This window comes from Mytilus californianus, unplaced genomic scaffold, assembly GCF_021869535.1.
Source record: "Mytilus californianus isolate M0D057914Y unplaced genomic scaffold, xbMytCali1.0.p SCAF_9, whole genome shotgun sequence".
In the NCBI taxonomy this organism is placed as follows: domain Eukaryota; kingdom Metazoa; phylum Mollusca; class Bivalvia; order Mytilida; family Mytilidae; genus Mytilus; species Mytilus californianus.
In genome coordinates this window covers 30,166,693-30,310,871 of record NW_026262745.1, presented here as the reverse complement: position 1 = coordinate 30,310,871, position 144,179 = coordinate 30,166,693, and the positions used below count along the sequence as shown (strand labels likewise).

General features: G+C 32.5%; 3 protein-coding genes and 1 long non-coding RNA gene across 7 annotated transcripts in view; 1 reads left to right on the top strand and 3 right to left on the bottom strand.

The window, feature by feature from the left end:
* LOC127714248 (delta(14)-sterol reductase TM7SF2-like) overlaps positions 1 to 39,276 on the bottom strand; it is a 46,843-nt gene extending 7,567 nt beyond the window's left edge. Inside the window, exons 1-6 of one of the 2 annotated variants that reach the window (XM_052220300.1) lie at positions 39,213 to 39,276; positions 37,377 to 37,514; positions 36,309 to 36,672; positions 35,194 to 35,580; positions 34,598 to 34,678; positions 13,936 to 14,058 (exon numbers count right to left, since the gene is read on the bottom strand). In XM_052220300.1, coding sequence (XP_052076260.1) covers positions 13,936 to 14,058; positions 34,598 to 34,678; positions 35,194 to 35,580; positions 36,309 to 36,672; positions 37,377 to 37,514; positions 39,213 to 39,230 — 1,111 coding nt within the window. In that variant the 5' untranslated portion in view covers positions 39,231 to 39,276. The other variant, XM_052220301.1, reaches the window with a different exon arrangement.
* Positions 39,277 to 66,158: 26,882 nt separating this feature from the next.
* LOC127714223 (protocadherin-11 X-linked-like) lies at positions 66,159 to 77,441 on the bottom strand. The gene is made up of 6 exons (XM_052220246.1): positions 74,563 to 77,441; positions 70,435 to 70,575; positions 69,943 to 70,084; positions 67,321 to 67,668; positions 66,938 to 67,061; positions 66,159 to 66,437 (listed from the first exon to the last, which is right to left on the bottom strand). Exons 1-4 carry the CDS (start codon positions 77,200 to 77,202, stop codon positions 67,349 to 67,351), a joined length of 3,243 nt encoding a protein of 1,080 aa, XP_052076206.1. The 5' UTR covers positions 77,203 to 77,441; the 3' UTR covers positions 66,159 to 66,437; positions 66,938 to 67,061; positions 67,321 to 67,348.
* Positions 77,442 to 80,450: 3,009 nt separating this feature from the next.
* On the top strand, positions 80,451 to 94,529 carry LOC127715860 (uncharacterized). Its single transcript, XM_052221986.1, has 16 exons — positions 80,451 to 81,257; positions 82,139 to 82,601; positions 83,611 to 83,697; positions 84,360 to 84,394; positions 85,147 to 85,237; positions 85,608 to 85,688; positions 86,080 to 86,167; positions 86,925 to 86,959; positions 87,195 to 87,282; positions 87,670 to 88,013; positions 88,303 to 88,479; positions 89,285 to 89,386; positions 90,044 to 91,214; positions 92,532 to 92,753; positions 93,396 to 93,654; positions 94,526 to 94,529. The coding sequence occupies exons 1-16, from the start codon at positions 81,010 to 81,012 to the stop codon at positions 94,527 to 94,529; spliced, it is 3,495 nt and encodes a 1,164-aa protein (XP_052077946.1). The 5' UTR covers positions 80,451 to 81,009.
* A 10,795-nt stretch (positions 94,530 to 105,324) lies between these two features.
* On the bottom strand, positions 105,325 to 122,394 carry LOC127714653 (uncharacterized). Of its 3 annotated transcripts, none has more exons than XR_007987848.1 (13): positions 122,210 to 122,394; positions 115,885 to 116,037; positions 115,023 to 115,223; positions 114,202 to 114,240; positions 111,557 to 111,714; positions 111,172 to 111,352; positions 109,999 to 110,178; positions 109,395 to 109,558; positions 108,264 to 108,533; positions 107,935 to 107,986; positions 107,182 to 107,301; positions 106,868 to 106,946; positions 105,325 to 106,150 (listed from the first exon to the last, which is right to left on the bottom strand). It is a non-coding gene; the product is annotated as an uncharacterized LOC127714653 (long non-coding RNA). The 3 variants fall into 3 exon arrangements; XR_007987847.1 differs by having other exon boundaries at positions 109,999 to 110,135; positions 121,758 to 122,392; XR_007987846.1 differs by having other exon boundaries at positions 109,999 to 110,135; positions 122,210 to 122,392.
* Between the last annotated feature and the right edge of the window lie 21,785 nt (positions 122,395 to 144,179).

The window sequence follows — 144,179 nt, the reverse complement described above, 5'->3', positions numbered from 1 at the left end:
AAAACTTAACTATGATCTGGAGTACGATTACGAGTATTCCGGTAAGAATATAACATCACTGAAAACTATCTACAGTCTGGAGTACGACTACGGGTATTCCGGTAAAATATAACATCACTGAAAACTAACTATGGTCTGGAGTACCACTACGGGTTTTTCCGGTAAAAATATAACATCACTGAAAACTTAACTATGGTCTTGAGTATTACTACAGGTATTCCGGACAAATATAACATCACTGAAAATTTATCTACAGTCTGGAGTACGACTATGGGTATTCCTGTAAAATATAACATCACTGAAAATTTAACTATGGTCTGGAGTACGACTTTGCTCAGTTCATCAGGAATAAACAAAACCTTTTCTTCACCAGAAGTTTCGATGATCTAAATTGTACACCGGCTAATATTATTTGTAGAGCGTATATAAAATTAAATTCTCCCTCGCCATGCTATTTCTTTACTAAATTTCTTAGTATAAATAAGACAAAACTCTAATATAAATTTGGTTGATCGCAGTAACTTGTTCTTTTCTCTTGCTAACAATGTTCAATAACATAATAATCTAATACATGTATTATTTAATTACAATATTAAAATTGACATTTTCATACAACAAATTGTCCAACATATCAATACATCTAAAATAACATCCATATTCATAAATATTGCAATACACGTCAAACTTTACGTTGTAGTTACTGTGAACACATTCGATGAACTGACAGCTCAACAATTTCCTTATATACTATAACGGAACCCCATCCTTTAAACCATCAAAGGATTTCACCTGCATATATTACCCACATTTCTAAATCTAAAATAACAAGAACCCGTTTTACAACTTCAAGCAGTTTTAAGTATTAGATACAGAACAAAGGTAACAAAAACAGACCGGTAACAAGCGTTGCCGTATATTTTTTCTGCACGAGTAGTCAGGTCAAGTCCAAGGCGATAGTTACAATCCCGTTTATGTTGTTACTTTGGTTTTGTATCGACTTGTACGACGTTTTTAACTAGAAAGTAATACATTTTGCATTTTAGACGATTGCATAATTAAAATGATTGAACACAAAATATTTGCATACCGGTTTATGAACCACGATGTTTGGAGATATTCAGTCTTTAATAAACTAGGGATTTTGCGTATACACTAGCGCTTCTTAATTCTATCATCTATGTGCGAATAAAATTATTGCTTATTCCTATCATAATAGTCTTATAGTCTAGAAATAAGTTTATGTCCTCTTTCGAAGTCATAAAAATCATGTTAAATGCATTGATGAGTCCTATGAGGTGGTAACACATACTGCTCCAGAAGGGTCACATTTCCTGCTCTACTACTGACACCTGACATATAAATCATGTTAAATGCATTGATGATTCATATCAGGTGGTAACACATCCTGCTCTAGAAGGATCACCTTTTCCTGCTCTACTACTGACAACTGACAGCAGGAGCGGAACTTCAAGTGGGTGCTGGTTAGCCTGTCGAAAATCCGCCTTATGTTTCACTCTTAAAGGAACATCCCGAGACTAGGAGAATACGTGAACTCACGGGAAAATAGTCAGGGATCATTCACAGAGAAACGTGACAAGTTCTGACAGGAGCTAGAGAGGTCCTCCGGACAGACTTAGAATTCCAGTAATTGGAAGTGACCACGCCTCATAACGAGCTCCAGCAACTGCTTACAGCACAGGACAAAATTGTACAAGCATGTACTAATTATTGCAGGCTCACAGATGAGAACTTAAACTAAAGGACATAGACACATGTAATCTTTCATCAGATATTCGTCTGTCCAAAGTGGACCTGGTCATGGAAACCCTACACTAGCATCGCCTCGTCCTGATAAAAGCTAAATCAACTAAAACGAAGACATCAAAGGGTACGAAAACCTCACACAGTGGAAGCTCTAACATTTCAGACATGTTAAGCCTAGCACGGAGAAAGCAAGCCAAAGCAGAGTCTGCTAGATCTAGGATAGCATTTGCCGAAAACAAGCTGCGCTCCTTCAGCAAGAGGCAGTATTAAAGGAACAGGCCATGTACAGACAAACAGAAATCAAGGCCGAAATGGAACAAGAAGCCATCCGTGTGAACCAAGAAGCCACAGGTAGAAGAGCCGAGGCGGAAGAAGAAGCCACACGTAGAAGAACCAAAGCAGAAGAAGAAGCCACACGTAAAATTGCCGAGGCTGCACACCTGAAAGCTCGAATTGAACAAGTGGCAGAGCATATCAAAGCTAAAAAAGAACAGGAGGCCGTTCGCAGGAAAACTCAAATGGAACAGGGGATCTTCCTAACGAGACTAAAAAAACCCGCTCCAACGTGTGCAAGATTTCGTCAATAAACATCAAGACCTGACTCATTTACAGGAAGTGACAGGCTTATAAGAGAGAAAAAAAAAAAAACTCCTGTTGTAGAACTAAGTCATAAAGCACCAGAGTTTGTGCCTTTCATGGCATTAAACTTGTCATCACAAACACCTGCTGCCTTGCCTACATATGCTAAGTCGCAAGCAGTGACTTTATTTCTAGATCTGGGAATGGTAACTAGCATATGAAAGCAGGGCGTTGCAGAGGTGATCACTGTTGCACACAAAAAACAGGGCGTTTCAGAGGTGATCCTTGTTGCACACCAAAAACAAGGCGTTCCAGATGAGATCCCTGCTGCACAATAATATATCAACCCGATATCGGAGATAACCAGATTTTTCCTTCATAAGGACTGCTGTTCTCCCGGTTAATATACTTTAAGTTAACGACCGGGCAAAATCCTTGCACACATGGATAGCTAGTTTAAAGAACGTCATAGACGAATTACAAGTTTCAGATTCTGAACAGATAGACCTACTGATTAAGTGACTTGGACCAGAGTCCGCCAAACATGCTATTAGCAAAAGGGCATCAAACGCCAACAACCAAAACAAGAGGCATACAAAGATTATGGCAAAGACTTGATTAGCGGTATGTTGCTCCTGAAATGTTGGAGGCATCAATCATGAGTAAACTTGAGAACTTCCTAAAATTGACCAATAAGGACAACTCACTTCTTTACGAATTGTCTGATGTTATCTCAGAAATAGAATATCACAAAGAAAATCCCAAGCTGAGATGTTTGCCTGCTTATTTTGAATTTTCGTCTGGAATAAACCCAACTGTGACAAAATTGCCATATAAGAAGAGTGGATAACAAGGGCTTCAAGATACAAGTCTAAATAAGAAGTTGCTTTTCCGCCTTTCACGGAATTCTCTGCATTTATCAGAGAGATGAGTAAGATCAAGAACGATCCCGATTTCAACTTCGAATTGTATACAAAAGATGCTGCGCCAAGGTTCACAACTCAGCTGTACTCTGAAATCAATGTCCATCAGACGGCAATTGACCAGCATCTTGAAAACATCGGTCAACAACAAGATCTTTGTATCCTACATAAGACAAAGCATCTGCTTGAGTGAATGCCGAGCGTTCGAGCCAAATCAATTGAGGAACATAAGGAACTGTTTAAACAAAACAATGTTTGTTACAAGTGCTGTGAATCAACCACACACAGAAGTCGGGATTGAAACGCAAGCATCAGTTGTAACGAGTGTGGAAGTCATCGACACACTACCACACTACATTTAACAAGGGTGCAACCACACACATTTCTCAATCTAGTTCGACCGGAACTATTTACGGCGGGGAGCAGACAGAGTCAGCCGAAACAAAGTTAACCTCTGTGAGTTCGACCTGCACAGAGATCTACCAGAATCCTAAGAGTGAGAAATTTTGTGCCAAGATATTACCTATGGATGTGTATTACAAGGATAAATCTGACTTGAACCTCCGTGAAACGAAACCATTGATCGTCCCTTGACGACATCTTATAGCAAAATTATTAGTCCGACACTACCATGACAAGATCAAACATCAAGGTCTCCACTTCACAGATGATGTAGATCCGCAGGATTCTGGATCGTTGGAGCGAAACGCCTGATCTCGTCTATTATTCACAGATGTGTGACATGTCGCAAACTAAGAGGTAAAACCGAGTGTCAAATCATGTCTGATTTGCCAGAGAACCGCCACCTCCGTTTACTAACGTTGGAATAGACACATTTGGACAATGGACAATTGTTTCACGTACAACCCGTGGTGGATACACTAACTCAGAACGTTGGGCAATTCTGTTCACATCCTTATTGACAAGAGCTGTTCACATCGAACTCATCGAGGAAATGAGCTCTTCAGCCTTTATAAACGCCGTCGGACGATTCACAGCTATTAGAGGCCAAGTTAAGATCTTCCGATCCGACCGTGGAACAAACTTTATTGGTGCAATCAATGACTTGAAAATCGACTCAATCAACGTTGAGGACGGACCCTTCAAGAACTTTTTGTACAGTTCTGGTACAACATGGGTCTTTAATCCGCCGCATTCGTCCCACAATGGTGGATTCTGGGATAGAATGGTTGGTATCGCCAGGAGAATACTTGATTATATGCTTTTAAATGCCGACGGAAGGAGCTTAACGCATGACGTGCTCACGTTAATGGCAGAAGTTTCAGCAATAGTGAACTTCAGACCTCTGGTATCGGTTTCGACAGGTCCAGAGAATCCGTTGAACTTAACTCGAACTATGTTATTGACACCAAAGATCGATTACATCTTCACTTCAGATCAGCTTTGGGAATTCGACAAACGGGATCTATGTCTAGCCGAATGGAGACGTGTACAGGCTCTGGTCAGTGTTTTCTGGTCCCGTTAGGGGAAAGAGTACCTGCCGTTACTACAACAACGACGAAAATGGACCGAAGATCGCCGTGGTTTTATCGAAGGAGACGTCATTCTTCTAAAGGACAAAAACCTTTGCCGTACGCAGCCAGTGGCCCATATGAATCATAGTAAACTCATTTAAAATTTCCGACGAACATGTCCGGAAAACAGAAGTACGAAGAAGTACGAATAATCGTAAATGGAAAAGCCACCATCTACACACGACCAATCGTGGACATGATTCTTCTCCTCGAGAACGACTTACTAGACACAAAGTGCAGCTACTGTGATAAGACATTTTCATCTAAATGGCTCCCATGTGGACCACAGTATCATGCCTTCTTTTACTATATTTAGATGAAAATGTCTTGTCACAGTAGCTGCTCTTTGTGTCTAGTATGATGTCATGTACCAGCTTTACATGGAAGTTCAGCTTTGGACGTTGAAAATATGATTTATCACACTGCAGACAATGGTGGCGTGTTTTATCCGTCTGAAACATAGATTAAAGTCTTACATGCACGTGGGAAAAACATAGTCAATCATAAAGCTAAACCACTTATATTTACGATGTAGCCATTTCCATTGTCAATTTATATTTATTATAAACTTCACTAAAACTATGCAAGTTACTGGCCTTTCTTTGAAGTGATTGTTGCAATTTTTTTTATTGAAATTAAAGCGCATTTTTTCAGCATTCATCAATGATAAACCCCAGTTTGGGTAAAGTTATCATCATATATAATCAATACGTTTAGATTGGGATATTCATTAGCTTTCGATAAGATAGGTTTGCACTTCCCCTCAAGCATTCATGATGTCCTCAATCAGAACCGATCCCCTCACGCATGAAATAATGAAAATTGGCAAATTTTAGATTTAATACGACGTCTATCAACTTCTGACAACGCGTAAGCCGCCCAAAACGACATTCAGTCCCGTGGACAGAAAAAAAACGAAATTTGAACTTGCAGGTCTGTTAATAGAAACACCTCAAAATTTTAATGTCACTTTTTTCGGCTATTTCTCGTGGGACGATTGATTTTACGGGAGTTTAACCCCATGCACAACAGTAAACGATACACGTGTCTCTTCATGAAAGCATCCACCGCAGCATAGCATTCCCCGATTTGAAATATTTTATCAGTTGAGTTAGAAAATTACGATTTTAGAAATGTACATGCCTTGCGAAGCGGTGACAATGACTCCACTCAAGCATAACCGGAAATCCTCTCCCGGTTTTCATTGCAGAACCGATTGTTCTGCTTGTGTAGATTACCAGCCGTGTACTGCACTTCTAAAGAAATTGAGGCATAAGGGGTGTGGGGATGACAAGATAAGATCAGATATTTTTATTAACCAATCATGGTGGCCAAAATTTGAGCTGTAATATCAAATAAATTCTTACAAAAAAGTACAGTAAATTATTAGAATGATTAGATTGATTAAAGTACATTTAAACAAAAAAAATGTATACATATTTAAACAAATCAACATAAAAACAATGTCATTGACAACTATTATACATTAATTTAGTCTTTTGGAAGCCACTGCACCAACGGAAATTTATAAACACCCTACATAGATGGAATCAGGACAACTCGTACCAAAGACAAATCGGACAATCTCTGACCATTTCAAATGCAACTCGGACCCGTTTAAAACACTGTTCAGACCAATGGCGCTTCTAGACTTTTACGTTTCATAAGATTTTTTTTTTTCGTCTAGATTTGACTGAAGTTGATTGATACATATACATGTATAATTTTGAAATTAAATCGAACATTTAAAAGTATAAACATTCAAGAATTTCATTAAAATATTAATAAAACCCTTAGGTTATCTTTTAAAGAAGACGGATGTCTGTGAACCTAATTTTAGAATTTATTCAAGTTAAAACATTTTTAAGCGATGAATTTTTTTCATGATTCTTTAGAAATAAAATTTTCATATGAGCTGCGTCGTATAGAAATCGACCTTATGCAAGTGCACGTATATATATACATGTATAGACTTTGATTGATTTTGGAATAATCAAATACGAAATAAAAGATGAATTTTGGTCTGTTTTGTAGGGTTCTTATATCAAATCAATTTTCAAACAGTTAAAGATTTTGCATAGAGATGTTTTCAACTAAAAAAAGCTTCAATAGATGTATTAATATTCATTTGCATAAGGTCGATTTCTATCTGACGCAGCTCATATGTTATCAAATAAAATTATATTACATCATTCCTGACTTCAATCCTCTTTTCTTGTGTATTTGAATAGTCACAGATATCAATTGGATCTGAATCTTAATCAATGACATGAAACATCATATATAACGAGGTATTTTTTTTTTTTTACAGAATAAATTATAAGCTGATATAAAAAAAATCGCCAACTCGTTATTTACTACATATATACTAGTATTAAACATTTGTGTTGATCAGCATATAAGGTGAGAATTAAAAGAAAACAATGTCTAAATATTATTCATTTTACTTTGTCAATAAGACAGATGAAATGAACAAAAAACATTAAATATGACTATTTTGCAATTACAGAAAACTATTTCAATCAGAGCTCTTATCAAGCCTTTTCCATCCTCCTTTGCAGACTGTACTTTTACAGCAAAGTTAAATTTAATTTGGGCCTCTTAGAAATTATACAAAATGAAATGAACATATGGCTTTTTAACGGGAGCTTGGGATGAAGTTTTAGACGTTTTTATAGCGAAATGTCATTTGTTCTAAGTAAGTCCCGATGTAGTGTCCCTTTGAAGTAGAAGTTCGATTGAATCAGTATCAAAACTCAGAGGCGGATTTGGGTGGGGGTTTTTGCTGAGGGATGGGGTGCTCCTTATGGGAGGGTGTAGATAGAAAATAATGGGCAAAAAATAAAGAATAGAGAATAATGGGGGTGCTTAAATATAAAGAAAATTGTGTAAATATAAAGAATAAGGTAAAAAAAAATCAGATTACAGAAATAAATGATTAACAAAATAATACTGAAATTGTGCGTTTTCTGCACATAAAATTTATTATTGGTAATAGACTGGTACTGTAAATCATTTGGTATGAAATGTCGAAATGATCTTAATCGGTCCATTGATCTTAGCCATGACAATTCTATACCTTCGTAGGCATCGATATTTTCCCTCCGAAAACACGATCTTGCACAATTTAAAAAATCTCGAAGTATCATTTCGTCCGCTGTGCAGACAAAATTATTCCCACAATCCTTCTCCTGCATTGTGTCAGCAATGATATAAATAAAACAGCTTGTAACAAAGTTCAGACCACAGGATAACCATTGATAACAAAAAGTGCTGGATAAAAGGGAATTGCAGAGTATCTGATCGTATCTGTACATGTAGAAGTCGTATAAAGCATATAATTTGACATTATATACCCAATATAGGATGTTATCTATGGCATGTTATTGGTTGCAAAAATTTTATATTTTTCATTTAAATGCAATATTTTTTATTAAATTGATATATTTCTTCATTTAAATGCAATATTTTTTTATTTGAATGGTATATTTTTTCATTTAAATGGTATATTTTTTCATTTAAATGCAATATTTTTTATTCAATTGGTATAATTTGTCATTCAAATGCAATATTTTTTATTCAATTGGTATAGTAGTTTTTTATTTATATGCGTCAGAATATCGCCCCTCAAACTAAATCTGGCGTTCGTGCGAGTCCTTCACTGGCTGTTAAAATCTTCTGGTCCTAACTATTATTTCTATTGCAAAATTTCGATGGTCAAAACATTCGGACCACAACTTTTCAAAAACTTTCATTGTATATGGATCTATATGCAAGTTTATCCCCGGCTTAGTATATTCTAGGAGTTTGATTGGTTAACGCACGTCGTTACAAAACCCATAGCCCCTAGGTGTTGCTAACCCATATCCCCGGACGTTGCTACCCATTACATCGGGGAATTTCACGCGCATTTTCCTTAGTTCCAGGGTTGTTCCTTATGAAATATCGAATTCTGTAGATTTTCCATGATGTCTGTATAATTAAATACTTAATCCACTAACGATTTTATCTTATTATATCGATTATTTGCACTCATTTTAGTAAATGCATCACTATGCAGCCACATTGTCAATGAATGGTACTACTGACCTAGCTATGGAAATGACCCACGTTGACGTCACACCGTTAAATCATTAGAGATTTGTATCTAATTATATTATATACTGTGTCACAAAATAAAGTTACTTGTATACCCCCCCTTTCACAATTTTTACAATTGAAAAGTAAATCAATTAAAAGTCATGAAGAAAAAATATGAACTACTGTGGGGCTTGAAAAAAAAATTCTATTTAAGGGATTCGGAGATGAGAACAGTAAAATAGGCTCAGCAACGAATCATAAATGTAAAATGATATGCGGTATAAGACATGAGAGCACATATTATAGATAGTCCAAAATATGAAGTTCACGCCTTCATATACAGTGTACGTCCTATGTCATAGGACTATTGTTGTAATAAGAGTTAGTAACTGGTTCCAATTTATCCCGAATTGTCTTTATTAAAGAATTAGTTCCGGAGTATCACAGCTCAGGTCTCTTCTTGTGAGTCTCTGTGAGCTGGTTCTGCTGTCGTAATTAGGTGATTTTTTTTCTACATGTAGCAAATAAGAGGGGACTTAGTCCAAATAATTATAACGTCCTGGAAGGCTTTTTATTCTTTTTTATGTTTGCCTTCCTGCAATGTCTCTGAGCATCAAAAAAAGTAAAAAATGATTAGCATCAGAGAACGTCATGATTACATGTATCTGGACTTAGAGGGGGGAAGGGGGCTAGCTATGTATTTTTTTATTATTTCAATGTGTAGACTGTAGGGGAGTTTCTTCAGAAAGGGTTTTCATTGGAGGCGTTTTTGCCATGCACGCAGGTATCTGTTTCTATCCATGAACAGGTTGTGTGTCAAATTAATTATTATTCCTTGTCACTCGCATTTTTTGCTCGACCTGGCCATTATTGGCATTAACAGCCAGTGCACGAACTCGCACGAACGCCAGATTTAGTTAGAGGGGTGATATTCCGACGCGTTTTTTTAATTCTTGGTCACTCATATTTAGGAAGAAAGGGAGAAATCCAAACAATTACCGACCAATCACAAACGTTGTTGCAAATTTGACCTTCAAGTCAAAGAATTTCCCATAATGCAATCATTGCGTATAAATAAAAAAAACTACTATACCAATTGAATACAAAATATTGCATTTGAATGACAAATTATACCATTTGAATAAAAAATATTGCATTTAAATGAAAAAATATACCATTTAAATGAAAAATTATACCATTTGAATAAAAAATATTGCATTTAAATGAAGAAATATACCATTTAAATAAACAAAATATTGCATTTAAATGAAGAAATATACCAATTAGATAAAAAATATTGCATTTAAATGAAAAATATCAAATTTTTGCAACCAATAACATGCCATAGTTATCACTAAGTCTTGTATTGAAGTCTAATTCAGGTCTCTAGTTATTAAAGTTAATTTGTCCCTTGTTTCTTGTTTGCCATTGTTCCTTTTAACTGTCCCCTGGTTTCTGGTTTCCCTTTTTCTTGATTTAATATTTAACATCAATTGCTTATGACGGACTCTTTTTCAATGTTATAAAATGATATGAAAGAAAGACTGCTGACCCTTCCGGTGCACCTGAGATCACCTCGGTTTTGGTTAGGTTTTATATTTAAGGCACAATTCGAGGAGTACACACAAGCAACCATCACTTCAGTAGGTAGCACCAGTGTAGCATTGTAAGCACGTGCTTACAAATTATTTCATAAAACATTTTTTTTCAATACAAATTTTACTGAAATTGTTCAGCTTCTTGGTGCTTGGGGGATGCCCCCTTCCAATGCCCCTGCTTACAATTTATTTTCAAGTGGGAACTTATAGAGCTACACATATGTTTATGCATAGACTTTTTACACGTCCAACTCCTAACGTTGTCTTGCCGATGGGTCTGTCCTTTAAAAAACATTGACCCGCATCAGAAACTAATTTTGATTTTGATTTAAGAAATGCCGAATATCTTAAAGACTAGACGGGACACTTAACTCACAAACCCTATTTACCATACAAAAAAAACAACAAAAAAAACTGATGATCATTTCAAATTTCGATTTTGAAAGCTGAGCTGAAAATAATCTGTGATCTAAATTTTTTTCCGGGTTTTGAAAGAAAGATTATAGATGCCACCACTGCATCAAGTGTGTTACGATATTTCTCCACTCGAGACAGTAAAATTTTAATATTTAAAGCGCGAGGCTTTCCGAACTTTTTAAATAATTTTAATTTAACTGCTGAGAGTGGAGAAATATCGTAATACACGAGTAATAGTGGTGGAATCTGTTTCCCTAATGATTTTTAGACAATATTTAAACAAAGTTTATCCGTCCTTTTCAAAGATTTGCCGAAAGTAGTGATTTTTATATGTGACGTCATCAGGCATGGTTGCATTTTTTCATGACGTCACAATAGGAAATTCAGAAGAAAGGTTGGGATTTATTTTGGGGTTTATTGTCGTAACAACTTTTGTAAAAAACGACTATTTTTCTGTTTGCAGGCAATAACTTGAGTATGCGTGTATGGCTCTCTATCAAATTTTAGCACAAGGTCCCATACCAAATTAGGAAGGTTGGGATTTATCATAGTACAAAATGTAGCTGTTTAGGAATTAGGGGCAAAAAGGGTCTAACAAAAACAATTATTTTTCTGGTTCACAGACAATAACTTGAGTATAAGTGTATGGATCTCTATCAAATTGTAGCACAAGGTTCCCTACCACAATAGGAAGGTTGGGATTTATTTTGGGCTTATTGTCGTAGCTGTTTAGTAATTAGGAGCCAAAAACAAGCCTTTTTCATGTTTAAGGACAAAAATTTGTGTTTAAGAGTATGGATCACTATGAAATTTTACCACAAGGTTCCATACTTCAAAAGGAAAGTTGGGATGATTTTGGGGGTCATGGTCCAAACCGTTTAATATATAATGACCGAAAAGGGGCCAACAAACTAGGATTTTCTGGTTTCTGGACAATAATTTGAATATAAGTCTATGGATTGCTATTTAATTGTGCCACAAGGTGTTATATCATGCAATAAAGTTTGGGATTGATTTTAGGGGTTATGACCCTAACGGTTTAGTTAAAAGGTACCAAAAATAATTCTTTTGTAATACTTTGTATAATTTTTTTTTAGTAATTTCAATTGGGTTTAATTCAAAGTCTTGTATTCTTGGTGTTCTTCGATATGCTGAATCTGATTGGATATTTAGAATTTGGATGTTGGGTCTGTTTTTGAATTGATCCATATTAAGGTCCAAAGTATCCAAAATTAAACTAAGTTTGATTTTAACAAAAATTGAATTATTGGGATTCTTTGATATGATGAATCTAAGCATATAATTAGATTTTTGATTTCGGGCACAGTTTTCAAGTTGGTTCAAATTGGGGTCCAAATTAAACTTTGTTTGATTGTAACAAAAATTGAATATATTGGATTCTTTGATATGCTGAATTAAAAAAATTTTAAATTATGGATTCTGTGTCCTGTTATCAAATTGGTACACATTGAGGTCCAGTGGATCCAAAATTAAACTTTGTTGGATTTCTTCAAAAATTTAATTCTTCGGGTTCTTTGATATGCTGATTCCATCCATGTATTTAGAACTTGAATATTTGACCATAATTGGTAAATGTCCAATTTGAAATTATTTAAGTACTTAGACCACATTTATTCTGTGTCATAAACTACGGTATATGAAGTATTTAATCAGAATCCAAATCACAGCTGTATATTGCACAATAAATCGAATTTTTAGTTGAGTCATAGTTAAATATAGATATAGCATCATATTCTAATTACTGTCTATTATTAGATATTTTGAAAAGAGGTAAGTTTTATAGATTTTTTTTAAAATACTGTTTTAATGATGAATGATATTTTTTAAATTGTTTTTTTTTTTTACTTTTTTGGTAAATTTTTTGAAGAAGGTTTGTTGTTATTCTGTATAAATTAATTTTCAGAATGTTAAATTATCATCGGAAGCGAACACCTTTAAAAACTAAAGAATAAAATCTTCTAAATAATGGAAAATAGGAAGGTATGTATATTGTTAAATGTCATCTCTAATCCAATTCTTGTTTAACCATTATTTTTCACTTGCAATTGATATGCAAGCTTAAGGATGTACACCTCTGAGGAGCAAAACATTTCTAGAATTAAACTTTTTTTCTTAACCTGATTTTTGGGGATTATATGACTGTAAAAAAATAATTGGTGAAGAAAAAATCATATGGTGGTGCACTTCTTTTTTTGCTACGGCCCTTTGAAAGTACCAAATTTTGATGATTTTCCCATTTTCATCAATTTTTACCTATTTTTGGGCTATTAACGTGAAAAAAATCAAAGTTCCACAAGTAAACTTTTTTTCATACTTTCAATAAAGATGAAGTGGACCAATCTGAATAAATTTAACATAAAAAAACTATAGGTAGGTGTTAATATAAGAAAGTTTTGTCATATTTTGATGCTTTTTTGTGTCAAATTAACCATGCTGTCAATTTTGTAAATTTGTGATTTTTCTCTGTTTTTAGAACAAAATGCATATTATTTCAACTTCTTTGTTATAAATGATTAAAAAAATACATAACTTAGAAATTTGAAAAGAAAAAAGTGATATGGGATGTACATGTTTCTGGTAAAATCATTTCTTGTACCCCTCACCCATTTTCTCAAAATTTTGGCTAAAAAGACTTGACTTGATTGGTAAGAAAATTTGAAAAATTGATTACTCAAAAACTACTCATTGTAAATACACAATTTTTTCACAGTGTTATGTTTGATTATAATATTTTTTAAATTCATTGATATTTTCCACTTGTATCACATGTATTGGAAATAATTCCAGAACGAGATTTCAACGAGACTGTAACGTCAGAAGAATACATCCTTAAAAATGCTTTTTGTCCATTTTGGTCATGATTTTACGTTTTGAAATGTTGGAAGCAAAGACAAAAACAACTGTATACGTTGATATTAATTTTGCTTTGTTACAGGGAAGGACTAGTGATCAGAGATATATGTTCAGTGCAACAAAGAAACTCTTATTAAAGTTAATTTATATAAACTATATATTTACCCGTAGGCAGTGCATATGTCAATGAAATGATTAAATCGCTTAGATAGTTTGGATGTCGACATATACCCCACCATCCAGAAACAAGTAGGTTCTTTCCAGTTGACGTAGGAATTACTTCATAATCTGAAAAGAAAACATAAGAACAGCATAGAAATATATTATTTACAATATACAAAATGATCTTGCTATTTTCAAAAAGTTTTAAGTAAAGTAATTATTTTCTCGAGAGTAAACATTCGGAAACTCCATCAGCCCAACGTCATTCACGGACACAGGTACAGTATTCGACAATCTATAAAACTAGAAGCTTTTTGAGAAATCTATTGAAAACCATTGTTGGATCAATCGATTGTTTTCGGATTTTTACGGTAGGTTGCACTCTATATATATATATATCAGTTATTCTACTCAATATATCATTATTCCTATGGCTATATATAGAATATCTGTCAACTATTCGTGTGGGTATAATAGGGATCCATTCTTCTTGTTCTTTTTTTCTTTTAATTTATAGTTCGTATAATATTTAATGAATTTGTTAGCTTTACATGCATGCTCATAATGTTATTATTGTATATATACTTGTATTGTAATATGGAGAAGACTTCATAAGTATGATTTACTTGTGTCTCATCCATTTTGCTGATATTTAGCAAATAAAATATGTTTAAACTATAGAAGTAAAGGATTATGATCGTTATGATCGTTATGATCGAATAATAGTCATCAAGTCAATCAACTTATTCTCTTTCTGTTAATGTACAATATCGTAGCAATCGTTTTCAATTTCTAACAATCGAATAACAGTTGAGTTGATCTTTCGATCGACTGTTTATTGCTTTCAAAGCACACGATCTTATCAATCCTATGCAATCGTTGATATTGAATGACAGTTGATCAATTCAATCTACTGGTTATTTTTCTTTCGAGGCTTACGTATTCAATCGTAACATTCAAATAGTAGTTCCGTAATTCAATCAAAAGGTTATCTTGATTTCTAGGCTCACGATCGCATCTATCGTTTTGAATCGGTTTAATCACTTATGATTGATAAATTCAATCAACTCTTTCTCTATCAAGCGAGACTCATGATATAGGAACGACCACATTCAACTGTTACGATCGAATAAGAGTTGATAAGTTCAATCAATTGACTCTCTTGCTTCCGAACCTCGAGAATATAACGATCGTTTTCAATCGTAGCATCAAATAAGAGTTGATCAATTCAACCAACTGGTTGAACCAGTCTGGTTCTTTTGCTTTCAAGAATCACAATCGTATCGATCCTATTCAATCATGACGATTTAAAAACAATTGACTTATTCAATCCACTTTTTTTTCTATCGGGCTCATTATCGTACTGATCGTATTCAATTGGTTCGACCAAACAGAATTAGTTAAAAAAAATCAATTGGTTCTTTTGCTTTCAAGTCTCACGATCATATCGAACGTTTTCAATCACAGTTGATCAATCCAACTAACTGTTGTCTTATGTTCAAGGCTCGCATATTAACTCGCAACGATCAAACAGAAGGTCATTAAATCAATCATTGTCTTATCTTGCTTTCAAGGTCCACGATCGTATCTATAGCATCCAATCGTTTCCATCTATAAACAATTGATAGAATGCAAGCCATTCAGATCGTAACAATCTTTCAAGGTTCATGATCGTGATCGTAAAGATTGTATTCCATTGTTACGATCGAAATGGAGTTGATAAATTCATTCAACTGACATGTTTACTTCTAAAACTCAAAATTGTCACGATCGTTTTCAATCGTAGCATCGATTGACAATTGACTAATTCAATCGACTGGTTCTCTTGCTTTCAAGGCTCATGATCATATTGAACGTTTTTTATCGTTACAATAGACAAAACATCCATCAAATCAATCAACTCTTTCTCTGGTTTTAGAGGCTCATGCTGGTAACCAACATTCCATTTCTTACGATTGAATAGGAATTTTAATCAATACAATCAAATCATTCTCTTTCTTTTCATATCGATCGTATTATACCTCAGCAATTGATTACTTCCAGTACTCACGTTTGTATCAATCTTTTTAGATACATGTAGTTAGTATTAAAAAAAAAGAGTTGAATCAACTGATTTTCTTTCTTTTAGATGCCAGCGATCATATCCATCGTATTCAATCGTTACAACCAACTGTTTCTCTTGCTTTCAAGGCATACGATCGTATTCAAACGTTTCGGTCATCAAACTCCTTATTCAGTTAAGACATACTAGTAGTAGGGTAATAAATGTTTTTCTCGTATCGTTTAACACAGGTTAAATGATTGCAGAAAATAACAAGGAAGTGTTTAATTTTCATAAGTTATACATTATCAGTACGTGTTACAATGTGGTTCTTTAAAGACTAACGATCTGATGGATCGTATGTAGTCGTTAGACTAAAACCCAACTGGTTATTATGCTTTCAAGGCACATAACCCCGTATCATTAAGATCGACTAAGAGTTGATTAAATCAATCAACTATTTCTTTTGATTTCAAGGCTCATCATCGCAAACAAAGTTTTCAATCGTAACGATCGGTTAAAAAGCAAATTGCTTGTTTTTGAATCCTAAACATTTATTTCACTTGTATTATATCGTTATGTGATGATTTATCGGAATAAATACTGTTTATACTAACGATCGGTTATGAGTTAATCAATTCAATCACTGTTTTTATACGACCGCAAAAAAAATTGCGGTCGTATATTGGTATGACGTTGGCGTCGTCGTCGTCGTCGTCGTCGTCGTCCGGTGTCGTCGTCGTCCGAAGACACATTGGTTTTCGCACAATAACTTTAGTTTAACTGAATGGATCTCTATGAAATTTTACCATAAGGTTCAATACCACAAAAGGAAGGTTGGGATTGATTTTGGGGGTTATGGTACCAACAGTTAAGGAATTAGGGGCCAAAAATAAGCATTTTTGTAACTTCCAGACAATAACTTGTGTGTTAGTGTATGGATCTCTCTGACATTGTACCACAAGGTTCCATATCACAAAGGGAATGCTGGGATTGATTTTGGGGGTAATTGCCTCAAAATTTTTGGAATTAGGGCCAAAAAAGGGGAAAAAACTAGCATTTTTCTAGTTTCATGACAATAACTTGTGTGTTAGTGTATGGATCTTTCTGAAATTGTACTACAAGGTTTCATATCACAAAGGGAAAGCTGGAATTGAGTTTGGGGGTAATTGCAACGTTTAGGTATAAGGGGCCAAAAAAGGGTAAAAAATAAGCATTTTTTTTTTTTTTTTTTTTTTTAAATTCTATATTATTTTATTTGAAATGTTCATTCGTTAGAGATACATAAAGTACCGATACCTTCTCCCTGTCTCGTTAACGTTAGTATATAGCATTTCATAAGGTTAGTACTTGTTAGTACACAACATGCAGTTTTGCTAATAAATAAGGTGTAACAGAATAAAAAGAAATTACTATGATATATTATAAATCTTAGTTAAGAAGATAAATTAATTTTTTCTGCAACCAAATCGTAGAAGTTTTTATATTTGCCTTGTTTATTTGTCAATATTTCGTAATGTTGGAGAATTTCACTTTTAAAAATTACAAACACATTAATTTGTTTTGTTTTCTGCTCGGATATGTAATACACTTTATATATAGTAAAAAGTATGATTGTTAGAAAATCGTTGATATTGTAATAATTTGTATTGTTTATCTTATATCCATACAAAAGTGATGCAAGTGATATTATATGATGTCCTATTTTAAGTTTGTCTAGTATTAGTTTTATTTGATCCCAAAATGATTTTAGATATTTGCATGTCAGAAAGTAATGATCATAATCTTCAATGACATTACATATATTACATAGAGGAGTTTTAGTTATTTTCCAAGAGAAAAGTAATTGTTTGGTTGGTAAAATGTAATGTAGAAATTTCCATCTTAACATTCTCAATTTGTTATCTTGGATATAGTTAAAGATGAAGTACAGCATTTGTTCTCTTTTCCTTGTATTGTTATCTAAATTTAGAATTCTGTCCCATTTTTGAAATCCTATTGCTTTCTCATAATATCTATTTAAAAGCGAGATGTAGATATCTTTCGAGGAAAATATTTTTATTGGTACCATTTTTCCTTCTCTATCTTTGAATTTAAATTCGGAGTCGGTAGCAACTTTTGTTTTGATTGACTCTTCTTTTATGAGCTCTTGTAACCACTGTTTTGGTATTGCTTTCATCAATTTAGTATATTCCGAAAACCAATTATCATGGCAAGATAGTTTATCTAAAATCTTATTTTGATTAATTTTTCCTTTATCATCAATAATTATTTTATTATGTCATTTACAAATAAAATTTTGCTGTTTATCCAATTTTTGAAAATAAGACATTTACCATTTAATTTGATATGCTTATTGCCCCATATTAGTTGCTGTCTGATATGCTTATATGTTAGTCGATTTGATTCTTTTTCAGATTTTGAGTTTATCCATGATATAATTATTTTTAAGTAAAATTCTGGAACAATTTATTTTAGTTTATTGATTAGATTAATATTGTTAAAGTCCATTTTAAATATAAGGAATTCTTGTCCAAACTTGTCTAAGTAAAATTTTGGTAAGACTTTCCAATTGGGTGATGAGTCTTCATTATCAATGAGTCTTTTTATCCAATTAATATTTATGGATTCTATATATTTATCTATGTCTACCATTTTAAGCCCGCCGGCAAGATAATTTTTACTTATTATAGCTCTTTTAACTTTTTCTGGTTTATTATTCCATATAAAACTATATATTATTTTTTTTAAATTTTGCGAGATATTCTTTATCAATTTCTGTTACTGATACAACATAGGTTATATTTGGTAGGATTAGTGATTTAACAAGAGTTATTTTACCTAACATAGTTAATTTTCTTTTATTCCAATCTTTAATTATTTTTTCCGATTTTTCGTATTGTCTTTGCAAGTTTAATTTTTTACACTCATTTTTATTAAGTCCAAAATATATTCCTAATACTTTTATCGGTTCTTGTGTCCACATAATGTTTTCAACTTTATCTTTACAGGATTTTAAATTTCCGAGCCATATCCCCTCTGTTTTATTTCGATTAAGCTTTAGGCCTGAAAGTGATCCGAAAATTTCGATAGTGTTCAAAGTTAATGAAACTTCTTGTTTTGAATTTAAAAATAAAGTGGTGTCATCTGCAAGCTGGCTTAACTTTAGAGTATGGGTTTTATTATCTAGTTTGATTTGAAAACCTTTAAATTTTTTATCTTGTCTTAATCTACAGGCTAAAATTTCTAGTAAAGCATTTTTCTAGTTTCCAGACAATAACTTGTGTTCAAGTTTATGGATCTCTCTGAAATTGTACTGCAAGGTACCATACTACAAAGGGAAGGCTGGGATTGATTTTGGGGGTAATTGCCTCAAAATATTAGGAATTAAGAGCCAAAAAGTGGCAAAAAACAAGTATTTTTCTAGTTTCAGGACAATAACTTGTCTGTAAGTGTATGGATCTTTATGAAATTGTACCACAAGGATCAATAACACAAAGGGAAAGCTGAGTTTGAGTTTGGGGGTAATTGCCTTAAACGTTTAGGAATTTGGGGCCAAAAGGGGCCAAAAAACAAGCATTTTTACAGTTTCCAGACAATAACTTCAAGTGTATGGATCTCTCTGAAATTGTACAGCAAGGTACCATACCACAAAGGGAAGGCTGGGATTGAGTTTGGGGGTGATGAATCATAAGGGGGTTCAAAAAATTGGGGGGTTTCCCTATTTTTCCTTTTTTTTTCTTTAAAATTTTCCATTTTAAGTTGGTTATTTTTTATTTATATATAAAAGCAAATAATAATGATATGGTTTGATTTCATCAAAAATTGAAATATTGGGGTTCTTTGGTATGCTGAATCTAACCGTGTATTTAGATTCTTAATTTTTGGTCCCGTTTTCAAATTGGTCTACATTAAGGTCCAAAGGGTCCAAAATTAAACTTAATTTGATTTTGGAACAAAAATTGAATTCTTGGGGTTCTTTGATATGCTGAATCTAACCGTGTATGTATTTAGATTTTGGATATTGGACCATAATAGGTAAATTAAAAAAAATTAAGTTCTTAGACCACATTCATTCTGTGTCAGAAACCTATGCTGTGTAAAATATTTAATCACAATCCAAATTCAGAGCTGTATCAAGCTTGAATGTTGTGTCCATACTTGCCCCAACTGTTCAGGGTTCGACCTCTGCGGTCGTATCAAGCTGCGCATTTTATTCTTGCTTACAAGGATCACAATTTGAATCTATTGTATTCAATCATCATGGTCGAATTAACGTTTCTCAATTGATATAACTGGTTTTCCTATTCACAAGTTCTCAAATTTATTAATTAATTTAATTAAGAAATAAGAGATGGCATCATTTTTTTTACGAGAGTTTGTCCCGATTTACATTATTTGAGTAACATAATAAGGAGGTTTTAATGTTCGTAAGTAATGCTTTATTCCCACTATCACGACGCGCGGATTGGTTGAAATCGTTGTCTTTATCGTGAACTTATCGCGGTGATCCTATCAGATCTTGGGTTCAGTCGTGGCAATCGTGTTAATCGTAGAAAATCTTTGAACGGATCAACACGATCAAAAGTTAATCGGAATCATCGTGTCAGATCGTATCGCATCGTAACAAAATGTGACAGATCATATCTAATCGTGTTTCCTTATTTTACGATCCGTTTACGAGTGGTTCTACGTTCCCGTTACGTGGGTTTCACAAAGGCATCGTAAAGGACTACTAAGTTGATCGCAAGTGTACTGTGTATCATCGTAAGTGTATCGTAAAACGGAACTCTAGCTGTAAACAGGAGGTGTGAATCGTAGTTTATTTACATCGGAATATGGCACACTCTTCTTTCACAGATCGACGAGTCGAGCATGCCGATGAGCGCGGACGTGAAAATGTTTTGCCAAATTGGTTTCATGGATAGATATTGTTATCCTTACATCTTATATTTTATGTTTTGAATTATATTTTTTTGTTGAGGAAAGTTTCTGCAGATATTTTCAGGTTTGTTTGATACATTAGTAGTTTCCATGTGAGAAACTATCAGACCAATCTATTTGATGTCTGAGGGTTTTAGCTGTTGTTCCTCTGATGGATCGGTAGTTTCTTTCCGAGATGCTTTATTGTATAGGATTTTCGGCTATCCTCTACCAGGAATACAGCTGGGCATTTAGCGGTATCGGTTTGGAATCCAAGTATGTCCTTTCAGGTTTCTCGTTCGTTGCCTTGGCATTTGTGCGGCATCCGGGGTGACCTTATCCTTTATTTTGTATATAATTGTTTTTATATTTTGAATTTTTATATTTGTGAGGACGAGCGAATCAGGTGAGTGGGTGTGTTCGTATGTTTTCATTTGTAGACGAAACACAAGCCTTGTATCTTTGATGGGTTACTTCCTTTGATATTCAACAATACTTATTTCTTTGTATCGGAAATTTGAAATAATAGGAGAGTGACGAGACTTGTTTATATCTGATCAAAGGATTAAACGAATTTTTTAACAATTATTTGATAATGTCTAAAGTTATTATAGTACTGCAATTTTAGAGGAGATATGATTGATTGATTGATTGCTGTTTTCTGAACGTACAGTGGCAAATATTTCATTCAGATTTATGACCAAGAGTAGAATTTTCAAACAAGAAATAAGAAGTTGCATGCGTTGTCGTTAAAAAGAATAAAAAGAAAGTCCAATAAAAATAAACAAAACCAGTGTATATAATGTGCGAATCCTGAAATACCATTTTCACTGTATCCGTTATGAATTTCTAATGTAGAATGATAAATAACCAGACGACAAATTCATGATTTTTGAAAAGAATAAGAAATATACGAAAGCCTATTAGGGTCACAAAAATCGAGAAAACTATCGCGTAATTACGCGATAATTATCGCGTAATTACGAGATTATCATTGTTTTATCTCGTAATTACGAGATAATTATCGCGTAATTACGAGAAAACTATCGCGTAATTACGAGATAAGAAGCTGTTTTATCTCGTAATTACGAGATAATTATCTCGTTATTACGATTTGTAATTACGAGATAACTATCGTGTAATTACGAGATAATTATCTCGTTATTACGATTTGTAATTACGAGATAACTATCGTGTAATTACGAGATAATTATTGCGTAATTACGGGATAATTATCGCGTAATTACGAGAAAACTATCTCGTAATTACGAGATAAAAATTCATTTGGCCAAGTAGATTAAGAGGAGAAAGATTTTTGTAAAAGATTAAAAAAATTTCTTAATTGCAGAAATGACTTTAAAGGGCAATAACTCCTTAAGGGGTCAATTGACAATTTTGGTCATTTGACTTATTTGTAGATCTTACTTGGCTAAACATTTTTGCTGCTACAGTTTATATCTTTCTATTACAATATTCAAGATAATAACCAAAAACTGAAAAATAATCATTAAAATTACCAATTCAGGGGCAGCATCCCAACAACGGGAAGTCTGATTCGTCTGAAAATTTTTACCCTGTCATATTTGCTCTAAATGCTTAAGTTTCAGAAATATAAACCATAAACTACATTTTACCCCCCCCCTCCCCCCCTTTTTCCCATGTTCTATTTTTAGCCATGGTGGCTATCTTGGTTGGTGGGCGGGGTCTTTGGATACATTTTTTAAAACTAGAAACCCTAAGGATGATTAAGGCCAAGTTTGGTTCAATTTGGCCAAGTGGTTTCAGAGGAGAAGATTTTTGTAAAAGTTAACGGACGACGACGGACGACGGACGCCATGTGATGGGAAAAGATCACTTGACCCTTTGGGTCAGTTGAGCTAATAAAAACGGGCGTTTCATCAGGTGCCCCTGAAGGGTAATCATGATCTGTATATCTATATATATATATATATATTTATGTAATTTTATCTCGTAATTACGAGATAAAAATGATTATCTCGTAATTACGCGATAGTTTTCTAGTAATTACGAGATGTTTATCTCGTAATTACGAGAATTTTTTTTTTTTTGTGACTCTAATAGGCTTTCGTAGAAATAAGATATAATTTGTACTGTTTTTATAAATTCATGATATAGGTACGAGATGCGAACGGGTTTTCATCGCGCCTACAGCCATCCAGGTGTAAAATTGATACACAAATAGATAAATATTAAGAATAGTTCACGAACAGAGCGTGCAAGATTTGACAGCAGCAGTTAAGTTTCATTTTCAGAAAAATGTACCTTTTAACATAATTATTAATGTTGTATAACTTAAAACAGGTTTTGTTATTCAGCTTGTTGATTTTGAATTAAATTCCACTATGCTGTTTTCGTTATGCGATTCATGTTTACTGTCGAATAATGATACTAGACTTTCATTTTCACTGTAGGGGCGATTCATTTCTATTGTACATGCGATGCAATTTCACGGAAGGAAATTAATTAATTTTCATCATATAACGTCTTTATTCAGCCGACTCTCTAACAAAATTTATGAAGTCAGAAGGATTGATTATATGTGACCCGCCACGACATTTCCGGGCTTATGGAGGTAGAACATCATTGTGAGAAAAACGTCGTTAACTATATGTGACTAGCCACTTCCAGGCTTATGAGGGTACATTGTCTAAACTTTGCTTTTTGTATATTTATCTAGAACATTCTGAAGCAAAAACAACTCTGTCATGTTATTATAACCTATTTTTTGTAATAGCAATGAAACGAGTCATTTCGAATACCGACATGATAATGAGACTGTTCGGTGACGAATTTTTCATTATCGAAGACACTAGTTTATAAAATACAAAATTATTGTATTCTATTGGCGCTTAGTAATCTTCAACAGCGTATTTTAATAAAAATTTCAAACGAATTAAATTTACAACATTACAAACAGTTCTTAGCTCTATTTTAGAAAATGTAATTTAAACTTGTTAAAATGAAGTTAGTATAAAATTTGTCAAAGAAAGCTTTTAGAATTCCTTTTTTTTTTAATTGTCTTTTTTTTTTAGATTTATGATGCATGTCTCTATACATAGTATGCGACGCGTAGCAGTTTATAATTAGTTGTTCTCATATACGCATTTGATACAGTGCATTTATTATGGATATATTTTAGACTCCATTTATGAAAATCTAAAGATCAGAGAATTTTGATTTTTTGTATCAATTTGAAATGTAGATTCAAATATTTCTATGTCGTTGATACAGACAAAAAGATCTTATCATGTCAAAATCATGATACAACAGGAAATTTTCATATGCACGGTCTGAACACAAGAATTTACAGAATAAGCATATTTCTTACTGAATAGAGAAAAATGACCAAAAGAATTACAGAATGCAGAAATGTAAAACCCACCCACCCCCTTCCCCCACCCTAATCCAGACCCTCATATATCATTGTGACGGATAGTTTTGTTTGTTCTATTTAACTGTTTTTATTTTTGAAAAGAATATTTGTACAAGGCGTTGTTAATAAATGTAACGGACAATATATACCATGCCCTCTCAGCCGACGTCGTAATTTCATTTTTAATGAAAGAAAGTATTTAAAAGCGTCTCTCCCTGTGCAATATGATTTATTAAACTCATTAGGCAGAGCGATTTTTATGACTACTTGCATAATTGTCTAATCGTATTAAATTCTGTATCAAATTTATATTAATAATAAAAGTTTCAGATCTTTAATATTGAAAACGGGTTAAAATTATTTACTTGCATTAATATTGATATAAAAACATTCAGTTCGTTTTTTTGTGTTTTTTTTTTTTGTAGATGTAAGAAAAAAAGCAACTCTGTTACACTAAATCAATTGACTAATTAAAATTGTCACATGGTGTCTTCTTATGTCGTCTGAATTATAATGTAAGTTATTGATCTGTAATTTATATATTCGCCATCCGTAATTATTATCTAAAATGTTTATTTGGCATGCCATACTCGATAGAAGTGCGGACGTGAAAGAAATCACTCTTCACAAAAACGTGAACGGAGATTATATTCCACGGAGATTACATTTCGATGATTTCGTCATTTATAAAACATAATACGTGAATCTAAAGATAGAAGTTGTATTAAAATTGAATGTTGACACCGATATCGATCTGTTGGATGTAGAATTTATTTTCAAAATAGGTGTTTGTTTAGGGTATACCATTCCACGGAGATTACATGCTTAACAAATCTCTGCAGTTTTCAATTTTGTTTAGTTTTCAAGACTGATATGATTTGGAATAAATGACGATTTAACAACATTATTTATGGTAACCTTATAATCAAATTTAACTCATATCACACTCTATTGTGCTAAATATTTAGTCTTGCTTGGTCTTCTATCCGTTAACGGGAATTACAGGTTTACGAAGAAAACATTAGGATGGCCGGTACGATCACTATCGTTGTGCAATATGTACTAAACTTTATAAAAAATAAAAATATAGATAATAAAGAAATATAAAAATCTCAGATATAAGTATAATAGTCCGGCCGATCGGTGAAAAAATTGCTCAAATAATGAGGAAAGCACCAAATTTTGCGTGATGGTACATTTTTGTGTACTGAGCAATATAAGCTATGGACCCACTCTCAACATTTAATATGGCGGCTTATTTCAAGATGGCCGCCATACATTCTAAAATATTTTCCAGTATTGCTCAAACCACAGTTGATTTGATGCTGGAAGCACAAAATTCAATATATTTGAATGATTTGGTGTACTTAGCAAGATTTTGTTTTGATCTATCTTTGAAATTCAAAATGGCGGTTATTTTCAAAATGGCCGCCTTGAAAAATAAGCAACTATTCATTATTAAGAATTGACCTGAATTTAATCATTTTATTAAAGTATAGTGTCATTTAGTCTCTGTTCCAGTTCTGTCCTTTTGATTTTGCCTGGCTTGTCATTTCATATACAAAGTAGTAGCTTTCGTAAAAAGCTGCAGTAGTAGCTTTCGTTAAAAGCTGCAATATTTTTTTGTCTTGGGTCACACATAAAAGCTGTGATTCGAGATTTATCTGCCGTAAGATATTATTCAGTGTCTATCTTATTTCTTGGGTTGCAATATTTTGCAATTTGAGATATTATACTGTGATTTGAGAACTGTATAAACACATATCAGTGAAATGGCAGGAATTGAGGACAACAAGGACAAGAACATTGAAATGGCAGAAACTGAATCACTTAGGGATATGGAGAAACCCACAACTGAAGACACTTTAACAGAGGACAAATCAGAAATGACTATTCAACAATTGTACCAAGAATGTTTAGCAGATAGGAAATACAATGCCCAAAGAACAGCTGAATTTGACCGCAATATAAAACAGATCGAAGCGTGAATTGATAAAATATGTGTTGGTCTCATAACGATGCAAGCTGAACAGAAATAGGCAATGAATATTAATAATGAACAGATGGGAGCAATATCTCAGCAACTTCAGCAGTCTGAAGACAGGATAGACCACAAGGCTAGTGGTAAGCGCTTGTCGAAATTGACGGTCAGACCAATGAGAAATTCAATGTTGTAGTGAGACCGATAGACAAGCTGACAACAACTGAGGAAGGAGACACAGTTCAATTTAAAAGTGCATTTGAACAGCAGGGTACTTTCCAACAAATGGCATCTGTTGTAAGTGAATTAGTGGACAAGCGAAATAAAGAAGTTAAAATTCCTACAATGGACACATCATCTAAGCCAAAATTTGACCTTTACCAGTACAACGCAGGTACACCAAAAATACATAACAAACTCCCTGCCTTGGGTCTTTCCCCAATTTGTTCGCATGAACCATCAACCGCACCAACTCTGTTGAAGGCAAATTTGGGGTCTTCACCTAAAGTCGGAAGTCCTATGTCAGGGCCCATGGCCCTGCATGAGACAGTTCAAATTATTCAACAACAACCTCCATTTAAGAACATACTAGAAACCTCTAGCTCTGATCAAGGATACCAGCAAATGGCTTATGTGTCTTCTTACGCACACTTACTACCTACAATGAGTCAATCATATTTGGTTTAGAGCAGCACACCATTACAGAAACAATTGGCTGCAAGTGGATCCTATCAAGTTTCTCCAATGCTGACTGCAGTGCCTTCTAACAGTACCATCCCTGTCGAGTCAATGGCAAATCCTCCTCCTCCCACATTTATGACTCCAATTATGACAACCTCGTCAGCTCCTGGAGCTCTAACAGGCTTGCCACAACAGCAAGCTGACTCCACTGACCGATCCAGGAAAGGGCAGAGGAAACCAAAAGAGCGTGGCAACAGCTCTTCTTCAGACTCCTCTCTGGAGGGAGAATATACCCGATGGCAAGAAAATTCCGGTGTAAGGGACCGGAGCCGAAGCCCACAGCTCCCAAAAATGCAAATATTCAATGCAAGAGGATCCATTACTTGGGAGGCGTTCATTTACCAATTTGAACGGACTGCCGGTAGACGACAATGGGAAAACAGGAAAAAGGTGTGTAGGCTCCTAGATTGCCTGGCCGATGTTGCCTTGGAGTACGCTCGCAAGGTAAACACAGATGATGATTCCAAGGCCTTAAGGAAAGCATTGAAGCAGCGCTTCAGCAAGAAAGACGATGAGACCAGATTGGAAGCGAAGCATTCCTCCGAGGATATAAAGACAAAGATTCTGCAAGGCATGTAATAGAGAGGAACCCAGAAGCGATCAACAAGGCGTTAAAACAATTGATAAACCTCAATAGCCAACCAGATGGCGATATATGGATAAAAAATTGCAAATTATGCCCATCGGCAAGTCTTCTTTGCTGATGGCGCAGTATCACCGACCGATAAAGGGAATATGAGCAGTCCTTTGGAAAATGAGGTGCGTAATCTCACTCAAATTGTCACAAAACTAGCTGATGTTATGCTTTCAACTAATCAGCGTAACCGTGGATTGGCCGATCAATATAACCTTGGGCCTTTCTGATCAATATTATCGTGGAAGATCACCAGATCAATGGAAGATTACCTGATCAATATACACGTGGAAGATCCCCTGAGCAATATAATCGCGATAGATCGCCAGATAGAAATAAATCCAAGTTTAACGCCTATCGACCAACAACACCCCTACCAAGCCAGAGATCATATAGTCCCTAAGGACAACGGTCACCATCTCCACGGAGAAACTCCAGAAATCTCGGTTATTTCAGGCAACGGTCACCTTCACCAGGATACAGAGCAAATCAAAGCGCAATCCCATCAACGCAGTCTTTAAACAGCAACGGGTCGGGCCAGTAGGCCAGTGCTCGACTCCCAAGTCTATTGGCCATGAAACATCACCTCATGACAAAACCGAACAGAGGCCCACGTCCTCGTCTGATATTGTTATCAGACGAACCATTGGAAAAAGTCTAGCAGTACGAGGTACTCTATATGATCAGAATGTGAGCATGATTGTGGACACTGCTGCAATGATAACATTAGTGAATGAGAAATTAATTCCAGCAGATAATGAAGATTCGGAGAGGATAACGCTACGTGGTTTAGGTGAACAGCTGGTAACTGGGAAGATTATAAAGAACCCCTCTCTCGACATTGATAGAGTAAACATACAATGGGATGTGTGCAAAGCGCCGTTAACAGACGATGTTATACTTGGGCTAGATATTTTGGACACACTGGGCGCAGTGATAAATCTGAGTACTCCCACACTTACCATCAACAACAAAGTGATAAATGCGTCATTTGTTAACAGTGGAGGTGAGATTTCAATTCAGCAAGTTTGCATAAAACGAACCATCACAGTTCCGCCAAACTCTGAAATGACTGTTACCATTAAAACTAATAAAAGTGCTGACCAGGAATTCATTTTAGAACCATGCCCGCTGGAAATAGTTGTCCCTTAACCATTTTAAATTATGGCAATCGTCACATCCGCCTGAAGAAAGGTACACCTATTGGTTACATAGAATAATTTGACGACATAGTGGGTACGGCAGATGAAAACCGGATAAGTGACGTAAGACGTGGCATTGAAGAGACACAAGACAAGGTGCCCTCGGCACTGCCTCAAAGTTCAGATAAGTTACCTAATATGCCACCACATTTAACCGACCTATAACAACGTTCAATCGACTCACTTCAACCTATTTCATTCATTCCATTAAAACTCAAAGCGATCAAAGAACAATTACAATAACATGTTACATATTGATTAACATTTTGATTTTCACTATTTGTTTTTGTATATGCAGCCATATTTGCAAATGTATGCGTTCTAGAAATAACCAAACTATTTTATTTATATTTTAAAATTAATTCATAACAAATTCAAGAACATGAAGACCATTTTTAAAGAATCATTACTTTAATTTCCGAAATTATATAGAATACCTTGCGGACAATCTTGATATTTATAACGTTTTTCCGCCATCTTGAAAATGGCAGCCATATTGGATTTTTCTGAGTGGGTCCATAGCTGAAATCAAAGGGTATACAACCAAGAACTACTGTGCAAAGTCTCATGCTTTCCTCATCAAGTGAGCAATTCTGCTCTATATCTGCACCAATCAGCCGGACTATAACAAGCTACGGGTATATAACTCGAAGTCGTTAGTTTTGCTTTGTTACGGTGGGACAAATGATCACAAACCAGCGTCATAAAATGGGCGCTTTACCGGAGAACCAGTGAGTAGCTCAAAACTAACAAAACCTGCGTTTCAGGAGTAAGTGCATGGGACCTATTTGTATCATGTTTTATATCTGGTTCTATTGCCAATGTTATTTCATTGATACTGCGTCTATCCAGTCTGTATCTGGATATAAGGGAGCTACCATTTGATTTTTATGGGGGGGGGGGGGGGGCTAGGATGAAATTTGAAAAAAATAGGCAGGACAGGAGTTTTGAGTTAAAAAAAAAAAAGGCAGGATGACACACTTGCAAAAAAAAAGTCAGGATGAGACACTTGCAAAAAAATAAGTCAGGATAAACTTTAAAAAAAGGCAGGACAGAGATTACAACTAAAAAAAAATGCAGGACAAAATTTTTCATCCTAGCCCCCCATAAAAATCAAATGGAAGCTCCCTAATATCCATTTCATTTTCAAAATGATCAAACGAAGAAAGTTTAGTTCATATTTGCGGAAAAACTACGATCGAGATACGACTGGGTATAGCTGTAGTAAGTTACGCCATGATTTACGTATTATTTACGCTCATCTTAACTTACGACGGCTTTGTGAAACGGCTGTTAAACCTACGATTTATTTACGATGTACGTTCGATGACACGTAGACTTACGAAGGCTTTGTGAAACGGTACCCAGATCGTCCAGAATCGGGGAACTCGATCGTGATGACCGTAGCCGATCGAGTCCCAATCGTTGACTAAATCGTAACAATCCTATCGGAACGCCTGTGATCGCATCTGAACGGACGATTAGAACGTGACAAATCCTGATACATGAAATTGACATTTCGTGAGCAGATCATATCCGAACGCAACAAATCGTATCAGAACGTATCGACTCGCATCACCTCTTATCCAAAACGGAAATCAATCCAATGATCAGCTACGATCACGGGTTACAGAATAGAGAAAAATGGAACCAACACAATAAAGAATAGAAAAAGGGGAAAAAAGGAAAACGGAAATTTATATAGACTTTCATCCTCCCATATCAGACCCTCCAAAATGGTATGGATGGTATTTAGTTGGTACGATCAAATAAGGTTTGTTCAATTAAACCAAAATTTTTCTTTTAGTAAAATGATAAAGAAAACTATTTTAATTCAATCGGAAGCCCTGAATTATTTCATTTTTGATATGAAAGTTAATTGCTGTCGATGCAAAAACTTTCAAAGCAAACCCCAACCGTTTCACGATTGAAAAATGAAAACAGTTTTGAAAATGAAAAATTAAGTCGTTTTTATTATCCTAGTCAATAGCAACCCATAAAATCTTTTAAAAAGCACGTGTCCGAGAATCCAATTTTAAATTAAAAGCTTGACGATCCATTTCAAAAATGAAATATAATTTTTAGAAATTAATAAGTCACTCAGCCAGTATCTGCATCGACTAAATCGTTTTTGTTGTTTGTATAGGTAATTATTTTAAAAGGTACATGGTTGTCATTGATTCGAAATCAATCAAACGTATGATAAAGATATACTTTTCTGATGTTTCATCGTAAATATTTATTTTATCTGTTAGTAAAATGTAAATTCGCCAACTGTGACATTATAATTGGCATTTATGTACTAACATTTAACTAAGTGACTATAGTTGAAAGGATTGCAGAAAACATAACATCCCCTGATAAATATCATAATCAGACCTTGCTGCCAGTGTAGGATTGCAGAAAACATAACGTCCCCTGACAAATATCATTATCAGACCTTGCTGCCATTGTAGGATTGCAGAAAACATAACATCCCCTGACAAATATCATTATCAGTCCTTGCTGTCAGTGTAGGATTGCAGAAAACATAACATCCCCTGACAAATATCATTATCAGTCCTTGCTGCCAGTGTAGGATTGCAGAAAACATAACATCCACTGACAAATATCATTATCAGACCTTGCTGCCAGTGTAGGTTTGCAGAAACTATAACATCCCCTGACAAATATCATTACCAGACCTTGCTGCCAGTGTAGGATTGCAGAAAACATAACATCCCCTGACAAATATCATTACCAGACCTTGCCGCCAGTGTAGGATTGCAGAAAACATAACATCCCCTGACAAATATCATTATCAGACCTTGCTGCCAGTGTAGGATTGCAGAAAACATAACATCCCCTGACAAATATCATTATCAGTCCTTGCTGCCAGTGTAGGATTGCAGAAAACATAACATCCCCTGACAAATATCATTATCAGACCTTGCTGCCAGTGTAGGATTGCAGAAAACATAACATCCCCTGACAAATATCATTATCAGACCTTGCTGCCAGTGTAGGATTGCAGAAAACATAACATCCCCTGACAAATATCATTATCAGTCCTTGTTGCCAGTGTAGGATTACCAATATCATTATTAGACCTTGCTGCTTTGTGTAGGATTGCAGAAAACATAACATCCCCTGACAAATATCATTATCAGACCTTGCTGCCAGTGTAGGATTGCAGAAACATAACATCCCCTGACAAATATCATTATCAGTCCTTGCTGCCAGTGTAGGATTGCAGAAAACATAACGTCCCCTGACAAATATCATTATCAGACCTTGCTGCCATTGTAGGATTGCAGAAAACATAACATCCCCTGACAAATATCATTGTCAGTCCTTGCTGCCAGTGTAGGATTGCAGAAAACATAACATCCCCTGACAAATATCATTATCAGACCTTGCTGCCAGTGTAGGATTGCAGAAAACATAACATCCCCTGACAAATATCATTATCAGTCCTTGCTGCCAGTATCACTATCAGACCTTGCTGCCAGTGTAGGATTGCAGAAAACATAACATCCCCTGACAAATATCATTATCAGACCTTGCTGCCAGTGTAGGATTGCAGAAAACATAACATCCCCTGATAAATATCATTATCAGTCCTTGCTGCCAGTGTAGGATTGCAGAAAACATAACATCCCCTGACAAATATCATTATCAGACCTTGCTGCCAGTGTAGGATTGCAGAAAACATAACATCCCCTGACAAATATCATTATCAGTCCTTGCTGCAAGTGTAGGATTGCAGAAAACATAACATCCCCTGACAAATATCATTATCAGACCTTGCTGCCAGTGTAGGATTGCAGAAAACATAACATCCCCTGACAAATATCATTATCAGACCTTGCTGCCAGTGTAGGATTGCAGAAAACATAACATCCCCTGACAAATATCATTATCAGACCTTGCTGCCAGTGTAGGATTGCAGAAAACATAACATCCCCTGACAAATATCATTACCAGACCTTGCTGCCAATGTAGAATTGCAGAAAACATAACATCCCCTGACAAATATCATTATCAGTCCTTGCTGCCAGTGTAGGATTGCAGAAAACATAACATCCCTTGACAAATATCATTACCAGACCTTGCTGCCAGTGTAGTAATTATATATAACAGCAAAGTTGAATTACGTAATTTCATGTAACTGTGATAAAATCGCGGGAACGTAAAACGATTGCTGGTAAGGGGACGACCATTTGATTTTTTTAGGGGAGGGGGCTGACATATTCTTTAAAATACATATTCTGGACACCATTAAGTTGGAAATAAATAACCTTGCCTTTCCACACATGAAACACATATTCATAATATTCGAAATTCTTTAGCTCGCTTCGCTCGTCAAATTTAGCAAGGGTTAGAATACTTCACTTCATTTTGTTTGCATTTTTGTTTGAAGTATGATCAAGTATGCATATCGTACCAAAAAGCTGATTTGTATCATAAAATTTAAATTACTTAAAGAGACATGTAAATAAGAAGATATGGTATGAGTGCCAATGAGACAACTCTCCATCCAAGTCACAATGTATAAAAAGTTAACAATTATAGGTCAAAGTAAGGCCTTCAACGCGGAGCCGTGGCTCACACCGAACAATTAGCTATAAAGGGCTCCAAAATGACTAGTGTAAAACAATTCAAACAGGAAAACCAACGGTCTAATCTATATAAAAAATGAGAAACGCGAAACTCCTATGAACCACACCAACCAACAAACGACAACCACTGAACAACAGGCTCCTGACTGCATTATTATTCATCTTAAACATTTTGCCATTAATGGTACACTTTAACCGTTTTTGCCATAAATATACTCTTCTGACAGAGTCAAAAGATTTTCGATAGTCAACAAATATACAATACAATTTTCTACCTCTATGTAAGAATAAATCAATCAAACATATCTAATTAAAAATATGATCTGTCGTACAATAACCTTTTCTGAACCCTGCTTGTTCTTCACACAATAAACCAGAATTTTCTAAATATGTATGAAGCCTATTATTCAAAATGCAAGTAAATAATTTACCATAACAACTTAAAAATAGTAATACCACGATGATTATCTACATTATGTGGATTACCTTTATTCTTAATATTGGACATAGCTAGAATTCGGGCAGTAGGTCACTTGCCGTTCTAGAGTTATGCCCCTTTATAACTTGGAAAATCGCAAATGTTCTCGCTTCGGCACTCTAACTTAAGTTTGTCTGATCCACATTTTATGAAACTCATACACAATGATAAGAACCACAACACGCAGACAGAGATCAAATTTGGCCAGTGAGACATTTACCGAATCATGCCATTGGGTTTTAATATGTACGATAAATACTAGCTTCGAGCGTTAACGAGCGGTTATAAATCTGCAAAAACTGCACTGTCAGTGTTTAGATTACAAAAAAAATATGGGTGAAAAATTACGCCATGAAAGGGAAGCTCTGGCAGATGTTTTGTTACTTTTTGGATGAACAGAAGATAAATCTTCTGGCACTGTCCTGTTTGAAAATAAATAATCTGGCCGCTTTCAAGTTGGAAATGAATAGTATGACCTCATTAAATCATCTCATCAGAATTAGATAGTCGTCCCCTAAGTAACATTTTCCAAGAGTACACATAAACTAAAACTGTTTTAATTTACGCGACCTACCAAGTTAAAAAAACTTGACAGCACAGCAAGAAGGATAAACAATACTGATAATGGAGGTGCACATTCTCAGAAAGGATAATAATTGACTATATGTACCTGCGAATTGTGGATCGTTTGGATTCTTTCGAAAGTTGTTCTTTTCTGAATTGCTTCCTCTGTATATCCAATATCCTATTACTAAATTATACAAATATAAAAATAAAAGCCTACAATGACTGAATAACTTAACTATTTGACCGGATTTATTTTCTAAACGTATTGATAATACAACTGTTTTAAAATAAAGCATATTTACAAGATGAAACTCACAACTAATGTGTTTATTCTATTTCTTATCATTTAATTTCGATTTATTTCTATCTTTGAAATGGATTCATTGTCCTGTTTGAAACCAACTCTGTGGAGAAAAAAGATGTGTTCCGTTTGAATAATAGATAGATTTTTATAGCTGACTATGCGGCATGGGCTTTGCTCATTGTTGAAGGCCGTACGATGACATATAGTTGTTAATTTCTGTGTCATTTGGTCTTTTGTGGAGAGTTGTCTCATTGGCAATCATATCACATCTTCTTTTTTATATCAATTAAGAAAGACAATGAATTAATTTGAATTGTATGGGATATTAATCCACTTTTGCAAGGTTATCATACTCCTACATATCTATGTAAAGGATCGAATACAGATTATCTTACAATTTAAGATCATCACGGCAAGTAGACAATACCATGGTAATGCATATTTGGTCATCATTAGGTAACGTGTTTGTACAGCAAAACAGAACGGGATCATCAAAAACTGTACTAATAAATTGTATCCAAGGTGTTCATGAACAATATCCCTAGAAACTAGGATGCCATCTTCAAACCAAAAATAATCTGTAACATATATAAGTTGAAAGCCTGCCACTATCAGTAAAGTAACGGATGGTCTATTTCCATTATCGAAGGCCTTGGCTATGTTGACAAAGTTCATTAAAATCCACCCTATAATGCCACTTCTAAAACAAACATATTTCAAATCGAACAACCCCCATCTTGGGTTTAATTCTACTCCGTTGAACCAATCGTTGAAACAGTTTCCTGGAAAAAAATAGATTATCAACATTAGCATTTGTTGGTTTCAAGGTATGATTTCTTCATTTTTTATATAAAAAAAAACTTGAGCGAGAATAAAGAATAAAAGAAAATAAAAGAAGAATGTGTCTGAGGACACGAATGCCCCCGATAAAGCTTCGCAATTTTCGAAGTTAAAAAGGGGCACAACTATAAAACGGTTTAATGTCTCACTGGCCCAATTCGATCTCTGTCTGCGTGTTGTGGTTCTTATCATTGTGTATGAGTTTCATAAAATGTGGATCAGACAAACTTAAGTTAGAGTGCCGAAACGAAAACATTTTCAATTTGCCAAGTCATTAAGAGGCATAACTCTAGAACGGTAAGTGACTCACAGCCCAAATTTGATCTCTGTCTACGAGTTTTGGTTCTTAGCATTCTTAATGAGTTTCATTAAAATTTGGATGAGGAAAACTTAAGTTAGAGTGCGGAAACTAAAATGGGACGGACGGAAGGACAGAAGGACGAAAAGACGGACGGACGGACGGACGGTCAAGGGTAACACTTAATGTCCCCATTGCCTACGACCGGGGCATAACAAGATAGTTGTCTCGTTGGCACTCATACCACATCTTCTTATATCTATGAATATCTCGGTAGCATAGAAAAATAATGTTTGATATAATGTTAACTTGCAGACCTAATGTCTGCCTTAATTTGAACTATCATACATTAAATATGAGTAAAACACATACCAGTTTTAGCAGATATGCCAGCTCTGATGTACAATAAAATGCTGAAAACAAGAATCAAAAGAACACCAGATGTGGTCATCTGTAGCAGTTTATCAGACACTGATGTCACTTGAATTCCAGACAATAAAGCTATGAAAAAGCCTATGATGTTTATTGTCAATACAAAGAATGCGTTCAGTCGATATTTGAGTCTTATTCTCGAGTCTTTAATTTGGAGTCCATCAACTAACTCGCCACCAACCGGAAGTATGTACAGTATACACTGCAGGACAAACCACACGGTGAGAATAAAAAAGGTTTTAATGTCAAAGTAACTGTTGATATCACTTGGAAATCTCGGAACTGCAAGTATGCTCCAGTTGCCCTGTTATAATAAATATGATTCATCATAAGTGTACAAAAAGGGTTCCTATATTATTTTGCGCTATTTTAATATGTTAATCTGGATACTACACGTTGTATAATAAGATAATTATTGGGGCGCAATACAATGAGTGTTTGTATTCGACTTTTCACGAAAAAGTGATTTTTTTATTTATTTATTTTGATATATTGTCTATACTAATTTGAAATTGGCATTTAAACAGTTTCAAAGAGAGAACTGCAACGTATCTGTTTAAAATCCTCGAAGCTACAGATATAAAACACGGTTACACCAATTTGAAGTAAATAGACTCCATGTGCCAGTGTAATGGAATGCTGCCATCAATGGATCACAATAATAATCGAATTGATCACTATGTTGGCATAAGGCTCAGAATCAACCTCTTATATAAAAAAAAAATAAAAGATTGCTATCTTAACTTTTTGCCTAATAGTGATAATCTGCTTTTTGTGATCCATTGATTTGTTGGTCTGTTTAAAATAAAACACATTCGGAGAGCATCATTTATTCAATATATTCAAATGCGTATATGCAGTGTATGGGAATGCAATCAATGCAAGACCAAGTCCGCTTTATTTGTGTGAATGCTGTTGCTTCGTTGAAAGACAGTCTTATTATCAATATCAATTTCTTACCCTTTCTATGTGTTTTTTACAGGTCTAGCGACAAATTTTATTACTTACTGTGATGCACTTTTCAACAATGACAAATATCCAGGCTGTAAAAAACAATGTGAAGAAAATTGCAGATTTAGAGATCGCTGTGCTTTCCTTTGTGGAAACTTGCTTTTCTTGGTCCGTGGGCTGGTAAATCATGGTTCTCTGCAAATATGCATTTAATCATAGAGAGACAATAGTAGGAATATTTTACCATTTAAGCGAACGCACATCCTATTTAATCTGTTTCCTTCCAACTGTAGAAATAATGTCATTTGAACTCCTGTGATACATCACCATAGCGTTTTGCATCTATTCAACAAGCATCATAAAGCTGGGTAACATATACAGCTTATCTGAGCACATATGCTTGTGTTAAAACAGAATGGAGTACACATATCCCAATTGATACGATATTCCAGAGCTTGCGTTTCCTTAAATGATTTCCTTGATAGAGGTTTGTTGCTTACAAGGAAGCTATTGAACCAAGGCTTCCTAGTGGTAAAATTTCGATCATCCCTCAGAAGTTTTTACTGACGTCATCAATGATTTGGTTGACAGTTGTTGAATATCTGTGTCACAGATGACCATGGATATGTTCAACTTGTTGTAGCGACAAATCTACTGTTACTTGATCGTAATATCTCCGACAAGTCTACTGTTACTTGATCGTAATATCTCCGACAAGTCTACTGTTACTTGATCGTAATATCTCCGACAAGTCTACTCTTACTTGATCGTAATATCTCCGACAAGTCTACTGTTACTTGATCGTAATATCTCCGACAAGTCTACTCTTACTTGATCGTAATATCTCCGACAAGTCTACTCTTACTTGATCGTAATATCTCCGACAAGTCTACTATTACTTGATCGTAATATCTCCGACAAGTCTACTCTTACTTGATCGTAATATCTCTGACAAGTCTACTCTTACTTGATCGTAATATCTCCGACAAGTCTACTCTTACTTGATCGTAATATCTCCGACAAGTTTTACTTGCCATTAGCAACACGACAGGTGCTTCTTGCGGAGCAGGAATTGTTTGCCCTTCTGGGCAACTTAGTTCACCATGGCTTTTTGTGTGGGATTTGTGTTGTTCAATCCTTAATTTCCTGTGTAGTGTTTTGTGGATTTTTTTTTGTCTTTTCGTCGTTTTTGGTCACTTAGATGTATGTCTTTCTTTAACTAGTGGTTTTTGATTGCCCCCTTGATATATTATGGCTCTATTAGATGTTGTTTAATCGCAACCTCGCCAAAGCAAACGGCAGCAATAATTAACATTACCAAGTAGTACTTAAATGTAGTCATCGAGTTATTTCTTTCGTGTGAAATCAGTTAGTCTCGATAAGTAGCGAAAAAAAGAAATGCGTTAGAGGGGAAACACGAAGTCGATGACACCAAATAACCTTTCTATTATTAAAACTGCAATGTTTATAACAATAACATATATTTTTTTAAACAAAACCTGTGGACAAGTTTTCGAGGAATCTCAATTTGAAAAGTTAAAAAAAGGCATATGCAAAGCGCCTTTAACGTGAATTTTATGCATCTATTGAACTGTTTCACATATTTTTAATTGATGTTATCTCTAGAATTACATATTCAATATTCAGATGCATTTCAAATACATTCATAAAATCAAACAATCGAACGTTGATCAAGGGTTTACCTTTGAAGCATTGTTATGGGACACAGTTGATGTTTTCAAATTTCTACTTCATTTTCCTCTGTCTATAAGTATACGACTGTAAACATACCAAGACATTATTTCAACAAAATTTGTTTTTCCATACAGTTATTTTAACCGTGCATTTTCTTTGCCTGAATATTACTGTTATGTTATAGATAAACGTATTTACCTTCCGTGTGGTGTCCATTTTCTTCAAACGTAGATAAGATATTTTTATTTAACAGGTCAATTTAGATATGTAAGACTACATGATTAAATCCTGCCAGGTTGAGTACATGTATAATATTCCGAAGTCAAAAGTTTTTCATAATTCTGAATTAGTACAATATGAAGGAAATAGACCGCGCCAATTTCTCCTATTTTTGTTTCACTCGAACTAAAGGGGGTCGGGGGTTTTTAACGACATTGACTACCCATGAGGGTCTCGCACGGTCGGTTATCAAAACCAAATGCAATTCCAATATGTAATTATCAACAGTTTTGCATATTTTCATAGAGTGATATTGTTTTTTTCCTACATATTGTTGGTTTAGACAAGTATATTGCAAAGTTAACAGGTTTTTTTTATAAATTTTGCATCGAAGGACATCACTCAAATTGAATTAACTTGTATCTGAAAGCCAATACATAGACATAATTCAACAAAATCTAAGTTTTTGTAAATAATGTCCTGCAGTTTTCTCTAATTTGGTCACATGTTCGGAAATAGACCAAACTGTTGTTAAACCTACATCTGTGATACTGTAAATCTTTGTAAAGATTGACGGAAGTTTTAAAAATGGTCCTTTCGTGATATTGATTAAAGGGAAATTGACCGAGCCTCTATAAATTTCCCCTTAATCTTTCACTCTGCATGTAGTTCGAGTGCATGTTATATGGTGTGGTTACTTGTCTACTGTTGAAGGCCGGTTGGAGATGTATTTTGATGCAAAGTCTCAATCAGAGAATAGTCATACAGATGAATAAGAAGATGTGGTATGAATAAATTTTCTCTATTCTTTATATTCTAGCACCCCATTATTCTCTATTCTTTATTTTTTGCCCTAATTTTCTCTATTTTATTTCTATATTAAACGGAAAACAATCAACAACAATAAAACAAATGAAAAAAAAAAGTTTAACTTAATTTTGAACAATTTGTTAATAGTCGTTTATATCAAAAATATGTATTTTGCCAGAACATTATTGTATGTGAGGATTTGAAATCAATATTTGTAGTATAATTTCATGTCAACATCTGTGTGGTATTTTGTCGTGTATTATCCCTCAGAAATAAAATATACTGATATCACTTGTTTTCTACAACATTTATATGATTTGTCAATATTTTTTCGTGAAGATATATTATATGAATACGAGTCGACCATGTTAGATCCAAGGGAATGTTTTGCGGGGTTGAAAATCGTCAAAATTAAAACTATTAATCAAGAAAGAATGAAAAATAATATTGGGATCTCTAGTATTCTTCTTTCAAATCTTGCTTCTAATTGAATAAGCGGAACTGATGTCCAAAGTGTGACACTGCTCTTCCAAACAAATTAGAATATATATAGGAATTAGGCAATTGTTAGCTTGATACAGTGTATTCAATTTCTGTATGTATGGACAATGCAATGTCGTACATATGTTCCACAATATATCTGATGTCAAATCAAATCAAAACGTTTCGAACTTTAGGTGTGTATATACAATTGTTGCACACCATAAACGTCTTCTTCAAATTTAAAAATCGTATTTGACAATTTTAGTAAGATTTTTTTAGGTTTGAAAATTGGGTTTTACATATTTTTATGTCAACGTATATCCTTTACATGTATGTTAACAGTGTCTATAGTTGAATGATCTGATACCTAACACGATTCTATGATAAGAATGGAATATAACACTTGTTCTACAGCATGTAAACAACAGATCCAGCATGAGCTGTAAAATATTCTGTCCGAGCGCCTTACCTTGGGTTTTCTTATAGGTGTTATTTTCAAGGTTGTTTTGTTTTTATGATTATTATTGATATTATAAGTATTATTTCTTCCTTTTTTTACCCAGAATTCTGTTTTTCGCTCTTTTTTCATATGTCGTTTTTTTTGTAAAAAAAAATGTGTCAAGCAAAATTACTGATAGAACTAGTCAATAAATAAAACTAAGTTAACTGAACCATATATAATTCCTCTTTATACTAGAAAAAATGGGACTGTTTCAGAACTGGAAATTAGTATAACAACTAATGTTACAGTTTGACACCATCACCAACGGTACGACGATAGTATATACTTTCTTAGGGTTAGGGTTTTTAGCGCTTGTATTGGATATACAATACAGTTTCGTGTGAAACATTCTATCAATTTATCACTCTATTGACATTGTATACTGTTACACCACCGTCCCAGGTTAGGGGAAGGGTTTGGCGCCAGTAAAAATGTTTAACCCCGCCACTTTCTATATGTGCCTGTCCCAAGTCAGGAGCCTGTAATGGAGTAGTCGTTTATTACTTTTTCTCATATGTGTTTTTCATTTATTGTTTTGTGTAGTTTGTTCTTGTGTTGTGTCGTTGCACCATTGTCCCAGGTTAGGGGTTGGTTAGGTTGGTGCCTTCGTACATGTTTAACCCCGCCATATTCTTTATGTGTCTGTCCCAAGTCAGGAACCTGTAATTCAGTGGTTGTCGTTTGCTGCTGTTTATCATATATTTTTTTCGTTTATTGTTTTGTACAGTTTGTTCTTGTGTTGTTATATTGTACCACTGTCCCAGGATTAGAGGGAGGGTTGGCTGTCCACAAACATGTTTAACTCACCACATTCTGTATGTGCCTGTCTCAAGTCATGAGCCTGTATTTTAGTGGTTGTCGTTTTTGCTGTTTATCAATTTGTTTTTCGTTTATTGTTTTGTTCGTAAATCAGGCCGTTAGTTTTCTTGTAGTGCCTTGTTTTTCCTTTCTCATTTGACGGCCTTTTATAGCTTATGATGCGGTATGGGTTTTGCTCATTGTTGAAGGCGACATATAGTTGCTAACTTCGTCATTTGGTCTCTGGTGGAGAGTTGTCTCATTGGCAATCATACCACATCTTCCTATTTTTATATAGATATAATCGTTATAGAACGTACAGAGTAGTTGTATATATTTTAGTTCCTCAATATTAAATTTACGGATAAAGTTTACTTGTTGGATAATATAATCATTTGTGAATGGAACATTTCGGATCCAGTATCAAACTGGTAACAAACCTTTCTATTATTAAAATTTTTAGATACCCTTACACAGTGTACACGTTACACTAGACTAGTATAAGAAAAGATTTAAGAGTTTTGAACATCAGTATACTAATGTTGCGACTTATTCATCATGTCTAAGGTAGGCATTGTTTTTTTCCGTTTGAATGGTTTTACACTAGTAATTTTTGGGGCCCTTTATAGCTTGTTGTTCGGTGTGAACCAAGGCTCCGTGTTGAAGACCGTACTTTGACCGACAGCGGTTTACTTTTATAAATTTTGACTTGGATGGAGAGTTGTCTCATTGGCACTCATAACACATCTTCTTATATCTATCTGAATCAAAAGCAAAAAAAACATGGCAGCATCATTACTTTCATACATTAATTCACACTACTTACATATTATATACTTCGTTTTTAATACTTATTACATGTAATTACTTATGGACTGGGAAGTCAGTGAACATGTACCATACAAAGAGAGGAAACTCTAGCACATACTTTAAATTGTTTAAAATTTCAACAACTACATTTACTTTTCTGCAAACGTTTCGTACGCTGCTCGCAAACAGATGCACGATGTATCAAATACCAACAGTGTTTCAAGTTTCGTAAAATGGGTTGTGGCGATAAAAAGATTTATGATTATGTGATTTTTTTCATATTTCAGTTGAAGCTCGTCGGATAAAGCTACATATCTCACGCCTTATAAAACTGTGTACGGTTCTTGTTCTCTTTATTATTTATAATAGAAAAAATTGAAACGTGGATGCTTTTATGATATTCAAAATATCCATAAAAATAGTACGGTGTAAATAGTTGTTTGGCATTTTTGGTGCAATTGCTTGACATAGTTTTGCTTTCCCGTTATTTTTCTAACTTTTCGAGTGAAAACCTAGTTAGAATGCCTACAATAAATAAAGCTATACATTAAGACACATATCTATATGTGCCTCTGCTGGTATAATCTTAAATAAAATTTTGAAAAATGCAGTACCAGTATAAATAAGACAACTTCATCAATTCTTTCAAAGGCCTAAAATGAAAGTTTTCTGGTTCTTCTTAAAAAAAAATTGACCTTGAAAATTATAGGGGTATATCCATCAGTTGTAACCTTGGAAACTGTTTACCAAAATTATCTATAACAAGACTAATGAAATTCATAAAAAGTAAAAACTTCAATCAGCAAATATCCGATTGGTTTCAAAGAAGATAGTAGCACTGCTATTTCAAATTACAGAAATCAGTTGACCTGAAAACCTCATCTTATTGTAAACTGAGATTACTGTGTTATAGTAAACTCAGTTGTAGACTACTAAAATATTTGGTACTTTAATATGAGGGTGAGGATGGGGTTTACAGAATAGAGAAAAGAGGGCAAAACGTGCAGAATAAAGGGCAAAAAAAATACAGAATAGAGAAAATTAGGGCAAAAAAATAAAGAATAGAGAATAATGGGGTGCTAAAATATAAAGAATAGAGAAAAATTACCAAAAAAATAAAGAATACAGAAATGAAGGACCCCCCATCCAGACCCTCTAATATTCCCATATACTTATTTGTATTTGATTGAAATTTGCTTGTTCACTGGTCCTTTATTGGTTCTGTACTATTTTTAAATTACACATTTTTGTAAAGAAGCACTGGGCGTAATAATGCCTGTCGTGCTGAGCCTGGCCGAATCCTACTGAAAAGCAAAACTATATTTTATATCATTAAATTCTTTGCACTTTCCACAGAAAATATGATTGAATAACAAATGTACTGTGCTACAAGGTTTTGTTATCCATGGATTAACAAAATGAAAATGATTTGACAAAATCCAGTTCATTCATATCTTACGATAATATATAACTTGTTGCTCAATAAAGCAGCTTTTCAGTCAAAGAAAGCAAATATTTTATGATCAGTAGCTGTTCAATCAAAATGCAAGCATATTAGCATGTGAATCTTCTAAACTAACTTTCATTCAGAGAGTCTACACAATGGGTCAAAGATTGTTTTATGTTGATTTGATAAATTTGCAGGAACTGTCATACACTATACGATTAGAACTACAATTACACTTACAGGTAGCATTTTAATATTGGGTCGATTCAAAGTGTAAATATAAACCATCGGTTCCAAACAAAGAAGTTTTTCTATAGTTGAACAACGGGATTTCAAAGAAATATCAGTAAAAAATGGCATCTTGGCAGCTTGAGGTGGAAACAAGACAACTCGGACCAAATGCAGGTCGGACTAAGACAACTCGGGACAATTTAAAGACAACTCGGACCACTTTTAAAGACAGCTCGGACTAGTTTGAAAGACAACTCGGACCAGTTTGAAACACTTGCCAGACCAGTGACTCTTCGTTGTTTTGTACGTTTAATATGATTTTTGTTTGTTTTTGTCTGGATTTTTTTCTTCTCAGTTTCCCCTAACTGACCGTCTTAGCTTGCTGTGACAATTTGTCAGTTTGATGCATTTTAATAAATACTGTTACTATAAATTAATTTATGGCGGCCTTACGAGATCAATGAGAAAAAATCAAACAACAAACATCTTTCAATGTAATGAAAATATAAAACAATTATGTATTCGTCTTTACATATACGGGACCGTGTTGTAATAAGTGATCCTAGAAATCTTTCAAGATGGTTGAAATGCCTTTTCCGGTCAGTCGCCAAATGGTAATTTTCGACTATCGTTAGCGTCAACTTGATTCAGTTTATATTGTGATTTGTCAAATTATCCTTACTTATCAGAGGTCTCAATTATTTAAACTTCGCGTTATAATTGGAAAACATATATCATGATTCGTCTAAATCAGTTGATTTTTAGCTCACCTGACCTGAAAGGTCAAGTGAGCTTTTCTCATCACTTTGCGTCCGTCGTCCGTCGTCCTGCGTCCGTCGTCCGTCGTCCGTAAACTTTTACAAAAATCTTCTCCTCTGAAACTACTGGGCCAAATTTAACCAAACTTGGCCACAATCATCATTGGGGTATCTAGTTTTAAAAATGTGTGGCGTGACCCGGTCAACCAACCAAGATGGCTGCCACGGCTAAAAATAGAACATAGGGGTAAAATGCAGTTTTTAGCTTATAACTCAAAAACCAAAGCATTAAGAGCAAATCTGACAAGTATAAAATTGTTCATCAGGTCAAGATCTATCTGCCCTGAAATTTTCAGATGAATCGGACAACCCGTTATTGGGTTGCTGCCCCTGAATTGGTAATTTTAAGGAAATTTTGCTGTTTTTGGTTATTATCTTGAATATTATTATAGATAGAGATAAACTGTAAACAGCAATAATGTTCAGCAAAGTAAGATTTACAAATAAGTCAATATAACCGAAATGGTCAGTTGACCCCTTTAGGAGTAATTGCCCTTTATAGTCAATTTTTAACCATTTTTCGTAAATCTTAGTTATCTTTTACAAAAATCTTCTCCTCTGAAACAGCTGGGCCAAACTAAACCAAACTTGGCCACAATCATCATTGGGGTATCTAGTTTAAAAAATGTGTGGCGTGACCCGGCCAACCAACCAAGATGGCGGCCACAGCTAAAAATAAAACATAGGGGTAAAATTCAGTTTTTGGCTTATAACTCAAAAACCAAAGCATTTAGAGCAAATCTGACATGAAGTAAAATTGTTTATTAGGTCAAGATCTATCTGCCCTGCAATTTTCAGATGAATCGAACAACCTGTTGTTGGGTTGCTGCCCCTGAATTGGTAATTTTAAGGAAATTTTGCTGTTTTTGGTTATTATCTTGAATATTATTATAGATAGAGATAAACTGTAAACAGCAATAATGTTCAGCAAAGTAGAATTAACAAATAAGTCAACATGACTGAAATGGTCAGTTGACCCCTTTAGGAGTTATTGCCCTTTATAGTCAATTTTTAACAATTTTTCGTAAATCTTAGTAATCTTTTACAAAAATCTTCTCCTCTGAAACTACGTGGCCAAATTAAACCAAACTTGGCCACAATCATCATTTGGTTATCTTGTTTTAAAAATGTGTGGCGTGACCTGGTCAACCAACCAAGATGGCCGCCACGGCTAAAAATAGAACATAGGGGTAAAATTCAGTTTTTGGCTTTTAACTCAAAAACCAAAGCATTTAAAGCAAATCTGACATGAAGTAAAATTGTTTATCAGGTCAAGATCTATCTGCCCTGAAATTTTCAGATGAATCGGACAAACCGTTGTTGGGTTGCTGCCCCTGAATTGGTAATTTTAAGGTAATTTTGCTGTTTTTAGCTCACCTGGCCCGAAGGGCCAAGTGAGCTTTTCTCATCACTTGGCGTCCGTCGTCCGTCGTTGTCGTCGTCGGCGTCGTCGTTAGCTTTTTACAAAAATCTTCTCCTCTGAAACCACTTGGCCAAATTTAACCAAACTTGGCCACAATCATTGTTAGGGTATCTAGTTTAAAAAATGTGTCCGATGACCCCACCAACCAACCAAGATGGCCGCCATGGCTAAAAATAGAACATAGGGGTAAAATGTAGATTTTGGCTTATATCTCTGAAACCAAAGCATTTAGAGTAAATCTGACATAGGGTAAAACTGATTATCAGGTCAAGATCTATATGCTCTGAAATTTTCAGACAAATCTGACAACCGGTTGTTGGGTTGCTGCCCCTGAATTGGTAATTTTAAGGAAATTTTGCAGTTTTTGGTTATTATCTTGAATATTATTATAGATAGAGATAAACTGTAAACAGCAATAATGTTCAGCAAAGTAAGATCTACAAATAAGTTGTCATGACCAAAATTGTCAGTCGACCCCTTTAGGAGTTATTGCCCTTAATAGTCAATTTTTAACAATTTTTTGTAAATTTTTGTAATCTTTTACAAAAATCTTCTTCTCTGAAACTACTGAGACAAATATAACCATACTTGGCCATAATCATTATTAGGGTATCTACTTTGAAAAATTTGTCCGATGACCCCGCCTTCTAACCATCATGGCCGACTTGGTTAAAAATAGAACATTGGGGTAAAATGCAGTTTTTGGTTTATATCTCTGAAACTAAAGCATTTAGAGCAAATCTGACTGGTGGCAAAAAAGTTCATCAGATTTAGATTTATCTGCCCTGAAATTTTCAGACGAATCCGACAACCCGTTGTTGGGTTGCTGCCCCTGAGTTAGTAATTTTACAAAAATTTTGCAGTTTTTTGTTATTATCTTAGATATCATTATAATATCTAATATCTAATACTATTAATTATGATTTTAACCTTATTTTACATGATTTCCAAAGCATCAGTAAATACAGGTGAGCGACACAGGCTCTTGAGAGCCTCTAGTTTTTATCGTCAAGGAGAAATGAACCCTATGTACATTGTGGATTTTTTTTTTACTTTCGTCGTTTTTCTTTTGACCACGGTGGAGACTTTTTTCTTCGACTTATGGGTTCTAAATGCACCTTTGCATCGTTTCCTCGTTTAAAAAAAATAAAAGTAACTTAAGATGCATTAAACATATACATGCATTACATTTTAAATTAAATGAAGCATTTCAAAGTATAATTTAATAATTTCGTTTAGATATTCTTAAAGCAATCAGGTTGTCTTTTAAAGTACACGGATGTCTGTGAACCCAATTTTAGATTTTAAAATGCAAGTCAAACGATTTTTTTAAACGATGATTTGTTTTATATTTCTTCAGAAATAAAGTATTTATATGTCATCAAATAAAATCAGGTTGATGCAATACTTTTAGATTTTTATAAAGCTTTTGATAAGGTCCCCCATGAAAGATTAATAGCAAAACTTAATTATTATAGTATACGTAAAAATAATTTTCTTTGAATAAAAGATGTTTTGTCAAACAGGCAACAGCAAGTCTTACTTAACGGTGTGCAATCTTCCAAATTAGCTGTTGACTCTGGTGTTCCTCAGGGCACAGTATTATGCCCAACTTTATTTTTGTTATTCATAAACGACCTGAGCATGTCTCCTGTAAGGTTCGTCTTTTCACTGACGACTGTTTACTTTATAAAACATCAAATAATATAAATGAGTCTCAAGCACTCCAAAAAGATCTATCAAACCTTGAAAATTGGGAATCTGAATGGCAAATGAAATTTAATCCTGAAAAATGATATGCCATAAATATTTCTAAAAAGTCAAAACCTAACTTATGTCAATATAAATTACATAATTAATCATGTACTTGAATCTGTCAAACACAGCAAGTATCTAGTAGTTACAATAAGCAATGATCTTGACTGGGGGCCCCATATTAATAATATAACTTCAAAGGCAAATAAAACACTAGGCTTTTTACGTAGAAATATGAAAAACTGTACACGTAAGGTTAAAAACCTTACGTACACATCACTTGTGCGTCCGACCGTCGAGTACTCCTCACCAGTTTGGGATCCATACAAACAAAACCAAATCAATCAAATTGAACAGATACAACGGAAGGCAGCAAGATATATGTTTAATGATTATAATGATAGATCACCAGGAGCTGTCACTGGTATGTTAAACAAACTTTAATGGGAAAACTTGCAATCCCGTAGAACAAAAGCTAAACTTGTTTTGATTTATATGATTAGTGGGGGGTTAGTTGAAGTCACTAATGACGTCCTGACACAATCTGACAGGCGTACCAGAGGACAACATAAATTTCGGCATATATATATGCAAATAAAGACTTTTTGAAATCATCTTTTTTCCCAAGCACTATTGCTGTCTGGAACAATCTCCCAGAAGCAGTTTGCATGTCACCCTTCCTAGAATCCTTCAAAGGTGGTATCTCCGCCTTAACATTTGAAGGATCCTGTCTGGCTAATTAATTATTGTAATTTAAGCCACTGTATATAATGTGAATATATTTAACATTAAGCTACAACTAATGTTATTTTAAATTGTAATTGAACTGTGGCAAATATTTTATTCTTGTTATAACACAATTTTCGACCTCCATTTGCATGTACATAGCGCCACAGTTCCGGGATATTCCACACTCCGGCACCGGAGTCTTTCCCGTACCAGGAAGAAGAAGAAAATCATATTACACCATTATTGACTTAATGCTCTTTGCTTGTATAGATATTTGAATGCACACAAATATTAATTGGGTCTGAATATTAATCAAACACATGCACATCATTTATAACGAGATATTTTCATATTTCATATTTCATAAGGAATAAATTATAAGCTGATATTTAAAAAAATCGCCAACGCGATATTTACTACATGTATCGTTAACGTAAAAAAAAACAGTAGAAAAATCCGTTTACATTATTTGGCAAGATTTTAACGTTATTGATAAAAAAAATCACACAATATTTAATTCGGTTAGGGAGCAGTTGCGGATACAATAGTGTAATCGTATAAAAAATGAACAACTTCCAATTACTATATACCGCCCGCTTTTGTAAAGCGAGTGGAACTATTAATACGGATACATGAATAAATGATAAGTGTATTTCGTGCATTTATTTTATTTTTCCCCGTTATGAAGAACACCGATCAACCATGGCAGCATTACCTGCCCTGACGTAGACTTCACCAGAAGTTTTGGTACACATTTCATTCGTCATCTGATCCTAACCCTGGAAGTCCTAGCTTGACCACCGACAAACAAATCTTTTACAGTCAGGGAAATATTAGAGGCAATGTGTTCACTTGTTTTGCAAGCAAGCAAACGATATTCCTTTTACAGGTGAAACTCCTGAAATGTTACTTCAAATTATAGCCGATGTTAATGGTCTCTTAAGACAGAGAACCGGTCGGGATCATAAGCTTTCCCGGGGAAACAGAATTCTTCTTTTATGTTATGGTTACAATCGTACGGAAGCTTATTAGCGCCACACAACTTTTTTTTTAATATTTCTTCCAATGTTTGCGTTATAACGCAAACATTTGCGAAATAACGCAAACCTTTGCGTTATAACGCAAACCTTTGCAAACCTTTGCGAAATAACGCAAACCTTTGTGTTATATCGCAAACATTTGTAAAATAACGCAAACATTTTTTTTTTATCTTAAGTTATTTCTTATTTAAGATTCAAAGGAAGCAGGAGTTATAAATGGAGGAGGCTGCATACATTAAAATGTATCCGCCTTTGTGGTCATAACAAAGAAAAATGCTTGAATAGTTAGAACATATCATTGACTAATAATGAGTAGGATAATAAATATAAGAAGATGTGGTATGAATGGCAATGAGACAACTCTCCATCCAAGTCACAATTTCTAAAATCAAACCATTTAATAGAGGTCAAAGTACGGTCTTCAACACGGAGCCTTGGTTGACACCGAACAGCAAGCTATACAGGGCCCCAAAAATTATATACATATAGATTCTACCGCTGCATCGAGTGTGATACGATATTTATCCACTCGAGACAGTTAAATTTTCAAATTTAAAACGCGAGGCTCGCCGAGCGTTTTAAATATTAAAAATTTAACTGTCGAGAGTGGATAAATATCGTATTACACGAGATTTGGTGGTGGAATCTGTTTCTCTAATGATTTTCAAACAATACGCAGGCAAATTTATTCCTTCTTTTCGAATGATCTGCAAAAAGATGTGTTCTTTCTATCTGACGTCATCAGGCATGGTCGCCTTTTTTCATGCCGTCACAATAGGAAATTCAGAGGGAAGCAAGAAAATTCGACGTCATAATCGGATTTTAACCAATGAAGAACTGAGATCAAACGAACCACACGTTGATTAAATTTTTTTTTATACAATGGGTGCAGAAAGGGATAAATTGACGAAGAATTAGAGAAATGATAATACATGTATATATATTACAAAGAAAATTGATTAAATTGAAGTTGTATCGAAAATATAAAAAATCAACCCTGCTAATATAGCTATAGCCAAATATAAATATACCTCCAAAGTAAGCTCTCGTTTGAGGATTGTGTAAGGTTGGTTAGATCCAAACAAGCTACCTTTTTGCAATAAAATGAAGATGTTTTATTATTAAAATTAAATGTTCTCTACATTTTAATTGCTACCCAAGTATCTTAAAATTACTTCACTAGATTGAAATGAAAATTCCATGAATTTCTATCAAAGAATCTTGATCATATTCTGAGATTTAAAAACAATCTTGCATCAAAATTTTAAAAAAAATGTTTCTTTACTAATAATTCATTTTAAAGCAGAAAGATCATATTATCTATTTGACTTGAAAGTTTCACAAATGTATGACATTAGTTTTGCTCTTTCGATTAAAATATGCCTATACCATATCTATTTTCTTGTTAAATTATATACTTTTCTGATGCACAAATCATTCGTAATTTATGTATAATTGCACTTCAAGTATTCTATTATTCCTATGCAAATTTATTACAATGAGTTGGCCTTGTATTTATGGTTCTTTTCCTATCTACTAGTAAATCACAACCGAAATTAATGACAGACAGACATATATACAAAACTTAATGAATAATTGAAATCAAGATGTTTGCGTTATATCGCAAAGGTTTGCGTTATAACGCAAAGGTTCGCGTTATGACGCAAACATAGGAAGAAATATTAAAAAAAAAAGTTGTGTGGCGCTAATACGCTTCCGTACAATCGTACCCGTCTTATCATATGATTTCTGAAATAGTTGACGTTAGTGTTTCGATTACCATGGATGTAACACATACAGGAATACCTATTTCAAGAAACATATAACCGTCTTATTTATTGGCCTTCTTTGTTTGATTGGCATGCAGAACTTAAAAGGGTGGGTGGCCAAAACTTCCGTTTGCAATAGGGCTATCGACGGAAAGTTTGTGGCCGATAACGGAACCACATGAACAGTATTTCCCAGGACACAGACAGTGTCACTGTATTCACACTCAAGTTGTAATATTGAACGAAGACAGGATATGTTATGTTGAGTGCGACAAAATATATCCGAACAGATATCCAGTATTGACACCTTACATAAGACAAACCCCAGAAATATGCAGACTGGGAAGTGTAGAAAATTAAATAGACATATTACACACTATAGTAGAGGTTGACCATGCCATCGGAGAATTAAAAAAAAACAAAGTTATGAGGACTTTCTGGCGTTTCACATCTGTTGTGACCATAAGTTTCTGCATTTGTGTGTCGTCGAAAAGACTTCTTTACAGGATAACAAACATGATTTCATTTTTCTGTGTATCTCAATTGGATTTATTTTTTTATTTTGATAGAACCCCTTGTTTTTCGTCAACTGTAATCGTAAGTCTAAGTGTAATCCTAGGTATAGACCTAGTTTCCGCAAATGTCTAATAGTAAGCAAACTACATGTACGTTTACATTCATTAATGATTGAAGATGAAAGATATCTTTATACATTTGTATTCTAAGAAGTGAATAGCAATTATGGTAAAATTACTAAAATATACTTAACCCCGCCACATTCTGTATGTGCCTGTCCCAAGTCAGGAGCCTGGAATTCAGTGGTTGTCGTTTGTTGCTGTGTTACATATTTGTTTTTCGTTCATTATTTTGTACATAAATTAGGCCGTTAGTTTTCTCGTTTGAATTGTTTTACATTTGTCATTTCGGGGCCCTTTATAGCTGACTATGCGGTATGGGCTTTGCTCATTGTTGAAGGACGTACGGCGACCTATAGTTGTTAATTTCTGTGTCATTTGGTCTCTTGTGGAGAGTTGTCTCAAAGGCAATCATACCACATCCTCTTTTTTATATTTCTTAGGTCTCTGAAATTAGGACATTGTTTATAAAAATGTTCTAGAAAATCTTCTCTTCTTTGACAGTAAGTGAGCAAGTAAACAGTAATACGTGTCATTTTTAACCAAGCTAAGTTTGCAAGACTAAAAGGCTATAATATAACACACCAAAGCCGTGTTTCACTAGAAGGACCACTGTATCTTCAAACAGGCCAAATTTGAAAAGTTGACAAATTCCCAATTTTACGTTCATATCGGCCTACTTTAATAGTAAAAATGTACGAGTTTGTTTAATATAGATTTCGATAGAATACAACTGGTTTTGTGATTTTTATAAAACAACATTATCTATACTTAAAATATAACTAAAAGTTTAAATTTTGTTTCAATGCTCTTCTTGTGTGTATATTTTATTCCAAATATTCTCTTTGACAGGTCTTAAGCATGGTTTTTGAACTTTGTTTTACTGGGACAGTAGTTCATATTGCACTGTTAAGTTTGTTTTGTGCAGAAGAATACTTTAATTGGCCAAGAATAATAATTGTCTGATATTACCTATAGGAGTAGATTTGGTGACGATTTTTCAAGATTACATGTACATGCATGCCAGTGCATACTGAAAAATCGCCATTACTCAAATGATTTAGAGTTATCTATCTTTCAGTGTTAAACTTTTTGGTAATTTTGTGTTTTAGATTTTATATATCAGATGCGATACATCAATTTGAATGTTATGTTGCAAAATGAGTTTAACTTGTCTACAAAAAATATTCTAATAAAAGCACGATGTGGAAGTTTTAACATTTAACTTTCCCTATATTTATATTTGTGACTTTATATTTAATTCATTAGCCACAAAGTTGACCCTAATATGTCTCTGAACACAAAAAGGTCTTTTTAAAAAAAAAAACTTCGATTTTACAATTTTATAAAATCTAACACTCAAAACGCTGTTTAAAAACTTATGTTTAAAAAAGGGAATAGATACCTTCAGTTGCTAATCGAAGCATGCATGCTTTTTTCAAATTTCTTACACAAGTTATATAAAAAAGAGAAAAAAATATAAAGTATATTCAAAAGCCGCCTTAGCTTATCTTTTGACACTGAAGTGGATGTTCTCCTAACACAATCTTGGCTGTTCTGTTGACCCCAATTGGTCTTTAATCTCTTAATTAAAAGTTTCATATTCCGGTTTTCCGAACTTTCCGCGGTTTTGAGCGTATCTGATGAAGGTTAATTCAACTCAGGTGTTGTGCGCACGGAATCATACGGTTTATTTTCAAAATTAAGATGATATAGTACTTTCTTAAAATCATTTTCAGAAGTTGGATAAATAATGTCATCGTGCAAATGTTTATTTTCAGTAAGTGTACGGAGCCGAATCAGCCCCAAAACGTACAATGTGATTTATGTGCACACAACACGTGTCTAAGAAACAACCATAACGTAAGCTCTCGACCAAAAGTATTGAAAGCGTAAATTTTGAAATGTTTTAGAGTCCAAAACCAAAAAGGCCTTAACAGAACAGACCCAGTCGTTTAAGCTCAATTTTAACTGAGAGGTTGCCAATCTAAGTATTTTGGCTCTATCGCATAGTTTTATAAACTGAAAATTTGAAGACAAAATATTGGTTTGTTTTAATCATGCCAATACGGATACACTGGCCACTGTTAAATGGTTATTTTTTAACCCATTCCTTATAGGAGTAATTACCCATATTTCAGTTTTATGCTAGTATCTTGAAATCAAAATAGAAATGTGAAACTTGATCCCAATGTTCTTAAAGGCTAGGGTGTTAGGTGAGCGACGTAAGCTCATTGCAGCCTTTAGTTTGGTGATGTACCAGTGGTCTAACAGAAAAACATTTATAAGAACAAACAATACGAATAATGTTTATCAACTGTACATTGACGTTTAATATTTGCTAGGAATCTTGTTAAAAAAAGACTGAGAACCTAGTTATGGACTAGGATCACTTGTTAAGGACGGATAACCTAGTAATGGACTAGGAACCCGTGTTAAGGACAGAGAACCTAGTAATAGACTAGGAACCCGTGTTTAGGACAGAGAACCTAGTAATGGACTAGGAACCATTGTTAATAGACTAGGAACCCTTGTTAAGAACGGAAAACCTAGTAATGGACCAGGATCCCTTGTTAAGGACGGAGAACCTAGTAATGGACTAGGAACCCTTGTTAATGGACAGACCCCTTGTTAAGGACGGAAAACCTAGAAATGGACTAGGAATCATTGTTAAGAACGGAGAACCTAGTAATGGACTAGGAACCATTATTAAGGACGGAGAACCTAGTTTTGAACTAGGAACCCGTGTTAAGGACAGAGAACCTAGTAATGGACTAGGAACCCTTGTTAAGGATGGAGAACTTAGTTATGGACTAGGAACCCTTGTTAAGGATGGAGAACCTAGTTATGGACTAGGAACCATTGTTAATGAACTAGGAACCCTTGTTAAGGACGGAGAACCTAGTAATGAACTAGGAACCCTTGTTAAGGACGGAGAACCTAGTAATGGACTAGGAACCATTGTTAATGAACTAGGAACCCTTGTTAAGGACGGAGAACCTAGTTATGGACCAGGATCCCTTGTTAAGGACGGAGAACCTAGTTATGGACCAGGATCCCTTGTTAAGGACGGAGAACCTAGTAATGGACTATGATTCCTTGTTAATGGACTAGGATCCGTTGTTTAGGACGGAGAACCTAGTAATGGACTAGGAACCCTTGTAAATGGACTAGGAACCCTTGTAAATGGACTAGGATCCCTTGTTAAGGACGGAGAACCTAGTAATGGACTAGGAACCCTTGTTAATGGACTAGGAATCATTGTTAAGAACGGAGAACCTAGTAATGGAGTAGGAACCATTGTTAAGGACGGAGAACCTAGTAATAGACTAGTAACCCTTGTTAAAAAGGAGAACCTACTAATCAACTTCTGGTGCGATGTAATATATTGGTGTCGTATGCAAAACGGTTAATCAAGAAGAAAATATGACATCATAAAATATTATGTATAATGATTAATTGAGATATAAGATAATCACTTCAGCAATAAATCATATTTAACAGTAAAGGAAAAAATATAAAATTAAAACCTACTTCGTCGTTTCATATGCACACTTTTGTATTTGCTTTACATCTTGCAATATTGGTTTTGATAAATAAAAGAAAAAAGACCAACATATTTCAAGATTTTTTCCAAATGTACCTGTACTATACTGTATCTGAGTGTAAAACTTTGCAATGAGCAGCCTACAATTACTTATCTCACACACAGTTTGTCTTGATTGAAGAGAATGTCAATGTTTTAACTCTTATATAAAAATAAATGCGAGAAACTGTTTATTCAAAGTATTTATTATTTGAATTTGACATTTGTTGACTAAAGGAATCTTTGATAAGCAGAATCATTTATAAAAAGTGGTACAAAGCAGTCATTACTGCATCCAATCCCCAGCTCACATAGACAATTCCTATGCTGTCATGTACTAAAAGAGGGATCTGATCAAACATTACTCTAATAATAAATTAGTTTATAGGTCTTGCTTGCAGCTTGAATAAAAGAGCATTTGAATGACAAATAAAATTCTAGGATCGACATATTTCTTCAGAATTATTGTTTTTAGCAGACGCTAGTAAAAGACGCAGAGAAATTCGACAATGCTGTTGATGTCATTGTTGTTTGACATCTTCTATGAAATACAGCTTGACCGATATAAGAGTGTAGGACGACATGATTTCATATAAGCAGGTTAAATACTTTATATCTATTATACCGTTACTTTAGAGTTAAGTGCTTTTCCTGTACTTTCATTTATTGTATGTTCTTTTCTTTTACGAACCTTTGTTAATACACTGATTGATATTAGAAAAGGAAAAGGGTTGAGTTTTGAAATAAAAACACTAGTTTAAAACTGTCCAATGTATCGTTTATAAGCCTATCTTGAGTAAGGAACCTCGTATCACTTTTGTTTTGAAACTTAAGTGTTTATGGCAAATCTTTGAAAATTTCTGTTTAATTTCTTCACAATTAACTTTAAATACATGACATATTGTATAGACATCTGTCTATTGTTGAAGACGGCATGTTAATTGCCCTCAAATCAAACGAATCCGGATTGCATAAGTTTAAATGTTAAATCCATATTTGGATTTAGCTATATATGGAATCTTCAATCGAAGAATCCGATAAAAATGAATATCAAGCAAAGATTAACAGATGAATTCATCACAATGGTAGAGTCAAATCCAAAAATCATGGAGGGGGGAATAGTATGGTCTTTTCAAAACCGACTTTTGCTTAGAAAATATTTAGTAGGACTCTCATTTGCAGATCGTAAAAATATTACTAAACTTCGATGCTGCATTAAAATTCTAATAGAAACAGAAATGTGGAATGGAATTCCTAGAGATGAAAGTCAGTGTCATCTCTGCTCTTTGTCAATTGGAAATGAATTTCACTATCTATTTGAGTGCCAGTCTCTTATTATTTAAGATATGAGAAATAAGCATATTTCAGAATATTACCACAGGTATCCATGTGTCGAGAAAATAAAAGGGCTGCTTTCAGTTTCCAATTTTAAAGTTAAGGAGCTACCATTTGATTTTTATGGGAGGGACTAGGGTGAAATTTGAAAAAAGGCAGGACAGGAGTTTTGAGTAAAAAAAAGGCAGGATGAACAACTCGGCAAAAAAACAGGCAGGATGACAATTTATGTAAAAAAAGTCAGGATAAACTAATAAAAAAAAAGGCAGGACTGAATAGAGTGAAAAATAAAAAGGCAGGACAGTGATTACAACTAAAAAAAAAGCAGGACAAAATTCTTCATCCTAGCCCCCCATAAAAATCAAATGGTAGCTCCCTTATGAAGAACTTATCACTTTTCATTCACAAATTAGTTACACTATTGTAATCATACTCTCAATTATATGATTATGTTAACATTGTTATGTAGCAACCATAAATATAATTATGTATTTTGCCTCTTGTTATACATGTGTATGTGTCTGAGTGTATTGTTGTTGTTATTGGATATTTGCATCGGCGAGTTGCTGTCTTGTTGACGTATTGCTCACTTCTGGGTTTTAATACATGTTGCACGAAGAGCCAGGTAACACTATGGTAGCGAATGTAAAGTAAAAAGGAAAAGTACTTTTAAAAGTTTAAAAATACAGTGTCGTTTTTGGATACCAGTTGGTTTTAAATACAAAGAAATATGATTCCTGACTTTTTGAATACTTAAATGTTTTGCTAATTCTACCGTATTTGAATTAGTAATAAGATTTAAAGTGTTTTGCACAAATTTTCCATATCATTTTTTTTTTTCAATTTTAAGCACCATTTGCATTCATATCTAATGAATAATTTAGGTAATTTAATAGAAAAACGATTGATTACAAGAAATTCTGCCATTGGAAACCAATAGTACTGTCTCGCTCTGTCAGTTAAGGAAAGCATAACTGCTCTATAGAATAAAGGAAGATACCCACGGGTCTATAAAATAAAAAGGATCCCACACTCAAATTCCCTTAAAAAAATACTGATTTTTAGTCTTATAGGGACTCATTACAAATCAATAATTGAACAACCTTGTTATTGCATAACTACCAATTGTAAGAAGATTTATTCAAATATATTTTTTTTAAATTATCATTGCACATTATCAGACACATTTGTGTTTTAAATATTATACGTGTTTTGGCGAAATTCGAATTTCAATTGTAATGGCTCAGTTAAACACGAACAACAATAAAAATGAACGAGGAGTTCAAAACATTTCGATCCAAATACTGAACTAAAAATGTGAATTACAAACATTGTTCCAAATCTACGCATAATTTAAACAGTACTTTAGTATTCTAAAGCCTACAAAAAATTACGGTTATAACATATTATACGGAGCCCTTTAAGCATCACAGATGAAATGTATAATATTTGTGCGCGCGACTTTAAATCTTGTATGCACAACTTTTTCGCACATGTGCGCACAAGATTTAAAGTTTTAAAATATTGTAGTTTTCATCTTTGGCAGGGTCTCCGTAATAACAAACGAATTCATTTAAATGTACGAAAACTTAATGCTGATTGAATCTAATGTGAAACCGTGATTCAAAACGACAGACCTCTGACTTAACTAAGCCTGTTCTATTATATAAAGTTTGTTGGCATTTATTTACAATACATGAAATTCAGAATGGAAACGGGGAATGTGTCGAAGAGACAACAACCTGACCAAAGAGCAGAAAACAGTTATAAGAGAAAAAACCTGAAGCACGGGGAGGCACTCTTCTGTCATTATATAATTCCATACACATCTTTGGGACTGTTATTACCACCAAACATTAGAAAACCCATTTAGACAATAATTTCCTTTTTTTAGTTAAACATAAACAAAAAATATGGAGATACCAAGACGAAAATCTGAAAAGTTGAAGAAAACATACTACACCATAGCAAATAATGCGAAAAGACAAACAGCAGTCCACAAAAAGTACACAGAAAACTAAAAACTGAACAAAAAGTAAAATTACAAAAATACCGAACTCCAAGGAAATTCCAAAACGAAAAGTCCTTTATCAAATGGCAAAATCAAAAGCTCAAACACATCAAACGAATGGAAAACAATTGTGACTTGGTACAGACATTTCCTTATGTAAAAATGATGGATTAAACATGGTTTTATAGCTAGCTAAACCTCTCACTTGTATGAATACGCATAGAATTTCATTATATTGACAGCAATGTGTGAGCAAAACAAACAGACATATATAATAGGTAAAAATGTCATAAATTGGGGTACAGCAGTCAACATTGTTCTATAATCTTAATCACTATAAAAACAAATAACTATTTCAACAAAGAAAAACAAAATGGCATATAGACACTCTATAGACAAAGTAGATAAGCAAAAATGAAAGACAAGAATACAAAAATGTCCATAGCACAATGACAAAATGGCGGGATATATAAATACCAAGCCACGCCAAAAGTATATTACCAAAAATGGACTAAACAATAAAGGTTAAGAATATACAAAGACAAATAAAAAGAACATTATGATACGTTATTAAGATGATAAACAACGTCAGTACCTAGAATCTATACTTAAAGACCATCATGTATTATTTGTGATGTTGATACGGAATATTTATCAACAAGGTTTTGGTATCTTCCGATGAACTTTTTTAGAAAAACGACGAGCAAACAATCCCCATGTAAAACCGAAGGAGAACTCATGTATTCCGGAACGGTAAACCGTTCCTGCTCCACTAGTTGAAACCATCATTGTGGTCTCATTTGGTTATATTTATGTACGAGAAAAGGAGGACATGATCTTAATGCGACAAATGGACTATATCCATACATGGTCATCTATGTCACAGATAGTCTATAGCATTGAATAAAATTATGGTGGCAGCCGAACAAACTGTCAATGAAATGACTTCAACTTAACTAAATTTGTATTAAAAGTCCTTGATTAAATAGTTTTTAAGTATCAGCCCTATATTAAAATATAGCGATTGGAAACACAGGCCCTGGAACATCATATCAACTGGCATACATAAAATACTCTACGTGCAGGTGATGCTGGAATGTTGCTACATAAAAACGGAAAGTTCATAATCGAAAAATTGAAGTAAGTTTAATTCTCAACCGACCTCTACTGTAGTATCATTCTAGCTGTACGTCAAGATAAAGCAGACCTATCTGCATCTGTGGTATCCTATATTTTAAGATCAATTCGAAAGATGCAATCAACTGATTGATTGTTGGTTGCTTAATATCCAGTTGCAAATATTTCATGCATGGTAGCAACTCACCAAACCTTAGATTATTCAATCAGACATCAACTTTATAATGTAACGTGAAGGTAAGGGATAATGTTAACTTATGATTGATGATTGTATGTTCCATAACGTCCAGTGGCAATTGTTTCATGCATGTTAAGAATGATGTTAACTTATGAAAAGCCCCTGTATGAAGTAGTCAATTTTTCTTATTTCATAGAATACAATAAGCATATGTTTCCTGACTTGATAATTGAATTGAAAATTTATATTTGTCACTAGGGTGTATGCAGTTTTAAAAGACATAAAAATAAGAAAAAATGATAATCATGTATAACGATCTTTCATATTTAAAAAAAAAGTATGAAATACATCATCGGTACAATCAAAAACACACCATTTATCATATTCTACGAAATGCATCAATTACAAAATACACAAATATAGGCATGTGACAAAATCAATGAAAATAATTCAACTAGGATAAAAAAAATACAGTGTTTTCGCTTTTGGTTTGCATATTGAAATTGTTAGACTAATGAAGTTTAACAGCAAAACCAAGTCTCAGATATAAAATAACTAGAAAAAAATCCTTTTACAAACATTAGCATAAACGCACAAACTAGAGAAATTTTCAGGTAAACAATCAACCCCAAATCATCACTATCTATATTTGATTTGATATTTACCATGCAACTTGAATAAAGTTGGCTGACAGCCTTACATGTACCTTGTTTTTATCTTCACATTATTATTTTTATCAGTATCTAAGAAAACACAACGAGAAAGAGAGAGAGATCCACATTTATCCAGTCATTACATAAATTAATTTTATAACAACGGAAAATCGCGTCTTTAATTACATGATGATTATATTTTTTTAAATTTAAATGGAAAATTTCTTAAAACTTAAATGCTTACAATTGCAGAGTAATGATAATAGAACATGTAGGAGCAATTTTGTGCCACATGATCTTGTAGAGTTATCTCCTCATTATAATTAATGATGGTATATCATATTTCATTTGACAAACAAATTAAGATATAGTGTTACATTTCATAACCTGACATTATCTATTAAATGATTCGATTCCTCTATACAAAAATTTAATCTGTAAAACATTTACTCAAATTATGCTGATAATCTTCGGAGAAAAAAAAATATTCCTAACAATACGTTTATGCTAAAACGAAATTAATTTTGGAATTTTATAATTAAACATTTCCTGTTATTTTACATTCAATTCGAGATGCCCATCTTTAAAAAATAAGTATAAGAATTATTCACTTTTTTCCCACTTTATACTTAAGAGTTTTGTTCCTTTTCATTTTAGAGACAACAGTTTAATCTATGATCTTGTATGTTCGACTTCAAATACAGTTGACGGGAAGTTAATTTTAGAAATGCATAAGAGTACATCGTATTAATTTCGTTAGCTTGTAATTTTATATTCCACTTGGTTGATGGCCACTTATTCATTGCTTTTGACATAATTTTGATACCTGGGACATTTTTCATATGACTAAAAATGTCAAATTCTAAGGCAATCTTCGCTTTGCAAAGATGCTTCTGTGTTGTTTTTTTTTTCTTTCTAGTGTTATATTGGGGTAAAGCTCTCATCGGTGGTGCTCGAAACCAAATATTTGTTGACGAGCAATTAACCAATTACTGCGTTAAAACGGACGACACAAACCATGCACTTAATGAATATTTTGCAGTCTACCAAAATAGTCGAAAACCTGGGTTCCTTGAATGGCTCGTCTTCACAAGTTACTTATAGGCTTATTTAATGTATGTATTTTTTCTAACAGGTTATTACCGTTTTATGAATTTATTTTAACCAAAACAAAATAAAACGAATTCTAATAAAAATATCATTAGGAATTTTTTTCACTGAATTTAGAGTATAATGGTAGTTACATTTTGACAGATTTCATATTATGTAAAACTTTTTGCACGTTGTTGTTTTTGAAATATATAGTCTATAAGATGTATAATATCAAATGAAGGTTTAATTTTTAATTTTTACTTTTAAACACAAAACATTGTCATAAAATCTTAATCAGTCACCAAATGTAATTTGAAATGACACATTTTTTTTTCTCTCTTTTTATATCTTTATTGCGCTTCTAATTTTGCTTGCCTTTTCTCTCTCAATATTTTTAATAGCATTACATTCGAATGTGTGAACCGACAAAGTGTGAAATTTGAAAAATTAGATAATTCAGATCTTTTTTTTTATTACCGGATTTTTAAAATTAAACCAAATAAAAGAAAATGACTCATGTCACGTTTAACAATGAATTTTCTTTTAAATTGTTCAAAAAATAATATCAAAATATGTATATTTATCTGTATACCATTTATGTTATACAAAGACATAATGTATATTTTTATAATTTGTTTTTACATTAATGGCTTTTAAAATAAAGACGCTATTTTTCTCTTATACTAAAAAGTTTTCTTGTAATCACAAAAACATACTAGTACGCTGTATATGTACCATGTGATCGATTAAAAAGAAAAACATTGTAATATGCAATTGTGTTTTTTATTACTATTTAAAATCTTATTGTTTTTCTGTATTATGCAATTGTATTTTATACTATTCAAATGAATATTTCACCAAATACAACACAATGATCTTTTCACAGAGACACTTGTCATCAATATTTCAGCACATACAACACAAGGATCTTTTTACAGGCAATGTCATCAGTATTTCAGCACATACAACACAAAGATTTTTTTTACATAGACATGTCATCAGTATATTTCAGCACATACAGGATTTTTTTACATAGACGCTTGTTATCAATATTTCAGCACATACAGTATTTTTGTTTACATAGACGCTTCCCAGCAGTATTTCTATACAAGATTTCAACACACTCAACAAATGAATCTTTTTACACAAACATTTGTCATTAGTATTTCTACATGAGATTGGCTTCCTCAACCAATAAAAACTGGCCGCCACGAAATAGACAATATTTTTTATATAGATTAGACCGTTGGTTTTCCTGTTTGAATTGTTTTACACTAGTCATTTTGGGGCCATTTATAGCTTGCTGTTCGGTGTAAGCCAAGGCTCCGTGTTGAAGGCCGTACTTTGACCTATAATTGTTAACTTTTAATACATTGTGACTTTGATGGAGAGTTGTCTCATTGGCACTCATACCACATCTTCTTATTTATAAATAGTGCTTAAAGTAGCGTTAAACACCAAAAATCAATAAACCAATAAAATGCATTATCTGTAAATAGAACTGTACATTTCTTAAATAACAAATAAAAGTTTCAGAGTTTATTCTAAATGAAGTCTTTTAGAAATCACCTAATGCATATCAACTCGGAAAGGTCATGACCACAAACAATGTGGGCGAATTTTAACTTAAATATCGTTTCATTTAATGTCGTACGGTAGAGAAATGCTTTTTGAACCAAATTAGTTCCACTTCAATGTTGCCTGACTTTCAGTCTGCTTCATATCTGACTTGCATTTAAAACCTAATCGTCCTGAACATGCATGAAACATTTGCCAGTGGGCGTAAAGCAAACAACAATCAATATTTACAATTTGACAATGAGGGTCGCGTGTAAACTGAAGCTGACAGTGAGGGGCGGTTGAGAAGTTAACAAGAAGATTATTGTAATTTTCCTTTGTGATCTGTGAATTCCATTTTTATACAGCAACATTTCAGTCACGCCAGTTTACATAAGAGTGTATATATATATCTTGTCGTGCATAATTTCATTGGTTGAGGTTTGCTGCTTACAAGGAAGGCATTGAATAACTGGTTCTTAATGGTAAAACTTTCAAACTTTTACTCATAATGCTTTTGTTGGCTGTTATAGAATATATGGTAATATACATTTCTTAGTTTATGACATCGGAGAACGAAGTTGGAAATATACATGTTATAAGCAACATGATGGGTGCCACAATTTGAACAGAAATTGCTTTCCCTTCCGGAAAACACTCCCTGGGTTTTTGGTACTATAAATTCAGATATTATTGCGAGGTTTTTATTTTTGCGAATAATGCGACTGGGTAAACATCGCAATAATAAGAACTCGCATTCTGATATATGACAGATATATCTGTATGCAGCCTTTCCACAAATTGCAATAATCAATCTCGCAATTTTGTTAATTCTGCAAAAATCGCAAAAATAAATGCACGCAATAATTTCTGAATTTACAGTAATTCTAGTAAATAAATTATCGGTGAGGAACTTTTTTTTTGTCAAAGGGATGTGATGTATTAGGACACGAGAACAGGGATAATATCCAAAAATATATGAACAATGTGGATGTTACTGTCTGTTGTTGGAAATGAGCAGGTCATAAACTTGCACTTTACTTCACTGTTAAGACTGATTCGTTCTCCATTGTAAAAATCGTCCTGAACATGCATGAAATATTTGCTACTGGACTCTAAGCCTTCAACTACCAAACAACTATTGTAAAACTTATTTCTCACACCCATAACATTTTAAAAGTGACTGGATACCAATATAAATGTATATAAAAACCTGCCTTCTTACCAATGATCACATGTGTATAAAAACCTGCCTTCTTACCAAAGATCACATGTGTATAAAAACCTGCCTTCTAACCAATGATCACATGTGTATAAAAACCTGCCTTCTAACCAATGATCACATGTATATAAAAACCTGCCTTCTAACCAATGATTACATGTGTATATTAACCTGCCTTCTAACCAATGATCACATGTGTATAAAAACCTGCCTTCTAACCAATGATCACATGTATATATAAACCTGCCTTCTAACCAATGATCACATGTGTATAAAAACCTGCCTTCTAACCAATGATCACATGTGTATAAAAACCTGCCTTCTTACCAATGATCACATGTGTATAAAAACCTGCCGTCTAACCAATGATCACATGTATATATAAACCTGCCTTCTAACCAATGATCACATGTGTATAAAAACCTGCCTTCTAACCAATGATCACATGTATATATAAACCTGCCTTCTAACCAATGATCACATGTATCAACAAGAACATATTAAGATTAAATTAGCAACAATCTTACAGCGTGTGTGCGAGAGTGACAGAGAGAACGAGAGAAAGGGGAATAGTGTGTGAATAAACTCATCATAAATTTCAGGATTACAATTTGTATGCCAGACGCGCGTGTCGTCTACAAAAGACTCATACATGACGCTCGAGTCAAATGAAAGAGAAAGACAAACCAAAAATATTAAATAATAGTATAAAAATGAGCCTCTCCTGATATAGGTTGTAACAATTTTCAATTAGTCATCTTTTGGTGAATATTATATATATACCTATGTAATTTGTATGTCACTTTTCTTGATATGTATGTAAGTAACCAACTCATCACAGTTGCTTGTAATGAACATCAGTATGTTGTATTTATTGTAAGGAAATAGAAACTGAACACGAGAAAACAATTATATGTCTTTTAATTCTGTACTGATTTCATCAGTATAAACATGTACAATTGACATTTCTGGTCATATATAAACAAATATTTATTTGGGACTATTATGATATATTTCAATTATGAACACATATATTATTTCATATTGCACTAAACATATTTGGCACAAAAATATTCATAAATAAAGAATGTCTTTTCAACCCACGTTCGACAAGTTTTAAGCAAAGCTATTAACATGAACTGTTTCAGCAGCTGTTTCATCCTTTGTCTTTCTGATTAAAAATCTAAAATGAAAAAAGCAATAAAAAATGAGCTTTGATATGAAAATTATAGACTAAAGATAAAATTGTCATTTCATGTGTAAAAATCAATGTAAAATACAAATAAAGTTTCTTTGATTGTTTGTATTGAATATCTTTAAGTTCTGTTTGGTAGTTGTAGTAGTAAATAAATTCATTGTCCAGATGATGTTAAGGAAGTTATCAAAATTACCAATGACATCATAATGCTTCTACTGCATTACTTATTAAATAATTATGCATACGATTGAAATGATAATAAGTGAACAAAATATACAAGTAATGCTACTGGCAAATTCATTGATAATAATTGACGGCACGGTAAAATTTCCTGTTTTACTTGCATTTTGTTCAAATATCTGAATTAAAAGCTGAATTTAGAAATTATAAAGACAAAATGTTGTAACTTGTTTACCATATAAACTTGCATGCGGTGTATATAATACGGATTTATTTTCGCATAAAATATCAAAAATGAAATTTACCTTCCAGCTTTCTTCATTTTTATCTTTACTTTGAAGTTGAAACAGTCTTGTTTCCTTTAATGACGTCTAACGTCATTATCTTTGGTTTTTAGCACTATCAGTTCGGCGGTATCTGAAGCTGGTCCTGCAAAATAACAAAAACAAATATTTAGTATAACCGATTTTAATTGTGTACGTTTTTATAGATGAAGTAACATATCTGTACATTGTTGATTTTATTTTCCGTCAACAAAATAACTCTTTTTTACAAGTTAAAAAAGTACAAAAAAAATCTTTATTGCCGATTATTAGTCTGAATAGGTCTCTTGTAAAAAGGATCACAGAGGTCACCAAAAAACACATGATTCTCTGTCAAGTTAAATTTAAAAACAAAATAGATTTACCTTCGTTTCACTCCCGCCAAGGACTTTATCATACAATGCATTGTCTACTGGGCCGAACCATGTCTACATATTCATCCTCGTCATCTATGATGTAACTTCCGGATGTTGTAGTACTGTCGTCATGACCACTCGTCATAGATGTATTCCGAGAAATTCCTTTCGGATATATTCCTTTCGCACTATTTTCATAATTAAAAAAGTTGTCAGACGACATAGTCAGATTTTTGAAATTTGGTTGTTGGTAAAAATTTGAACAGTTTGTTGTTGTGCAGATGGCCTGTTCTCTACCACGTGGGCTGGATTGGTAAAATGACGAGAAATTCCTGTTTTGATTTTGCTTCAATTGTTCTGTAAATAATAAACATAGAGAGAAATTAATCAACAGAAAAATACAATGGAAAACAAGATAATAAAATTGGAAATAACAGGTGTTGCTAGTCAAGCACTGCATTACTAACAACTTCAAAAGATTCATTTCTTTGAGATTTAAATATTTGAAGGTATATATTGTTTATTTTATTATCCACAGGTATACCACAGAAACCTGAAACTGTAAGACAATCCTGGTGACAATATTGACAAATACGATCTCTCTAATCTATAGTGTTAAAACGATTTTTAATGTACCATTTTGTTGTCCACTCATATTTCAGTCTCCCTATATTGTTTTCTAATGTGTTGGACCAATATATGAAATACTAGAATTCAATTGTAACCCTTAGCAGTAGATATTTTAACAAGATGCGAAATTTACTGTCCTGTTGTTCGAATATGTGATTTATAATAACAAAATGATTCATAGATTTCTTTTTATCAATTTTGTGGGAATTTTTTTTTTTCGTTTATTTTCTAAAAGATTAAAACACGACTATTTTTCCTAAATGAATATTAAAAAAAAAATCAAGCGTCACCAAAACGGGCACCAAAAGTACCCATCTGTTAATAGAAAAGAGACATTCTGTTTCTTGCATGCATCTAAACCATATAATTATTTTCAAAAATGTTTATTTTACATAATCGAATACTACTAGTATGTTGTATATTATTAGCTGAATTGTCTGAGACAGAAAATGTCTTCAAACACCATAGATGTATATCACTATAAAGTTGTTTGGAAGATACTAAAGGGAAAATTAAGACCATAAGTCGAAGAATACAGATAACATCGTGAATAAAAGAGGAAAAAACGACGAAAGACAAACAGTCCACAAAATAAATTATGAATGTATCTTTAAAAATCGATTATTGCTATTACATTTTGTAAGGGAAAAGTCGTCTGAATATTGTGATTAAGTCATACATGTACTTGTATATTTTGACAGAAAATGTGTGATTAAGGAAGACAGTAGTGGTATAGAGACATCCATCATGTTATTGGTAAAAATTTCTTGTAACCGATCCATCAATGTGCCGTGGGTAGATTGTTCCTATCCTAGACACCCAGCTGCTAGGTTTATATTTCATAATTAATTTGCTGTGGTCTCGTACCCGATACATTAAAATGCCCATAATGTGGGAATAATTGTAAACACGATTTAGGAAATATTTCAAATACTTTAATGGAGCAAACACTTATTGTTTGAAGAATTATACTATGTTGGTACAGTGCTCCACATCTTTATTTCTTCAAAATATTGTGAAATGTTTAGTGACAATAATTTTACTTTATTTTCCATTCATTTATAGAAAGTTAATTGTATTCAGTGTCATTTTATTTTCTTATTATTTTTTTATTAATTATTATTAAAAGTTCACTTCATTCATATTTTTTTTTATTAAATTCATCTTTTATAATTTGTATTGTCTTGTAAACACTACTGGTACTGAACTACGTAAATCAAAAAATACAATATTATAGTGGAAAAAAAGCTAACAGTTTGAGGCCAAAAATATTTGTCCAACAGAAGCATAAATCACACATGTCACGCTGCATATAATGACTGACTGTACAACATAATTTAGTTCTGATTTTATCCATAATGACCAATGATATATATGTTATATAATTTATGTCCATCTATTATTACACTCATACCCCTAAGCCATCATATTTTTGATAAATTATGACATCGGTCATGAGGTCGTGTATCTACCAAAATATTTAGAGTGAACCGTGTATCACACTTGTATCTTAAACAAATATTTGTTATGGGAATGTAAGTTATTGTTTCAATGGTGGTCGGTGATTTTTAGTGTGAATAAAAAGAAACTATGGGATAAATATCAATGAATGAGACAGTGACCTAATAAAATTACAACAGAGAACATTTCTAGACGTTAGCATTTTTTTTTCTCAAATTAAAAAGAATTTTGACATTTCTGGTACAATCCTTTTTATATCAGAATACTAGTGATGTAATTATACATCCAAATAACACTGCTCCTTGTACATCCTTTTTATACTTCTTCAGATGTATTTATACATCCTTGTTACACTGTTTCTTATGTATTTCAACTTAAACATATCAAGCTTTATACAAGTTAATATATAAACGCTCCTCGAACGCATCCATGATTGATAATACAACTTGTAAATTACTAAAAGGAACTGATATTTATTATTAACAAGCAAACCTAACTCCTACAACAAGAGCAGTTTACACATAGACACACGAAACTTACCGAAATCTGTGGAATAAGATAATACAGTACTGGTATTGAGATCCTCGTGTTCACTGGTTCCCCGTCCGCTGTCACTGGTAGTAACTTCTGCTGACAAGTCGCTGTTGTCGTCACCATCAACCTTCTTCAAATTTGCTTGTGACTGTAAAAAAATTTAAATTGATAAAATCGTATAACTTATTTTACACTTGCTTGCAGTTTTTTTACTGAATTGAAGAGTTCTGTTGTGAGTTGAAGAGTTTTATTCGGTATGGGTTTTGCTCATTGTTGATAGACGTAAACATCTTCGCCATTTTGTCTCTCGTTGATAGTTGCCACATTGGCAATCATACCACATCTTCTTATTTTATATTTAATTTGAGTTATGTCACTTTGTTGTAAATATGCCTTAAAAGTTTCTATAAATGAATATGAAACTGTTCTATGTAGTGTTTACATCTAAGGTACAAGTGACAACTTTTAGATCCAAGCTAGAGTATAAAAGGTATTTACCAGTATATGCATTGGTTTCCTATTCTTGTGCTGTGTTTCCAGTAGCTGTTGTTGAAGCTGTAGAGATGACAACTGATTTTTGTTTCTATCAACTAATTGTTTACTATTGAGATCTATTGCTGGATACAAACTCAGTGAGGACTGAAATAAATAAAGTCAAATTGTACATGTTGATTGTTATTGATTTTTAACTTTTGAAAGGACATATTTTATAAAATAGTTATTGCAAGAGATGGAGGCGCCCTTTTTATAATTTTTTTTTATATTCATCTTGATATTTATTTTATTTTTTAATTTGGCTTTTTATTGTTCAATATGCCTGATCATGGAAGTAAAATGAAAGTCAACATAATACTTCCATGGTCTGATTTTATGAAAGGTTTCAGTAGGTGGACTGATTCGTCGTTGAACTGACTTGAACACGTACAATTTTTATTATATCAACAGAATATAGTATGAAATATTTGACATCTGTCTAACTGGATAAATCCTATATTATCACTGATAATCATCCACTTAAATAGAAATTTAAATCAAGTTTATCAAAATGATATCATCTCGTGTCAACTTCATATCGTCAAAATCACAAACATGCAACCCTAGATATTTTGACTCATAAAATAATTTGTCTTTACAAACTTACATAGACCTTAAATACAAGACTTGTTTAACCTCTAAACGGCATGATGAATATAACTACTCGAGTTAAGATACTGTTTCCGTCATCTTTTTCTTATCTTGTGTTTCGCTTTGTTTATGAAATGTGGTTCAGAGAACGAATTGCATATCATTGCATCTAGGGTTGATAACTTGATGAAAAAGGTGAGAATGTTACCCGTTTCACACCTGATTATAAAATCTTGTCTTATCTCAAAACCTTTTTTTAAAGAATGATAATGATTTGCAAAGGAATTGTAAAATGTAACGGCTTAAAATGATGATTTAAATTTGAAGGTATATCGTGGCTCGCATATCAGTTACACGCCTTGTTCTTAATTTGTTGACAAAGACGTATTGTGTGTTTATAAACACTATTTGTTGATTTGTAATGTAATTGTGAAACATTTCTTCATGTCTCAAATTATTTAAATGAACACTTAGGTTCTCATCAAAGTTGGCTGAAGAATGTTTTTAGATTTTCTACCGATTACAAGCTGTTGTTTTAGTCACTGCAATGTCCCGGATGAGATGTTTTGTTTAAGTATTGTAGTGAGAGATAGAAGATAGTCTTTGGTTTCAAAAAGGTTATCTAACAAATAAAGAAACACCATCAGTTTAAACGTGTTGTTGAAATGACCTCACAAGTTACAATTTATAAAGATACCCTTTTATGCTAAAAAATGGGAATTTAAAATGAGATGTAAACAAATTCGAAACTGGGCTCTATTAAAATTGTAACTTTGTATTCTTTATTCTTAAGTAGAAAAATAAACTAAAACCTGACGTCACCAATAAGAAAAATTGTGGTTTCTGTATATTGTATTTCAAATTGCAAAACGTAATATTTCATTTTTTCTCCAATTTTGATTTGAAAAGATATGATCTTGTAGGACAAGATGTTTCTCCACATTTTATATCTTATTGTAATTCACTATTTAATTTTACACGCTGAATCTAATATCAAACATAGCCGCGAGCAAAATGTCCATCATTTTTAAGTTATTAAAGGTTTTAAAGTTTTCCAATCTTATCTTACATCAATATATGCACAATTGAGAAAACATAAACTTTTAGTAACCATTTTATGTATTATTTATGAATCATATATTAAGCGATTTCCGCTGAATTTTAATGTGCTTTTAGAGGATTATCTTTTATGTTATTACTACAAATGGCAGTAAATTATGATTTTAAAAGCAATAGTAAGAATTTTCATTTTGAAAAGACTTTAAATTTCCATATATATAGTCAAAATATTTTTTTAAGATAAAATTTGTTTTTAGTTATGCCACTCAGCTGGTTACACAAACATTAAGGGTTGGTACTAATCAACGTCGGCAGAAGTTTATATATATACTTCTGAATTCAAGAATTTCATAATTTCGATTTTTGTTTTCCTAACAAATGAAAAGCCGATTTTAATTTAAAACATAAGCCTTTTCTGCTATGTTAACCTATTTTTTCTAATATTTTTTATAACATACGTTTTAATTTATTTTCTATTTTGCGATAAAGTTTTAATTTTTTTTTATTGTTGTCTATTCGTAAAAGTAAGGATTTATTAGAACGGGAAAATATAACAAGAAACAAGTTTTAAAATTTTATCAAAATTAGCATGTTTATAATTTACTCGTTTTAGCCGCTTTATGACTGAAAATTAAATGTTTAGTTTGCGTGCAACAACCCATTTGTAATAAAACCAAGCTCGGGATGTCTACTCAGGGTACTAAACATTTTTTATGAAAAGGAACATTGAAAACTACACCCCGAGTTCAACACTGAAGAAGACTTCCCTACACAGCATCTTGCATAGTGAAAGGATGGGTAGTCATAGGGTGGTCATTAGAACTGTTGTTAAAGGAAAGACCAAATACACAAGTTTAAGGACCAATTTATCGCGATTTACACCTTTAATAAATGAAACTAATTAAAACCTGACAGATGTCAATTTCCTGCTAAGTTTCTTTTATCTTTTGACAGTCATTTTATTCCACTATTAATGGAAACATAATAGTTAAATTGTTCGGTTTAATAATTAACTCAAAATTACTATGAGTCATGTTATATATTTTTTTATTTACCAATATGTATTGCATGGACAATATCTGGATTTAAAAATATCCAATTATACTAATCAATGAGAGAAATTTGTGATTGCTTACGATTTGTGTTATTATTGGGTGATAGAACTTTTGTTGGTGGAAGTATCAGTTTACCATTGGTATGCAGAGGTTAACTAATGTCAGTTTGTTTTTGATACATACATTTATATTAGGTAGTGTCTGTTTCATTTGACTTTCAAATATATAATGAATTAAAAAGATGGCTGGGTAATGTAAATGAGACAGCAACAAAACGACAAAAATAAACAGAAGACATCTTTATAGCTTTAAAGTGTTATTCATATCATAAAGTAACAAAACCTTGAATATAGATATGAAAAAATCATAAAAATATATGAAAAATACCCCATTTTCTCTTTAACTTAGTAAGTACATCACTTTCAGTCAGTCTAGTTTTATAAGATATTAGTTTTATTTCCCTTTTTATATTATCTTTTCCTATATGGATTTGAATAATCCACAGCTTTAATATTGTTATAATTAAATGAAATTAATATTTCTTGTTGGCTGCATACTTGTATTTTATAGTTCAAAGCGGACTGGGTGTAATAATGTAAAAATTCAGCCTGGAGATCAAACACAAGAAGTCAAAAGAAAAAACAAATTTGAAGGACAGAGATAAAAGGTCAAGTGAAATTGATTAAGAATCGCTTTCATTTGGATAATTCACCTTTCGTTATCAAGGTATATATATCAGATCATACACTGATAGAAAATGATTATTTTTGACACGGATTAGTCAGTGATCTGACCCTCTGGCTTTAGAATGTGGTCAACATAACATAAAATAAAATTTGTACTAAGTTTTCCTCTATTAAAGGAGCGTAAAGCAGTGAAATTAATGTAAAGTGTCCCTCTATTGGTCTTAATGATTTCTATAAACTCTTGATATACACATACTTTTGTGGCAAACTTTAAACGAGAACGGAGAGATATTTATTAGTTTTTGTGTCAAATTTCAACGTTACATTCAAACTTTATTCCGATTAATTGAATTTTTATTCATTGAAACGACCATTTTGTTTATAAGACCACAGAAAAACTATGGCATCTTCTCTATAAATCAAGTTTAAAATGTTAATAAGATGTTAAACCCTAACAAGAAGAAATGTTCCGGATACAATAAACATTCGACTTTGCCTTAGCTGAATAATGTAAATTGACATAGCAGGGACCCAGCTGTGGTCATTTGTCTTGTAATGGACTATACTATAATTACGTTGCCAACGGTCACATACAAAACAAATGGCCTTTAACTAAAGAAAAATGTTGATGGTTTCAAGTTAAATAAAGCTGCAGTTGTTTCATATTTTGAAAGGAAATGAAAAAATAAATCCTTTCTCACCTCAATTGGCAATGCGTTCCTAGTAAGTTCTGGATACAACCGACCATTGTCGTCACTGTCTACTGAACCGTTTGGTATCTGGTCAAAGTTGTTCATATTGTTGGAAAAGCTGACTTTTTTCTTTGAATCTAAGTCTTTATCTCCATCTGTATCGTCCTTATGTGAATCTAAATATTTCTGACGGAGTCGGTCTGCTCGTTTGATCAGACAAATTGTCAAAATTATTACGACCGCAATTACAACAGTGACACAAGATATTGCAATTACTATTAGGAAATATTGTCGGCCGTCTTCTGTGTCGTCATTAGCGGTAAGTCCACCTAATTCCTGAGTAGTAATTACAATGTTTATGACTTGTTCGGCGATCATTGGAGGTGTTCCGGCGTCTTGTGCTGTTATAGTTATGGTATATCGTCCAGCCTCGTGCACTGACAATTGCCTGACAATAGTTATACGACCAGACAGACTGTTTATTTGAAACATACCCGAATATGTTTTCTCTTTAAAAAAGTAAGTAACACGTGAATTGGTATCGTCGTCTGCATCAGTTGTTGCGACGGTTGCAATGACTGTGTGTTGCTGTGTTTGGTATGATATGGTGACTGTATTATTATTTCCGTTTGGAAATTTGAATACTGGTTTATTGTCATTTGTATCCAGTACATTAACTGTTATATCAGTAATATTACTTTTTGGTACTTTACCGTGATCTTCTGCTATTATTTGAAAATGGAAAGTGCTTATGTTTTCTCTGTCCAATGGTTCTGTTGTCTGAATAGTACCATTCGGTTGAACTATAAACGGTACAGAATAATTAGGTACTAATTTAAAAGTCAGTCTTTTATTTTCACCTTCGTCACCATCTGTAGCTTGTATAATTCCAATAGAAGTATAAGCAGCGTAATTTTCAGGGACAGAAAAGACGGGATGTGATTCGACGAATTGTGGAACTTGATCATTATCATCTGTAACTGTGACAATAACTGTTGCACTTCCGGTTAAATTAGGAGAACCAGCATCTGTAGCAAAAACTGTAAACGTAAGTTTTTGTGTTGATTCTCGATCAAGAGTTGACAAGACAGTTATTTGACCAGTCAATGAGTCAATGTGAAATTCGAACCTAGCCACAGATGACATACTGTATGTCAGTTCAGCGTTTTTACCCGAATCGAAGTCGTTTGCAGACACTTTCAAAAGTGCTGTTCCTCTATTGTTATTTTCTTGTATGCTTACTTTATACGTTTCCTTTGTGAATTTTGGTTTGTTGTCATTTTCATCTAGGACTTTGACTATAAATTCTGCTGTCGAAGTCATAGCTTGCAAACCTTTGTCGTGACAACTTACCAAAACTTGATGCTCTGGTTGAGTCTCCCTGTTCAGACGACTTTTGATAACCACTTTATATTCGTGTACATCAAATCTTTGCAGTTTAAATTCGTCACTAGATGAAGAACATTCTACTATTCCATTCAAACCATTATCAGGATCAAATACTGTAATATGAGCAACAGCCGTATCAAGATTGGCATCCTCCGAAATTTCAGCAAAGTCTGCATTCGACAAGAGATTTATGTTAATTTGCGGTGGATTATTATGAACATCATTAACATAGAGGTACACATTAACTTGTGTTTTCCTTGCTTGTTCGCCTCTGTCAATTGCTTCCACAACAATAGTATAATATTCCTTTGACTCATAAATTAAAGACGCAACAACTTTTAAATTTCCCGTGTTTTGATCAATATCGAATAGTTCCAAATTTTTCTTCTCTTGTCTTGGACTAAGTTCGTAAAACACTTCACCATTGACTCCCACATCTGGATCCGAAGCCGAAACGTTTAGAAATGAAGAGTTAACTTGGTGATCTTCGTTAATGGTGACGTTGTACATAGTTTGTGAAAATATTGGTGAGTTGTCATTGATATCTGTGACCGTGATTGTCACCTGTATCGAACCGAACTTTTTCGGTATTCCACCATCTTCAGCAATAATTCTTAAACTATAAACACTTTTGTCTTCTCTGTTTAAAGATTTGATTAAAATCAGTTTGACATTTGTCGTGCCGTCAATGTTCTTTGTAAAGTTGACTTTGAATGGCGATGTTCCGGTATCGTCTTCAATTCGGTAGGTCTGTACACCCAATATGCCGTAATCTTTGTCCTCGGCGCCCTGATCAGAGATGTGAATGGACGTACCGACAAGAGCCCCTTCTGAAATATCACGACTGATACCTGATACTGAAAATGTAGGACTGTGATCGTTTACGTCGATTAGATGGACCGAAACTTTGATTTTCTGATAAAAACTAACTTTCGTACCTTTAGCAATGACTTCTAACCCAAGGATGCAGACTGCCTGGTATGGACAGATGGTCTCACGATCAAGTTTCTGGGCTGTGTACAACGAACTTTGTCTCTCGTTGATATGGAATAAGTCCTCATATTTGTTATCCGTTTTAATAAAGCTGAATGTCACATCACTAGCATCGTTTGTAGGAATACTAAGATTGGCATCAGTTTTAACATCTCCAATAAACGTGTCCTTATTTTGTTCCTCTAGTAGATTGTATGAAAGGTCTTGGCATTGCACACAAATAAAAAATGTCACCAGTAAACAAAAAGATGCCGAAACAGAAGCCATGTTTCTTTCTCTCCTTTAGCACTTTAATCCTTGATTTTTCCTGAAACTGAATAATTAAAGCAGAATTGTTAAATCATATTTCGAAAACAATAATGTAATTTCCTGCTTCGTCGCTAGATTTTCATTGGTTATTTGCTTTCAAGCACTTTCAAATTTTTCAAAAGTTATATTTGATCTGTACATCTGCATAATAATATTGCTTCCACTAGTTAATACAAATACATCTGTTTACCGTATATAAAAACTATAAGAGACTACTAACATACAGTATTTACACCTGAGATTACATACCTTCGGCCCGCCTACTTGAATATCAACCAATCAAAAGTAATATATTAAGGAAAATGACAGACTCGATCAAGCAGATGATATGAAATAAATGTAGTTCTTCTGCATGTGTAAATAGCTAGCGGAAATATTGAGTGAAGATTTGGGGATATTTAAAATATGAATAGCCGATTAATTTATATTTTACTTCTTTATTGATGCATTGTAGTAATATCAACTCTTCAATATACTTCAGATATGCTTAACGAATTCAACACTTTCTGTAGCTTTGAAGTTGAGATGCAAAATTCAAAGCAATAGACAACAGATCAGTTTATGTTTCTTGAGAAAATTCGACGAATCGTAAAATTGACTGGTTAAACGGATTTTATTAATAAAATCACAAGGTGAACAAACAAATATTTTTCTTGAGAAAAAGAAATTTCGGAAACTTTTCTAATAAAGATCAATTATTGCCTTTTGAAAAATCAAAGCCTTATTTCGGTTTTTCTTAATATTGAAATATTCACATAAACTGTAAAGTAATTGGACACTTGATGCTCCAATATGCTTGTTAATGCAATAAAAGGGAATGGTTAAAACATTGTCACTTGGTGCATTGATAAATTACTACCAAGTTCATTTACAAGTCATTGTAGATGTTTTTAATAAATTTTGAAAGATTTTCTTCAGTCTTTTTTATTTATAAAATTTATTACTGTCACACTTGTGTACACAAAACTTTATAGGTATGACTACAATATACACAAATTTAGCGATAGTAAGTTTGTGGATATTTATTTGTTTTCTTTATAAACTCGCCCAGGAAATCGAATTTATTGAAATACATAGCCAAGAGATCAATATTTAATGATAAGATAGATTGGGGATTTCTGAGGACACTATAATTAAGGAAAACCAACAGTGTCATCCGTTTTTCTTAAATCTTTCTTTTGAAATTTAGAAGACCACATGAAATTTTTAATCAAATTTCTTTACGCGGAATTATCCTTACCGATAACGTAAGATTTACGTGAAAGATGAAATTCAATTTGTCAGCGTTTGTGGATATCAAAGCTTTGGAATGGATTAGACTTTCTCTGAACCAGATAAGGTTTGTTTTTCACCTGGCAATAAGGCTTCAATCACACAGATAAAACGACTTTCACTTTTGGTCCAATTCGATCTTAATACCCATCAAATGGTGCATTAATAGGTAATTTATTTTTCTAAAATCCCGGTAATCTTTCAAAGATGAGAACCGCCATATTTCATGTTGTAGAGGACAGCAACGTACCATATTCCAATGCATACCAGTGTTGGTGGATTAGAAGCAATGTAGTTTAATCCATGTTAGATGGATTCTGTACATTATAGGAGACTAAAGCATTCACATAACAACTTCGGCCACTGTATCGTCGCAAAAGCTCTTATTTTTATCTCGACAAAGTAATCACTTTGTTTTTATAAATAAAAGTCAATTTTAACACTTAATAGACCAAACATCGAGACTAACACTGCTCTTTAGATCAAAACTCTAACTGTATTGGTCAATTTGTAAGAGAAAAACTGACGGTTGTAAGTGCTTTTTGGTATTTTCCCAGTTTAATCTTAATTCTGTATGAGTTGTCATGTTTACCTATCTTAAAATTGGGAGATATAGAAAATTTTTGTATATATAACACCAAATTGTAAAATACTTTGTTTGTAGAAATTCAAAGATTATTGTGAATTTAAGAAATTGTAAAATCCTTCTTTTAAGATGTTTGTTTATGACAAACATTATTGTCATACAAAACCGTTACTGGAATTTTATTGTACTTAATGTCAAACTTTTTTAAACGAATGTGAAACTGAAATACAGTTTATATATACAAACTTAACGAAGCCCTCACTGCTGAAATATGGGATACACAGATGTATCTTTTTATTCTGTTTTTAAAAGAATATAAACTGTGTTTAAACACTTACAGTTTTAATGCTTCAATTTCAAACAGTTTAAGAAGTAATATCTACTTTGATATTTACACAAAATTAAAGTATTATAACATACCTTTTAGACAGATAGAAATCTTGTACTGATCATGACAGTAAATATTTGGTATCTAGCTGAGATTTCTTTACACTTTTTGTGAAAAACTCCAAAAACATACAATGAAATAAGTGTCAGTTTCCTATAGAATTATTTCAATATTTAAACAACAATTCATTTCTTTACTTTTACCCCTCAAACAATCAACTGTCAGTTTTCATGTACTGGGTCTCAATTTATTTCTCTATAAATACAGATTAAATTGCCTCCATGAATGGACTAAATAAAACATGACTGCGGGCACTGAGCTTGACCACTCCCATTGGTCAAAATCAATCAATTCATTGAATGTTATAATCGTTGCTGATATATATCAGATTAATCAATTAACTAAATAACTTAACTTGTATTTAGATTATTAATCATATCTGGTTTCTACATCTGCATTGCAAGGGACCAGATGAACCTGGTTGCAGGGTTTAGGGGCAATAAAGGTGTTCTGGTGATTATATTAATCCATTAATTATCATATAAATATGCTATCTGTTCGGATTAGAATTAAAAGATTAATAAATATGTAAACAATATTCTTGATCATAAAGATGTAAAGACTTCAAAGTAACAAAAGAAGTTGATCTGGTATGGCTTATTAGCAAATAGCATGGCTTGAATATAGTAAAATAATTTATCGGTTTTGACGGGACCTTTACGAGTTAGCAGGACCAAGTATAGAGGTTTTGGTCTGGTGCTTGTGACTGATTTTTTTTTAGCAAAGTTTACCAATAAATATTCAATATATAAGAAGACTAAAAATAATCCCCCCCCCATCCCAGCGGGTACAAATGTGTACTGTATAATGTGCGGATATGATAAAGTCCATGTCATGCCAAAGTAACAAAATTCATTCTGATTAAGAAATAAAATAGAAAGCGCGAAAGTACATCATGCAGAGGTCGGATGGGAAATATTCTGCATATGCCCAAATTAATATTTAAATTAGGGTAAGTTGCGACGGCGGTTTTCATTGGCTGCTAAAAGGATACATGGTGCTCTCAAACTCCCATCATCCAATGCTGCATCCTATAGCGTCCATCTTCCACATTTCTTACCACTGCGATAAAGAAAAAGCTATATTTTGTCGACATTTTGATAATATATCTGAATAGATATTGAGAGTCTGTGTATATATATATTTCCTCTTTTATACGGCATCGTATTTTTGAGACAAACTAGCAAGAAAACTACGACGATAGCGTATTTTTCTGTCTAAATCTTTTGGTACCAAAACCAAAATTATTTCTGAAAATAGATTTGTATATATTTGTAAATAATTGTTGTACATAAAACGAGACATAAAGTAGCCAGCTAAGTTTTTTATTGACACAGAATATAGTCCTTTTGACTGTTACGTCTTAGTGTTTTGTATTTGCCTGCAGTTGAAGGAATTTTGTACTATTTAAATTTTTTAACATATTTGATCGATATTGTTTCATACTTATATTATAGAAATGTTTAACACTAACCTTAATAAAGTTTTGAGAAGCGTTTTAATTGCAGGGGATTCCAACCTGAAGCAGCTTGTACCAATGTTTGAATACCCAGTTAGAACACTGTGCATACCTGGTGCCAAAGTACAGAATGACCGGAAAGAATTCTATTCCCAACTGATGAGTGCCATGAAGACAGAAAACCCGGACCAGATTGTTCTGCATCTAGGTTCGAATGATGTATTTGGTGATGTTGAATCAACTTTGAGGTAAGGAGGTTTAAAAAAAACAAATACAAAAATTTATACCGGTAGTCAACTTTCGATTTGTGCACTTCCCTTAAAATCCCCTTTAGTATGTAACAATACACCTAATCGCTATTTGTCCGCCATTACTGGACATCACAAAGGTTCCAGTGAAATTTTGACGCCACAATGGAAAAGTGATTGTTGTATGACATCAAAAGTTAAAGCGGCGCAGATTCTCAGGCCCACTGGCGCAGATTTCCAAATATCGATAAGGTGTATGGTTATGTTATTACGTCACAGTAAAAACGGATTGTTCAATGACATAATTTATGCCGATTGATCCCGAGTCAACCAGTGTTGCTCATTCATTAAAAAACAACTCGAGATTGGTGTATTGTAAACCTGTTTGCTGATACTATATAAAAATAAAAGAGATGAGGTATAATTTCCCATTAGATGACTATCCACCAAAGTTCAAATGTAGTGTATGTAAGCAATCATGAGGTTCGTAATAGGGGACCTTCATGATGAACAATGTTAAAAATTCTTGCCAAATGATGTTTTTGGTGCGTTACCATGATTACGATAAAATTTACATGTTTTGTGATAAAAAAAAATGAATGAATTTGGCCGAACACAATAAATTTCTTTCCCAAAATAACGGTAACCGATAATTATTTGAGATCTTTGACAAATCATGTAATTTGATTGGCTGATTATTATTGATTTCAAAGAAACATTTGTTATATATAATATAAAATTACCTAGTTTCTAATGGTAATGAATTTGGCAGGTATAGCTTTCCTTTTAATTATAAACAATAGGTTGAATAATCTTATTTACTATAATGAATATGATGAATATTATTTGCCTCATGTACAAGTTTCTTATTTTGTCTTTAGATCTTATAGATTCCTGATAGAGAATTTGCTGCTGAAATTTAAATCGTTGCAAATAGGTATTTGTGGCATACTTCCCCGTGCAGTAAACCACTATGAGAGTAGTTATTGGAACATGTCAGCATTGCCAAGACTGCAGAGAGATGTCTTTAAGTTGAACGCTGGTATACAGTCTTTAACTTGTGGTTACAGTAGATGTTTTTTTATTGATTATGCACAGCTCTTTAAACCTGCTGTTCATCTTGGAAGGGACGGACTTCATGTAAATAGAAATGGAGCTTTTATTTTGAAGATGACTATAGAGAACTATTTAGCAGAGAGACAAAAGTGTGTTACATCCGTGACTGCAACCTTATCTCACGTACAGGTACCTGATGTAGAATCTTTGTCACCCAAGATGACCTATGCAGAAGTGGTGAGACTACCAGTACCTTCTTCTGATACAGGAAAGAGACCTTTTGACACGGTATTTAATAGATTGTGTATAAGAATAGATAAAAGCATATTTGTATTTGTCTATCACTATCTTGCATGTCTGACAAATAACTTGTTAGAAATTAACATTTGATTTTCTATGATATTTTTTAAATGGTCTCCCTGGCATTTTAATTCAGGTTTTTAAATGCAGGCTCTGCCTTTGAAAAAAATAAAAGTACATTTGTTCATTGTACATGTTGATGTACTAGATAAGAAATGGAATTATAAACAAATCATAACATGATAATAACATAAGTATTACAAAATAATGGATTTACTTTGAATATTATCTTTTTGTGAAGTGTTTATTATAGTTAACACAATTGAAACGGTTTCCTTACTGTTTATGCAGGAACATATATATTGACGGGACTTGACACTACCTAATTGTAGCCAATTTTATCGTCGTGTCATAGGTAATAAAGATACGATACGGAAACGGACATGTTTCAAAAACGTACTCTCTATTATCCTAATAATTTCTGATAATATCAATAAAATGTCATTCAAACTAGTTTTACAGTTGTATCAAACTTGTATTCTGTCACTTCAAGTTTGTTATAATTGCATTCATTTTATCACAGAATGGTACAGAATGCAAACGGTATTAAAAAAATGGCGCCAATTCTATTCCCAAATTCAAAAACATTATAAAACACTTCACATCAAATAAATCACACTTATTTTGGTCATTTTATATGACAAAATATATCTACTTTATGATAAAACTTGTATTTATTTACGATTAGAATTATGTGATTACTTTATTGAGCAGTTCCGATAAATTTTCAGTCAGACGCCACCAAAATCCATAAATCTTGCGAAGTCTCGAGGAGTCCGAGATTTTATCAATTTTATACTGGAAAGCCTATCCGATTCATTTCCCGTTAGATATACTGTTCCCAGGTTTATGTAACTGCTGATTTTATATGATATGTACATGTATTAACATTTGTCTTTGATTGATGTTGAGAATTACATTTGAATGTTTATTACAGGATGCTGAACATCAGAATTCCTCAAGAACCCCTTCTAAGAGGAAGAGATTGTCTTCAGCTGGGGCAAGAAGATCAAATAATAAAAGAGTAAGTGAAAAATTAAAATTTGTACTATTTAAAATAGAAAATATCATTTTATAATACAAAACAAAGATAATATCATAAAATCATAGATTCTCTATAAGTTCATAAGCAGCTATGATATACCCTAATTTAAAGTTATAGGATAAATTGCTAATAGATAAAAAAAAAATATAGGGCTGCTAACATGCATTTTATTGACATTTCATGGGAAAATATACCTGTCATATTTTATATATATTTTGAATTAATAAAGATGGGATGTTAACAAAGTTCGGTGCTATATTTTTTAAAAGACTTATAAATTTATAGTATATAAATAAGTTAAAAAAACATAACTGATTAAAGGTTTGTGTCCTTGTTTTTAAGATGTAAGCCATTTAAAATTTGGTGGGAATTTATTCTCTCTAGATTTTCCATACATTTAACATTAGCACCTTTTTCTTTTAAAAACTATGTAAAATAAAAATAAAAGGCTTTTTAAACTATATGTTATAAATTAGGAAAAGAATGGACGGAGTTAGCATTCTAACTTTTTGATGGAACTACATGTGAATAAAACCAGAGGATTACCAATATCTGTCAAAAACAAAGACTAGCAAACATCCTCAAATGATTTGAACAAAAATTATATAACTTTATTTGTTTTCATTACCTTCTTAATTTAGTCTCACAGAAAACCAAGAGGAACTTATAAAACAGGGTTTGTCATCGTTGCATTATTGTGTTACCTTTTAATGTGTTTTTGTTATTGTAATTACTTGAATGAAGAAGTTTTTTGATTTACAACTCCATTGATGTCTTACTAACATGAATGCATGATGTTGAACAAAACTTTGAAAGTTAATCGTTATAAGTTGAAGTATTCTAATTAATTTTAAATGACCACTAAATACCATGGCATGCCTATAAAAAGTTGATATTTTTTTTCTTTTTGTAATTACTTGAATGAAGTATTTTTTGTGGTTTAAAACTTCATTGATATCTTACTAGCATGAATGCATGATGTTGAAGAAAACTTTGGAAATTTATCGTTATAAGTTTAATTATTCTAATTTTATTTTAAATGCACACTAAATACCATGGCATGCTTTTTAAAAGTTGATATTCAAGTGTTTTAAATGCTTGCATGTTAAAAAAAATTGCAACAAAACTTCATGAGGCAACAACAATTTTAGTGTTTCTAATTTTAAATACTATCAAGGAGCTTTTACTTTAAAGGATAGGTTATCTAGAAGTCTGAAAACAAGTACACATATGATGTATATATAAATACTATAGCACATTTGAATTTATATTGTATTGCAGAAGATTCATTTGTACATGCTTAAAAAAAGGTTGAAAACAATGAAATATGAATAACAAAATCCTTTAATCCAAGATTGTACCACAACTTAAATCTCTTCATAGTTTTAAACTGTTATATTTTTCTAATTCTACTTCCACTTCTTATAGATACAGTTTAAAGAGGAATGAAATAGTCCTAGATGTTACTGAGGATCTGGCTGTTATCTTGTCATCCTCAGTCATTCATAGTTTCTATCAGGTATTGTTTTGTTTACTTAAAGACTTATGCTGATATTGAAATGCAGAAAATTAAAATATCATTTATCTTAACATTTAATTTTTTAATCCCTACAAATTATATAGAAAGATTAATGAGACTTAATTTTTGAATTCAAAGGCAAAAACATTTAAAGAATACAATAAGTCGCAAGTACAATGTTGCTTGAATACATTTGTTACTCTATCCTTAATACTTTCTTGTGCTTGATTTTGTTAAGTTACTATTTCTATAAAGCTTAAATTATTCAATTACCCTGTAATATCATAGGAAATGTACTGAATTATTGGACTTGAATATTCATTTTATTGCAAAAAGGAAGATATTTGAATAATTATTGCATTTATTTTAGACTGACACGAAAAAGCAATCTGTGGAATCCTTACAAGTGAAGCAATCAAAGAAAACAGCTGTGACTAAGAAAGAAAAAAAAGTAATCTTGTTACAGTTTCTATTCAGTTCAAATATTTACACCAAATAATAACATAAGTTAATTAGAATTTTTTTTAAATGATCTATGTAAACGTTTTGAATTCGGTGTATTTCTATCTTGCGTCAATATTAATTTTTTAATAGATTGAACAGAAAAGGCAGATACAATAGTTTTTGTACTGACATGATTATTTTCTGCTTTTAAATATTATTTTACTGTCAGTATTTTGTTTTTTTGTGGGTGTTTGATTTTTTTACCAGACATCCAGAGGAAGGTGGTATTTAATCTTGTTTACCTACAGATATTGAAATTTGCAAATCATACCAGATTGATAGATGTATGATATATCAAAAGTTGTTCATTTAAAGTTCAATATGCAATATTGTTTCAGAGCACTTATAATTGTCCTGTTTGTCCAGTAATATGCTCCAGAGAAGATTTTCTGATAGACCATGTTATTTGCTGTCATGCTAAAAAAGGTTTGGTATTAAAACTTCTTATAATTTAAGTATTGTGCTTTTCAGTTATGATATTTTTGGTATATAGAATGATTTTCGAAATCACACAATAGGCATTTTTACATTATAGTGGTCAATATTAGGATTAATATAGGATTGAATAAGACTTCTCAGGACCAGTATGAGCAGTATTAAAGTGCCTTCCCTGGGTATAATGTATTATAATTGGAACAGGAATGAGTATATATTAATTAAGCACATTTAAAAATGTATTTAGTCCTCACAGAAATCCGTTTGTATGTTTTCAAATATGCAGATTACTTCAGTCCGTTTATTTTACTATATTATAAATATTCACTTATCACACATACATATGATATAACAGGAACTATAAAAACAATTGTTACAAGGCAAGCAACACCTCACAGTTTTAGACAATGAACTGAACATACATGGACTAGATACCCTTACAGTTTGTTTTTATTACTGTTTTTTTATATTGAGATAAAAAAATAATTTACTAAACTGAAAATTCTTTATTTCAAGAATGAATATTATTTAATCTCAAAAATATGGATTAACTTTGGTGATCCAAAAGAGTAAACAATTTCTCATAGGCACTTTCTAAGTTATTTAAGATATTACTGGTATTAAATATATTTAAATTTCCTATGCTTGCACACCTCTAGAAAATGAATGATATGTACAGTCGAATAGGATTGCTGAATGCAAATAGATATGTATATGTTAAAACTTATGGTGTCTTTTTTTTTTCCAGGCAAAACTCACTTAGTCAAAGATCTTTCTCTTCAGGTTTGTAATGTTTGGAATTCATTATTTCTGGTGATAATCATTTGAAAATGTGGTGAATTAGTTTTTGTAATTATTTTGTGCGGTATAAAAGAAATGTTTGAATTATTGGTTGTTTCTATATACACAAGGAAAAAAGAGAAGAAATGCATGTACCAATCTGACAATTTATTACTTATAGATACCCTTTTACAAATTTATTTAGGTTTTTGAAAAAAATACTTTTTTATTTTGCTAGGTACCAATAACTGAGGAACCTGTAGAGGAGCTTAGGAGTTCCTATGACGAGAATGATAAACACATAGCATATGGTAGTGTATACATAGGTAAGAGTGTTTTAGGAATTTTAATGTATTGGATGACATAATCTTTTCCACTATATTTAATATTGCAATAGACTTATTACAAGTGAAATAGTATGGGCTTCACTCAAAAAGATGCGTCTTTTTTCCCTTGTGCATTTTGTGTATCTTACCTTTCAAATTAGGGTGCTATTTTATTTTTTCCTTGTCTACAGTTACATTTTAAAGCTAGATTGCAACATTTATGCTCTATTATTAATATATTATTTGTGTGCTATGTCCCTATTTAAGCTTAATTTTCGAAATCACACCACTTCCAGTCATATATTGATTATAAAATTCTGAAGCCAGCAAATCAGCTAGGTCTAGGTCAATTGAACAAACTTCTAAGCAAGTCCTTTATTGTTACAGAGGGTTATGAAGTGGATTGTATTATTCCATCACAAACAGAGTTTGCAGAGAGTGATGAAGTGGAGTGTAGTATTCCAACAACAATAGAGTTTGCAGAGAGTGATGAACTGGAGTGTAGTATTTCAACAATAGAATTTGCAGAGAATGATGAAGTGGAGTGTAGTATTCCAACAACAATAGATTTTGCAGAGAGTGAGGAAGTGGAGTCTAGTAGTCCCACAAGAATAGAGTTTGCACTAACAACAGTGAAGGTTTTGGCAAGCAGATGTTGGAAGAACTTCAAAAGGTTTATCCTGCATCTCTGTGGGGATGTTGAAGAAAATCCAGGACCTACAATGGTAGATGTAAAATATATTTATATTACATGATTTTTTAACCAATATGTCCACTTATGACAATTTAATTGAAAACCCTATTTGACTATAAAATGTACAGGATAATAACAATGAAGAATACAACAACTTCCTAAAAAAAATCAGACAGCGTATGCCCAATACATTTATGTTTTTTTATGATATAACAGATATATGAAATACATGTTGTATAGGTTCATATAATTTTTATGAAGTGATTTTCAGGTATATAAACTTCTATAACTATTTGTTTATTATATATGCTTTTATTTTCTTTCAGCTGAAGTGCAAGTGGGAGCAGTGTACAGAGGACAAGTTCGCTGATATTCGTCTATTAGCCCAGCACGTGATTTCGCACATTCATCCTGGAATTCTTTGCCAATGGGAAGAATGTGTATATTGTTGTCCAAATGAACAATACAAACTGGAAATTCATGTGCTACAACATATATACTTGGTACAGATTTTAATTGAAATTATATATAAAAATAAAAAAGATGTGGTATGATTGCCAATGAGACAACTCTCCACCAGAGACCAAATGATGTGGAAGTTAACAACTATAGGTCACCATACGGCCTTCAACAATGATCAAAACCCATACCGCAGATGAAGCTATGAATGAAAGGCTTGAAGTGAAAAGTATATAACAATTCAACAAGAGAACTAACAGCCTTATATATGTACAAACAATAAATGAAAAACAAATATGATATACAGCAACAAACGACTAACACTGAATTGCAGGCTCCTGACTTGGGACATGCACAAAAACATACAGAATATGGCGACGTTAAACATGTTTGCTGGAGACAAACCCCACCCAACCCCCTCCACTTTAACCTGGTGGTATAACAGTACAACATCAGAACAAGATATAAGTAACAGTTGAAAAGGACTTAACTCATCTGATTGATACAAAGCGCCAAAAAACTGACAAAAACACAAAAGACACAAAGTATAGATTTGAGAGTACTCAGAGTTACTGAAAACTAGATCAAAGCCAAAAATAACTAATAAAAAACATGTATCTAAGACTATGTGCAATTACTAGTTTCACAAGTTATTTAGGGAAAAGAAAAATAGATTAAAGAACATCATAATTTCACCCAAAAGAAAAAAAAAAGTTATCTTTGTATTGCATGAGGCTAATTGTTATGTCTCAATCAATGGAGATCATATCATATATATTACCATGTAAATTGTACCAATTTTCTTTAAATAATGCGGAGACATTGATTTTAAAGCATTTTTATTTGTAGGAACAGTTTACTTTTCAGTCAATTGAAGAATGGGGAAGAGCACTTCCTTCAGGACAGTTTTCAGAGAATTGTACTGATCTCCACTTGTGTCCTCCTAATTTGGTGAGGTTATGTCCATTTCAGCCTAATATAAAAATAAAAAAAACCACTTTTGTACAATCATTCAACATTGCATATTCCATATCAATTTTTATTTATTAGTATTTGAAATATGTAGTATGATTGACAATGAAACAACTATCAAACAGAGTCGAAAGAATGTAGATTTTAGCGACTAAAAGTCACTACAATCTTCAACAATGAGCAATACCTATACCATATAGTTAGCTTTAAAAGGGCACAACATGAAAAATGTGAAATTAAAAAACAGTCTGATATATTTTTAAAAAAAATAACGAAAAACAGATATGTCTTGTTTACAGAATATAAAAATAAGAAGATGCAGTATGATTGCCAATAAGACAACTCTCCACAAGAGACAGATTGCCATAGAAAATTTAAAACTATAGGTCACCCTACAGCTTTCAGCAATTATGTTCATTATTTCAGCAAATATTATATTTAATTTATCATTGGTATGCCTAAATGTTCATTAATGACCTTCACAATAGAAAATAAATCTGCCATCAAGAACCTACATGTATTAATTCAATATCAGAAATTTGCATTATAAGATGTCTCAAATACTAAAAACAAATACGATATGTTATAATGCACACACATATATGTTATATATATTTATACTTATTTTTGTTGCAGAAAATTAAGTTAGGCCTCCCATTGTTAGATGAAGAATTTAGTATGCCATCTCAGTACCCGTATACTGTTAAAGATCATCAGCTTTATGTACTACAATTACAGACAGAGAATCCAGAAAATTATGAAAGATTAGTATCTGCCTTTCAACAAAAGGTTGAAACCATGAGTGATACTACAGCTAGTCAATCTGGAACTGAACCCTCAACTTCTACTAGTGGTAATACCACAGAGCTGACAATCCAGGGAATTGATCAATTGGCTGTCTTGAACTCTAACATGACACGCTCAAGTCAACAGGTTATTGTCACAAATCGTCCTGAGCTGACAGGTACCAATCAGAGTACAGTAAAATTTACACTCAGAGATGAAACAGAAATAGTAACAAGGAAGTATATCTCAAGCAATTCTAAGAAGAGAAAATACGTAGCCTCCAGCATTCAAAACCTTAATGATAGAAACATGACCGAAAATGATCTAATAACAAACTTAAATATGTGTAGACAGGCTATTTTGGTGGAACATAATATAATCAGCAAAATGCAAGATATGAAATTTCTTGATCCAAATAATTGTCTATTTTTATTTGAGGAAGCTGCTATTAATATGTCAACTTATCCAGACTGCTCTGAAGGAGTTTTCATTTTTTCAATCTTTGATATTGAGATTGAAAATCACAATGCACCTGTACATTATATACGATACATAGAATCAGGATATTACAAACATTTCATGGAGGAGACTTTTCTGGATGTAATATGTCAAACGTTAGGAATTCTGCAAGATAATGTATTCTTATGCAACATCCTAACTGGTGGAGATCAGCAGAAAATGCTCATCGAAAAGAAAAACAAGGACTCAAGAAAATCTAGAACACGCCCTGACCAAATTTATGCCAACAATTTAAAGAGCTTAAAATCTAGAAGACAACAATTGTGTGAAAAAGTTAAAGACTTTTGTGACATTGAACTAGCTGCTTGTTTTGTGCACACTGCTAGACATGGTTATAAAGTTAAGATAGATTCAGATGCCAGTGATGGTCTTTACTTTTCATCTAACAATGAACTATTCCACACAGAAATCATACAAAACAAGATACTTCATTACCCAGAAGTGAAAAATGCAGAAGTTAGTGACAAATGCTCAGATGACTTTATGAAGCCTCTCCCTGCTAGTAATGTTAATAACCTATGTTACAAAAGTTGCATGATTAACTTTCTATCAAATGATCACAACAGATTCCTTGGAAAAGATAATTTGCGCTATCATTACAGATTTTCAACAAGTCCAAAGGCCACCTCTTTGAGAAATCGGGTATTGTACTTGTACAAAAATCATCAGCTGAATGAACTTCAAACCATTTACTCATCTTTCCAACAAGAAGACCAGAATCAAGAAAACATAAATAACCAAAATATGAATGATCCCACTGGAGAACCTCAAACAAAAAGAACAAGGACATTTATTCCACGGAAGAAAATTCTGACAAAAGAAATGGCTTTGCAGACTATTTCAGGACAAAATGTGGAAAATATGTTCAAAAAAGTAAATTTATATGATAACTACAAGAAAAATCTTTTACAGAATCGAAGTTTTATTATCCAGGTTTACGATGAAGAGAAAGTTATTGCAATTATGAATGATTATGATGATGAAAGTGGGGAATTTAGAAGCTCTGATTATGTAAAAACATCAAGGGATCTTTTCGAGAACGGTTATTTTTACACTTGCAACTGTCGTATCTATCGTACCTTGTTGGAATCCCTGGATAACAATATGGAACAGTTTGATGCTCTGGATGAAAATGGTATTAAATGCATGCATTGTCGTTTTTTGCATCAAGAGGTATCACCAAATTTGGAAAGGAATGAGCAAGCAACCGTAACAAACATTCAAGTAGTCATACAAGATGCTCTGTTATACAAGGATAGGAAAATTATTGAATTGCCAACTACAAGACCAGGAACCAAAAAATTTTCAATTTTGATAGATGATGACATTTCATTAGTTCATTTGACATTTAATTCACGTCTTCAGCGCTATATAGTTTCCTGCTTGAATGGATTATGTAAAAGTAAAAAAGGTTGCAAGAAAAATGTTGACTGTCTTAATACTGATCAAAATTTATGTGTTCATTTGTCTGAGCTGAAGAATGCTCCTCATTTTTGGACAGAATTTAGCAAACCTGAAGCTGCATTGAACACTGAAAATGATGAGAATATACAGCTTATTGACCAGGAAATTCAAGAAATTACTGGCAATGACATAGAAGAAGAAATTCCTACTATGAATTCCTGTGACTCTAATTTTGATGTGACTAGTGGACTTTGGTCATTTCCATGCATAAGTAGTCATAAACCACGAAAACAACAAGATCCCAATCTAGTTCAGAATATACAACATCGTTATATATTGGGCGCTCTTAACTTAAACAATGTTGAAAATGGATGCATTAAAGGTCCACATCTTATTCCAGATATTCCAACTTCAGTTTGTCCATGTGGCGCAGGATGGACAAGTAATCAGCAGCTAAATGGTGTAACTACATTTTCCAGAGTACTCACTATCTATACAAAAATAGCACCAGTACAGTGTCAGGTATATAGCAGAAGCTGTGCTAATGAAGAATCACCATGTAAAAAAGCCTGGGATGAAGGAGATAAAGAATGTTTACATGTAGTTACCCGAGATACTGCAGCTGGAGATGAAATTGGTTGGGCATTTGTAAACCAGGTTTTGTCCACTAAAATAACCTTTTCAGCATTCTGTGATTTAAAAACTAAAGACTACAAAGAATGCAATCCTAATTTCAGGTCATTTATGGATTCATCTGTATTCATAAAGTGGTGGTTTAGTTGGGCATCTAATATGAAGATTGACTTTAGGAAACCTTGTCCTATCTGCAAATTTAGACCTAAACAACTTGCTTGTGATGGAACGAAAGTTGGTATTGGATTCAGACATGCTTCTTTTGATGAAATAAGTAAACCAGATAATCCTGACAATATACTTCCTACATTACATCGTAGAATGGCAAGATGCTTCCTTTTCGACAGAGTTGGAGATAAAGAACAACTTAATACTGCCAGACACCATTTGAACTACTTAGCGAAGTTAAATCTTGATAAAGTTCCACCTCAGGAAATATTATCTGATGAAGAAACTCAGCAGAGAAACAACATACTACTAGAAATATTGGACAACTCAGTAAGGCCTTCTTTCGAACGCTTTCTTAATAACATGCCAGATGTGGAAAAGATATCTTATGCCTTCATATTGCATATGCTTTGCACTACTGCACCAGTTATCAGTTTAATTCCCTATTCGTACTTAAATAATCTAACTGAGTTATTAGACCACATTAGTGGCCTTAATATAAATGCTGCTGGAAATGGCTTTTACAACAGAAAAATGTATGAAATGAGAGAGTATGCTCCAGAATTAAGAGATTTGATTGCTTCATCCATGCTTAGTCATGCCAATCCTCAAGGAAATAATTTTGTTCCCGATGATGTCATTACATTTATTCGATATTTGATCAAATGTGTTGCAGATATGGAGATCACTCAACCAGATCCTGCAAATCCACAACCAGGAACATATAACCCAGCTAAGTATGGAAGAGCTTACTACTTTTCAGAAACTGGTGAAAAATTGCGCCCCGTTAGAAAATTTACCATTGACGGTGAGAAGAGAAAAAACCCAGCATATGATGACCCACCTCTTCCCCATGACAACTGTGAGAAATATTTTTCCAAAACCCAAATTTCAGCAAGAGGTACATCAACATTGTTTTTATGGTTTTGTCCAAGTCATGGTCACTGTTATGGTTTTCATATGACCAATGCAGAAGGCAGAAAAGATCCATCAGCCTCCCTTTACTCACATCTGGAGCATCCACCCACGGATATCTTCTATGATTTTGCTTGTAATCTACAGGAGTATTGCCTGAACAGAGAAAGTGGCTATTACCGATGTGTTCGTTTCTTCCATGATATTTTCCATGGGTATTCTCATAAATGCTCATGTGCCTATAGATCTTCAAGACTCCAAGGATTTGACACAATAAACTCTGAAATATGTGAACAATTCAACAGCTTTATCCAGTGTATTAAGTCCTCAGCACGCCAAATGACCCAGGAACATTTTTGTTTTTATCTGCAGTTTTTTTTACATGAATGGAATGAGAGAAAAAGGGAAAAATATCAGAAACGAATTGCAGTGGCAGTTGCTGGAGGTCCATAACTACCAACAATACCCATAATTATTCTTCAAAATGTAATACCAAATAATTTTTCTTGCACATGGATATTTTACTTAAATGCAATATAATTCTCGTCATTTACCAATATCATGAATATACATGTAGCATATATATTTATATATATATATAGATATCTCAAAAAAAAATTCTGAATGATGTAAAAATTTATATCAATTGCCTTTTGCCTCTTATAATGGTATAATTAATGTGTTTTTTAACAGGTAAACCTTGTCACAAACAATACCCCATTGAGCAGATTTTTCATAATTCAGTTGTAATTAGTTGAATGTCCATTAGTGTTTTAATTGTTCATTAAGTACATTTTTTTAGTAAATACAGCACATGATTACAAAATTTTGGTCAGCATTTAATTTTTGTTTGTTTGTTAAATGTCCTTTAGTATCATAGTATCATATATTTTTGGGGTTGAATGTCCATTTGTATCATAATGTTATATATTGTATTGGTAAAATTTTCCTTTGTTTGTTAAATGTCCCTTAGTATCATAATGTCATATATTTTTGTTGTTCTTTAAGTACATTCTTTGGTAAATGCAATGGTAATATAGTGTTAAATATTTTTTGGTTAAATGTCCCTTTGTTTGTTAAATATCCCTTAGTATCATAATGTAATATATTTTTGTAATTCACTTAGTAAGTTAGTGGTTGTTTTTGGTCAGCATTTGAAAGATTTGGTTTTTTTTTATTTAAATGTCCCTCAGTATTAAAATGTTATACATTTTATTGGTTAAATTTCTCTTTGTTTGTTAAAAGTCCCTTAAAATCATAGTGTCATATATTTTTTTGTTAAATCTCCCTTAGTATTATAAAGTAATATATTTTTTGGTTAAATTTCTCTTTGTTTGTTAAAAGTCCCTTAATATCATAGTGTCATATATTTTATGGGTAAATCTCCCTTAGTATTATAAAGTAATATATTTTTTGGTTAAATCTCTCTTTGTTTGTTAAAAGTCCCTTAATATCATAGTGTCATATTTTTTTTGGTTAAATGTCCCTTAGTATTATAAAGTAATATATTTTTTGGTTAAATCTCTCTTTGTTTGTTAAATCTCCCTTAATATCATAGTATCATATATTTTTTGGTTAAATGTCCCTTAGTATTATAAAGTAATATATTTTTTGGTTAAATCTCTCTTTGTTTGTTAAATCTCCCTTAATATCATAGTATCATATATTTTTTGGTTAAATCTCCCTTAGTATCATAAAGAAATATATTTTTTGGTTAAATCTCTCTTTGTTTGTTAAATCTACCTTAATATCATAGTATCATATATTTTTTGGTTAATCTCCCTTAGTATTTAATATATATATATATATTGGTTAAATCTCCCTTAGTATTATAAAGTAATATATTTTTTGGTTAAATCTCCCTTAGTATTATAAAGTAATATATTTTTTGGTTAAATCTCCCTTAGTATTATAAAGTAATATATTTTTTGGTTAAATCTCCCTTAGTATTATAAAGTAATATATTTTTTGGTTAAATCTCCCTTAGTATTATAAAGTAATATATTTTTTGGTTAAATCTCCCTTAGTATTATAAAGTAAGATATTTTTTGGTTAAATCTCTCTTTGTTTGTTAAAACTCCATTAATATCATAGTGTCTTTTTTTGGTTAAATCTCCCTTAGTATTATAAAGTAATATATTTTTTGGTTAAATCTCCCTTAGTATTATAAAGTAATATATTTTTTGGTTAAATCTCCCTTAGTATTATAAAGTAATATATTTTTTGGTTAAATCTCCCTTAGTATTATAAAGTAATATATTTTTTTGTTAAATCTCTCTTTGTTTGTTAAAAGTCCCTTAATATCATAGTGTCTTTTTTTGGTTAAATCTCCCTTAGTATAAAGTAATATATTTTTTGGTTAAATCTCCCTTAGTATTATAAAGTAATATATTTTTTGGTTAAATCTCCCTTTGTTTGTAAAAAGTCAATAATATCATAGTGTTTTTTTTTTGGGTTAAATGTCCCTTAGTATCATAAAGTAATACATTTTTTGGTTAAATCATTCTTAGTTTGTTAAATCTCCCTTAATATCATAGTATCATATATTTTTTGGTTAAATCTCCCTTAGTATTATGAAGTAATATATTTTTTGGTTAAATCTCTCTTTGTTGGTTAAACATCCCTTATGATCATAGTGCCATATATTTTTTGGTTAAACTCCCTTAGTATTATTTTTTTGGTTAAATCTCCCTTAGTATTATAAAGTAATATATTTTTGGGTTAAATCTCCCTTAATATCATAGTATCATATATATGTTTTGGTTAAATCTCCCTTAGTATTATAAAGTAATATATCTTTGGGTTAAATCCTTCTTTGTTTGTTAAAAGTCCCTTAATATCATATATTTTTTGGTTTAATGTCCCTTAGTATTATGCTTCTACATGTATATATTTCATCGGTTAAATGACTCTTTGTTTGTCAAATGTCCCTTAGTATCATAATGATGTATATTTTTGTTTTTGGATTTCATTTAAGTACATTTTTTTAATACAGTTGTAAATTTTGGTCAGCATTCAATGATTTTTGTTGTTGTTAAATGCCCCTTAGTATCATAATGTTATTTATTTTTGGTTAAATGTCCGTAAGTATCAGAATGTACTATATTTTTGTTGTTTATTAAGTACAAATTTTTGTTGTTGATTTTATTGAGTATATTTTGTCGTTAGTACAGTTGTAATTTTTTGTTAGCCTGTCAATGATTTTGTCAATTAAATGTCCCTTAGTATCAAAATGTAATATATTTTTGTTGTTGATTTCATTGAGTACATTTTATATAAGTATATAGCATGTATTTACAGTATACAGAAGAGAACCAAGGGGGGAGGGGTTTACAGTACTAGAGTATCTGCAAGTTAATTCCTGCTGGATAGCAAGGTGTGTCTTTGACACACCAGCAGTTTTCACTGCTCAGATCCTTAAACTGCAGGTAGACGGTACAGTATTGTGTTTTTTTTCATGTGTTTTTTTTCATGTGTTTTTTTTTTTTTTTATGCCCCCGCCGTACCGGAGGGGGCATTAAGTTTTACCCTTGTCCGTCTGTACGTACGTACGTACGTCCCGAAATTGGTTTCCGTTCTCTAACTTGAGTTTGCCTCAACCAAATGTAATGAAACTTATACACAATGCTTATTACCACAAAACACAGATCAAGTTTGAATTTTGGTGGCGTCACTTAAACCGATCTAGAGTTATGCCCCTTTATAAAAGGAAATATTGCATAATTTTTAGTTTCCGTTCTCTAACTTAAGTTTGCCTCAACCAAATGTTATGAAACTTATACACAATGCTTATTACCACAAAACACAGATCAAGTTTGAATTTTGGTGGTGTCACTTTAACCGATCTAGAGTTATGCCCCTTTATAAAAGGAAAAATTGCAAAATTTTTATTTTCTTCTAAATATCAAGTTTATATAATATATTTTTAAAATTGGAGTTATCTTCCTTTGACCATGATTATAGTTGAATCAACTACAATCAATGCTTTATACAATGCAATGTTTAATTTTGACTACCACTGATAAAACACAGATCAAGTTGAATTTGGGTAGTGTCACTTTAACCATTATTGAGTTATGCCCCTTTATAAATAGAAAGATTGCAAAATTTTTTAGTTTCCATTCTGTAACTGAAGTTTTCCCCAGCCAAAGATTGTGAAACCTATACACAATATTCATTCCAACAAAACTCAGTAAAGATCAAGTACATTTTTTTTGTTTCAGTTCTCTAACTTGAGTTTGCCTCAACCAAATGTTATGAAACTTATACACAATGCTAATTACTACATAATACAGATTAAGTACGAAATTAGGTGGCAACACTTTTACCATTCTAGAGTTATGTCCCATTATAAACATAAAAATTGCTGAATTTTTTAGTTTGTCTCATCCAAATGTTGTAAAACTTATACACAACCGTTCTAGAGTTATGCATCATTACAAATAGAAAAATTGCTGAATTTTTAGTTTCTGTTCTCTACTTAAGTTAGCCTCAACCAAATGTTATGAGACTTACACACAATGCTTATTACCACAAAACTCAGATCAAGTTCAAATTTGGGTAGTGTCACTTTTACCGTTCTTCAGTTATGTCCCTTTATAACTATATGATATGCAAGCGGGGGCATCATCTGTGTCCACATGTGGACACTATCCACATTTATTTTTTATTTTTTTTCATGCTGTTTGTATGTACTATAATTGATGAAATCTTTGTTACATCTTTTTTTTTTGTTTAGCTTATTTTTTAAATACTGTGAAAGTGCTATAATAAATCAGTTTGTCTCTAATAAAATTTTATTCACATTTGGATATAATGTATTACCTGATGTTCAACATAAAAATCACTTCTTCAGATACTGCATCCTCAATTTCAAATTAAAATAAAACAAGCCTGACAATTGCTTACACTTTAATTATTGCTAAAATAAAACACTTCTACAGTATTTAAAAGGGGTTTTGATTTTTTAAAGTTTATGTACCACTTATATTTTTTATTGAAATACATGTTACAATTTACAGGTTATTGAATAAATAACTAAAACCCCTTAGAATATTATGAGTGGCTGCTGTTATATTTGATCAGTATACACCATATGTTTTTATGGGTTTTGGTAGAATCTACAAGCTGCATCTAATTTTAAGATGGTTCAACTGTCCAAGTAAGTATAGAGAAAGGTATTCTAACCAATACATTGGTTGATGTTACATGTATGACAATTCTTAACGCTGGTCGTGATAAACCAGTATGAAATATGAAATATTCAAATACATTCTTGAATATTTCCAGAAATAATGAGGGAAAATATTAGTTGTTTTTAAACAGAACCCTTACATGTACTGTTACTGGAGTAGGGTCATAATGTTTCAATTCAAAGTCTATCTAAAGTGGATTGTCAGTAAACCTGCTACACAAACAAGCTTCATCTTTTCAAATCAAATGCAATAACAGTATATATATATATATATATATCAGTCTAGGTGGCAGAGTGGTCTAGAGTGATGGACACACCTAGATACAGTCTGTAAGTATTGTCTGTGGTACTTAGATACAGTCTGTAAGTATTGTCTGGTTCTTACGTACAGTCTGTATAGGGTACGTAGGTCTATACATAATGGTTATTAAATATAGTTTATATGCATTGTCTGTGGTTCTTATATGCAGTCTGTAAGTATTGACATTTGTTCTAAGATACGGTCTGTATATATATATTGCCTTTGGATTTAAGATACAGTCGTGTATATACTTGTCTGTGGTCCTTCACTTCAATTGGACAGACGGCCGAGTCTTGCGGTTATTTGGCCAACCTATTGTATTCATTGCCCAACGGTAAGTTTGTTCCCGTCCTGATCATGAATGAAATATTTGCCACTGGATGTAAATACTCTGTTGGACGGACGGAGTCTAGCAGTTAAATAACCTAACTATTGTATTCATTGATAATATGATCTTGTCCTGAACATGAATGAAATATTTGTCACTGGACGTAAAACAAACATCAATCAATCAATCTAGCGGTTTCTAGACCGGTGACAACACAGGTAAAACGACTAACTAAAAGACAACTTTAATTAAAATGCCAAATTAAATTACTTTTTATACAGAGTTATTTGATAAGTATATGCTCTATATAACGTTCATACACCAATGAAACATAGTGGAAATAGACCCTATACAACGTTCATACACCTATGAGACATAGTTATTTGATGGGTATATACCCTATATAACGTTCATACACTAGTGAGACAGAGTCATTCGATGGTTATAAACCCTATATAACGTTCATACACTAGTGAGACAGAGTTATTCGATGGTTATAAACCCTATATAACGTTCATACACCAATGAGACAGAGTTATTCGATGGGTATATACCCTATATAACGTTCATACACTAGTGAGAAGAGTTATTCGATGGGTATAAACCCTATATAACGTTCATACACCAATGAGACAGAGTTATTCGATGGGTATATACCCTATATAACGTTCATACACTAGTGAGAAGAGTTATTCGATGGTTATAAACCCTATATAACGTTCATACACCAATGAGACAGAGTTATTTGATGGGTATATACCCTATATAACGTTCATACACTAGTGAGACAGAGTTATTCGATGGTTATAAACCCTATATAACGTTCATACACTAGTGAGACAGAGTTATTCGATGGTTATAAACCCTATATAACGTTCATACACCAATGAGACAGAGTTATTCGATGGGTATAAACCCTATATAACATTTATACACCAATGAGACAGAGTCATTCAATGGGTATAAACCATATATAACATTCATACACCAATGAGACAGAGTTATTCGATTGGTATAAACCCTATATAACATTTATACACCAATGAGACAGAGTCATTCAATGGGTATAAACCATATATAACATTCATACACCAATGAGACAGAGTTATTCGATGGGTATATACCCTATATAACGTTCATACACTAGTGAGACAGAGTTATTCGATGGGTATATACCCTATATAACGTTCATACACTAGTGAGACAGAGTTATTCGATGGTTATAAACCCTATATAACGTTCATACACTAGTGAGACAGAGTTATTCAATGGGTATAAACCCTATATAACATTCATACACCAATGAGACAGAGTTATTCGATGGGTATATACCCTATATAACGTTTATACACCAATGAGACAGAGTTATTCGATGGGTATATACCCTATATAACGTTCATACACTAGTGAGACGGAGTTATTCGATGGGTATATACCCTATATAACGTTCATACACCAATGAGACAGAGTTATTCGATGGGTATATACCCTATATAACGTTCATACACTAGTGAGACAGAGTTATTCAATGGGTATAAACCCTATATAACATTCATACACCAATGAGACAGAGTTATTCGATGGGTATATACCCTATATAACGTTTATACACCAATGAGACAGAGTTATTCGATGGGTATATACCCTATATAACGTTCATACACTAGTGAGACGGAGTTATTCGATGGGTATATACCCTATATAACGTTCATACACCAATGAGACAGAGTTATTCGATGGGTATATACCCTATATAACGTTCATACACTAGTGAGACGGAGTTATTCGATGGGTATATACCCTATATAACGTTCATACACCAATAAGACAGAGTTATTCGATGGGTATATACCATATATAACGTTCATACACCAATGAGACAGAGTTATTCGATGGGTATATACCCTATATAACGTTTATACACCAATGAGACAGAGTTATTCGATGGGTATATACCCTATATAACGTTCATACACTAGTGAGACGGAGTTATTCGATGGGTATATACCCTATATAACGTTCATACACCAATAAGACAGAGTTATTCGATGGGTATAAACCCTATATAACGTTCATACACCAATGAGACAGAGTTATTCGATGGGTATAAACCCTATATAACATTCATACACTAGTGAGACAGAGTTATTCAATTGGTATAAACCCTATATAACGTTCATACACCAATGAGACAGAGTTATTCGATGTGTATAAACCCTATATAACGTTCATACACTAGTGAGACTGAGTTATTCGATGGTTATAAACCCTATATAACGTTCATACACTAGTGAGACAGAGTTATTCAATGGGTATAAACCCTATATAACATTCATACACCAATGAGACAGAGTTATTCGATGGTTATAAACCCTATATAACGTTCATACACTAGTGAGACAGAGTTATTCGATGGTTATAAACCCTATATAACGTTCATACACCAATGAGACAGAGTTATTCGATGGATATATACCCTATATAACGTTCATACACCAATGAGACAGAGTTATTCGATTGGTATATACCCTATATAACGTTCATACACCAATGAGACAGAGTTATTCGATGGGTATATACCCTATATAACGTTCATACACCAATGAGACAGAGTTATTCGATGGGTATAAACCCTATATAACATTCATACACCAATGAGACAGAGTCAATGGGTATAAACCATATATAACATTCATACACCAATGAGACACGAGTTATTCGATGGGTATATACCCTATATAACGTTCATACACTAGTGAGACAGAGTTATTCGATGGTTATAAACCCTATATAACATTCATACACCAATGAGACAGAGTTATTCGATGGTTATAAACCCTATATAACGTTCATACACCAATGAGACAGAGTTATTCGATGGGTATATACCCTATATAACGTTCATACACTAGTGAGACAGAGTTATTCGATGGGTATATACCCTATATAACGTTCATACAACAATGAGACAGAGTTATTCGATGGTTATAAACCCTATATAACGTTCATACACTAGTGAGACAGAGTTATTCGATGGGTATAAACCCTATATAACGTTCATACACCAATGAGACAAAGTTATTCGATGGGTATAAACCCTATATAACGTTCATACACTAGTGAGACAGAGTTATTCAATGGGTATAAACCCTATATAACATTCATACACCAATGAGACAGAGTTATTCGATGGTTATAAACCCTATATAACGTTCATACACCAATGAAACAGAGTTATTCGATGGATATATACCCTATATAACGTTCATACACCAATGAGACAAAGTTATTCGATGGGTATAAACCCTATATAACATTCATACACCAATGAGACAGAGTTATTCAATTGGTATAAACCCTATATAACATTCATACACCAATTAGACAGAGTTATTCGGTGGGTATAAACCCTATATAACGTTCATACACCAATGAGACAGAGTTATTCGATGGATATATACCCTATATAACGTTCATACACCAATGAGACAGAGTTATTCGATGGTTATAAACCCTATATAACGTTCATACACCAATGAGACAGAGTTATTCGATGGATATATACCCTATATAACGTTCATACACCAATGAGACAAAGTTATTCGATGGGTATAAACCCTATATAACATTCATACACTAGTGAGACAGAGTTATTCAATTTGTATAAACCCTATATAACATTCATACACCAATTAGACAGAGTTATTCGGTGGGTATAAACCGTATATAACGTTCATACACCAATGAGACAGAGTTATTTAATTGGTATAAACCCTATTTAACGTTCATACACCAATGAGACGGAGTTATTCAATGGGTATAAACCCTATATAACATTCATACACCAATGAGACAGAGTTATTCGATGGGTATATACCCTATATAACGTTTATACACCAATGAGACAGAGTTATTTAATTGGTATAAACCCTATATAACATTCATACACCAATGAGATGGAGTTATTCAATTGGTATAAACCCTATATAACATTCATACACCAATGAGACAGAGTTATTCGATTGGTATATACCCTATATAACGTTTATACACCAATGAGACAGAGTTATTTAATTGGTATAAACCCTATATAACATTCATACACCAATGAGATGGAGTTATTCAATTGGTATAAACCCTATATAACATTCATACACCAATGAGACGGAGTTATTCGATGGGTATATATTGTTCAATGTGGTATTATGCTAATCTGTAGTTGACGTTTTGCACCTGGTACAATATAGTTTCATTTGATACCATGTCATACATATAGAATATTGGCATTTTTGTTTCATGCCCCACTTACGGGCATTATGTTTTTCGGTCGTTCGTCCTTTCATTTTTTTGTACCGCTTCAGGTTAAAGTTTTTGGTCAAGGTAATTTTTGATGAAGTTGAATAATAGTAGGTTTGACACCTGTCAAGTGAAGCCATATAATTATACTGAGTTCTTTGCTTTACAGATAAAAATTAACTTCATCATTGACACAAAAACTTTATTATGTTGACATCGATGGGTATAAAAACAAGAGGCTCTCAAGAGCCTGAATCGCTCACCTGTATTTCAGACGAGAAGATTTTTAAATGTTAGCAAACTTGATGAACAAATTGTGTAAAATTGTCTTTAAAGGGCAATAACTCCTTAAGGGGTCAATTGACAATTATGGTCATATTCACTTTTTTGTAGATCTTACTTTGCTGAACATTATTGCTGCTTACAGTTTATATATATCTATAATAATATTCAAAATAATAACAAAAAACTGCAAAATTTTGTTAAAACAACCGATTCGGTGGCAGCAACCCAACAATGGGTTGTTCGATTCGTCTGAAAATTTCAGAGCTGATAGATCTTGACCAATTGAACAATTTTACCCCATGTCAGATTTGCTCTAAAAGCTTTAGTTTTTGAGATATAAGCCAAAAACTGCATTTGACCCCTATGTTCTATTTTTAGCCATGGCAGCCATGTTTGTCGATGGATCAAAACTTCAGATACAATTTATAAACTAGATACCCTAAGGAACATTTAGTTAAAGTTTGAAGGTATTTGGCCCAGTAGTTTCAGAGGAGAAGATTTTTTAAATAGTCTACGACGACAGACGACGGACGCCAAGTGATGGCATAAGCTCACATGGGGCCCTTCGGGCCACGGTGAGCTAAAAAGGGACTGACAAATTTTTTGGGGCTAAAATTTTGAAAAAAAAAGAAGATTTGATTTACATCTGCTTAACTGTAGTTTTTTTTGGTTGAGAATATAAAGTAAAAAGAAATGGTCGTTTGGTTGTATGAATGAAGTTGCATGCATTTCATTGATAAATTGGTGCGATGAACGCTTAAGACATGAATTTGATGCACTGATTCATGAAGTCATTGGCTTTTATTTTCAAGTATGGAGTCCTGTCCATGTTCTTAAGAATATTATGACATGCAGTATTTTAATTTTGGTAAATACATGTATATTTACCACCATTTTTGGAATATTTGGAGCGATCTGCCAGTTTGTAATTAAAAACAGCATATCATTGATAAACTTTTGATTAAATCAAAGTTCTGAAAGAACAGATGAAAAAGATATCTGTAAATGATGTTGCCCTTTTCATAACTTATTATGTAAAGTTATCTTCTTTACATTTGGATACATTTGCAGCACAAATAATAAACAAATAAATTTTAAAAATATTTATTCATAATTATAAAAAAAAAAAAAGTTTATACATGCCCAACAGATGAACTAACAGTCCTAAACTTAAAATTAAATATTTTACAAAGAAATATAATTAATTAAATATAATTAATCAGGTTTGATGGAAAAAAATTGATTAAAACATTTCCAACAAATTTTCTGATGTTATTGTAGTTGATGGATTCCTATTAGGAATAACAGTAATAGGATCTAAGCTTCTGATGTTTATTAATAGTAATATTATAAATAAAACAAATTTGAATAGCAATATAACATATGTAAATAACTAGTTATTTCATAAAACATTGGTGTGTACTTGTATGATATATCACTGATTGTATAATATATGGTCAATATAAATGAGATACCACTGTCAATTTCAACTATTTCAACGATTGTAGACATTGAACAATACATATTACTTAGTTAATAACAGGTAAAACATATTTTCTGTATTATTCATGGTAAAATAGTAATTAGACAAATGATTTTTACAATTAAAAAATAGACATAAACTTTAATCTATACACACACATATGACTCCTACATTGTAAATTTAAACTGAATATGAATGAATGAATGAATGAGTTTATTTGCAAAAAACATTTACATGCTATGGCAATCAAAACATATATTACACAATGATAAACAGCAGAAAACAACACAAATGATACAATGTTAAGTAATAATTTGACATCTCATTTTCCATGCTGCATTTAGATAATTAAAATTATTTATGTCTCAGAAGAACCAGTTCATCCACAAGCCTGTTTACTTCTTCTTTTTCACATAGAACTTGTATCAAACCTAAAAAAAAATAACAAGAATAATATGCTAAATAAAATAAGTCTAAAATTAAGCCAAAAGAAAATAATATCAACACAATCATTTGATTTAAAATAAAATGCTCCGCTGGGGCGCAGCTTGATACCACCGCAGAGGTTGAACCCTGAACAGTTGGGGCAAGTATGGACACAACATTCAAGCTTGATACAGCACTGAATTTGGATTGTAATTAAATATTTGACACAGCATAGGTTTCTCACACAGAATGAAAGTGGTCTAAGAACTTAAAAATTTTTAATTTACCTATTCAAACCATATCATTATTATTTGCTTTTATATATAAATCAGAAATAACCAATTTAAAATGGAAAATTTTAAAGAAAAAAAAGGAAAAAAAAATCTGATGACGACGATGACGACGCCAACGTCATACCAATATACGACCACAAAAATTTTTTTGCAGTCGTATAAAAATAAGAATTTCCAATTTTAACCTAACAAATCAATTATACTTTGATTTTCCCAAAGAAACAATTATAAATATTCCTTTAAGTCTGACTTAAAATTGAAATAATAAATGAATGTTCTAGTTTTGTATATATCAACTCATTTTGTATCTACATATAAACAAGCAAGCCTCATTTACTCAAAAGATTATTTTGTTCAAGATTTTACAATTGAATAAGAGATGAATATAATTAAAGCATACTTTTCATATGTAAAACAAATGTGATTTACCTCAGGCATATATAAATCCGGTATAAGGTGGAGCTTTTCTACTCCAACATTTGTGATCAAACTGGTATTCAGTGTCAACCTGAAGAAAATGAAAAATACAACAATCAGATTTTGTAGCTACCTCCAAATTAATTTTTTTCTCATTTTTCAGAAACATTTGAATACAATTATTATAAAAATGATTTCTTAAAACTTTTTATTGCTGAGGTAAAAACATTGTTATCAAATGGCATGACTTTGAAGATAAAAGTAACTACAACTTTTTTTTATACCATTTGATATATACTGCAATAACATTAATTACTAAAACTTACAAACTCGTCTGTAAATGGACCAAACCGACCACTTCTCAAAGCCCATTTGAGTTTTCCATTTGCTTCCCTGGAAAACTCTTTTCTCAGGCTGTGCATTTGTGCCACTTTGTCGACTATCATCTGAAAGTATCAGTTTGAAAATATCACATTTCAACATGTATTCCTCTTTGATTTAGAAGTTTACATGTCAACAGAATGTTCTAATATTGAAATTTCATCTAAAATCAGTACTCTGTGGACCTTAAAAATGCCTTTTTAAGGTGGCACATAACACAACAGGGAGATAACTCTGTAAAAATCAGCTGAACGTTTAAATCACGTTTTATTGTAAGGAAATATTAAGCTTTTGAATGATCAAAATTAGTGTATGTCAAACTGCTATAGATCCAATGAATTTTTCTGATAAACTGTGTGGTTCAGGTTTTTTGAAATTTTTATATTTTTGTCAAAGGCTCAAAGTAAATTTTTTGTCCAAATTTTATGAAAATTAAACGAGCCAAATTAATTTTAGTCAAGGGGTTTGGTACCACATTTATCTAATATTTCATCACCTGTAGAACTGTAGCACAGAAAGTATGGCATACTGTTTAAAAAAAAAAAAATCATATTTTGACTATTTACTAGATATAAAAGACAAAATACATAATATTTGCATAACTTGTCTTTCTTCTCATTTTAGTTTTCATTTGTAGTGGTCTGAGTCAGCATCATTCAATAAATGGTCATGTTTGTTCTTTCATAATATACACTTACATTGAAATCCATATCCAGGTCTTTAACCTGCAAAGTTGTGTAGTATTCAATGCTGAAATATAAAAAAAAATAAGTATGCAATGTAGAATAGCTAACACAATACAAAATACTTTTCCAATAGCATAAAACTTATCTCTAAATGGTGTACATAAAAATAAAACCAACTTACATTCAACAAAAAATATAGAAAAAACTTTTAGAAACATTTTGGTACAATTTCCGTAAAAATGAAAATACTAAGTATTGAAAACACAGAATTTTATATTTGGGTAAATTAGACCGGATAAAGGAAGAGTTTTTTTTTTATGAGAACTAGGTACTTTTTTTACCTTTTCAGTTTTAAATCTCCATTTTGCAGGCAATCACATTCACATGGGAAATCATCCTGCAAGCTAAAGGCTGCTGCAGTGACACCCATGCATGTGTCATGAACCCACTGTCCACAAAGGGTACATTCCACCCAGCCTGGGGTTATATCCTTGTGGTGGCTGACCATAAAACAGCACAACCCAAGGCCAAGGAACACACAATCCTCAATACTGCTTCCATAAGGTCCCAATGAGCAAACAGCTGGAACCACATGGTTGATAGATGCAAAACTATATGAAGAAAATAATAAAAAAATTATCATACAAGTATAACTAAATTCAAAAGTAAAAAAAATATGCATTTAGGTGTCTATAAATATATTTCAATTTACTCCAAAATGCTTTTTGATGTAGTATGTAATTAGGTTGAATTCAAGTCAGATAAATTTTAAAAAATTCTTCAGAAAATTTGCTGAACTCCCTAGAACATAATATATCTTTTAGTCACTCCTAAGGAACATGAAAATCACACTTTACAGCAACCTTAATGAAATTGTAAGCCTTAGTTTTGACATTAGAGATACATAGCCATTTCACACACTATATATTTATTGGTAAATGATGTGAGTGATCATGGAAATAACTTTACAAATGTAATACACAGACATTGTTAACATGATATATTTTGAGTGAATATCTTTGGAATGAGCATGATAAATATACAAAATATATGTACATTGTTGGGAAATATCAAATTTATTTGTATGAGCTTTAGAAACAGGATTAAAAGAGAGGCTCTCAGAGCTTTTCTCCGGTTTCGTACCGATTACAAATAAATTTGATATTTTCTGACAATGTACATATATTGTTTTTATCCTGCAATTTACACCGACACTTGAAACTTTAGTTGTTAAAATCCAAATCCAAATCTATTTTTTTCTAAGAAATCGCAGACTGCGAAGAGGACCCCAAAATGAACTGTTACGCCAAAAGAAATATCCCCATTACAGCTTGCTCAACATGGAAGTGGGGTAACTGTAGACTTTATTTGTACATGTACAAATAAAGCAAAAATTTATTTGTGTACCTGTTATTTGTACAATAGTTAACTGATTGCAGGATAAAGTGAGGCATACAACTTTGATATCTTACGCATTTCTTGGATTGGCAGGCACCCAAACCAAGTGTGAAAATGATGGTCTAGCTGGGGGTGTCAGCGGTGGCAGGATCAGTTGCAGGTACTGCTGGTATTTTTTTGCAGTGCTGTTGTATTGGACGTGACATCAAATGGGACAATAGATGTAGATGGAAAACAGCTGAAAGAAAAATAACAAAGCTATAGATAATATACATAGGTAGCAAAATTAAAAACAGAATACTTGGTCTACTATTACATACATTGATCATCAAAAAAAGTCACACAGTAATGATATACAGAACAGAACTATAACTATTGGTGCTAAATAAATATGTGCATTTTTCATTCATTATTTTGTACATCAATCAGGCTGTTAGTTTTCTTGTTTGAATGGTTTTAGATTTGTCATTTTGGAGCCTTTTATGGCCGATTATGCAATATGAGCTTTGCTCATTGTTGAAGATTGTGCGGTGACCTGTAGATGTTAATTTCTGTGTCATTTGGTCTCTTGTGGGGAGTTGTCTCATTGGAAATCATACCACATTTCCTCATTTTTGTATTAATATATTTTTTAAACATTTGAATGATAAAAATTATTTTAAGAAACATTATACTTACTTCCTTCCCTGTATGGATGTTGAATAGTCGAGACCAGCTCTTTTCGGCATCCATACTCTACCTCCTCTGCTGTTGAGGCTGCATTTACCTGCAGCAGGGTAGATTTAACCCACAGATAGTTTTCTCTTTAAATTCTTCTATAATTAAAATAACTGTTTCCTATAGGCAATTCTGTCAGTGCTCAAATTTAAAAAAATAAAATTAACATTGCCAAGCACAATCATAGATAACCCCTTAATGGTAACCTGTGATTTACATAATTTTGTTAATATATGTCCTTTTTGTCTACATTTGTATACTTATGTGCTACTCTTTTATCATACTACATTATTTTGATATTGATTGTAACACCAGATTGTGATCATATAAATGGTTTGTGAATTGCAAATATAAAATCTTTTCAAACAAGCATTCTGAGAGTATTGCATGGCAATACATGTACATAGTCCCCTACCGGTTAAAAATTAATTGTACTGGAACAAAATGCTAACTTGATCTATAACTGGTCATGGTGTAAACTATACAACAAATATCGTCAATATCTTCAAGCATGACGAAAAAAAGTTTGGAAAACTGATAATTTAAGTGAATTTTCTAAGTCCAAGGACCATAACTCTGCAAAAAATCATCAAACAGAAACGAAATTCAAACTTGGTCTGTAACTTGTCATGATAAAACAACGTACCAATTATCAAATCATAATCTTCAAGAATGACGAAAAAAAGTGCAGAAAACTGAATATTTGAGGGAATTTTTTAAGTCCAAGGACTATAACTCTGCACAAAATTATCAGACCGGAACAAAATTCGAACTTAATCTGTTACTTGTTATGATAAAACAACATACCAAATATCAAATCAATATCTTCAAGCATGAAGAAAAAAAGTGTGGAAAACTGATTTGCCGGACTGACAGAAGGACAGACAAACAGACAGACGGACGGAGTGCAAACCTAAAGTCCCCTTCGACTTCGTCGATAGGGGACTAATAAACAGGTTGAATTTTATACTTGCTTTATAATGATTTAACATATAGAACTGTTTAGCAAAAAGGATTTCCAGTAGGGAACCTCATTAGGTTGGATTTAGAGCAACAAACAATTCTATATTCTATCTGTAATAGAATGGTATAAAATGATGAAAAAACAAATAAATGAATATATTGTATTCTTACATATTTTGAAAATGGTACTATATCGTCCACCATTTTCAGCACTGAAGCCAGCTTCAGTACCACAGCCATATCTTCATTTCCATAGAGGATAATGGACACTGCATTATAAATGCAATTTCCATTTGCTGTGGACTGGTAAGCTGTACGTTCCCCTATGGAAAGTGGTATAAAGTCTTTACACCTGAAAAAAAGGACATCTCTAATATTATCTGATTTTCAAAGAATATTAACTATAAACAAAGCAAGATAAACAAGGATTTATTTCTAATCTTGATGTAGGATTTAATTAAGGCTATATTGAAAAATCATTTTAAAACCAGCACTTACATGTAGGTTATCAACTCAAATTCTATGCCCACTAGATGAAACTTGATTAATAACTTACTTTTTGTTGGTATCTATTAAGGTGTTGGGCCTCCAAGTATTTGACAGGGTGTCTGGAAAAACAGGAATGTAATCCCAAATAACTTCTGCCAAACCCCACAAATCAAACCACAACGTAATCAAACACCTCACTTTTAAACATTTTTCTTCTAATGTAATCTAAATAAATATAAATGAAAACAATTGTTAAATGAAGGAAACAAATTTAAAAAAAAACCAACTGTTTGTTACTATATATGTGATCAATAAGTTTTAGCAATTAAAAACATTTCAGACATTTCAAAATAAAAACCAAGGAATTTTCTAAGCACAGCAAGAAACAAGGAAATGTTTTACAGTTATACACAAATGACTTTTTCAAATAGGTGAAGTGCTTGTAAGATCTCAGAATATACATGATACCATTTTTCAAGTGTGTCTCTTATAAACATGCATCATTTATTATATTTGTCATTTATTTTGTCATCCTGAACATGCATGAAATATTCAACACTGGATGTTTAGCACAGGGCTTCCAAAATTTCCTGACGACAGCCGGACATTTTTCAAAGAAATATTTTTGACGGTCAATGATCAGCTGTATACTTAAATGTAACTGAGAGGATGCATAAATTGATATATGTGTCTAAATAATTAGTAGTGTTATATGCAATAAAATTATTTATAACTGTTTTGTTTTCTTCATTCTAAAAATAAATAAAATATTATCCTCGGTATTGTGTCATTTTTCTGTGTATCGTAATACAGTAACCATCATTGCATCAATCAGCTTCAGTACCTGACTGTTCTCATGTTTTTGTTTCTGTTTATATAATCTATCTTCTCTCTGTGAGTACTTAACACTTTGTAAATTAAGGCCATCTTATTTGAAACTGTTGATGTTGGCTTTAATTGCAGTACAACTTGATCATCAATACACGTGATACTTTTCTTTTTGTGTATTGATTACCTGACCACGTGACTTTTACAACTGATGCGGTATTTATAGATAACATTGAGGAGGCCCGATGAAGGATATTGTTTTAAACCGTGTAAAATCTACTGAACAGTGATAACATTTTTCTTTGTACAATTTCCCAACCTGATTTAGAAAATAAGGAATAAATAAAAACATACTCAGTTGATAAATAATTTAATGAATAACAACATGATATTTTATGTAAGCATATAACGACAATAAAATGTCAGAAGAGCACAATGCTGACAAACACACGCAATAAATATTACAATGAGCACATTGAAAAGAAGCACAGATCACAGCACAAGATTAGAGTTCATTTAGTCTAATTAAAGATTTTACATTCATGAGCTTGCTAAATGCATTGTTCTGATAAACATGGCGGTTACGAACGGATTGCCATTTGCGGATAGCAGGAACAGGGTCAAAGTCTTTAACATCTACACCTACTAAGCTTATCCTCATAAGTTGATCTAAAGCGTCAATACCTAGACTACACCTTAGTCGATCATAATTCCCACGGCGGGACTTAACTTTACGTCGGACATCACCTCTTTCTCTATAACATCGGAAATTGTCTGAATAAATTCGGAGCAGGCATTGTTCTCTTGATATAATTTAGAAGTGATCACGGCACCATTTAACTTAGTTAAATCATTTATTGACTGAAATTTGTCCATTGGTTTTTCCTATATATTTTAGTAAATTTTCCCCTTGAGAGTACCCCAGTATTTAACACGATGTACTGTGTAAAATAAAATAATATATATCATACTTATTCATTTATAAATATCCTTATTTGAAGAATAACTTTTAAATATCAGGATACTTTTAAAACTGAATGCTCATTTAAAATAATATCTATAAAGCGTAATTAAATAGGATGTTGTTCCATACACGCTTACATGTTTGACCTCGTTTACCGGATTACCTTTATGTACATTGTTATGCATCATTAATTCTATTGATAAAGATAAGCTAAGGACACCTCATCAAAGGTAACAAACCTGTAATCAGTGAATGATTTATGGCTTCAATATAACTTATTCAAGGGATAATTGTTTGACAGCTTGTTGTTATTTAAATAAAAGAAAACGTGTTTTTTCTACTTTTTATTGATGTACACAAGCTAAAGACCAAGCCGTACATTTATGTACCCAGAGGATTAGACTAACTGAGACACTTCAAAGTATCTGAAATATGCTGCTTCTGTTTTATTAAACCCAATTATGACCGAAATATCTTTGTGAAATAGATTGCCACAATTATAAACTAAAATGCCCAAACGGACATGCCCAAAGCCCCAAACGGACATTTTTATCTATCGATAGTTGGTAAAAATTGAAATGACCGTTTCATGAAAATGCCTTGAATAACCAAATGTGGCACACCAATTCTATTTGACCGTTTGAGGCTGAGAGCAGCCGGTCTTTTTATGAAAGTTTCGGTCAAGTCCGGAATATATGACCGTTTTGGAAGCCCTGGTTTAGCAACCAATTTTCAATCAATCAATCATTTTTTTGTGTTAATGGTATATACCCAACATTTATGTTTCAACTGACCAATTTACAGCTTTCTTTGTACATTGTATTTAGTTAAAGTATAAGGCCATAACAGTGGCCTCTATGTGTAATGGTTTAAAATAAACTTCAATTTGTGCATTATAAAAAATTTAAGTTATATTTTACCTCTTCCATGAAAATTGAGTGTATTCTTTCTCTTTTCACCTATAAAATACACTTCAATCTTTAAATGTTTTCAGTGCATATACTTTTATATAAAAAAAAACCACACATTTAGTAATATTAACAAAAACATAATAAAAAATAAAGAAAAATTTTCCTGCTACTTAATATCTCCTGTTAGACTTCCTTAAAAATAATGTGACTGTTCATATTGATTTTCCTACTTTACCATGTTGTTTACCGAGCCTGGAAAATTTAGGTATGCTCTGGGTGAAGTTATCAATCGTTAAATAAACTTATTCTAAAAGGATAACAATTTAACACTGTAATTAGATCTTTAAATATTGTTTATATTGGAATAAATATTGACTATTCCATCAGTAAATTAAAATCACACTAAATATATACGCACATCTGTTGATGCCTGTATCGTGTTATTTCACAAGGTCATGTTTTTCTCTAAATGTTAATGACTGTTAATGATGTATTTACACTAAATCCAGTGTAATTCATTGGTTGTCGTTTGTTATCATAATTGTATATTGTTTTGTACACGAATCAGGCTGTTAGTTTTCAAATTTAATTTGTTTAACATTTGTTATTTCAGGGCCTTTTATGGCTTGATAAGCGGCATGGGTTTTGCTCATTGTTGAAGGCTGAACAGTAAACTATAGTTGTTAACTTCTATGGCATTTGGTCTCTCGAAAGTTGTCTCATTGGCAATCATACAACATATTTAATTTTTTTTTAATATATACAATGAATGACTTTAATTATATATGAAAAATTAAAAGTTCCTAAACATAAACAGACATAAAAAACACCTGTATCGAATGATCTTCATATCTAACGTGTGTTTCCCCCTCCGGCTCTTGCCCTTTCTCCTGTCCTGTCTCCTGAACTATTACTCCCCCTTGTTCTTCATCGGTCTCCTGCACTACCTTGTCCCCTTCCCCTGTTTCCTGAGGCTCTATTTGATCATGGTGGCCAGTTTCTATACATTCTTCTTCTGTACCATTTATATACTAAAAGATATTCAAAAGCAAGTTGCATTACAACTGATTGAGGAGACTACAAAAGTTGATGGATGGTGTAAAAGATAAGTAAAATAATGATTGTTAATTTTAACACTGTTCCATCAAAAGATTATGCCCATGGAATACACCAATTTTAAAATAGTTAAGTGTGTTGCTGAAAGAACAATTAAACCCAAAGAGCCTGTATCTTAAAAGAAATATGTAAATAACATAAATATAAGCAAAAGGCATTACAAAGGATTAACTGCCCAAGGGAAAAGAAATGGGTCAACATGCTGATGTTTTCTAAGCCAAAGGCTTTCAATATTACAATACACAAGACCAATAATCACTGTACATTAATAACAAAACAATGTTATACAAAATGGCATATAATACAATAATTCAACACTGTAGGGATATATATATTCAGTAATCTGATGACAAGTCCATCAAAGTTTTGATGTATGACATGTCATTTACTCTTGCGTCATAGCCCCCTTTATCAAGGTTAAATAGAAACTTACTATATCCTATCAGTAAGTTATAATGGTAAACCATTAAGAATGTGCTATTATAAATGTTTTCAACTTACAAGGATATAACAATGGAAACCATACGTTATTAATATTAAAGAAAGGAAAATACATAAAAATATATTGTGTCATACTAGATAGAGAAGTCAGTGGTCCAGCTGATTGGGATATCAGCGATCTCATGATGCCAACATCCAAATCATAGACCTGAGTTTCCAGCACAGAAGAGGATGGTATTGAAACAATATTATTATCATCTGGAGCCTGATCAGGAGTGTTGTCTGCCTCTGAAAAACAAACACTTTATCAGTATCATAAAATTATGGTTTAACAGCTTTAAGTTACAATATGCCCCTTTTCCCTCCCACTAAAAAGATTTATAAATACAGGTAAATATTTATATGTGTGATTATAAATACAGATATAACATAAGAGTTCTACCACAATAATTTCAGTAATTTTACACATTACTAATTGAGGTAAAAATACTTATCGTCCATGCAGAAAATCTAAATAAAACAATTGTATACTTAAATCTTCCATATTAAAACATTACATTATGAAACATAAGAAATATATATAAATAAAGAAAAATTATTCCCTTTGTCAATCATAGACTGGTTCTATGCTGGACAAAATAGGCTTTTGACCACTCAGCATAAGTTGAAAGTGATATATCAGCGTTTTAACAAATTTTTATTGAAAAATAACTTCAGTTATCAAAAGTATTTAGCTTAAAAAAATTATTAAATGATTTGAAACACTTAAAGGTTACACACATAACGCATAGATACATTTGCTCTTTCCACTAGATCTCCATTGTCATTAAAAATTAATGTCCCTCCTAAGGGAGACAACCAAAAAAGTTCTCTTATTACAGGAATTGGCAAACAGACTAGTGGTCCATGGTCTTCTGTTTCATTGTGGTATAAGAGTCTATGATGTGTTACTTACAGATATATAGGTCCATGGTCTCATGTGTAATATGCATATAAGACCATGGCATGTTTATGAGTCTAATTGGTCCATGGTCTTATGTTTCATTGTGGTATAAGAGTCCATGATGTGTTAATAATTTATGTATAGGTCAATGGTCTCATGCTTAATATGTATTAAAGAGACCATGGCATGTTCCTTACAGTCTAGTTGGTCCAGGGTCTTCTGTTTCATTGTGATCCAGGATGTGTTAATAGATATATAAATTATAAGTCCATGGTCTCATGTGTAAAATGCATAAAAAGAGACCATGGAATGTAACTGACAGTCTTATTGGCCCACACTCTACTGTTTCTTTGTGGTATAAGATTCCATGATATGCTTATAACAGATATATAGGTCCATGGTCTCATGTGTAATGTGTATAAAATAGACCATGGCATGTTAATGACTGTCTAATTGGTCCATTGTGTTCTGTTCCATTGTGGTATATGAGTCCATAATGTGTTACTAACAAATATATAGGTCCATGGTCTCATGTGTGATATGTATAAAAGAGAAAATGATATGCTTATAACAGATATACAGGTCCATGGTCTCATGCGAAATATGTATAAAAGAGGCCACAGCATGTTAAGTTCTAATTGGTCCATGGTCTTATGTTTCATTGTGGTATAAGAGTCCATGATGTGTTAATAACATTTGTATAGGTCCATGGTCTAATGTGTAATATGTATAAGAGAGACCATGGTATGTTACTGACAGTCTAATTGGTTCATTGTCTTCTGTTTTATTGTGGTTTAAGAGTCCATGATGTGTTGATAACAGATATATAGGTCAATGGTCTCATGTGTAATATGTATAAAAGAGACCAGGGTATGTTACTGACAGTCTTATTGGTCTTTGGTCTTCTGTTTCATTGTGGTATAAGAGTCCATGTGTTAATAACATATGTATAGGTCCATGGTCTCATGTGTAGTGTGTATAAAAGAGACCATGGCATGTTACGGTCTAATTGGTTCATGGTCTTATGTTTCTTTGTGTGTTGAAAACAGATACATAGGTCAATGGTCTCATTTGTAATGTGTATAAAAGAGACCTTGGCATGATACAATCTAATTGGTCCATGGTTTTATGTGTTATTGTGGTATAAATGTCCATGATGTGTTAATAACATATGTATAGGTCCATGGTCTCATGCGTAATATGCGTAAATGAGACCATGACATGTTACTGACAAGTCTAATTGGTCCATGGTCTTCTGTTGCATAGCTTTATAAGAGTCCATGATGTGTTAATAACAGATATATATGTCCATGGTCCATGGTCTCATGTGTAATATGCATAAATGAGACCATGACATGTTACTGACAGTCTATGGTCCATGTTTTTATGTTTCTTTGTGGTTTAAAAGTCCATGATGTGTTATTAACGTATATATATGTCCATGGTCTCATGTGTAATATGTATAAAAGAGACCATGGCATGCTACAAACAGTTTAATAGTTCTATGGTCCTATGTTTCGTTGTGGTAAAAAAGTCCTTCATGTGTTTCTAACAGATATATAGATCCATGGTCTCATGTGTAATTTGCATAATAGCGGAAATGGCAGAGTCACTCAACAATATCTAGTCTGATTAACCATTTTACAGTCTTAATAAAAAAAAAAGTGCAAGTACGCCCTCTACGCCCCCTTCTGGATCCGCCACTGACCAGTGCTGATTATTCCCTCTCAAGGTTATAAACTGTTTTTTTTAAATTTGAAAAATGTTATCATCATGATTATTCACAATCCTAACCACAGCCCAGTAAAATTTTCCTCAAAAAAGCCATCATTAATTTATAGCAGAACAAATTTTCTGTGTTTATTCATTCTGGATCTTACAAACATTTTTAGTTGTTGTAATTAATCATCTCAGAGTTCTCGAAATCTTTTTTTTCCTGGTGGTCATTGGGACCACCAAGACTAAAAATCTGGTGGTCCTGTAATTTTACTTGAATTTATCAAACACCTATTAGTTAAATGAAAGTCATTGCTCAATATATATAAACTCCATCCTAGTTTCTATGTTATATATTTGGTTGTTTTCAATGAAATTTTGAACTTTGCATTGTTCACTAATTTTTATACTTTGTCAGTTTGATAACATGTTTGATTTCATTTTTGTGTTAGTCTCATGCATTATTCTACCTGTAGAATACCTGTAGAGTCGTTTAAGGGCTCAAGTGTAAGGAATTTCAATAAAAATTTGTAATAAAAATAATTTATCACTAAAACTGGTACATAACATCTTCCCAATGATGATCAAGTTGTATTTTAAAGTTATCAACGATCTTTGCAGACACAACATTTTGGGTAAACTGTTCCAATTGTTTATAATTCGTTAGGAAAAATGTCTTTTACGAAATGATGAATTACATCGAGGCTTAATAAGTTTAACAGGTTGGGTGGACTCAAGTAAGGAAAAGTGGGGTATTCCCTGTTTTCATGTTACACCCCAGTTTTCTGGTGTTAAAAAAAAACCCAGTATACAGGGACTTCTTTTTTCCTATTTTATGGTATGAAATCTACAAAAGTGCACCTTTTACATCTGATAACAATGTTTTATGTTAGCAGGTGTGTTATTAGTTCAAAAATCAAACTAATTTCAAGTCTATTTGGTACTCAACTCACAACAAAACAACTCCTTTGTTCACCAATTCATACCTTGATCATCAATAATTCAATTATGAGATGACAAAAAGATAGGTTAATCAATTGGGCATTTAAATTCAATGAATAGAAACTTTCAATAGAAGTGAACATAATTCAGTAATGGTCAGTTACACCTGGAGCATGCATCTTGGTCAGTTGATTCCTAAACAAAAGATTTGTATGTTTTTGAGTTCTAGAAAAAGAAAGGCCTCACTTATTCATGCTTTGTTGTTCATGAAATACTCTAAGTATTTACAAATACTACTGATTCATGCCATAAATTGAAATAGAAATTGGAAGTCCCTGTAAACTGGGATGTTCCCTGAAAACAGTGAATACCCCACTTTTCCTGACTTGTTCCCAACCTGTGTCCACAACAATCATTTACAGTGAAAAGTGCATTAAAATTAAGAAATAAAAGAAGTCTGATGTTTATTCCTCAGCTGCAATTTTTGTAATATAGAAAAAAATGTTCAGTCTCTGTCTGTTCAAATACAAAGTCCTCTGGTTTAGCACCCCCTCTGAACGAAATGAGCCATGTGGATGCCATGATGACTTTTATGTCTGGTTATTTTTCAAAAGTATTACCGTAATTTTAAGCTAGAGGCTACAAAAGTTAAATTACAGTAGTATCCAGTTCAAAAACTATCTGGATACTAAAGAAACCGATGACTGGTTCTTTTTCAAAAGTAGTACCGTAATTTTGACCTATACAGTTAAAAGTTTGTTTACATTAGCAACCAGTTCAAAAGCTATCTGAATACCGAAAAGATGTGAAAACAAAAGTGAACAACCACCAAAATATTGTCGGTCATCAGGACTGCCACTACACATGCAATTTTCGGTCCTGGCTGATTTTTGGCAGTCAGGACCGACGATTTTCGAGAACACTGTCATCTTACAAGTTACATAGAAGATATATATAACTGCCCTCCATTAGTTATGCTTACTTAACTCAGTTTGTATAGCAGTGGCTTACTATGCCAGGGGTTTTAGGTTCAAATCAAGGCTGAATCAGTAATTTACTTTATCAGACAAATCATGCTTTCCGGTTACAATCGGTGTCTAACTAAAAAATTTGTAAGGGTTCCGCGGAACCCAGTGTCTCGCCTACTTTTGCTGTTAATCGCAGGCTCAACAAAAATGAGAAAAAAAAATAATAACAATATTACTTTCGATACGATCTTTTGATTGTAAGAAGCTTCTGTCCCAATTTGGTAAAAATCCAGGATAGTTTATGAATCTAATAAATGTTTTAAATCTTTAACTGCAGACTGTATGTAATGTTAACTGGAAGAAAAACTAAGTCCATTTATAAGTAAAATACTGATAAACAGGTACAAAATTTTTAAAATTTCCTTCAAGATACTAGCTTTTGATCATAAACAAGCTTCTAACCAAGTTTGGTACAAATCCAGGATAGTTTAAGAAAGTTATTAAAATTTTAAAAACTTTAACCACAGAGTGAATGTAATGTTAACTGGCAGAAAAACTAAGTCCATTTATAAGTTAAATACGGAAAAAATGGAATTTTGTTTTTTACAAATTTACTTCTGGATACTATCATATGATCATTAACAAGCTTCTGTCCAAGTTTGGTAGAAATCCAGGATAGTTTAAGAAAGTTATTAAAATTTTAAAAACTTTAACCACAGAGTGAATGTAATGTTTCCTGGCAGAAAAACTAAGTCCATTTATAAGTAAAATACGGAAAAACAGGATTTTTTTTTTTACAAAATTTAATTCTGGATACTATCTTATGATCATAAACAAGCTTCTGTCCAAGTTTGGTAGAAATCCAGGATAGTTTAAGAAAGTTATTAAAATTTCAAAAACTTTAACCACAGAGTGAATATTTGTGGACGCCGCCGCCGCCGCCGACGGAATGTAGGATCGCTATGTCTCGCTTTTTCGACAAAAGTCGAAGGCTCGACAAAAACCAAGGGTGTTTAAAAGTAAAACCTACAGCCAGAGTAAGTGTTGTTGATATTGCCCGTATGTCATTAGGTATGTTGACGCGGGGGAGTGTAGCCGTGCTTCCCCTTCGGTACCTCGAATGACCAAATAACACTGTTATTATCCGAATAACACTTGAAATTTTAATATTAGCACATATTGATGACTTTTAAACATTGATTATTAAATGATATTATATTATAAGTGTATTTTATAACTTAAAAATGATTTACAGAAAGCAGGTAAGTTCATAAAGATCATTATAAATATAGTGTGTACATCCAACATGGCGACCAAGGAAATCACAATGGGAAGAATAAAAGAATGATTGCATAGGATCCCTCAACGTGTTCATTTTAGACCACAAAAGTGGAGCCCTCACGCCACTTCATGGCATTACCCCTTCCCCTTAGTCTCACCTTGTCAATACTTAACCATGTGCTTGTGGATTACTCGTTTAGCTGAGTTGGTAGAGCAGCGACTTTCTTCTGTGCAATGGGTCACAGGTTCAAATCACGATTGGTTCAGTAATTCATTTTGAAAAGCAAATAATGATCCCTGGGTTACGTATTATTACTATTAATCATAGTGAAGTTAATCATATTAAGTTAAAAGTCATGTACAGCTGTGGGAGCGGTACAGCCTCTTTAAAAGGCAAATCCTATTTATTGTCGCGCGATCTTTTTATGCCTTATCCTAGTCTTTTCTTATATTTCTTCAATTCATTTATGTCATTGTTTGGGGTATCTGTAGCCGTAGATAACTTCAGTAGGCGACGGTATAAAACTATGCAAATAACTTTTGTAAGGGCTTTTTAGAGAAATCCAATTAAAAAAAACATCACTGTAAGTTTCCTCTGCCACTAAAATACCTAATTGTTCTCCTTCTTCTGACTTGGCACCGCTTAAAAACACAGGGGTTTCGAGATGCAGGACCGTCGCCATCTTAATTACAGCTTCACCATAATGCATAAGTATCTGCATCTCCGATTGGCTCCCTGAAAGTGACGTATTAGATATCTTTATTTGGCATTTGCAGGATATTTCCCAACTATCTAGTGATGTGATCAGACCATGATTCTGTGAAAGTTTCAGTTTAGGAGCAGTTGCGGAAATAAAGGTGGGACAGTAGGACGAATGAACGGACGAACTCCAATCAATATATAACTCCTACTTCAGAAAGCGGAGTGGAGGGGTTAAAAATCAGAAACAACACTCCGTACAGGTTTTATGAAGTATGCAATTAAAGATAGGTTGAGATATCCCGTCTAATACCATTTTTTTACGAGAAATTTTATGCTAACACATTTGTTCATGAAAACACACGTTTCTAGATATTAGAATATTTATACATTTGTATAAAAAACATGTACAGTATCCATCAGAATATATGGAAGCATTTAAATTTTGTTAACATTAAAGAAGTTTGAAATTTTTTTCAGTTTATCAGTTTTCCCTGCTGGCAACAAAATACTTCATAACGCATATGTCCTTGAAGCCGGCCATACAATAGGCATACTGTAGAACTCTTGACTAAAATAAAACTTAAGTTATGTCACGAAGTCTTAAGTACCAACGGAATTTGATACAGTGTAGATTTTAATGATGGTGTCCATTGTCGGGGAAAACTTCCTATTGTAAGTTTGGTGGTCCAGTGGTAAAAACTAGTTAAAGAAACAATTTAAGTGTTTCACTTTACCTCCTAAAAGCGAGGATTAAAATAACAATTTAACGCTTTTCAGGTGTGAAACACAGGTGATACCTCTTTATTATCAATTTCTACAGTCAATTTAGAATACCGAATCCAAACGCTTTGTATCTTAAGAATAATAGCATCTCTCAAATTAAGTCATCTCCGAAATTGAGTTCAAATATTTACTGTGACCATTTTGCTGAATAGTAAGCCAGTCCTCAAAGTATTCTTATACCATTAACGGTGAGACATTTCAAAAAGAAAAATACCTATCATTTTTCATCTTTAATTGAACTTAAATCACATTTAAACAGTAAAGGAGAACACATGGGTCATACCATGGGTATCTATGCAAAGAAATAAAATATGTGTATGTGTAAAAGCATGAATATCTATGCATAGAACTAAAATATGTAAAATTGAGAAAGGAAACGGGGAATGTGTCAAAGTGACAACCTAATCAAAGAGCAGAAAACAGCCTAGTTCAGCAAAAATGGACGTCACACTAAACTCCGAAACATATAAATGAACCAAAATTTAAAAAAACATACAAGACTAACAGAGGATAGAGGTTCCTGACTTGGGACAGGCGCAAGACTTGGGACAGACGCAAAAATGCGGCGGGGTAAAACAGATCTCAACCCTCCCCCTATACCTCTAGCCAATGTAGAATAAACAAACACACAGCAATACGCACTGAATATCTATGCATAGAAATAAAATGTGTATATGTGTAATAGCATGAATATCTATGCATAGAAATAAAGTATGTATATGGGTAATAGCATGAATATCTATGCATAGAAATAAAGTATGTATGTGGGTAATAGCATGAATATATATGCATAGAAATAAAGTATGTATATGGGTAATAGCATGAATATCTATGCATAGAAATAAAGTATGTATATGGGTAATAGCATGAATATCTATGCATAGAAATAAAGTATGTATATGGGTAGTAGCATGAATATCTATGCATAAATATAAAATATGTATATGGGTAATAGCATGAATATCTATGCATGAATAAAAAATATGTATATGGGTAATAGCATGAATATCTATGCATACATATAAAATATGTATATGGGTAATAGCATGAATATGTATGCATAAATATAAAATATGTATATGGGTAATAGCATGAATATATATGCATAAATATGAAATATGTATATGGGTAATAGCACGAATATCTATGCATAAATATAAAATATGTATATGGGTAATAGCATGAATATATATGCATAAATATAAAATATGTATATGGGTAATAGCATGAATATCTATGCATAAATATAAAATATGTATATGGGTAATAGCATGAATATCTATGCATAAATATAAAATATGTATATGGGTAATAGCATGAATATCTATGCATAAATATAAAATATGTATATGGGTAATAGCATGAATATCTATGCATAAATATAAAATATGTATATGGGTAATAGCATGAATATCTATGCATAAATATAAAATATGTATATGGGTAATAGCATGAATATCTACGCCAAAAAATCAAATATGAGTAATAATAGACAAAGACATTTCAACTGATGAACAATTTGTTTTATCAAGAAGGTTTTCATAATAAACATAAAGCGTATTCATATAAAAGAAAAAGCAAAAACTCTTGCAACGACTTCACAGTAATTATAACAGTTGCTCGAAATAAGTAAGTAAAACTAAACATAGTGCTACCAACATAGAAGATCAGGTGCACTTGACGTAAAACAATTAGCACTCATTGTTTATATATCAATCTAAATAGGAGCCATTATCAGTAATTTAATTTTTTGTTAAAACCTCACAACAATTTTCAACATTAACGATGTAATTAAGAAATTATTAAACATTCGACATGACAAAACAAAGCCCCCAAAAAACGAAACAAACATAAGAAAAATGAAAAACAGCTTGTGCAAAAAGGTCTACCTTTTCCCTTGAAACTAATCTGAGAATGGAAATCATGCGCTGTTTGTTTTTTTTACCCTTTATGCGTACGTAATTGGTAAATATTCAAAGAAATGATGTTAATCGTTTCATTGCAAATTGTTAGAAAACTATGATAATTTCATCTCATTCAGATTCGTTATTTCGTTCATAATAAGAAATAAAACAACTAATTAAAATTTATACAGTTCTCAAAAATGTGAACAATAAAGCAATGTTAATTGTCAGTCAAGGTATCATTTTTGACATCTTTAAGAAATTAATTCAGCGACCGGTGTCATTATAATGTACTGTTGAAATGACGTACAGTAATGGATTGTACTGCAAAACAGATATTATTTATGAAAATTAAATGTTGTAAAGTTTTCTTATAATTATATGACAACAATAAAAGTATGAATATTTATGCACTCAAATAAAAAAAAAGTTATGCAGGTCAATCAACTAACTTGCTAATTAAAACTTATTTAAAAACAGTTTGGAAGCTTATACATTATGTTTAACCTTGAGCCTATCAGTACTGAACTCTATGTTTGACCTTGAGCCTTTCAGTACTAAACTCTATGTTTGACCTTGAGCCTATCAGTACTAAACTCTATGTTTGACCTTGAGCCTATCAGTACTAAACTCTATGTTTGACCTTGAGCCTATCAGTACTAAACTCTATGTTTGACCTGTTTGAGCCATTTTTCTACCATAAGTCTTTTATTTTAAACAGATTAAACATTTTACCCTACTCAAACTTGCTTGTAAACATGTTCCATACTAACAACTTGTTGTATGTATTCCTCAAGATTTGAAAATATTGGATTATGGCTTACATGCTTTAGGGCAAAGAAAACATACAACATCGTTAAAAGGATATACAATTGCATTTGAAATTAATTCCTTTAGGTTACGTAAGCTGGCTTAGAGACTAGAGGAACAACATGACTTTCATATGAACGCGGTTAAAACCTTGTTTGTTTGGATAAAAGATAGAAATTCAGTAGTCATATAGGTAATTTATTAAAAACATAACTTTATCCCCCAGGTCGATTAAAACATCATGAAGAATAATATGAACTTCACAAGATCAAAGGATCGTTTTTCTTGCTTTGCCAAAATCATGATTGTAACCTAACTGAACGAGTTCTAAACAACTATTTATAAAGATAATACACTTCATGTAAATAGACTTCTATACTATACCCTTCTGTACCGGTTTGGTCTCTGTATACCGGTTTGTCTTTTCACGTTTTACTTTATGTTATAACTATACACTTCCTAATATTATTTTATTATTTTAAAATTCATTCTAAATCTATGAACCCCATTTCACTAAAAAGTCTTCCATATCCAGACTAAAGTCCCCACTAATGATCGACTACAACTGTTTGGATGAGACAAGTTTATTTTATCATTCAATAATGGATACCTGACAGGAAGACCTGCAGTTTTGGAAAGAAAATTTTCCTCTCTTTATGACTTTTAACATGCAAAAGCATTTAAATAGATTATTGAAACAGTATGCACTGGTTTGCTTAGCTTATTATCATGTGAATTCATACGTAAATACGCCTGATAAATCACTCGTAATTTTATTTAATGTTACGCAAGACGCAACTCAAGTGTTCGTTCGTGTAATCCATTAATGGACTTTTGGATTTTCGGTCCTGAAAATCTTGTATTTAGTTGAAAGGAAGCAGGTTTTTGTGATATTGATATCATTGTTAAGTATTACCGGCAATCTTCGCTGGAAGCCATCGGTATAACATTAAAGAAATATTTTTCGTTTAAGATTACTATTATCAGAGACATATATATATGTCTCTGCTATTATAGACTGAAAAAATGCTCCCGAATATTTAAGAAAAAATGAGTATATATTAAGCAATTCTAAAAGTGATAGGGTATACAAATGTAAGAAAGTTAATTAAAATTCTGAACTATAAACTGATAAAAATGTGAAAACGTATTCTTCGGTCATTATTGGGACCAAGATTGGGACTTACGGTACAATTACAACATACATAAGTATTCAAACAGCATTAAAAAATAAACAGTGATACTGGCATTCAAAAACCGACAACCTTTAACGTTGCTATTTAAAATGAAATCACGCGAGAAATGTGTTACGTCAATATGGCGGATTAAAAGACGTAAATTAAATGAAATAAAAAGAAACAATCAGCACGATAATAGGATTGTGTAAGATGACAATTACATTGTAACAACTTTTGTAATTGAAATTTATTCAAGAATTTAAAATGAGGTTCTTTGAAATTGAGAGTAATCCATCATGACGAGTTTATGTGAAAATTTCGGAAGCCAGCTGCGCCCCTTTTATGTTTTAAATTCGTTGTAAACTACCATTGGTCATAAAATCTAAGCATTGTATTGTAATAGAGTAATAATATATTTCTTTAAGCGAAATTAACCGCAGGTACTTATTTTTGTAATTTATAAAAATAATTATGTTACACAGTAAATTGTTGTGCTGACATTTTTATGGAAATCCGTATTATAATAGTCACTAGAAAGTAGAAAAAGGTGAAAGATGGCATTATCTGCATAAAAAGGGGTAATAGATTTTGCCATCATGTATGGCAAAACCTATTTCCATTAAATGTAGTTGTTTTGATTCTGAATTATTTAGATTTTTAAACGTTTAATAGTATTGACTCCAATTAAAAAGAAATTAGCTATTTTTCAACAACAAAACTAAACAACTCTCAACTTCAGCTGGACACTTTTTGACATAGGAGAAAAAAATAACGATATTTCATATAATGTTCATTTGGTTGGCATAAACACCGAGACAACATGTGAAAGCGGTAATACAAGAGATAAGTAGATGCTGTTCAGTATGAAGTATGTGAAATCTACTGAGTTATATAAAGCTAGAGGAAAATGAGGACTGGTTAGCATAGAGTTAGTCATTATATTGTTATTTTGAGTGAAAATTGGACTAATGTCGAAAAGCCCTTTTTTTATAGGATTGTTGCAGGATTTTTAAACTCGCGTTTGTTAGCGTCATCATATATTCATTAAAACTTCTTTTTACTGAAATTTATTCAAGGAAACCCAATTTAATTATTATTTGCATCAAATTAGCTATTTGAAAAAAGTAAAAGAATTCAATACTATTTAAATCTACCTCAAATGATAAAATTTGAAAAGACCAATAAAAATACTTACCAAAATTATGACAAGTGAAAGTATGATATTTGTATTGCTTACGATTATATTCTAATAGATTTAAGTAATTTTGAGATATGTCAAATGCTGTCAAAATTTAATTACTTTAATTTGAACCAGTGAACAATATAATGAAAATTGAAAATTCCACTATAATTATCAATGACCACATCGACCTGTGTCGCACTTAGTTATTCTATATATGTGGCCAGTAAAAATTTGGAAATCACTAGAATTTCCTAAATTGGGTCATATTCTGCAGGTATATATTTGACCTTTTTTGGCAGATATATTCTTATTGCTTAGGTGATCTAGTTAATATATTTTAAGTCTGTATGCAGACGTCTTGACACGTATCTGAAATACTATCATTATAAGGTTGCGCTATGTTTAGACATACGTTTAACGCCAAGGGTTGACTGGGACCTATTCCGTAGTTAAAACAATGTCAAAGATGGACGTCCGTTTAGCTGTGCGGGATGTATAAATACGCAGCCACGTCTGTCTAGGCAGATCATTACGCTTTATCCTCGTGAAAGAACCCTTGCAACAACTCGTTGAGGGGACAGTTGGTGCTCATTGCAAGGCAAAAATGTCTTCCCCTTTCCAACATACCTGTTTTTTTCAGTGACATTCATTAATTTCACGTCCATCATATGCATCACGGTTGGCCCAATTTGCAAAACCTACTTATTCGATTTTTTGTTAATTTGCTCTCGTGCTGAAGGTGCATGAAATATTTGCCACTGGACGCTAAGCAAACAACAATCAATCAAATAGACAGAAGCTTGTATTTATTATACTACTTTTTATTGCTTTGCCTCATTATTTCTTTTCTTCTTTTCTTTCTTTCCTTCTTATTTTAAGATATTAAAAGTAATTCAGAAAGTCGATCTCACTTTAAAGCTATAAAACAATTATTTCACTTATTAATATATACCATTGTCAAAATATCATGTTGGATGGGAAATTTTATTCAATAATGAATACGTTTATAGTTAAAGTGTTGGCTAGTGATATGAATGTATCACTAGAAATAAGAACACAGATGTTGGAGTCTGTAGTTTTGTCATACCTGTATACATGTAGAGTTATAGCTCACATACTTATATACTTTATTTCAATTTTAAGAAGACATACATTTTGCATTTAGATCTTGAGTGGGCAAAGGGCTCTCGAAATACGGAATCGTAAATGGACTTTGCAAATGTAGACAGATTATTTCTACTTCCTTGACCAGCCAAACAAAAGCCACCAACACCCTTTCTGTTACCGATCATTCATCACTCAAACAGAACAGTCATATATGATACATCTAAAAGGGTCATCATCTGCTGATGTCAGCATTTATACGCCGTCATTTAGCTTGGACGGTCATTCATATAATATTAAAACTTCCTACTCGACGTTTGACATGTTACATTTACGGAATTCAATAATTTTGAAATATTTTAACAGCATTTTTCTGTAAGAAACTATTTGTTTATTTCGAATCATTGAACATGTTAAACTAATTTCAGCGTCAGTCTATAAATGAATACATGCCCTCGCGAAATCATTTTCTGTGGCAGAAGCATATTTCACGGTTTATTAGATGAGTAAAGACATATTAAGTACTTTTCTATTTAGATAATTTTTCATCTATAACATATTTGAGCACTTCAGGTCCACCAGAAAATTGAGAGGTTGTTGTAAAAGATCGTATTTTCATTCTTAAAAAAATCAAATCAACACTTTATAAACTGCATGCGTCCGAAGCGCTTTTCTAGAGTTAGCTAGTCGTTTTTACGAGTTAGGTACAAGCTAAGTCGTTATAAAAAGTTAGCTAAGTCGTTATAACAAGTAAGCTTAGTCGTTATAACGACTTAAAAATAAAGCTACACCCTGACACTAACCGGCTTCCGTACTTTTCTGGATTTACGCCTCATAACTGTCTTTAGAATATTTCGATCAAACTTTCCGATGTTTACCTATCCCGACATATTAAGTGCATTATATGCAAGGATTTTTAATTATGCGGGTATAACTACATAATATTCTTTCTTTTCCATTACTGTTGAGTAAGTGCAGTTTACTTGTTCTCATAGTTTCATTGGTTAAAATTCAGTAATAACATCCGACGTGACACTTTTCCAGTATTTAGATAGTAATATCAGTTCAAACATTTAAAATCTTATAAATTTATGTAACTATTCAACTGACAAAAATCTATATTTAGACACCGGCCATCCATCGAAGTGGGTCATTGTTTTTTTTTATAAATTGTTTGGTTCTAAATTCGTTGAGAAAATGATTGTTTTAGAAGGGAAGCGAACAAAAAAGTTAGTTTCCATTGAAAAAAGAGGTTAATTAAAAGAATTTCGTGTTCCTGTATGATATTGACAAACAAAATTTGATTAAAGTCGAAAAAAATGTTTGTCATGAGCTCCCCCATCCCCCCCAAAAAAAAGAAATATGAATGATCAGTGCCTTATTTCTCTGTCGAATTCACATATGTTGATTAAATGAATGTAAAAGCATACTTTTTCTTGAACCTCTCGTCATTCAAAAGATTGTGTCCAAATCCTACATGTTTTGAGAATTTTTTCTTACAACTTCCATATAATTTCCTTCTTATGCCTATAAGATATAGTTTAACAGACAGACAGACAGACAGACAGACGATAGAGAGACAGACAGACAGACAGACAGACAGACAGACAGACAGACAGACAGACAGACAGAGAGAGAGAGAGATAGAGAGAGAGAGAGAGAGATAGATAGATAGATAGATAGATAGATAGATGGATAGATAGATAAGTACTGAAAATGCACGTTCTCTTTTTTTTTTTTAACTTTTTTCGTTGTTTAATTCATATTCTCACCTGTTTTCTCTCTATTACTTAGATACTAACCGCCTTTTAAATCCCTTTCATACAATCATATTGTATTCTTCACACATGTATCCTCTTACACTCGTGCTTTCTTCGTTGTAATCTGAACCAAATGTCTAAATTATTCAACCACACCATTTAAGAGGCATAATTGTCATAAATGGCAATTTTAATTTTGTGATTTTTGACTGATAATTCAAATAATGTAAAATTAAGGAATACGGAGAAAAAAAATCATAGTTTAATTTTTCAATTTGAGTAACATATTTCTCAACTTCAAAGGATCAATACCTTAAACACCCGTTTAACAATGATATATAGCTATATTTCAAGCTGAAAAATTCTTTTGTGTTTGCATAGATTTTGGTTATCTCTGGGCATCTCCTGGTCTATCTGTCTCCGCTCATGTATATTACATCGACTCTTTAATACTTTTATCATTGTTTTCAAATTGTTGAACATTGTACATGTAGACCATGTGTTACCAAATAAAATGACAAATTAACACGCAAAAAAGTATGTTAGAATGAATGTTGGTTGACCTTTTGAATCCATCTCAATTATAACCTGAATTATGGGCATATTTCTGGATTAATAAGTTCAACGTATATTGCTCGTGTTAATACCATGTATTACAAAATTCACATTAAAAATAAAATTAATGACAAAAGTTCATGACATGAAAAGTGAAAGTATTTATAAATCTGCCCATGACGAAAACAAAGCTTAATGATACCATTTGAAGACTGGTATTTAAGATATCTTTCTTATCTTAAATATATTCTGTTTCAGTAATTAAACATTTGTACCCCTTCAAAGTAATTGAAATATGTCAGGATAAAAAGTACAAGAGCAAAGTACAGCTTTTCAACAATGCAGATTTCACAAAACCTTTAATAGATGCATATATATGGGTTTTTGCTCATTGTTGAAAGCCGAGCTGTGTCATATAGTTGCTTTCACCACGTCATTTGGTATCTGATGAATTCGTCACATTGGCAATTATACCACATCTACTTATTTATATATTTGATTATGCATCTACAATGCAAAGCATTGCACGAAAGCACAAGAAAAAAAGAATACTGTGAAAAATATTAAGCTGATTACATTTTTACTTGTATGTGTCTTTCACGATACCTCTTGTCCTGTTTACTTTAAAGCAAGTCTGTGTGTTTTCGTTAGCTTAAAACGGTGTATCAAAACAATCAGTTAGTTTGGGTTTTTCAACTGATTACAGGACGAAAAATACTTTCTCAAAATTTGCCTCCTTTCATATGTTTCAACACTTATAGTTTTAAAACTATATGACCCCACCATTTTGCATGTCGGTAACATATTAATCTTGTAAGTCACGGCATTGAGATGTGAAGTTTTTTAAAAGGTATTTTAAGTTTAAAAGTTTTATAATTACACAGTGTTCCGTTTTGATTTATGCAAATATGTCATCGTGGTTTGGAAGGGTATGTATTAAGATGCTATCGGCATGGTAGTGTGTTTTGAGAGATGTCGAAAAACTGAATTAAAAAGAAATTAACTAGCCATATAGTTTCAATGAAGGAGTATGGTTTTAAAGGAGAACTTTCATAAAAATAATAAAAATTGAAATTTAGTACTAAATTTGATATTTTGAACGTAGAGCATAAAGGTACTGGACGTTTAATATAAATGAAAGAAGTGACCATAAAATTTTGAAATAACCACTTAAAGGTGCGTTTACTAATAAACCAGAGAGGAATGATGTTCCTCTTTTAGTTATTTACACTATAAAACCCTTACTTTACTTTCAATATTCTTTGAAATTGATGGTCACTTTCGTACTTTTTCTTTTAACTTTGCTCGCCATTGTCCACTGGCGACACGAGAGTGTTCGTTTGTAGATTTGGCTACTCATATGACCGTTGAACGTTTCGTATGAATACGTTTATAACTTTGGAATAAGCTTCAGTGATTTGTATATTTTCAAAACTTGTTATATATAAAAATTTCAAAAGTTTAATTGAAATATTTCACATAAAAAAAATATCAAAGGGGAAAATCTGTTTTGTTTGCATCCTACAATAAATATGACACATAATTCCGTGGCACATGCCGCATTTATTACAGAAACAAAAATTTCCATTTACCACCCCCCAAAAAAAACAACAAAAAACAAATAAAAACTGCAAGGTGACAGTAAGAATAGCTTTTGATTATAAGGTATAAAAGATACGCCATCCACCAAAACGTATAGTTTTTTTTTTCAAAACAATTCAATTGTTCCGACATAACAAAACAGGCAGACGATAGTATTTTGGTTAGACCTTGCACGTACGCATTTTGAAGAGAGAACATGTGCCGTGATAAATGGAATGTCATTTAGAGCTATCATTGGTCGTTAGTACTTGTCGTTTTGTAAGGTCAATGTTATAATAATCAGTGAAATTAAGACGGATAGTTTCCCGCCTTTTTCTTGTGATATCTTTGTCCCAGACAATCTAACTACAGGTTCTGACCATAATTCATCAAAAATATCGTCCTAACATTAGCGGCTTCATTTTGTAACAAGAAATATGATCGTTGCGACAAAACAGAAGTTCTTTGTTAAAGGAAATAAATATGTTATTTATACGTTATTATTGTGATAAAATCGCACAAATTGTACAAAAAAAGATGTTTAAGTTGGATAACAGATAAATTGGCTTTTAGGTTATCAGATATTGCAAAAAATCTCCATATTGGAATCACAATTATATTCTCGCCTTAGCTTTTTAAAGTTGAATTGTTAAGAGACTTAGCTGATATGAGAAAATATTTCAAGTTAAAACTAAAAAATAAATGAGACAAGGAGTATTGAGAGGTTTATGATCCGTAACTTTTGCATCAGATTTAAATCCATAAACCGTTAATTTGATTAATACAGATAGAGTCAACACTTGGTATCTATCCTTTATTCTCCGCCAAAGACCAGAGTTAACACATTGTATCTTTTGATCAGAACCATGGACACTGTCGACACATCTTCTATCTTTATATCTTCCGTTATAAATGGAACAAATGATCACAAATGCATGTTATGACAAAAACCATGTTTTCTGCCAAATCACGCATTGTAAAATATTTTGGCATAACTGAATAAAATTCTTTTGTTTCCACTTATCAGTTTTTCAACAGGATAACAGAAAAATAAGAATTTGTAAAGGCAATCCATTTATTTTGAATCGCTGTATTCGGTTTTCCCCTGATTTGAAATGTTGCTTTAAATATATATGTAGTAATACGTAGTATGCATCATAACCGATGATAATACCGTTTTTCTTTATATGAAATGAAATTTGAAGGCATACAATATAATAGCTACAAGTTGTCCTTTGAATGTTACGAGTTTGTGTCCTTAATTCTAAAAAAACTTGGGCTATAAACGGGAATGTTTTTTTTTTCTGAACAACCAAAATGAACATCTTAAGATCTTTTCCTTGGGTTTTCCTACGGTTTATTTAACCTAATTCTATTTGGAATAAAGTATCTTTCTATCTTATTCAATGCTCAATTTAAAATGTTTTTTTTTCAAGGAGAATAGTGTGAATAAAATTACCACTGTTCTACGAAATTCAAAGTTCCTCATCGACCAAGAGTCAATTTCATTCAATTATTTTTCAGACAAGAACTTTAAAGGCGACGATATTAACGTTAGGAAACCAAAATAACACAGATTTTAGAGAAGAAAACAACATTTACTATTTGTGATAAAATATAGAAGTTTTAGAAATGTATCAATCAATATAACTTATTGATTTAAAGGTGTATATCTATGTTTCATTGGTTAAAATCAAATAAGTCGCTACTACCAATACGGATATAGAGAACTAATGTGATAATATATATCCCTATTTAGAAGCTTAAGGATTCAGTGCAGCATCGCCATGGAGAAGCAAAATTAATAGGAAAAGTAAATAGTCCCGTTTTCTCACAACCTTTGGTATGAAGACTTCAAGAGAAATGAAGAAATTTCTACATATAGCTCCAGAAAAAGGATAAAGGCCACTGTTTCTGTTGAATTTAATGAGTTCATATTTATTATCCTATATATATATATGCTTAGACAAAATAGAAAGTTCATTTTAGATCTATCACTGTATGAGAAGATATTCTTGAAAATATATGGAGGTTATGAGGTGCACTGAGAACCAACTTAAGACTCATGACAGCTAGCAAAAAATACACATATATATATATAAATTTAAATGCCGAATTAATTCCTTTAGTTCCTTCTGTTTTGGTGCGATTGTGTGACTAAAGTAGTAGACAGGATGGCAAGTGTTTGATAATTAGTTTTAGTATGCTTAAATTGAAAAAAAAAGTTTCAGTAAAATAATTGACTCCCTGTTGATTTACTGATTGAAATCACACAATAATGTTTACTAAATACCCGGTAAAAATGATGTTACGATGCCGTGAGGAATAACATTGTGGCTGTCACTCGTGTCACTGTTACCTATTATAGCCATCATTATCTAAAGCAAGTGAAAGGGAAACTAAGGACCGGAAATTAAAACAATTCGGAAGTCACAGTGAGAATTATTTTGAAAGTTGTGATTGGTCAATGAATTCCGATTACTTTCAAATGTCAAACAAGTTGTTTTATGTCATTGTTGTATGGGTAATTTTGACATTTTCTTTAACTGTTTCATTATTGTAAAAAATAAACATATTAAGACCATGGGTGTGAACATGTTGGCTTATGACAAGACATAAACAGCAAGGATCAATTTTGAAAAGAATGCCTAAACCAAACAAAAATATAGATATAGTAATGTGTAAAGTGCTTTTTGTAGGTAGATATATGCTTCTCTCTAGAAATATCAAACTATTTTTTTATGCAATGAAGGTCATATTTCCAAAAGCTATTTCAAACTTCTTTCTGTCTCACCATGTAGAACGAATGTACTTCAGATTATTTCAACATTTAAATAAAATTGAGAATGGAAATGGGGAATGTGTCAAAGAGACAACAACCCGACCATAGAACATATATATATACATTTATTTGTTGTAGTCAATGAGTTAGAGACCTGTGAAATAATCAAAATTTCAGTATTTATGTAATATTTTCTTACTCGGTGTAACTGAAATGAAAATATTTAGAAGTTTAGTCACATTATGACATTCATATTAAACAAAAGTTTGGCACCTCTATTATTAAAGTCACATTAACTGACCAAAGCCTGTTTTAACTCCACAGACGAGGTTAATGTGTCGGGGTTTAACACATTATACGAGATTTCTATACAAAATGTATTCTTTTAATAGATTACAGACGGACAGGTAAATACATTACGAAATAAAGGAAAATATGCAAATTACAGTTAAAAGGGGGATATTTCAGGTGTTTATGAGAGATCAATTTCGATTCCAATTAATCGCCGAGACGTAAATTGCTCCTTCAGTCTAAAATACAGTGAATATCCTATTATACACGTCTTATTTATGGGATTTCTTTTTACTTCATTTGATTATGGTTAATGTGCGTAGATCATAAGAGGGGGTTGCTTGTCTTCATTCAATTAATCACTGTAACAGAAGACTAGATTTTGACCGTGCTCTTCCTTCAATTTACCCATGGACCCTACTATTTCAAAAGAAAAGGCTGTTCACAACTTCTATATCGCAGTCAAAATACAAAGTTTACGAAGACATCATGGAACTTTTTGCTGCCGACAACAATATCTACCAAAATAACACAACACAACGAAAACCTTCAGTCATCAAAAGGTTAAGATATTTTTTTAGTACGAAAGGAAAATAATGTGGATTGTTATAACTCTCAAATCATTTTTGTGCGCAGTCTCCAATTAACGTGAAGTGAACTGCTTATTTTTAAGGTCTTTCCACTCCGTTAGGAAAGACCTTATTGTTTTTCTAATGTTTTTTTTTCTTTTTAAGGTCTTTCCACTCCGTTAGGAAAGACCTTATTGTTTTTCTAATGTTTTTTTTTTTTCTTTTTTTTTTTTTTTTTCTTTTTCTTTTTTTTTTTTTTTTTTTTTTTTTTCTTTTTTTTCTTCCAACATTTTTTTGGGAATGCCCTCCCCCCGTTTCTGTTCAAGTTATCAAGACCAAATATGGACCATCGATAGACATCATCATGAAGTATTACCACATGACCCTGTTAAGGATTTCATCATCCCCTGTAGAAGTTATCCCCCTTTTATTGGATTTTTTCAACATGGCCCCCCTTCGTTGTTTTTGAAGATATCATGACCTTATTTTGACAATAGGTTGATCTCATCATGATGTACTACCATATGTGACTGCATAGGATTTCATCATCCCCTATGCGAGTTATATCCCCTTGAAGCGATTTCTTTCCTTTGCATTTTTCTCAAAAAGTATTAGAGATAGAATCGATTTGAAAACGGCAACATATACAGGAACTGATGGCAATGTTAATGAACATATAAAATAATTTTGTTATTGACCCTTATAAGGAGTTATTTCTCTTAAAAAAATATACACAATTTTTGAAAAATTGTATTTCGAGAACCCTAAGTCGTAGAGACTTGGGACCTACACCAATAATCTTAAGTTCATGTGACCTTCAATTTGCACCCAAGGTCAAAGGTCACAGAGTGCAAAAAAACTTTACGCTGCAATTTCAAGCTTGCATATTAAGAAAACCATAAGAGTTTGCTGCATACATACTGTGTATAAAATGTTCCTCTCGACGAGCTCTACATTTTATACATTAAGCTCAAAAATGTCCGACTGTCTGTTCAAAAGTTACATTAACATAATTCTTAAAACTATAGTAACATATGTATATCTTTTAAAAGGTAACAGATATCAACCTACTATAAACTGCAAAGATGATCAGTAATTCAAGGCCTTCAATTTGAGGTCAATGTCAGGTCATGATGAAATTTAACCTTGACCTTCAGAGTGTACTATGACCTTGACCTTGTGACATTTGAAAGGTCAAGTGGTCTTGAGTTGAATGGTGGTAGTCCCATGTCTCTACGACTTACGGTTCTCAAGTTTGATATTGCATCATATATTTGATAATTCATTGTGACCTTGATGAACTTTGGAAATGTCCAATTTTTTTTCTAAAATGTTGTCCTTTTACTGTAGATCATTTTTCTTTTAACAAATTTGAGATACCTGTTGTCGTTTAAGAGATAATGCACTTTGAAATTTTGCGAGCGGAGGCATGTATTTCTGAATCAACAACAGGTAACCACCTGAAATTATAAGAAATTGAAGAGTTTAACATGGTTATATGTTTGACCAAATACCAAAAACATTCAATGAAAAAAAAAACCAAAAAATCAATTTGAAATTTTCATGTTTTGCATTGACTTTGTAAGTTTCATAAGTTCTATTTATATAATTGATATTGCATCATTTATGGCACTTTGCCAAATGGGGTCATTTGATATATCAAATTGAAGGTCTTAACGAGCTCTACTCAAAAATGAAAATGTAAAACCCCCTTTTCATCCCAGGGGGAAGGGTGGGGTCATTTAGTGCAAAAAATTAAAACTTCTCAGATGGTTAGGTTGTCGCATATCAAATGAAAGTCCATAAAGCGTACATTTCAAATATCAAATTGACGTCCCCAAAAAATGGGTTGGTTGGGGTCATTGAGTGCAAAAAAAATAAATTTTCTTTTAAGATAAGGTTGTTGTATATCAAATGAAAGGTCTTACCGTGTACATTTCAAATATCAGATTCCCGTCCTCAAAACATTAGTTGGATGGGGTTATTAAGTGCAAAAATCAAACTTTCTAGAACATGGCGTTGTCGCATATCAAATGAAAGATAATCAAGTCTAGATTACATATATCATACTTCCGATATCAAAAATGTAGGCGGATGGGGTCATTAAGTGTAAAAAGTGAAAATTTTCAGAAAGTATGCTTGTCGTATATCAAATGAAAGCTCTTAAAGAGTACATTACAAAAACATCACTTTTGCAGGAAAGACCTTTCAATTGTTTTACAAACAATTGAGATACTAGTTCTTTTTCTTTTTAAGGTCTTTCCACTCCGTTAGGAAAGACCTTATTGTTTTTCTAATGTTTTTTTTTTTTCTTTTTTTTTTTTTTTTTCTTTTTCTTTTTTTTTTTTTTTTTTTTTTTCTTTTTTTTCTTCCAACATTTTTTTGGGAATGCCCTCCCCCAGTTTCTGTTAAAGTTATCAAGACCAAATATGGACCATCGATAGACATCATCATGAAGTATTACCACATGACCCTGTTAAGGATTTCATCATCCCCTGTAGAAGTTATCCCCCTTTTATTGGATTTTTTCAACATGGCCCCCCTTCGTTGTTTTTAAAGATATCATGACCTTATTTTGACAATAGGTTGATCTCATCATGATGTACTACCATATGAGGCTGCATAGGATTTCATCATCCCCTATGCGAGTTATATCCCCTTAAAGCGATTTCTTTCCTTTGCATTTTTCTCAAAAAGTATTAGGGATAGAATCGATTTGAAAACGGCAACATATACAGGAACAGATGGCAATGTTAATGAACATATAAAATAATTTTGTTATTGACCCTTATAAGGAGTTATTTCTCTTAAAAAAATATACACAATTTTTGAAAAATTGTATTTCGAGAACCGTAAGTCGTAGAGACTTGGGACCTACACCAATAATCTTAAGTTCATGTGACCTTCAATTTGCACCCAAGGTCAAAGGTCACAGAGTGCAAAAAAAATTTACGCTGCAATTTCAAGTTTGCATATTAAGAAAACGATAAGAGTTTGCTGTATACACACTGTGCATAAAATGTTTCTCTCGACGAGCTCTACATTTTATACATTAAGCTCAAAAATGTCCGACCGTCTGTTCAAAAGTTACATTAACATAATTCTTAAAACTATAGTAACATATGTATATCTTTTGAAAGGTAACAGATATCAACCTACTATATACTGCAAAGATGATCAGTAATTCAAGGCCTTCAATTTGAGGTCAATGTCCGGTCATGATGAAATTTAACCTTGACCTTCAGAGTGTACTATGACCTTGACCTTGTGACATTTGAAAGGTCAAGTGGTCTTGAGTTGAATGGTGGTAGTCCCATGTCTCTACGACTTCCGGTTCTCAAGTTTGATATTGCATCATATATTTGATAATTCATTGTGACCTTGATGAACTTTGGAATTGTCCAATTTTTTTCTAAAATGTTGTCCTTTTACTGTAGATCATTTTTCTTTTAACAAATTTGAGATACCTGTTGTCGTTTAAGAGATAATGCACTTTGAAATTTTGCGAGCGGAGGCATGTATTTCTGAATCAACAACAGGTAACCACCTGAAATTATAAGAAATTGAAGAGTTTAACATGGTTATGTGTTTGACATAATACCAAAAACATTCAATGAAAAAAAAAACCAAAAAATCAATTTGAAATTTTCATGTTTTGCATTGACTTTGTAAGTTTCATAGGTTCTATTTATATAATTGATATTGCATCATTTTTGGCACTTTGCCAAATGGGGTCATTTGATATATCAAATTGAAGGTCTTAACGAGCTCTACTCAAAAATGAAAATGTAAAACCCCCTTTTCATCCCAGGGGGAAGGGTGGGGTCATTTAGTGCAAAAAATTAAAACTTCTCAGATGGTTAGGTTGTCGCATATCAAATGAAAGTCCATAAAGCGTACATTTCAAATATCAAATTGACGTCCCCAAAAAATTGGTTGGGTGGGGTCATTGAGTGCAAAAAAAAAATTTTCTTTTAAGGTAAGGTTGTTGTATTTCAAATGAAAGCTCGTAACGTGTACATTTCAAATATCAGATTCCTGTCCTCCAAAAATAAGTTGGATGGGGTTATTAAGTGCAGAAATCAAACTTTCTAGAACATGGCGTTGTTGCATATCAAATGAAAGATAATCAAGTCTAGATTACATATATCATACTTCCGATATCAAAAATGTAGGCGGATGGGGTCATTAAGTGTAAAAAGTGAAAATTTTTAGAAGGTATGCTTGTCGTATATCAAATGAAAGGTCTTAAAGAGTACATTACAAAAACATCACTTTTGCAGGAAAGACCTTTCAATTGTTTTACAAACAATTGAGATACTAGTTCTTTTTTTTTTTTCTTTTTTTTCTTCCAACATTTTTTTGACATGCCCTACCCTCGTTTCTATTAAAGTTATCAAGACCAAATTTGAACCACCGATAGACCTCATCATGAAGTATGACCAGATGACCCTGTTTACGATTTCATCATCTCCTTTGGAAGTTATCTCCCTTTTATTGGGTTTTTTCAACATGGTCCCCCCTCGTTGTTTTTAAAGATATCATGATTTTATTTGTACTAAAGGTAGATCTCATCATGATGTATTACCATATGAGGCTGCATAGGATTTCATCAACTCCTTTGAGAGTTGCATCCCCTTGAAGCAATTTCTTTTATTTGCATTTTTCTTAAAAAGTATAAGAGATAGAATCGAATTGAAAATTGCAGCATCTACAAGAACAAATGGCAATGTTAATGAACATAAACAATTAGTATGTTATCAACCCATATACAGAGTTATTTCCCTTGAAAAATTTACTCAATTTTATAAAAATTGTATTTCGAGAACCGGAAGTCGTAGAGACTTGGGACCTTCACCAATAATCTTTATTTCATGTGACCTTTAACTTCCACCCAAGGTCAAAGGTCACTGAGTGCAAAAAAAATTTACACTGCAATTTCAAGCTTGCATATTTAGAAAACGATAAGAGTTTGCTGCATACATACTGTGTATAAAATGTTCCTCTCGACGAGCTCTACATTTTATTCATTAAGATCAAAACTGTCCGACCGTCTGTTCACAAGTTACGACGAGATAATTCTTAAAAGTACAGTACTGTGTGTATATCTTTTTAAAGGTAACAGATATCAACCTACTATAAATTGCTAAAATGATCAGTATTTTAAAACCTTCAATTTGAGGTCAATGTCAGGTCATGATGAAATTTTACCTTGACCTTCAAAGTGTACTATGACCTTGACCTCGTGATATTTGAAAGGTCAAGTAGTCCTGAGTTGAATGGTGGTAGTCTTATGTCTCTACGACTTCCGGTTCTCAAGTTTGGTATTGCATCATATATTTGATGATTCCTTGTGACTTTGATGAAAATTGGAATTGTCCTAAATTTTTATACAATGTTGTCCATCAACTGCAGATCATTTATCATTTAACAGATTTGAGATATCTATTGTCGATTTAGAGATAATGCAGTTTGAAATTTTGCGAGCGGAGGCATGAATTTCTAAATTAACAACAGGTAACCACCTGAAATTTTCAGAAAGTGAAGAGTTTAACATGGTTATATGTTTGACTTATTACCAAAAACATTCAACGAAAAAAAAACCCAAAATATCAATTTGAAATTTTCATGTTTTGCATTCACTTTGTGAGTTTCATAAGTTCTATTTATACAATTGATATTGCATCAATTTTGGCACTTTGCCAAATGGGGTCATTTGATATATCAAATTGAAGGTCTTAATAAGCTCTACTCAAAAATGAAAATTCTGAACCCCTTTTTCATTCCAGTGGGAAGGGTAGGTTCATTTAGTGCAAAAAAATCAAACTTCTCAGATGGTTAGGTTGTCGCATATCAAATGAAAGTCCATGAAGCGTACATTTCAAATATCAAATTGACGTCCCCAAAAAATGAGTTTGGTGGGGTCATTGAGTGCAAAAAATAAAATTTTCTTTTAAGGTAAGGTTGTTGTATATCAAATGAAAGGTCGTAACAAGTACATTTCAAATACCAGATTCCTGTCCTCAAAAAATGAGTTGGATGGGGTTATTAAGTGCTAAAATCAAACTTTCAAGAACATGGCGTTGTCGCATATCAAATGAAAGATCATCAAGTCTGCATTACCTATATCATACATCCGATCTCGAAAATTAAGACGGATGGGGTCATTAGGTGTAAAATGCGAAAAGTTTCAGAAGGTATGCTTGTCGTATATCAAATGAAAGGTCGTACAAAGTACATTACGAAAACATCACTTTAACAGGAAAGACCTTTCAATTGTTTTACAAACAATTGAGATACTAGTTTTTCATTATTATCGTTATATTTTTCTTTATTCTTCTTTATTTTATTTTACTCTTTTCTGCGTATGTTTTAATTAAACAATTAATCTGAAATCAGTCAAATTACTTTTCATATTACCCAACAAAAGTCCATAAACAATAAGCCAGTGATACGATACTTTTTAAAACTAAAAAAAATAAGGTTATTATAATTTAATGTACGTTATAATGGACACATCAAATACATAAATACGTGGTAAGTTTTAATGAAGAATGCGCTTTTATGTTTCTTCATTAATTGTTAATTCTGTAAAATGTCAACGATAATCAAAATCAATCAAAACATAAATTACAATGATTTCCATGTAATAAATTTTGTTAATAGGTAAAATAAATTTAGTTTTTGACAGTCAATTTATGTGAAAAAATCCCTAGGGTATTTCAAGGTACCCGATAAGTAACATAATATTTAGTGTCAAGATCAGTTACACTTCATTTAAAAGATATATTTTGTATTACATCCTATTTATCAAATCAAAATAAGTCTTTTGTAAACTCATTTCCAAAAGTACAATAAAATGACATGATTAATTGTGTACTTAAATCAAATTTTGATTTTGATTTTGATCATTCATCGAAAAACTGATTGATTTTTACAGAAACAAGCTTTTATTAGACGTAGCGTGTATCAGCTAAAATGTAGCTGTGACATACACCATGGAGCGTAAACTTCTTTTTTATCCGGTTCAATAATAAATAATTTTACAATATATATATTGATTATTAAATTTTATCTCTCATAGACATTCAATGCCCTCTGTTATATTGTTAGTCATCATACATATTTTTTGTGATGCTAAATTTCCACTTTCCTTGTGTGTACATAGTTATTACATTGACAGAAATCATATTTACTATCAGTTCTATTACTATATACTTTTAAGTTTAAGGTATTACCCTCTTTTCCTAATGATTAAGTCGCCTTTGTTTAGCAAACAAATTATCAATTGTTTTCAGTTTCTTTGAAGTAGTTATCAATATATGGATGTTAATGTTATTTTCTTCATTTTGTTTTTTTATAAATTTTTGGATATTG

Excerpts from the sequence above, each read along its gene's own strand:
- LOC127714223 (XM_052220246.1), bottom strand. The coding sequence starts at position 77,202 with ATGGCTTCTGTTTCGGCATCTTTTTGTTTACTGGTGACATTTTTTATT. Across the intron at positions 70,085-70,434 it reads GGAAACCAATGCATATACTG|TCACAAGCAAATTTGAAGAA; the intron begins GTAAATACCTTT and ends ATTTTTTTACAG. Across the intron at positions 67,669-69,942 it reads ATCTTATTCCACAGATTTCG|AACAATTGAAGCAAAATCAA; the intron begins GTAAGTTTCGTG and ends TATTATTTACAG.
- LOC127715860 (XM_052221986.1), top strand. The coding sequence starts at position 81,010 with ATGTTTAACACTAACCTTAATAAAGTTTTGAGAAGCGTTTTAATTGCA. Across the intron at positions 84,395-85,146 it reads AGAGGAACTTATAAAACAGG|ATACAGTTTAAAGAGGAATG; the intron begins GTTTGTCATCGT and ends CACTTCTTATAG. Across the intron at positions 86,168-86,924 it reads TTGCTGTCATGCTAAAAAAG|GCAAAACTCACTTAGTCAAA; the intron begins GTTTGGTATTAA and ends TTTTTTTTCCAG.